Source organism: Scyliorhinus canicula, chromosome 6 (assembly GCF_902713615.1).
Source record: "Scyliorhinus canicula chromosome 6, sScyCan1.1, whole genome shotgun sequence".
Classification (NCBI taxonomy): domain Eukaryota; kingdom Metazoa; phylum Chordata; class Chondrichthyes; order Carcharhiniformes; family Scyliorhinidae; genus Scyliorhinus; species Scyliorhinus canicula.
The window spans coordinates 176678830-176823008 of NC_052151.1; the positions used below are offsets into that span (position 1 = coordinate 176678830).

At 47.0% G+C, this 144179-nt stretch overlaps 2 protein-coding genes across 2 annotated transcripts in view; one reads left to right on the forward strand and one right to left on the reverse strand.

The window, feature by feature from the left end:
- Positions 1–8366: 8366 nt before the first annotated feature.
- Positions 8367–88631, reverse strand: slc17a5 (solute carrier family 17 member 5). Its single transcript, XM_038800482.1, has 11 exons — positions 88468–88631; positions 57462–57658; positions 49184–49417; positions 46853–46940; positions 46028–46114; positions 40419–40537; positions 30533–30691; positions 14534–14666; positions 12586–12733; positions 10031–10121; positions 8367–9440 (listed from the first exon to the last, which is right to left on the reverse strand). The coding sequence occupies exons 1-11, from the start codon at positions 88523–88525 to the stop codon at positions 9321–9323; spliced, it is 1434 nt and encodes a 477-aa protein (XP_038656410.1). The 5' UTR covers positions 88526–88631; the 3' UTR covers positions 8367–9320.
- A 28727-nt stretch (positions 88632–117358) lies between these two features.
- Positions 117359–144179, forward strand: part of elp3 (elongator acetyltransferase complex subunit 3) — a 144024-nt gene continuing 117203 nt past the window's right edge. The window contains 4 exon segments of the mRNA XM_038800483.1: positions 117359–117486; positions 128307–128406; positions 133207–133348; positions 135202–135275. Coding sequence (XP_038656411.1) covers positions 117465–117486; positions 128307–128406; positions 133207–133348; positions 135202–135275 — 338 coding nt within the window. The 5' untranslated portion in view covers positions 117359–117464.

Consider the following 144179-nt stretch of genomic DNA (forward strand, 5'->3'; position numbering starts at 1 on the left):
GCACATCTTTGGCTTGAGACCCACGCAGACACGGGGACAATGTGCAAATTCCACATCGACAGTGACCCAGGGCCGGGATCGAACGCAGGTCTTCAGCTCCGTGAGGCAGCAGTGCTAACCACTGTGCTAGCGTGCCCCCCCTAAGGCTAATCTCATTAAGAGCCGATTTTTAACTGGCCTCTAGTGACTCTTTGGTTTTGTTGGATTCATAGATTCAGGAATATATTTCCCAAAGGGTCAGACTACTTCCCAAGCGAATCACTTTGTATTAATTAAAGGAGAGATCCAGGTTGCTTAATAATTTCCCGATAAGGTTTAGGCACACAGGGTGCTGCTGCTCCTGCTGTGGTCTTCTATTCTCCTCATTGAATCAGAGTTGGTTTCCTGGTTTGATAATACTGAAGAGTGAGGAATATTTCAGGCCTTGAGGCTAGAAATTGTGATTGAATACAATTCTGCTACTGCTGATGGCCCATAACTCCGGATGGTTACTCAGTTGTAAGGTGCTGGACCTGTTCCGGGTCTATCCCATTTAGAATGGTGGCAGTGCCACACAATAAGTGTGAAGATGGAGCATTGTCTCAGAAAGGACTGCGGTCACTGCTACCAATAGAATCCCTAAAGTTCAGAAGGAGGCCTTTCGGCCCATTGAATCTGCACTAACTGTTTGAAAGAGCACCCTGCTTAGACCCTATTATCACATGTACCGACGTGCAATGGAAAGTCTTGTGCATGCAGTCCAGACAGATTGTTCCATACATGGAAAATAAATATAGGACATATGGTGGATACACAATGTAAATACATAGACGCAGACATCGGGTGAAGCATACGGAGTGTGGTACTACTCAGTAGAGAACTCATTAGTACAGAAGTTGGCTTTTTACAACAATCCAATAGCTTCACAGTCACCAATACTCATACTAGCTTTTATTTCCACTTTTAATTTACTGAATTCAATTCAAAAACTGCCATATTGCTGTTTGATCTCACATCTGCAGATTATTAGTGTAAGACTGTAGATTACCAGCCCAGGAATAAAACTACTACAGGATGGAGTTTGCACATTCCCCCCATGCTTGTGTGGGTTTTGCCCCCACAACTCAAACATCTGCAGGATAGGTGGATTGGCCATGCTAAATTGCCTCTTAATTGGAAAAAATAATTTATTATAAAAAAACTACTACAGGTATACTGACTGGAGGGTGAGGATGTATAATAGTTCTGCTACACAGGAATCCAATACAGACCTCGAAGGCCTAAGTCACTGAGAAAAGGTCATGGGGGTTTTGTCATAAGATGCTCCATCACCATGTTCATGGGTTTGACCACTTAGTCTGCGCTAGACAGAAAGGTCTTCAAATTCTGAAAAAGCCTGGAGACATCCTGGACGTTGATTCTTCCGTATTTGATGCATTGTGTGTAAGCTCCCTTTCAGGCTGCCCAATGTGCCAAGCACCCAGTGTATACCCATGAACCCTCTGCAGCAGCCCGGATTTTTCAGTTCTGCGTTGGCGTCCGAGCCTTGCATCCTTGCCCTTGGGATGCTGATACCAACGGATCTTAATTCCTCTGCTCTAGATCCTATGAATCTGTGAGCCACTACCGGCAAATGACGCATCAAATCTACCCTCTAAAGCCTCTAAAGGTATTTGTATCTGAGCTGGTGTCTGTGACAGTCAATTGAAGGCGTGTTGGATCTTCATGGATACAGGGCTCCTCCTCCACCACTAGCGGAGTAAAATCTGCATTCTCAGTTTATTAAATGAAAAATATGACAAGTTTGGCCTGGGGTGTGGGAGAGAGACCAGTGAGTTGTGAAAGCAGCTGAGCACGCAGAGGGAATGAAGTGAGGGTGAAGTCAGAAGGAACAAAGAGGTATGAAATATAAAGAAACTCTGCCCAACATCTGCTCCAGCATCACCAGCGGCCACTGCCGCCTCTCTGCCCCCTCCCATTATGCCCGGTTTAGCATAACCTCTCTACCTTTCAATTCTACTGCACAGAAATAAAACCTGGTGTTTGGTATGTTTACTATGGCCTTGATCACCTGTGGCTTAACTTTTAGTGATTGATGTACTTCAAGGTTTCTTTGCACCTCTACACGCCTAGACTTGCATCATCCAAGAAATAAGTGGCCTCCTTACTCTTCCCACCAAAATGCACTACTTCACATTGATCTGTGCTGAACTTTGCCAATGCTGTGCCCATTCTGCTAGTTTATTAATTGCCTCCTCTAATTTGCTGCAGTCCTCCTTAGTATTAACTATTCCCCCACCCACCACACACCCGACCCCAAATTTAGTGTTATCTGCATATATATATTGTGTTTGGATTCCAAAGTCCAAACCTTTTATTTTCTTTTTTTTTTAAACTTTAAAAAGAGTACTCAATTCTTTTTTTCCCAATTATGGGGCAATTTAGCATGGCCAATCCACCTACCCTGCACATCTTTTTGGGTTGTGGGGGTGAAACCCACACAGACACAGGGAAAAGGTGTAAATTTTGCATTGACAGTGACCTTGGGCCAAGATTGAACCCGGGTCCTCGGCGCCGTGAGGCAGCAGTGCTAACCACTGCACCACCGTGCTGCCCATAAAGTCCAAATCTTTAATGGAAACCATGAACAGCAGTGGTCCTTGTGGAACACCACTTTCCACCTTCTGACACTCTACCCTTTATTCCCAGGCTCTACTTTCTGTTAAAGCAAGCCATTCTGCCATTTGTGCCCAGACTCTGGGCGTGATTCTCCATTTTGCCAGTGCCGAGGTTTCCCGATGGCGTGGGGCTGCCCCACAAATGGGAAATCCCATTGGCCGGCGTAACGGAGAATCCAGCCAGCGGGTCGGGGCAGAAATCTGGCGCGGTGGAACGGAGAATCCAGCCCTCTATATTTTCTGTCCGTATTCATTTGGGGGGCACCTTATTGAAGGCTTTTTGAAAATCCAGATGAATTACATCTACTACATTACCATTACTCTCTCTGCTACCTCCTCAAAAAAAATGTACAATGATCGAGCAAGATTTTCCCTTTTGAAATCCTCACTGACTATTCATTATTATATTTCTCATTTCTCAATGTTCTTCTATTCTGTTGGTAAGGATTCCATTATTTTTCATACAGCCAATGTTAAATTGACTGGTCTATAATGCCCTTGACATGTTCTGTCCCCTTTCTTAAATATAGTAATTGAATTAGCTTTCTACCATGTCCCCTAGCGCTACACCTCTTTCTAACAAATGATTAAATATGTATAGTAATGCCTCTGCTATCTGTTTAAAATACGTGGATGCAATCCATCTGTGAGGGGCTTTATCCTTATTGAGCTTGTTTAGCTTATTTGATACATTCTCTTTTATTTTAATTGCATTTATCGGATTATTAATTTTATCGTTCAATATCACGTCTACCTGTTCTATGCCCTGGAAAGTACCAAAGTAAAATAATTAATATTTCTGCCACCGCTCAGGTATTATCCTGCTTGTCCTTAATGATTCAATTCCCATTACAGTCTTCCTTTTTTTTATTGATATGCTTATAACTCCTCTAATTCTGACTTCTTGAACAATTTTAATCGCTCCATTTGTGGTGGCTATGCCTTCAGCTGCCAGGTCCTGGGATCTGGAATGTCCTCTCTTTCCTCCTTTAAGATGCTCTTTAAAACCTACCTCTTTGACCAAACCTTTGATCATCTCCCCAAATATCTTATGCAGCTCAACATCAAATTGTATTAGGTAATATTTCTGTGAAGCACCTTGGGATGTTTTACTATGTTAAGGGTGGGTGTCAGGTATTGCTTCTAACTTGCAAATGTTGCAGTTTGGGCATGAGGAGGATATCTTAGAGATGTAGCTGGAAGCTTATTTTCCTGGACCAGTTTGCTCCTGGGGAGGGAACAGCGTTTTACTTTCCAGGGCAGCAGTAGTCTCAATTCTTCTCTCCTTGTCCCATCTAAATTTTGGCATGATCTCCAATTCCATCTTTATCAAGTGCTACATCCTGCAGCCTCCCTCTGTCGAACAAAAAGCTTTGCATCTCCATCTTAGATCTCATTTTAATGTAATGGACACGATTCAGCGGACCAAATTAAAAGTCCAGTTTTGGGCGTATTTGGCGGAGAGTTTTGCGACGGCCTTTATTCAAAGGCATTTACTGCCAGAAATGAGCCCCAACGAGATTCTCGACATTACTGGCTCCCTCACCATCTGATTCGCCCCACTCAAGCCTCAGCTGCTCACTGCTAACAAGGGGGAGCTGCTTTTAAACCCTCCCTCACAGCTCACTCCCAGTCAACACACACGCATGGCAGCAGCCAGACCTGCTCCTCGCTTTGGCGATGCCGATCTCAAGGCTTTTCGATACTGTGTGCGGTTCTTGGTGTTGCTAATACTCACGATGGATTCATAGTGTAATCAAAGACCACAAAAAACTAAGTCAAATAAACAAAGCTAAAATTTATTACATTACTTACTATACAGTTCGATCACTATTCCTAAAACAAGCAATATTATAACTAGACTACAATCTATACCAACACCTGTCTCATGCATACTATTTTAAACTGTTTTCTGCTCTGCTCCTGTTCTCTCTAGCCTTCTCTACACTCTCCCAGAACTCAGAGCATTCCTTTTTGTAGGTCTGCTCCCCAGCTCCACCTAGTGTTCGGCTAGAATATTACAGTAACCCATAATGGGCTAGACATTATATATAATGTCACACCGTGGATGAGAGGCGGGTCACCCTGCTACACAGAGGGGGTCGGAGGACCCGCAGCAAGGTCAGCAATACCGCCTGGGAGGACCATCATCCAATGTTGGAAGACGACCAGTGACCTCTCTCCTGGCATCCGTTCTGCCTGCCACCCATCAAATTCCCCAGAATACCCTCCTCTCCAACCCCCAATTGACTTGCTGGGTGTTGGTGGTTTGATTGGGGGGGGGAGGGGGGGGGGAGAAAGACTTGGAAATGGGAAGAGGCTGGGAGATTGGGAGAGGGAGGGGAAAGGAGGACGGATTGAAGGAGGTGGGATTGAACGGGAGGGAAGGAAAATGAGGGGATGGAGGAGCGACGGAAATGGTGTGAGAGTTATAGGGTGGGGGATTGGACTGACAGTCAAAGACTTGTCCTAGAAGAATCTGGAGACAATGAGGGCCTCCCGGTCCTCCTGGCATGTTGGACCCTTGCCGCCTCCTGTCCTTTATCCTTCGGCTCTTCCTCAGGCAAGGCCTTCTCCTGTCCCTCCTCCTCCTCAGCATGTCACCCTGTGGCACAGCAGACCACCACAAAGCAAGAGACCCTCTGGGGGTGTACTGCAGGGCACCGCCAGAGCAGTCAAGCCATTGGAACCACATTTTCAGCTGACCGGTGCACCGCTCAGACAGCAGGGGTCGCAATGCGGGGCTCTGTCTCGGTCTCAAGCCTCTGCACCAGCGTTATCAGTCATGACCTCAGCCAGTGTCCCTTGCCCTCTATCAGCCAAAACATCATCCTGGTGTGGTCCTTGAAGACACCAGGGATCGCCAAATGCACCAGGATAAATCTGTCATACATGCACCCAGGGTGGAGGGAACATACGTGCATGATGCAGAGATGGTGGTCACACAAGATCTGAACATTCAGGGAGTGGAACCCCTTCCTGTTAGAGGGTACTCCTCAATGCCCTGGTATTTGCAGGGCAACACAATGCATGCCATCAATCGCCTCCTGAACCTGGGGCATTCTGGGGATCCTCACCGCCAGCATTTTATCTACCTCCCCCTTCTAACTACCCGCCCCTCCTGCTGTCCGGCCAACAGCCCCCCCCCCCGTCAACCTATCCAAACATTAGCTAACCATCCCTCCCAGTTCAAATAGGCACCCACACCCCAGCACAAAAAAACAACCAACCTAAACCCATTACATCAGCCAACAAACAAAACAGAAATCACTCCCACCACAAACATTTAGCCGCAGCCCCCACCCCCACTGTGTTTCCGTTAATGAGCAAAACCGCTCGTCAAGCAGCACCCGTGCAGTGTCAGAAAGAAAAAGGCACCCACTTATCCCAGACCCTCAACTAAACCAAAACAAAAGTATATTAGGCAAATAAATAGAGTCCGCATCGTTCTTTGACCCAACTACTCCACACTATCATGTGCACGAGGAACACGGAACCCCAAATAGCTAAAACACAAACATGACTGTAAAATCTGAAAAACAAAAAACAAAATCCCATAACCACAATAAACTCTCTCCTAGTCGGCTCCTCACAAGTTCATTCTCCTCCACCAGGGCATTAAAGTAATGGTCCTTGTTTTTAAATGTGATGCACAATCGAGCTGGGTACACCATTCCGAATCCCACCTCATTGAACCCAGCTCATCAGTGGTAAACTCGAATGCCTTCCCAATAACTTTCCTTCATGGCCATCGCCCATTTAAAGATCTGCTCTTCATCAAGAAATGTTGGTTTCTGTCATAGTGACCGGTCCACTTCGGGAGGGTTAGCAAAGGACCCCCCTTCCCCACCAGCTTCCAGAGTATAGTCACCACAAAATCTGTGGCATGCGTGCCTTTCAATGTCCTCCGGTAGCCCGACAATCCAGATTTTGGCACCTGAACCTGTTCTCCTACTCTTCAACCTTGGTTCTTGAAACATTTTGGGTCTCCATCATCAACAAAACCTCAACCTCCAAAGAGGCAATCCTATGATCCAAGACTCTCTTCCATCTCATGGATCTTCATGCCATGTATTTCCATCTGCTGCTCTACCCTTTCCAAGGTTAACCAAGTAAGAAGTCTTACAACACCAGGTTAAAGTCCAACAGGTTTGTTTCAAACACGAGCTTTCGGAGCGCAGCTCCTTCCTCAGGTGAATGGCGAGGTATGTTCCAGAAACATTTATATAGACAAAGTCAGAGATGCTGGACAATGCTTGGAATGCAAGCATTTGCAGGTAATCAAATCATTACAGATCTAGGGAGAGGGATAATCCCTCTTAACCGACTGTACCCAACCTGCCAGTGACAGAGGGCGACCATCCCACCTTGCCATATCAGCTTTCACCCTCCCCACCAAACTAGAAATGTTGTACCTACGGAGCCCCACCCCACTCCCGAGCAACCTGCACCCTCAAGTGAGTCCCTGCCTTACGAAATGGCAGCGCCCTAACCCCTGCCCCCACCCCCAGCCGAGACACCACAAAATACTCACCCTGCACTATCCCTTTCCATACCCCCAAACTTCTTAACATGATGGCCAAAGGCTCAATCACGAGTGCAAACAGCAGGGGGAACATAGGACATCCTTGCCTAGTCCCACAGTGGAGAAAAGTATCTCGAGCTGATGTTATTTGCGCGGACACTCGCCCTCGGCTCCTTATATAGTAGCTTTACCCAGGCAAAAACCTTGGTCCAATCCCAAACCGCTCCAGAACTGCCATCAAGTACCCCCGTTCCACCCGGTCAAACGCCTTCTCAGCATCCAATGCCACAACTACCTCTGCTTCCTTCCCCCTCCAGGGGTGCTATAACCACGTTCAATACCCTTCTAACATTCAAAAAGAGCTGCCTCCCTCTCACGAAACCTGTCTGATCTTCACCCATCATCTTCGGGAGACACTCCTCTAGCCTACCAGTAGTTTGTCAATACTTTTGCATCCACGTTTAAAAATGATATGGGCCTATAAAACACATAAGAAACAAAGGTTTGCCTGTCCCAAAGCTTGTGGTAACACCATCTTCCCCAAACATCCCCACCATCAGGGGTGCCAGCTTATCCTTGAATTTTTTTATAATATTCCACTGGAAACCCATTCGGCCCTGCCCCCCGACTGCATCCTCCCAATCGTATTTTTTATCTCCTACTCCACTATCGCTCCGTCTAATGTAGCCCTGTCCTCGGATACTCCAGCCCATCTAGAAATTCCTACATCTCCCGGTGGCTCTGACCTGTACAATCTCTCATAGAATTTCTTAAAGACCTTGTTAATCTGATCTGGAGCTACCACCAACTTCTCTGCCCTGTACCGCACCTGGACAATTTCAGAAATAAAGATAATGCTGACACCTCATTCCATACACAGTTGCTTCACAGCGCCAGGGTTCCAGGTTCGATTCCCGACTTGGGTCACTATCTGTGTGGTGTCTGCGTGGGCTTCCTCCAGGTGCTCCGGTTTCCTCCCACAAGTCCTGAAAGATGTGCAATTAGGTAATTTGGACACTGATTTCTCCATCTGTGTACCCAAACAGGTGCCGGAATGTGGCGACTAGGGGATTTTCACAATAACTTAATTGTAATGTTAATGTAAGCCTACTTGTGACAATAATAAAGATTACTTTATACACAAATAAAAGTGGATAACTAATAATAAATGAGTAGATGGATCATTTACTGCAGATAGCCTTTAGTTTCTTTATTAAACAAATTTACAGGAAGTTTGGAAATCATGGATGCTGTTCAGTATATTCATTTAAAGTTTATACAACAATTTTCCTCAATAACTTATTTTTAAGATTCCCTTGTACCCTTGCTATTTTATCATCTTACTCTATTGTGAAGACATATACAAAGTATAAATTTAACAAGTATGCTTTCTGCCATTGTTTATGGTCATTCTCCTTTCTTGCACTTGTACTTTCCAAATATTCATTGCTGTTTTGTACAATTCCCCCAGTCTACTGGATTTCCACTTTTCAATATGTTTGTGCAAATCATTACTTTTAGCTTGATGGTGTCTTTCTCTTCGGTTTAATGATCCATATCCATCATGCCAGCATACTGCTGGACTCATTATTTGTTTTTACATACACAGATTAAATTGCACTTAGTTGTATACAATTGTGGGATTCAAGGTGCTGGTCGCAGATTAAGAAATTCTGCAGATTAAAGGCACTGTTTAGTCGCAATGATTCTTGACACTAGGACATCACATTTTACACCAAGAATAAAAATTGGTATCTAATGATATTGGCTAACTGGATGATTTATCACAAATGATCGACTTAATTCTTTCATTAAATTAATGTAGCGACAAGTTTGAATGTTGTGGATGCTATTTGGTTACAGCATTTAAAATTTATACACAAACATGGCCTGAAAATGCTTTGGTAACTTCTTTTTGAATAGTCACATAATCCTTGGATTAAACAGGATAAAGGGATGCAATTAGATTATCTGGTAACTATTGTTAGTAGTAATAAAAGGAAAACTCAGCAAGTGAAACAACAGCAATGTGAAATGACGAGTACAGGTACAGATCATATGGTAACAAAACAATGGAGGCACTTTCAGGTCACATGATCGAAGTTTAAAAAGTACAAAAAAGGTCACATGAGAAATGGTCAGTGATTAATTGCCCAGGACTGGACTGCACCTTTCCCAAAAATTGTGAAAAACACAGCACCGAATACATCAATAGCAGCAGCAATGTAGAATACAGTTCGCCATTGTGCAACTGTATGCTGTGGAGTAAAGAGGAAAAATAAAAATGAATGAATTCTGATTTTAGAGCAACATACACGGACTGTATATTAATGTAAAATGTACAGCCAAACCAATCAGTCATTAGCAATGCTAGTATCAAAGAGAGCATAATTTCCCTCGCATGTTAAATATATCTATTAATTAATACTTTGAACAGTTTATGATTTCATTGTAAATTATGCAGAGGAAATCTGTCAGTGGATAGTCTTGCAGAGACAAGTTAGAAACATATTTATTTATAATAAATCATGTTTTATTCAGGACACAGTTCCACTTGATGCACAAGTGTGATTTTGTACATCAGTTGATATTTCAAACTGGTTAATTATTTTGGGGACATTTTCAAGACCTTTTCAATAACTAGTACCAAATTTCAAAACTACCCAATTGTTATCTGAAATAATAAGTATATTTGCCTACCACTATGATGTACAGGTCAGGATATAGTATTTTATTGGCCCAGGAACAGCCAAACACTGTTTCCAAACAAGCAGATGTAGGCCAAAGATGAGAAAGTTAACATGCAAAGATTTTCACTTGGTAAGGATATATAGAGACTTATACTTACATTGAATGTCAAGGCTTTGGCTACAATTGGCCCTACCATTCCAGGGATAGTAGCAAATGTATTTGTGATTCCAAGTAAAATTCCTGCATACCTGGTAATGATTAAGCAACCAATTTAGCTTCTGTAATAAACTTACATATAACTACAGAAAATGAAAGATTTCTTCCTCTACCCTCAAAACATTGTCCAATAGTGTAATTGCTGAATGAGGGGCACAGACTCCAGCACGGCTCTGCAGCTTATGACAATGGAGAAGAAATCCTGGAATTTATATTGGTCTTTAAAAAATACCTGAGTCGTATATTTAAAAAAATGGACATAGACATTAAAGATGGCTGAGAATGTACAACTAGCCACTGACGGGTATTACTGCAATGGGTTTCTCTCAGGAACAATGGAACCCCTCCCTGTGCTTCCAGACAAGGTACTTGTAAAACCATCCAAAGACTGATAACCATCTCCAGTAAGGACAAAGGGACATAATGGCCCTTTCATCTCCAAGACCCTAGGTATAGTGGTCTCGACAGGCCATATACATATTTGCGAGTTAAAAGCCTGCTTGCTATCAGCCTGTGCTGTTTTTCCGGTCTGTGTGTACTATGAGAAAAGCAGCTAAGTGTTTGCCACAATGAAAAGTATGGAACCGAGCAGGGCCCTTGCAAATATAGTCAGTTTTTGCAGGAACATCTAAAACTCTTGCTCTGTGAAAGTCAATAAGCCAGCAGAGGGATCTCAGCTGGGAATTTCTGAAATCTCTATCAAACCAAGGACATCTGACTGATGAATCTGTTCCACAGCAGAAGCCAACTATACTGATAAAACAATTGTAACGGCTTCAATTCATCATCTACTTCTTTCAACTCAAGGACTGTTCCATATAAATTAATTAAAATATTTACTTACTATTGGACTGAATTTTTATATCTAATCCTCATGACTGCAGATGCACGTGTTTTACCATTTATCCTTACATTCTAGTAGAAACACAGTAAAGAACAGGATCTACAGCCCATTAAGCCTGCACCGACAAAAAACTACTCAATCTACACTAATTCCACTTCCCAGCTCGACGTCCATAGTAAAGTCACCATAGCCCCAGATGACCATGGACTTCTTTCCCTTTTGAGGGGGAGAGATGACTGGTGTGATTTAACCTGAGGATCACCACACCTCAGGTGAGGAGCAAGGTTGAGAAGGTGAGCCTTCATGAATATCCTCAGCGAGTAAAAGAATTAAACCCGTGCAGTTGGCCTCACTCTGCATCATGAACCAGCTGCCCAGCTAAACCGGTTACCTAGCCTTGAATATTATGACGTTTCAAGTGCTCATCCAAGTACTTTTTAAAGATAGTCAGATTTCCTGCTATAACTACACTCCTAACCAATGCATTCCAGATACCACCACGCTGGGTGAAAAAAACTTTCCCCTACACCTCAAACGTATGCCTCCTTGTAATTGACCCTTCAACTAAGGGAACAAGCTGCTTTCTATCCACCCTGTCCATGCCCCTCATAATCTTATATACCTCAAATCAGATGCTTTCTCTGCTCTAAAGAACACAATCCGAGCTTATCCAGCCCCTGTATAGCCAAAATGCTCCATCCCAGGCAACATCCTGGTGAGTCACATCTGCATCCTCTCATGTAAACACATTTTTCCTATATAGTGCGGTGACCACAATTGAACACAGTTCTCCAGCTGTGGTCTCGCCAAAGTCTTGTACAGCTCCAACATAACCTCCCTGCTCTTATAATCTATGCAATTACTAATAAAGGCAAGTGTCCGTATGCCTTAACTACCCTATTAACCTGTCCTGCTGCATCAGGGATCTGTGGACAAGCACCCCAAGATCCCCCTGCTCATCTGAGCTTCCTACTGTCCTGCCATTCATTGAGTACTCCCTTGTCGTATTACTCCTTCCAATTATAAACTTACTTTATCTTAACTCAAAGAAAATCTGGATGAACTGGCTTCTTTTTAAACATAACTATTGGGTCTGGAAAATGTATCCAAGGGAAAGGGTATCTTGTAAGATTAAACGTTTGTTGCTAACCCCTTGTTTGGAAGCACAGGGAGGAGTTCTGTTATTCCTTAGAGAAACCCAGTGCCAGTGGCGAGTTAGTTTCAACTGTAGGAGCAGCAACCTTATTTTGTTACTCAACAAATTTGATCTTCCTGTTTTCAGAGGTAATTTAAAATTAGTCTGATTTCATGTAAATACCGACAAATCAGACATTCCTTCTGTATTAAATGAAGCCGAATAAATAATATACAATGATTGAAAACATGCCAATTGCAGTATGAAATTCATTGCAATATTGATCATTGCAGTTAACGAAGATCTGCCAATGACCAACAAAATAAATAAGATGGAGGATGTCACTCGGGTTATTCTCAACAACCTTCAATTGAGAGGGGAAGCAATTTATTAATTTATTTTCCAAAGATTTCTTCATTGTAAAAGAGTATTTAAAGGAAAACACATGGAAGATGATTTTACTTTCCATCAGCAGAATTAGGAAACCACGGGCAATAATTTTGATTAATTCACTTACGATGGGGCAATGTCCAAATGATTAATATTGAATCCACATACGCTGAAGCCACCCAACGCAGAAGATATTGTTAGAAATAGCACAGCCACTTTGTAGTTACAGCCTACATATCCAGCAGCAACAAGGAAAATTGCAGGTCCGATCATACCTAAATGAAATCAAAGACTGTTACTGTAAGTATTGAAAACAAGGAATCGCAACATGCTTTTTGCACATGCTAGGGTAGTTGGCAGACTCACTTGAGATTCTAGGTTACTTTTGAATTAAGGAATTAACCAATGGGGCATGGTAGGGTGCCTTTAATATTAGTTTATAGCTCTATATATTTTGAGGTGAGCTTGAAGGCAATCAGTGGAGGTACAAAGCTAAATTATACAATTGCTGATTAATATCAGTATCTAGCAGATTCAAATTTTCAACATGGTCCTTTAAAACAGATGTTGAGTGACAAGGTCATTCTGATCTTTGCCTTAAGGCATATAATGTACATGGTAGCATAGTGGTTAGCACGGTGGCTTCACAGTGCCAGATACCCGGGTTCGATTCCCGGCTTGGGTGACTGCCTGTGCAAAGTCTGCACATTCTCCCTGTGTCTGTGTGGGTTTCCTCCGGGTGCCCCAGTTTCCTCCAAGTCCCAAAAGACTGGTTAGGTGAATTGGACATTCTTCAGTCCAGCACCTGTTTGGGTACACTGAAGGAGAATTCAGAACGTCAAAATTACTTAACAGCACATCTTTCGGAACTTGTAGGAGGAAACCGGAGTACCCGGGGGGGGGAATCCCACGCAGACATGGGGGGGGGGGGAAATGTGCAGACTTCGAACCTCGGACTCCTAGAGCTGTGAAGCAATAGTGCTAACCACTGTGCTCTGTTCCTATACCTTTTGGTCTTATTATCAATAGATTCGAAAAATGGTCCATTAAACAAAAACATTTGGGAATCGCTGTACAGATCCCCTCTTCACCTTCTAAATGCAAGGGAATACAAGACAAGATTATGAAAACCATCCGATAATTTAACACATTACCTCATATTTTACACATTTATTTGTAACCATATGTGATATTAATCATGCATAGGAGTACAAACTGCAAATGTCACAAGACCTAAACGATCATGTATTTTCAATGCATCATCCCCACCTACTCTGAACATCTCTTGATTCCTCCGTCCCCAAAATAAACCTAATTGCTACAAACTAATTTATATTGTCCATTTCAAAAGTCTTCCTTTGTCGTTTATTCCACAGCTATATAAACCCTGGTGAAGTTTCAGCTGACTTCCCTTCCTATTCATAGTCAATTCTGACCACAAACCTGATAAGACAGGGCTTGAACAGTGACTTGTGCAGCAACGATATAGGCTTTTTTGATTTATACTCAAACTCTGCTAATGCTTATTCACTCTTTGTTTATTTTATCTAAAAAGAAAACCACAGCCTAACTCTAGTCAATGGTTTAATTTACACACAATTACCCCGAGTGCACTTTGTGGATTACTGTTCAATTTAGCAAAAGCTTCTTTATTTGATTCCTTCCTTCCAGAATTAAAGCTAAACATTGAATTGCACCTCCACCTAGTGGCTAATCATGTCAAAGATCCATCAAAATGTGCTCTCGTTCATTTACACTGCCTCCTATTTATATAGTGTGCACAAATTTCAAAACATTGCCTATTTTAAACTAATTTTCTACAATCTTTCTACAAACCCATCTACCTCGCAACTTCATTTCTACTATCTACAATGACAGTGAAGTCCTTTTTAAACAAAAACTTCCAGCGGAATATTAAATCAAATTTTTAAACTTTTTTGCTTAATGCCGTCTAGGTTTTAGAAGTCCCAATAATTGTTAGATTTGTACTGTAAGAAACTTCCAGATCAGCTTTTAAAAATATAGTTCTTAGAATTATTTTCAGCCATAAAAAGTAAAAATTCTAATCACCTTACCTATTATGGTGCACATTTTACGAACAGCAGATGTAGTAAAATTATATTTTTTAATCAGGCAATCAGCAATCAACCCAGCACTGATCATCACCATCCAACAGAAGAGATATGGTAGGGCAGATAAAAAGCCATTCTACATAAAACACAGCAATTAGCTATATAGCAGTACAAAATTCTGCAGCACATTGAACACAAATACTAGAATCTAACAAAAATATTCTTTATCCACATATATTGCAGAATTTGCCCATTGATAGACTTTCCCCACAAACAATCTTCCAAGCAAAGGTCAAATTTCTATCAAGTAAACATTTACAATAGTAACTCAAATTGCACTACTCAACCATAACGAGATGCAAGTGCTTCATTAATTGTTGATGTAAATAATATCCCAAGGCACTTCAAGAGCATGAATCAAAATTTGTCATCGAGCCACAGGAGATAGAAGGATAGACTGACAGCTTGGTCAAAGAGGTAGGCTTTAAGGAGCATCTGAAAGGAGGGGAGTTGTTCAGGGAAGAAATTCTAGGGTTTAGGGCCTAAGCAGTTGAAAGCACCATTTCCAATGGTCGAAGCAATTAAAATCAGGAATACGCGAGAATTGGAGAATCATAGAGATCTCAAAGACTTGTAGGGGAGGATTGAGAAATTGGGAGGGACAAGGCCATGAAAGAATTTGAAAACAAAGATGAGAATTGAGTTGCCAGACTGGGAGCCAGCTAGCACTGGGTGAACAGAATCTGGTGCAAATTAAGGCATGGGCAGCAGAGTTTTGGAAGAGTACAAGTTTATGTAGAGATGTTGCTCAACATGGTGCGCAAAAATCAGGTTGAATGGAGGATTAGTTAGGCATTTCCATAACCTAGTTTTGATGTGATTAATTAAAAAAGGATCAACTGCTTTAGCTCTGTATCCCATGAAATGAAATGAAATGAAAATCGCTTATTGTCACAAGTAGGCTTCAAATGAAGTTACTGTGAGAAACCCCTAGTCGCCACATTCCAGCGCCTGTTCGGGGGGCTGGTACGGGAATAACCATTTGGAATAATTGCGGGAAATTCATCCAACCTCCCTTGAAGTTTCTTGATTTAACACTTGTAACCTGCAGTCCCATGATCAGTCAAGGTAAATAGCTTGCTTACATTTACAAAGTAAGGTCACCCACTTTTCGAATCAGAGGTTTTACATTTATATCCTTCAAGTGCCCACGCAATTTCATTTTGAAATCATTGATCATCTCCGGTTCCACACCCTCATAGGTTGCAGTTCCAGGTCATTATCACTTGCTGCATTAAAAAGTTCTTCGTCACATATTCCCATATATCTTGCCCAAAATATTAACTCTATCTCCCTGGATCTTGTACCATCAGCTAATGGAAATAGTTTTTTTCTTTGTTTAATGGACCTAAACCTGTCATAGTCTAGTAGACCTATGTCTGCTCCAAGGAGAACAACCCAAACTTGTAGCTAAATTATCTCGTCCTTGGAAACATTCTGGTAAATCTCCTCTGCACTCTCTCAAGGATCCATAAATCCTTCCTAAAGTGCGGTGATCAGAACTGGATGCAAATGAATGCTTCGATTGTGGCCTAATCAGAGCTTTACAAAGGTTCAGCATTACTTCTCTACTTTTGCACTCAATATGCTGCCCAAGATCCAAATGCTTTGTTAAGGAATGAGTTAAGAAACATTCCAATTAGATGTCTCATTGATCCAATAATTGGCACTGATATGTAAAGAAGCTACAGGGACCTTGACATTGGCTCTCTCTCTACTTTATTAGAGTAAAATCCGAAGCAAAGTATTTTCAGAACTGGAATGGGAAGAGTTAGACTCAGAAGGTCTGGAGGCTCTATTACGTTTTATGGAAAAGATTTATCAAAAGGATGACTTGTTAAGCACGTCTGAAGCATGGTCAGAATTCGATAGATACCAGAAAACTGAGGATGTCTCTACTGAGGACTACATAATTGAATTTAGCAGACTATACAGAAGGCTGCACAAACACTACCTGGAATTTCCACAATGTGTTGGCATTTAAGTTACTAGACTGTGCTAGTGTGTCCAATATGGATAGGCTCCTGGTTTTGACAAGAGTTAAGTTTGCGGATAATGATACCTTATTCAATCAGATGATTGAGGCCTTAAAGAAGTGCCTGGGGAAACATTCAATTCCTATGGCTCTCATGTCACAAATGGATCAGTCAGCGATAAAGCAGACTATGGAAGATACACTACTGACAGGATGGAGAGATCGTACAGCTACAAACAGGTTCCGAGAATATGGAAGGAAATTGGGACTCGAAAATTATGAGGACAGAAACTCACTTAAAATGTATAATAGGAGGGAGGGACATGGAGAATGGAAATAGGAAAATGAAACCCAGAAATGCCCGGGGTATGATAAATCAATGTTTTCTGTGTGACTCTCAATACCATTATTATTTCAACTGTCCAGCATGCTATGATAGAGTGTTTGAAGCTACACATGACGGACTTCCGGTTGCGGCTATGCGGAGCTAAGCCGCACGTTCGGCAGCGCTCGCTTTAAAAGGACTTGTGGGCTCTTTTAAGGCCCCCAAACGGCGCTGATTCGACGATTCCCGGTGGATAAAGGGGTCTGGAGCAAAATCCCCCGGCATTTATGGTGCGGACTCGAAGTGGGGCGAGGAGAAAAACGGCAGCAGCTGCCCTGGAAAAGCGGGGGAAGGTGGACAAAATGGCGGCCGGTGGAGCCCCCGAGGAGTGGACTGAGCAGCAGGTGGCCCTTCTGCGCTATTTCACGGAGCTGAAAGGGGAGTTCTTGGAATCCCTGAAGGTAATGACGAGTAAGCTGCTGGAGACCCAGACAACCCAGGGTGCAGCGATACTGGAGTTGCAGCAGCAGGCCTTTGAGCGCGAGGTGGTGGTTTCAGCCCTCGTGGAGAAGGTGGAGATACACAAGGTGTTTCATAAAAAGTGGCAAGGTCGGTTCAAGGAGATGAGCTTCGGTCACAGAGGAATAACCTGCGGATCCTGGGCCTCGAGGAGGGGCTGTAGGGGTCGGACCTGCCGGCCTATGTGGCTGTGATGCTGAACTCGCTGGTGGGGGCAGGATCCTTCCATCTGCCCCTGGAACTGGAGGGGGCCCACAGAGTACTGGCCAGGCGGCCGAAGGCGAATGAACCCCCGCAGGCGGTGCTGGTGCGGTTCCATCGGTTCAGTGACCGGGAGTGTGTTCTCCGATGGGCCAAGAAGATGAGGAGTAATAAGTGGGAGAATTCGGTAGTGCGTTTCTACCAGGACTGGAGTGCGGAGGTGGCCAAGCGGAGAGCCGGGTTTAACCGGACGAAGGCGGTGCTCCATGGAAAGCAGGTGAAGTTCGGCATGTTGCCGCCTGCGCGCCTATGGGTCACCTACAAGGACCGGCATCACTACTTTGAGACCCCGGAGGAAGCATGGACCTTTGTGCAGGCTGAAAAGTTGGACTCGAATTAGAAATTGGGGGCTGTGGGAGTTTTTCTATTTCTGTATTATTGTTTATGCTGTAGCGGGTTATTCTGTTTGTTTTTGTTTTTTCTCTCACTTTCGGACGATGTGGGTTATGGTTTTGTGTTTTAAGGGGGGGTATTGGGGTTTGTGGTTGATCTGTGTCATTGTTTGTACGCAGTTGTTTGGTTGGGTTGGGACTGCGGTTTGGGAGCTGCATTGGTAGGGTGGGGCAGTGTGAAAGCGCGGGCTTTTCTCTGGTTTCCCGCGCTGCGGGACGAGGGGGATGGAGCTGGTGGCGAGGGGTGTGGTTATTAGACCGGGTTTCCCGCACTGAAGCGGTGCCCAGGAGCTGATGCAGGGGAGGAGGGGGGAACTCATATTGGGAGGGGTCGGAGTTAGGGCGGGAGCTGCCGGGGTCAGCAGAAGGCAGCTGGCTCACGGGAGTACAGTGGAGGGAGAGTCGCGGCTAGGAGGGGTCCTAGCCTGGGGGGGGGGGGGGACACCGGGTTGCTGCTGGATTGGCCGAGGAGTTGGTGCGGGTCGGGGTGAGGTTCTATCTCCGTGGGAAACGGGCCGAATGGGTGATGGCCAGGGGCGAGCAGTCGATGGGCTATGGCTAGTCGACGGGGGACCCCCTCATCCGGCTGATTACGTGGAACGTGAGGGGGTTGAATGGGCCGGTTAAACGGGCCCGGGTGTTTTCGCATCTGAAGGGGCTGAAGGCGGACGTGGCCATGCTCCAGGAGACCCACCTGAAGGTGACGGACCAGGTCCGTCTGAGGAAGGGGTGGGTGGGGCAGGTTTTCCACTCAGGGCTCGACTCGAAGAGCCGGGGGGTGGCGATCCTGGTGGGGAAGAGGGTGGCGTTTGAGGCGTCTGAGGTTGTGGCTGATAGTGGCAGCAGATATGTGATGGTGAGCTGCAGGGGGAGAGGGTGGTGTTGGTTAATGTGTACGCCCCAAATTGGGATGATGCTGGTTTCATGAGGCGTATGTTGGGCCGCATTCCTGGCCTGGAGGTGGGGGGCCTGATCGTGGGGGGGGGGACTTCAATACGGTGCTGGATCCCCTACTGGATCGTTCTATTTCAAGGACAGGCAGGAGGCCGGCAGCGGCCAAGGTGTTGAGGGGGTTTATGGACCAGATGGGAAGAGTGGATCCCTGGAGGTTCGGGAGGCCGAGGGCTCGGGAGTACTCTTTTTTTCTCCCATGTGCACAGGGTTTATTCCCGCATTGATTTCTTTGTTTTGAATAGGGGACTGGTCCCGAGGGTGGAGGAGGCCGAGTATTCGGCTATTGCGATTTCGGACCATGCTCCGCATTGGGTGGATCTGGAGATGGGGGAGGTGCGGGACCAGCACCCGCTTTGGCGTCTGGACGTGGGGTTGTTGGCTGATGAGGTGGTGTGTAGGAGGGTTCCGGGATGTATCGAGAGGTACCTCGAGGTCAATGATACTGGGGAGGCCCAGTTGAGGGATGGTGTGGGAGGCTCTGAAGGCAGTGATTAGGGGGGAGCTGATCTCCATCCGAGCCCACAGGGAGAGGGGGGAGAGGGAGAGACTGGTGGAGGAGTAGAGTGTGGATAGGAGGTACGCGGAGGCCCCGGAGGAGGGATTGCTGGGGGAGCGGCGTAGCTTGCAGGCCAAGTTTGATTTATTGACCACCAGGAAGGCGGAGACACAGTGGAGGAAGGCGCAGGGAGCGGTCTACGAGTATGGAGAGAAGGCGAGCAGGATGCTGGCGCACCAGCTTCGTAAGCGGGACGCGGCTAGGGAGATTGGTGGAGTGAAGGATAGAGATGGGAATGTGGTGCGGCAGGGGGCAGAGGTCAATGAGGTCTTTAGGGACTTCTATAGGGAACTGAACCGGTCGGAGCCGCCGGCAGTGGGAGGGGGAATGGAGAGTTTTTTGGACAGGCTCAGATTTCCAAGGGTGCAGGAGGAGCAGGTGGAGGGACTGGGGGCGCCGATCGAGTTGGAGGAGCTGGTCAGTGGGATTGGCCACATGCAGTCGGGGACCGGATGGGTTCCCGGTTGAATTTTATAAGAAATATGCGGACCTGCTGGGCCCCCTGTTGGTTAGGACCTTCAATGAGGCATGGGAGGGGTTGTTCTGCCCCCGACGATGTCTTGGGCTCTAATCTCCCTGATCCTGAAGCGTGATAAGGACCCCTTGCAGTGCGGATCATACAGGCCGATTTCACTGCTGAATGTAGACGCCAAGTTGCTGGCGAAGATCTTGGCCACTAGAATAGAGGACTGGGTGCCGGGGGTGGTACATGAAGATCAGACGGGTTTTGTGAAGGGGAACACTAACGTACGAAGGCTGCTAAATGTGATAATGATGCCGGCAGCAGAAGGAGAGGCGGATATTGTGGTGGCATTGGATGCGGAGAAGGCCTTTGACAGGGTTGAGTGGGGGTACTTGTGGGAGGTGTTTATTAAATGGATGAGGTTGCTGTACGAGGCCCCGATGGAGAGTGGAGCGACAAATGGGAGGAGGTCCGAGTCCTTCAGACTCCACCGTGGGACGAGGCAGGGGTGCCCCCTGTCCCCCTTGCTTTTTGAGCTGGCAATTTAGCCTCTTGCCATGGCTCTCAGGGAGGAGGAGGTGGAGGGGTTGGTGCGAGGTGGGGAGGAGCACCGAGTGTTGCTGTATGCGGACGACTTGCTGTTGTATGTAGCAGACCCGGTGGGGGGGAATGCCAGAGGTGGTGGAGATTCTTGCTGAGTTCGGGAGTTTCTCGGGATATAAATTGAACCTGGGCAAGAGTGAGCTGCTTGTCGTACACCCGGGAGATCAGGAGGAGGGGATTGGTAGGCTCCCGCTAAAGAGGGCAGTGAGGAGTTTTAGGTACCTGGGGGTTCAGGTGGCTAGGAGACTCTGCACAAGCTCAATTTTACTAGGTTGGTGGAGCAGATGGAGGAGGAGTTTAAAAGGTGGGACATGCTGCCGTTGGCGGGTAGAGTACAGTCCGTTAAAATTACAGTGCTCCCGAGGTTTTTGTTTTTGTTTCAGTGCCTCCCCATTTTCGTTCCGAGGGCCTTTTTTAGAGGGTGAACAGCAGCATTCTGGGATTTGTTTGGGCGCACGGGACTCCGAGGGTAAGGAGGGTCTTTTTGGAGCGGGGCAGGGATAGAGGGGGGCTGGCGCTGCCCAACCTCTCTGGGTACTATTGGGCGGCTAACGTCTCGATGGTACGCAAGTGGGTAATGGATGGGGAGGGGGCAGCATGGAAACGGATGGAGATGGCGTCCTGTGGAGGCACGAGCCTGAAGGCACTGGTAACGGCGCCGTTGCTGCTCCCTCCAACGAGGTACACTACGAGCCCGGTGGTGGTGGCTACCCTCAAAATTTGGGAGCAGTGGAGGCGACACAGGGGGGAAGTGGGGGGCTCGGTGGAGGCCCCGCTGCGGGGGAACCACCGGTTTGTCCCAGGAAACATGGATGGCGGGTTCCTGGGGTGGCACAGGGCGGGCATTAGGAAGTTGGGAGACCTGTTTATTGACGGGAGGTTTGCGAGCCTTGGTGAACTGGTGGAGAAGTTTGAGCTCCCCCCGGGGAATATGTTCAGGTACCTTCAGGTCAAGGAGTTTGCTAGGCAACAGGTGGAGGGGTTCCCTTTGCTGCCCCCGCGGGGGGTAAGGGATAGGGTGCTTTCGGGGGTGTGGGTCGGGGATGGGAAGGTGTCTGACATCTACCAGGTAATGCAGGAGGTGGGGGAGGCGTCGGTAGAGGAGCTGAAGGCTAAGTGGGAGGTGGAGCTGGGAGAGCAGATTGAGGAAGGGACATGGGCGGATGCCCTGGAGAGGGTGAACAACTCTTCTTATGTGCGAGGCTTAGTCTCATCCAGTTCAAGGTGCTGCACCGGGCCCACATGTCCGGATCTAGGATGAGTAGGTTCTTTGGGGGCGAAGGCAGGTGCGTCAGGTGTTCGTGGAGTCCAGCGAACCATGCCCCTATGTTCTGGGCATGCCCGGCACTGGAGGAGTTCTGGAAGGGGGTGGCGAGGAGTGTCGAGTGTGGTGGGATCCAGGGTCAAGCCAGGCTGGGGACGCGATATTTGGGGTTGAGGTGGTTGCCGGGAGTGCAGGAGGCGAAAGAGGCTGATGTCTTGGCCTTTGCGTCCCTAGTAGCCCGGCGAAGGATCTTGCTGCAGTGGAAAGATGCAAGATCTCCGTGTGTGGAGACCTGGATTAATGACATGGCGGGATTCATTAAGTTGGAGGGTCAAGTTCGCCCTGAGGGGGTCGGTACAAGGGTTCTTTAGGAGGTGGCAGCCTTTCCTCGACTTTCTGGCTCAACGATAAGGTACTAGGCCAGCAGCAGCAGCAACCCGGGGGGGGGGGGGGGGGGGGGGGGGGGGCACATCCGTCTCCTTGGAGGCTGAAAATTTTATTAAATGATGCAAGGGTAAGGGATGAAGACTATACTAAGCAGATAGAACAAGGTAGTGATCACTGTGAGGTTTGTAGGAAGTACAGAAGGACACCATCACAACCGATAGCAATCCTACCTTTAGCCAGGGATTTTACCAACATTGTGGCCATGGACCTTAAGATCTGGGATAAAGCTAAATATTTATTTCGCTTTTGGAACCAGATTTAGTCAATCAACCATTGTACGAAGTAAAGAAGAGAGTGTAATCCTGGATCAAATCGTGGAAAAATGGATAGGGTCAGGAATGGGCCCACCGGCAAAATTCCTTACAGACAACAGGGGAGAATTTGCTAAAGATGAGTTTAGGGATATGTGTGAAAACGTGAATATCGCAGTTACAAATACGGCTGCGGAAAGCCCATTTAGTAATGGCCTGTGTGAAAGAAACCATGCATTAATAGATGGCTTGCTCCAGTAAAATTTTGGCAGACAGACCAAATTGCAAGTTAAATTCAGCCTTAGCATGGGCGGCACATGCAAAGAATTTGTTGCAGATGGTTGGGGGCTATAGCCCCTACCAGTTAGTGTTCGGTAGAAATCCTAAAATTCCGTCCATTTTGGATGACCAGCCTCCAGCTTGGGAAGGGACTACAATTAGCTCTGCCTTTGTTGAGCATTTAAATGCATTACATAGCAGTAGAAAAGCTTTTTTTGGAAGCAGAAGTCTCTGAAAGAATTCGCAGAGCTTTAAGGAATACTGTAAAGCCATCAAATACCGTTTTTCAGCAAGGAGACAGAGAGACAATTTTAATGAATGGGAAGGCCCAGGGAAGATCATGGGCATAGATGACAAAACAATTATTTTGCAACATGGCAATCAGACTGTTAGGGTACATTCATCAAGGATAATGGGTACAGATTACAAATTTTCAAGTTTAGACAGAGCAGACAGACATGATGAGGAGCCAGGGTCTGAACTACGAGGACTAGTTAACTGATGTAGACATGGTTTCTGTAGAGGAAAAATACTTCTGATGAATTAGAACAGGCCATTTTTCTGAAAGGACAACTGCCAAAAGTTGGGACAAAAGTGACGTACTTGCCTGGAGGATCTAGTCAATGAAAGATTGCAACTGTTATTAGTAGAGCAGGGAAGGCCACTGGAAAGTATAAACACTGATGGAAAGTACAGCATACGGGAGGGGGGGGGTCAAGACAATTGATTGTGAACACAAAGTTCAAAAATGGAGGGCACAGAAATACAGTGCCAGTTCAAATAGTACATCGGATAGTGAACAGGTTCACAGGAAAAGGTTGAGAACTATTGAAAGTACATCCCACAGCAGAAGAGAAAGATCAAGCAGCAGCAGTACAGAATGAGATACCAGGCGGGATAGGGGACATAGTTTGTCAAGGTCTCGGAACATGGGTAAGACTATGAATGCTACTAGGAGTAGAAGGCCACATGGAAGTGAGATTTTGGTGGCCTCCAATAAATTAGATGAAAAAGTGATCAAAGATGCCAAACAGCAAGAACTGCATAGTTGGAGTGAATTTGGGGTATACACGGAAGTACCGGATAGGGGACAAAGAGCTCTATCCCATATATGGATTTGCACGGAAAAGGTTCTTCCAGATGGAACTTATAAGGCAAAGGCCAGGCTTGTGGCAAGGGGATTTGAATAAAACTTAGAAGATCAGGATTTAAGGGTAGATTAACCTACAGCAGGAAAGGTTATTTTAAAGATCTTCTTGGCTCTATTAGCCACAAAGGCATGGGAATGCAAATCTATAGATATAAAAGCTAACTTTTTGCAGGGACATCAGCTTCAGAGAGACATTTTTCTCCGTCCTCCTAAAGAGGCAGCCAACACAGAAGGGGTACTCTGGAAGTTGAACAAATGTGTATATGGATGTGGATGCGTCTGGTATTTTTCGGTAAGGTCAGTTTTGTTAAAGTTAGGCTGTTGCCAGTTGAAAGCAGATCCTGCAATGTTTTACTGGCACCATAAGGGAAATCTTTCTGGCATCTTTATGATGCATGTCGATGATATTTTGTGGGGTTGGACTCGTGATTTCAAAGCTATTGTAATCACTGGGTTGAGGAAAGAATTCAGGGTTGGAAGTCAGGCTTCCCGTGCATTTAAATATATTGGACTGGAAATCGAACAGACTAAGTTAGGGGCAACTTTATGTCAGCAATCTTATTTGGAGAGCATCAGCTCAATAGCAATTAGTCGTTGTCGGGTTTCGCAAAAAGACGCAGTAGTTTCAAAGGTGGAAAAAGGGCAACTGCGAAGTTTAATTGGAGCAACTGAATTGGTTAGGTAGACAGACTAGACCGGAGGTTAGTTTTGATGTCTTAGAGTTGAGTACAAAAATGAATGACCCTAAAGTGGAAGAATAATGAGGGCAAATAAAGCGTTGGTCAAACTAAAAATGCAGGATTGTGTTTTGAGGTTCCCGGTTTTAGGTGACCTTAAGCACTTGAAACTCAGTTTATAGTGATGTGTCCTATGCAAATTTATGTGATGGGGTTTCAAGCAGAGGAGGTTTAATAATTTTTCTTTTGGGGAGCAATGGTAAATGTTGCCCTCGTGTGGGAAACAAAGAAAATAAGGAGAGTGGTCAAAAGCACGAGTGTCACATTGACAATAAACTCTACAAAAACTGTTAATGAGAAAAGGCTAAGGAAGACAAGGGAGATAGCAAAAATTAAATGGGTCGACAGTAGCTATCAATTGTCTGACTGTTTCACGACAAGAGGGGCTAGTTCACAGAAAATGTTGGATATTGTTAATGAAGGGTGCCTGTTTCTGTGACTGTTTTTTTTCCTTTCAAATAAAAAAGGGGGTGGGGGGGAGAAATTGCGTGTGTTTTTGAGTTTCTTGAAATTTTGTTTTCACCAAATTATTTTTTCTCCAAGGAAGGGTAGACTGTTAAGGAATGGGTTAAGAAACATTCCAATTAGATGTCTCATTGATCCAATAGTTGGCACTGATATGTAAGGAAGTTGCAGGTGGCCTTTGAGGCATGTGATGTGATGATAGAGCATACTCAGCACCAAACTCTTAAGAAAAATAAAGGTGTTTGGGAAAAGGAGCAGATCTCTTGTCTCTTTACTCAACAGAAGCTGGAGGCCAACATGATTGGCGAACCAATTTCTCAATATGCCCTGCATGTTCTTTAGAATTGTGCCATAAAGAACACATTGCCTCCCCCTAATCCTTCTGCCAAAATAGATCACCTTACAATACTCTTAATTAAGAATAGATTCAACCTTCTACTTGTACCCCATTCTGTTAGTTTATCCATGCTCCGTTGTATTCACAGAACCTAGAACGGATTTTTAAACGTGAAAAGCTAAAAACAGTGGAGATCCAAAGATACTTTAGGGTCCACGTAGACTGATTATTACACATAGATTAAATGCCAATAGACAGAAACAGACAAATTTTAAAATGACTAATGCAAAGCTGAGATATATATTCAAAAGGTCAGACTACAAGAGTAGAAATTGTGCTACAACTACATAAAGCTGTGATTAGACCAGGGTTTTTCCGTGTGGATTGCGACCCCCGGGTGGGTGTGAACGATTGGTCACAGTATTTCAGCCCATGAGGTTGTCAGCATTATGGAGTAGCATCGCCTAGGACTATCCAGTATAGAGTAAAACAAGCATTTTGTTGCTATTGCGCGTCATCGTGATCTATGAGGTTGGATTTTCCATTTTCACAAAGATGAAGATGGCCCAAAGGAACTGGATGAAGTCTGCACCTGACATTGCCCTCGCCTCCTGTGAATCTGATTGGAGCGAGATTGTGAGGGCGAGGTAGGCTCCCCTATCGCATTAAAGTTAAGTGAATATGGCGTGTGTTGTGCAGGTCAGCCATATTTGAAATGCTGTTTGCCAAATGTTTAAAGATGCTTCGGAGGGAGATGACGTCTTCGCTTGAAGAGTGGGCGCAGAGGCGCTTGACCCGATAAAGGTGGCATTGACAAAGACGTCGGTCGAGGTGCGCGAGCAAGGGGAGAAAATGAAGGGAGTGGAACAGGTTGAGGGAGACAAAATTTGAGGATCATGGGTCGGCCCAAGGGGTGGAGGGCGTGAGACCAGAGTAATTTGCGAACATTTTCTCCGAGTTGATGGAGAGGGGAAGAGCCTTCCCTGTGTGCTGGACAGGCCGCATCAGTGACTCCAGTCGAAGCTTAAAACAAATTAGCCACAAAGGGCAGTCATAGTCTGCTTCCACAGCTACCATGTGAAGGAGAAGGTTTTGAGCTGGGCTAAGCAGAGGCGGGATGTGAAGTGGGAAGGCGTTAGTATACGCATATACCAAAATCTGACAGCAGAGTTGACGAGGACTCCTTTGGACGGGTGAAGGCGGATTTGTATGGCAGTGGAGTGAGATTCGGAATGGTCTCCCCATCGAAACTGAGAGTGACTCACAATTCAACGGACTTTTACTTTGACATGGTGAAGGTGATCGTCAAGGCTGAAAAACTGGGACTGTGATGAGAATTGGGATTTGGACTTCGTTGGGAATGTTTTTAACCAAAGAATTTACAGTGCAGAAGGAGGCACCGGCTCTTGGAAAGAGCACCCTACCCAAGGTCAACACCTCCACCCTATCCCCATAACCCAGTAACCCCACCCAACACTAAGGGCAATTTTGGACACTAAGGGCAATTTATCATGGCCAATCCACCTAACCTGCACATCTTTGGACTGTGGGAGGAAACTGGAGCACCCGGAGGAAACCCACGCACACACGGGGAGGATGTGCAGACTCCGCACAGACAGTGACCCTGGAGCTGTGAAGCAATTATGCTATCCACAATGCTATCGTGCTTCTTATTGAGTTTTTTTCCTTGGATTAGGGTTTTGCGTGTGTGTGTGTGTGTGGTGGGGGAAGGGTTTACAAGTGTTCTTGTTTCTCCTTGTGGGTGCCTTCTTTTCTCTTGGTTTGGGGATGAGAGTTGTTGGGCATGAGGGGCCGGGTTATTGAGGATGGGGTGGGAAGGTGGCGGGCTCTGGCAGGGGTCACCGCGCTAGCAAACGGAAGTTAGTTAGTGAACAGGAGTGTGGTGGGGGGAGGGTCGAAACTGGGTGAGGTGTTTGCAAGACGAAGTTCAATTGCACGGGTGAGGTTTCGCCGTTGGTGGTTTGAGAGGCTCTGAAGGCAGTGGTGAGGGGGGAGGTGATTTTGTTTAAGGCTAAGGTGGATAGGGAAGCGAGGGAGGAACGCCAACGGTTGATAGAAGAAATTTTGGAAGTGGATGGGAGGTATACGGGGGACCTGGATCCGGGGCTCCTGCAAAGGAGAAGGAAGGTTCGACCTATCTATGGGGAAGGCAGTTTGTCAGTTGAGAAGGACAAGGGGGTGCTGTTTAGGAGTATGGGGAGGAAGCGGGTTGAATGTTGGCAGGTCAGCTCGCAGGCAGGCTACAGCGAGGAAGATAGTTCGGGTTTTGGATAGGACGGGGGAGTTGGTGGTGGCTCCGAAGCAGATTAACAAGATATTTGAGGAGTTTCATAGTGACATATAAATTGGAGCACCAGAGGATGAGCAGGAGCTGAGGGAGCTCCTGGGTGGGTTAGAGTGCTCGAGGTTGGGTGAAGTGGAGAAGGCGGGGCAGGAGGAGCCGGTGGGAGGAAGTGAAGGTGGCAATCAGGAAGATGCAGGCAGGGAAGGCAGCAGGACCAGATGAGTTTGAGGTTGAATTTTACAACGATTTAAGGAGAAGCTGGTGCCGTTGTTGGTGGAAACGTTCTAAATAAATAAATAAATAAATAATCTTTATTGCCACAAGTAGGCTTACATTAACACTGCAATGAAGTTACTGTGAAAATCCCCTAGGCGTGATGGTCAAGGAGGTCTTGCCGAAAACGATGGAACTGGCTTCCATTTCATTGCTGCCTAAGGAGGATAAGGACCCGCCAAAGTGTGGGTCGTACAGGCCCATATCTCTGCTGAATGTGGACGCCAGGATATTGGCAACGGTGTTGCCGTTAAGGCTGGAGAGGTGCCTTCCGAGGGATTGGGGAGGATCAGTCAAGTTCGCTTAAGGCCAAGCAGTTGTCATCAAATGTGAGGTGGCTGCTGAAAGTGGTGCTTTCTCTGGCAGAGGGAAGGTAGCTGGAGGTGGTGGTGGCATTAAATGCGGAGAAGGCGTTTGGGTTGGTGGAGTGGAGGTATTTGATGGAGTTGTTGGAGAAATTTGGGATTGGGCCGAGGTTTGTGGCATAGGTGCAGTTACTATATAAAGCACTGATGGAGAGCCTGCGCAGGAAAGATATGAATTCAGGGTATTTCACATTGCACCGGGGAACAAGGTAGGGGTGCTCCATGTCCCCCACTTCTGTTCGCATTGGCTATAAAGCCCTTGACCATTGTACTGAGGATATTTTGGAGCCAGGCTCCTCGGTGGGGGACATAATGGCTTGCTTCAAAGATTTGGGACGTTCTCTGGCTATAAGCTGAATTTGGGGAAAAGTGAGTACTTTGTGGACAATTAGGGAAATCACGGGTTTGAGCCAGGGTGAAGGAGGGAGGGGGTGGGGGTGGGGGGATTGCAAGGTTCCGGGGATGGGAAGAAAAGAGGATTAGGGAAATGAAGGATCTGTTTCGCGGAGAGTGGTTTGCGAGCTTAAAGGAGCTGAATGAGAAGTTTGGGTTGGTGCAGAGGTGAGGGGGCGTGGATTCCGGTACATTCAGGCGTGGGACTTTGCGAGGTTGGACATCCCGACCTACACGATAGCGCCTGCCTCTTTGTTATTGAAGGGGTTGCTGCCAGCGGTGGGGGATTGGGGGGGTGGGGGTTTTGAAGAGGGGGACATTTTCAACGATTTCCGGGAGCATTTTGGAGGAGGATAAGGTGTCTGTGGTGGGTTTTAAGGCTAATTGGAAGTGCTGGGAGTGGCACTGGAGGAGGGATTGTGGTGCAATGTGCTCTGGAGGGGGAATGCCTCAACTTTGTGTGCACTGATACAGCTGAAGGTGGTGTTCAGGGCGCACTTGACAAAGTCAAGGATGAGCTGGCTTTCAAGGGGGTGGAGGATGTCTGTGAGCAATGTGGAAGGGGCCCTGCGAACATGTACATATGTTTTTGTTCTGTCCGAAGTTGGAAAGGTTTTGGAGGGGTTTTCAGGACCATTTCAGGGGTTCTGCATGTTGATGTGGAGCTATCGGGGTGCTGGACCGACCGGAGTTACAGGCGGGCCAGGGGTTGATGTTTAGCCTTCGCCTCGCTGATTGCTCACAGGTGGGTCTGATTGGGGTGGTCAGCTTCTCCACCCTGTGCCTTGGGAGTGCAGGGGGACCTGCTGGAATTTTTAAGCCCTGGATAAAGAAAAATTCGCTCCAAGGAGAGAGAGTGATGGGTTCTACAATAGTTGGGGTCTGTCCATTCTGCATTTTAGACTGTTGGTTGCCATTGATTGCTGAGATGGGGGAGATATGGGTGGAGGGTTTTAATGTATTGGGTGGGTTTTGTTACTTTTGTATATTGTAAAAATGTTTAAAATTTGGAATAAAAATACTTTTTTTTTAAAAAAAAGATTTATTTGGCAGCATTCCGTCCACGAGACAATGATTTACGCCTTAGTGTCAACCCTATTAAACAAGACTGGTGTGACTCAGAGATCCCATTTTGACATGATGGCCCCTGCCCCCTGCCCATTCACTGCAGGTGAAGACAGTGAGCTGGAACGGTGGAGGATTCACTGGCCTCTCTTTTCTTTTCTCTGCCAACTGGATACTGGGCAGTAAAATTGACCTTAGGGTACATGAGGTCCACTTACAAGAGTGATTGTACACACCAAAGAACTCATCTGGCACAAAACTTGAAAATCTACGATAGGGAACTGCAAATACTGAAAGCTTACGATTTTAGTCTAAATTGGCATTGGAATTATTTAGTCAAACGTGAGCTTAATTACTGGCAGTGAAATGAGTGCTGATGGATTTTAGTGACAGCATGGTGTAAAAATTATTTATCAAAACCAATATCTGATACATGTTGCAGGATTTTTCAAAGTACAGCATAACTTAGGCAGAGATAAAAGCTGCTTTCATTGTTTGCACCAAATTTAGCAAAACATTCTAGGCACACTGCATTTAAGCCTTAATAATCTGTTCAGATTTACCTCTTTAATGTCAAATTGTAGAATTTCTTGCATGTATGTTGGCAGGAGTGTTAATAACGTATAAAATGTCCAATTGTAGCAAAAATGAGGAACGATTATAGCCCAGAGCGGCAAAGATTTCCATAGTGATCTCCAGGGCACATAATTCTTAACAGAATGCTACAGAAGTGAAACAAAACAAAATTGAAAGAGGTATTAAAATTGAAGGAGTAAATCACCTAAATGCTATTTACATGCACACGGTAACATTGCAACTAGAAGTGCTACAACTATCTAGAACTGAATGTTATTCTTGACTATTTCCAGATTCTTCGTGCTAGGTTTATACAGTGCTGGTTGTTGTTTTAAAAAAATATTGCTTTGTGCTTTAACACAGGAATAAAAAACAGCTCGGAGAGAACAGCTGAATAGAAACAATTTCCCCCACTTCATGAAAGGAACACGAGACTAAGTTGAGTCTTAACAAGATTGTCTAATTACTAATTGATGACAAAATATTCTTTGGCCTGTATCTTTTAGTTTTGGGATCAATATCTGGCAAATGCTTTCAAAGGAAGGAACATACCATCAGCCATAATGTAGAGGCAGCTTCATCGGAAATGCATATCAAGAATCCTGAAAAATTGTCCAGGTGTGTCCTGTAAACAAAAAGCCAATCCAGTCCAACTTGGCCAATCACCACCATACCAGCTTATTCCCAAACATCAGCAATAATGGATGGAGTTGTCGACAGTGTTATCAGGCAGCACTCATTCACCAATAATCTGCTCACTGATGTCAAGTTTAAGACCACTCATCCCAGACACTGACAAACAAACGAGCCGAATTCCACAGCAACCACTGACATTAAGCCAAACACAAAGCAAGATTATGGAGCCATAGGAATTAGTAGGCAATTCATCCCCGAGAGCCCGCTCCACTATTCAATCAGATCATGGCTGATCTCTTCCTGGTCTCAAATCCACCTCCCCATATCCCTTGAACCAGTTTGTTTTAAAAATCAGAAATATATCTATCTCCTTCCTGAAACCATTTAATGACTCTGATTCCATCGCACTGTGGACAGTATGTTCCACAAATTCATCATGCTCTGCAAGAAGTAGTTCCTCTTCATTTCAGTTCTAAATCTACCGCATCTCAACCTATATCTGTGACCTCTGTCTAGGTTTCCCCACAAGGGGGAACATTTGGTCTACATTTACTTTTGACAATCCCTTTTAGTATTTTATATATCTCAATCAGATCCCCTCTCATCCTTCTAAATTCCAACAAGTATAAGCCCAAACTGCTCAATCTCTCCTCAGAGATTAATCCTTTCATCCCCAGAATCCATCTGATGAACCTCCTCTGAACTGCCTCCAATGCCACCATATCCTTCCTCAAATAAGGAGACCAAAATTGGACACAATACTCCAGATATGGTCTCACCAACACCCTTTACAATTACAACACTTCTCTACTTTTATATCCAGTCCTTTTGCAATAAACGCAAACATTCCATTTGCCTTTTTAATCACATGCTGTACCTGCACACAGACTTTCTGTGATTCATGAACAAAGACACCCAGAACTCTCTGCCCAGATGCGTTTTGAATCTGCTTTCCATTTAGATAATAATTTGCCTTTCTATTTTTTTTTGGCCAAAATGGATAACCTCATGCTTATCCACATTAAACTCCATCTGCCAAATTTTGGCCCAATCTCCTGACCTATTTATATCCACCTATTAAATTTTGATCTCTTCACTGCCTGCTTTCCGACTATATTAGTATGATCTGCAAAGTTTGCTATGTTACACTGTTCCTGCTTGCAAATCATTTTTATTGATTGTAAACAGTTAAGGTCCGAGAACCGACCCTTGCAGCACCCCGCTAGTTACAGTTAGCCAGCCAGAGAAGGATCCATTTATCCCAACCCTCAGCTTTTTGTCAGTCAATCAATCCTCAATCCAATCTAGTACTCTACCCCCCCATTCCCTGCGATCTCACCTTCTGGATCAGTCTTTTATGCAGCACCTTTTCCAATAAACGGAGTCCTAGGACATCACTGTAGGAGCTTCAAGGTAGAATCATCGTCCTAACGATCTTTAACGGTGTGGTCAAAACTTTACCTCGTAATCTCCTCCAGTCCCACCTCTTTGACTAAGGTTTTGGTCACCAGACCTAACATCTACTTATGGGGCTCTGTGACAGGTTTTTCAAAATTTAGAGTACCCAATTATTTTTTCCCCCCAATTAGGGGCTATTTAGCCTGGTCAAGTCACCTGCCCCGAACATCTTTTGGGTTGTGGGGGTGAGACCAATGCAGACACAGGGAGAATGTGCAAACTCCACACGGACAGTGACCTGGCACCGTGAGGCAGCAGTGCACATTTTGTTTTACATGCCTTGTGATGTTCTATTATAAATATAAGCTATTACTAGTATTGTCAAACTTTCCTATCAACATCCTGGAGTTGCCATTGACCAGAAACTCAACTGAATGCGCCATGTAAATGCTGTGACTACTAGAGTAAGTCAGAAATCTGCAACAAGTGACTCATCTCCCAATTCCCAAAAGCCTCTTCAGGATCTACAAGTCAAGAGTGTGATGGGAGTACTTTCCACTTGCCTGAATGAGCACAGGAGCACAACACTCAATTCAGCTCAACATCCAGCACAAAATGGCCCATTTACCATCTTAAACGATACCCTGAGGCAGCAATGCACACTACCAATTACCAATGTAGCACTTAAGCAACCCACCAAGGAATCCTTGATAAGACATCCTCAACCTGTGACCCTCCATCACCCGAGAAGGGTAACAGGTTCATGGGAGCATCACCACCATCAACCTCCCCTCCATGCCACAGGCAATTTAGAGCAAATACCCATCATTGTTGCTGGGTCAAAATCCTGGAACTCCCTAATACACTATGGGACTTCATTTATCAGGCAGCAGTTCTACAAAGCAGTTCAAGGGAAACTAGGAATGATCAATAATAGTGTGTGTGTGCGCGCGCATGCACATTTGCATATGTATCGATAAATTACAAACATAGAATATGTAATGAAACAGAAATGAAAATGAAAATCGCTTTATTGTCACGAGTAGTCTTCAATGAAGTTACTGTGAAAAGCCCCTAGTCGCCACATTCCGGCGCCTGTCCGGGGAGGCTGGTACAGGAATCGAACCGTGCTGCTGGCCTGCTTAGTCTGCTTTAAAAGCCAGTGATTTAGCCCAGTGAGCTAAACCAGCCCCTCTTAAAGAATAATGGATTGCTGAAGGATTCTGGAATTCAGAGATGAGGAAGTAATGTTTCAGTTGTACAGAACCTAGGTAAATTTACACCTGCAGCACTATGATCGGCTTTAGACACTGCAACTCAGTAAAGATTTACTGACCTTGGAAGAATCACAGCACCAATTCATCAGTACTATGGCTTGGAATGTTAAATTAGGACAGGCTGCAATAACTTAATTAAAATATCTCAATTTTTTAACTCTCCAAACTGCATATTAAATGCTTTGATAGGGCAAATACAGAAACTGTTTCTTCTGGTGGGAGAATCCAAAACAATAGGACATAAAATTAAAATTGGAGCTAGACTATCGAGATGCGATTGTCAGGAAATACATTACACAAAGAATAGTGGAAGTTTCCCTCCCAAAACTCTGAAAATTGCATCAATTGAAACTTAAGATGGAAAACAATAGAGTTTTGTTCAGTAAAGGTATCAAGGGATATAGAACAAAGGCAGGTCAACAGAGTTCAGTTACCTATGATCTAACTGAATGGTGCAATAGGCATCAAGGACCAGATTGTCTACTCCTGCTGTTGTGTTCTATATAGTTGAAAGTTTGGACTGTACTATCTTTTTTTTAAAAAATATTTTTATTCGCATTTTTCGCAATTTTCTCCCGCATTTACACCCACCAACAATAATCAAACAACAAATATTCAAACACCATAACAATAACAACGATCCCATCCTCTCACCAACCCCCAAACATGAGCCCGCATGTTAACATAAACAAATGATAAAAAACGAATCAGGGATTACCCACAGCCATCTTTAATATACACAGCCCCCCTTCCCCACCCTCCCCCAACTAATGGGGCTGGTTTAGCTCACTGAGCTAAATCGCTGGCTTTTAAAGCAGACCAAGCAGGCCAGCAGCACGGTTCGATTCCCGTACCAGCCTCCCCGGACAAGCGCCGGAATGTGGAGACTAGGGGCTTTTCACAGTAACTTCATTGAAGCCTACTCATGACAATAAGCGATTTTCTATTTCTATTTCTAATGGTCGATGTTATCCAGTTCTTGAAAGTGCATAATAAATAATGCCCATGACTTGTAGAACCCCTCAGAGCTTCCCCTCAGTTCGAACTTAACCTTCTCAAGGGTCAAGTATTCCAACAGGGGCCCCCGCCACGCTAGGGCACAGGATGGGGAGGCTGCTCTCCATCCCAGCAGGATCAGCCTTTGGGCGATCAACGAGGTGAAGTCTACATCTGCCTCCGCACCCGCTTCCAACCCTGGCTGACCGACACCCCGAATATGGCCTCCCGGGGACCCGGGTCTAGTTTCACACGCACCACCTTGGAAATTACCCTAAACACCTCCTTCCAGTAATCCTCTAGCTTTGGACAGGATCAGAAAACATGAACATGGTTAGCAGAGCCCCTCCCCGTAGCGTTCACACACATCTTCTACTCCTTCAAAGAATCAGCTCATCCTCGCCCTCATGAGGTGTGCTCTGTACACCACCTTCAGCTGTATCAGCCCCAACCTCGCACATGAGGTGGAGGCATTCACTCTCCAGTGCACCTCACACCAGACCCCCTCCTCTATAACCTCTCCCAACTCTTCCTCCCACTTTGCTTTGATCCCCTCCAGTGGTGCCTTATCCTTTTCCAACATAGCTCTGTACACTGCTCCCTTCTCCGGTCCCCTTGCCATCAGCACCTCCTCCAGCAACGTGGAAGCCGGTTCCGAGGGAAGCTTGGTATCTCCTTCCTGACAAAGTCCCGAACCTGCATATATCTAAACATTTCTCCCTGCTCCAGCCCATACTTCGCTTCCAGCTCCCTCAATCCTGCAAATCGACCCCGAAGAAACAAATCTTTTAGCATATTAATCCCCTTCTCTTCCCATTTCCGAAAGCTTCCATCCCACCTCCCTGGCTCAAATCTGTGGTTCTCCCGAATTGGCATTTCCCTTGACCCTGCCCCCAACCCGAAGTGTTGGCGAAACGGAATCCAGATTTTCAATGAAGCTATTTCCCTGGAGCTGTCAGGAGCGGTGCTGTTGCTAATGCTTTCAGTCCCGACCCCCTGCACAAACTCTCCTCCATTCTGACCAACTGGGAATCAACCCCTCTGACCCAGCTCCGCACCTTCTCCACATTCGCTGCCCAGTAGTTGTACATCAGGTTCGGGAGACCCAAACCCCCTGCCTGCCTTCCCCTCTGTAGCAGCACCTTCCTCACTCTGGCCACCTACCCTCGCCATATGAACGAGATAATCTCCCTGAAAAAAGACTGGCAGGAAAATCGGTAGGCATTGAAAAATAAACAGAAATCGCAGCAACACATTCATTTTAACCACCTGTACCTGCCCCGCCAGTGACAGAGGGAAATCATCCCACCTCGCCAGGTCGGCTTTCACTCTCCCCACCAAACTAGTGATGTACCTGCGAAGCCTCCCCCACTCCCAGGCAACCTGCACCCCCAAATACCTAAAGCGAGTCCATTCCCTACGGAATGGCAGCCCCCACCCCCGGCTGAGACACCACAAAATACTCACTCTTGTCCAGGTTCAGCTTGTACCCAGAGAAAGACCCAAATACCCGCGGTAACTCCAACAATCCTCCTGTCGACGCACTCGGTTCCGACACATGCAGCAGCAAGTCGTCGGCATATAAGGACACCCTATTTACTCTATCCCCCCCCCCCCCCCCCCCGCACTATTCCTTGCCATGCTCCCGAACTTCTTAATGCGATGGCCAACTGCTCAATCGCAAGTGCAAACAGCAGGGGGGACTTAGGACATCCCTGCCTCGTCCCACAGTGGACCCTTGCCTTCGGCTCCTTATATAATAGTTTTACCCAGTTCACAAATCTTGGTCCAATCCCAAACCGCTCCAGCACTGCCATCAGGTACCCCCATTCTACCCGATCAAACGTCTTCTCGGCATCCAATGCCACAACCACCTTCCCTTCCGCCGGTGCCATAACGACATTCAAAACCCTCCTGATATTCGAAAACAGCTGCCTCCCTTTCACGAACCCCGTCTGATCCTCACCTATCATTTTCGGGAGGCACTCCTCCAGCCTACCCGCCAGTACGTTCGCCAATACCTTTGAGTCCACATTCAGAAGTGATAGGAGCCTATACAACCCACACTCCGTCGGATTCTTATCCTTTTTAAGCAACAGTGAAATCGATGCCTGCCCCAAGGTTTGCGGCAGCACTCCCTTCCCTATCGCCTCTTCAAACATCCCCATTATCAGGGGTTCCAGCTTATCCTTGAATTTTTAAAATAATATTCCACCGGAAACCCATCCGGCCCTGTCACCTTACCCGACTGCATCTTCCCAATCGCATCTTTTATCTCCTGCTCCAGTATTGCTCCTTCTAATGTAACCCTGTCCCCCTCCCCTAGCCTCAGGTACTCCAACCCATCTAGGAATTCCAGCATCTCTCGGTCTCCTCTGGGTGGCTCCGATCTGTATAACCTCTCTTAAAACTCCTCAAAAACCTTGTTAATCAGCTCTGGAGCCACCGCCAACTTCCCTGCCCTATCCCTTACCTGAAGAATTTCCCTTGGCACTGCCTCCCTCCGGATCCGACCTGCTAACATACGCCTTCATGTTCATAAACTGCACCCCTTGCTCGTCTCAGTTGGCACACCACCTTCCTGGTGGATAGTCGGTCGAAGCTCGCCTGTAGTTCCTTCCTCCTTTCCAGCTTCGCTGGGTCCCCATTCTCTGCATAACTCTGATCTACCTCCAACATCTCATCTATTACCCTCTGCCGCTCCAACCGCTCTTCTTTGTCCACTCGCGAATCCCACATCGTCCCAATTGGGACCGTATACACTTACCAGCGCCACTAATCTCCCGTCCAGCGCCCCTGCCACAATCACATATCTACCCCTCTGATCTGCCACCACCTTCTCCATCTCGAAGTGTACCCTTTTGCTGACCAACACCGCTACCCCTCAAGCCCTTCCATCAAATCCAGAGTGAAACACTTGGCTAATCCAGCCCTTTTTAAGTCTCACCTGGTCCTTCACCCTCAAGCGAGTCTCCTGCAGCATTGCCACATCGGTTTTCAAACTTTTAAGATGCGCAAGCACTCTTGACCAGACATCCTAGCCCTCTCACGTTCCACGTGACTATCCTTACTGGGGGTCTCTCACACCCCCCCCCCCACCTTTCTTTCCACCATCATCATACCCCCGGGCCCTGCCCCATAAGCCTGACCCGCCCCTGTCCATTGTTAACATCGAACCCCTTCCCTCCCGAGAACCTTCCCTACATTTCCTCCTGAAACAACATCCCCCAACATCTATCCCTTTCCCCCCCCTCTCGCTCGCCTCATGGCCCATTGAAGCCTGCTATCCAGGCTCTAACGTCCGCAGTCCTCCTCTCCCTTCACTAGCTGACTTTAGCTAGCTAGTGCGGGTGGCTCTCTCCTCCTCCTCCTCGCCTCGCCTCTCCTCCCCCCCTAAGACATATCATCCCCTTCCACCCAGTCCCAGAGAAAGAAACAAACAAACCCAACAATCCAACCCATACAATTCACTAACATAACATTTAACTGTCGCAACACAGAGTGCCAATCAACCCACCATTAACTTGAACTCTGTAACAATGCAAAGAGAAGTAGATTACAATACAAATCCGAAAAAAGAAAGTTATAACATTTATACATTTTCTGGCTGTTCAAACACAGTCCACAGTCTCCCTTCCAGCTCCGCTCTTCATGTCTGTCCCAAGCCTTCGGCCTTCACGAACACCTCAGCCGCATCCGCTGTCTCAAAATGAAAGTCTTTGCCGTTATACGTTACCCTCAACCTCGCTGGGTATACCATACCAAACTGTACCCCCTTCTTGTACAACGTCGCCTTCACTCGCCCAAACGCCACTCGTCTTTTTGCCAACTCCACCGTCAAGCCCTGGTAGATCCGAACCGCAGTACCGTCCCATAGCACTTCCCGCTTCTGCTTTGCCCAGTTTAATACCTTCTCCTTCATGCAAAACGTAAGGAACTAAATAATTGCTGCCCTTGGCGGCTCGTTCACTTTGGGCTTCGGCCTTAATGACCGATGAGCTCTGTCTAGCTCATACTGGGAGGGGTTCTCACCCTCCCCCATCAGCTTCGCCAACTTCTTAGCGAAGTATTGTGTTGGCCTTGGGCCCTCTGTCCCTTCGGGCAAGCCCACAATTCTCAAATTGTGCCGCCTTGAGCGGTTTTCCAAGTCTTCAAGCTTTGCGCGGAGTCCTCGGTTAACCTCCACAACCCTCCGCAGCTCATCCCCCATCGAGGTGACCTGGTCGCTGTGTCGTGACACGACTTCCTCCACTTCCTTCATTTCTCGCCCTGCTCTCTCGCCTCGGCCAATGCCTTTGCCACCGCCACCTTCAACAGGGCAATTATCGGGGCAATTGCCTCCTCCACCAGTGACTTCAATACGACCACCGTCTCCTTCCTCAAGGCCTCCATGTGCCTCGCAAACTGTTTTTCCAGCTCCACCGCCATCACCTCGGTCACCTTCTCCACCGTAAATAGTGCGGCCCCGCTTCCGCCATCCTGTCAACACTTTTATTCGTCTTCTCCTTCAGCGGCGAACCGGCGTTTCCTCCTTTCTTCGACGCTGCTTTTCGCATCCTTTAGCGGCTTATTGTTTTTTTTACTTTCTTTCTCTTCTCCTCCACCCTCCTGTCCTTCATTAATCGGAATTATTCTTTTTTCTTTTGAAAAAAAAAGGGAAGAGAAAAAAAACCTTCACCAAACTTCCTTAAATCTTCAAATCTTCTTTCTTTCTCCTCTGCATTCATTCAGAGCTCCCCTGCGACCAGGCTTCAGCCTTCTTTCTTCCTCCTTGGTGGGAGCCATCCGAAGTGGGACACGTCACTTATATTGTGCCCTGGACTCGGGTCTGCCGTCTCGGCCTCCTCGTAGCTCCGCCCCCGCTGCTGTGGCCTCGACGCCGCGCTGGGCCCAGGGCCTCAGCCCCGCCGCCCAACACCCGCGCGAGGTTCTTTGCCGGCTTTTAAACCCTCCCCGCTGGCTGCTCGCGACGGCCCCAGAGGCCAACAATAGTCAGGGGGGTGCGCTGAAACTCGGGGATTTCCCTGAAATCGCCACGACTCGTGGCCACCGGCGGGTGCTCTTCGCACTGCGGCCGCCCTGCGCGCCCACGCCACCGGAAGTCTGGACTGTACTATCTTTATACATTTTTAAAATAGAACTGAATAATTTTCCTAGTTCGGGATAGGTGCACAAAGCTCTAAGCTGCTGACACAGAATCAAGTGACTTGATAGCTTTAGGGCGGCACAGTGATTAGCACTGCTGTCTCACAGCTTCGGAGACCAGGGTTCAATTGCAGCCTCAAATGACTGTCTGCGTTGGTTTCCTTCCACAGTACAAAGATGTACTGATTAGATGGATTGGCTACGCTAAATTGCCCCTTAGGTTAGATGGGGTACTGGGTTACGGGGATAGAATGGAGGCATGGGCTTAAGTAGCATTCTCTTTCAAGGGCTGGCGTATACTCGATGGGCCGAATGGCCTCCTTCTGCACTGTAAATTCTGTGATTCGATGATTTGAGGTAAAGGTTTTGAACCATATGCTCAGCTTGTGTCAATTATTCCAAATGGCAGGAAATGTCCTACCTGGCCACGAAGTGAAGAAATTATATATGCTCGTTCAGCTTTAGATATAGTTGGGTGGGTTTCTGGTGTGCTACTCGCCAACATGAACCATAATAGGCACCAGGCCACACCAAATGCACCTGATGAACAAAAAATAAGTTATTAAAATGTATAATGATAGGAGACTTAAACACCAAAACAATTTGTTATGTTACACACACACGTGCATTTAAATGTAATTTTTTCCAGCATATTCACATTTCCAATATCCTACATTTTATATTAGTATTGGCAGGGAAATTGTTTGCATTTGTTGTCATTATTCCAGTGAAGCTGTCCAGGAGTCCATAAAAATGCAGGATGATGTGGAAATCTAGAGTCAGTTTTTCTACGTTTCTTCAGAGAGTAACTGTTGAGACATCCCCAGACTGCAATCAATAGGAAATCTTGAGAGGTGATGTGAATTTCAACTCTTATACTGATCGTCTTAGTGAAAATCATTTGGGGGGGGGGGGGAGGAAAAAGAGGAGAAAATGGCACCTTGTTAAATGAGGTGTAACTGGGTTTTTTAACAATATTCTAAGTTCATTATTATGCTTTACCACCCTCACTGATCCTGAAAAGTGAATTCAATATTAGTGAATGTCAACTTTCTCCATTCTAAGGAAATATTTCAACTAAAAATAAACATTTTTAAAAATGTTAGCTTTATTTTAGCTTCAACCTTAATCCAATCAATCATTGCTTTCGCTATCTGTAAGTTTAATTTAAAAAGTGAAAAAAAAATTTAAACTTCACTCTTTGCTTCAATTTATAATGGAAATATAAATATAAAAGCTGGTGGGTTTGCAGGGTATAATTCTGTCCTTACACTTTGGATTACTAAAGTGGAGAAAAGTGGGGCTGGTTAAGGCGAGGGATTTGCACCTGGAAGAAGGGTTTGCCAGTACAGATGCATTGAAGGAGGGGGTTGAGCTCCCGAGAAGAAGTGAGTTTAGGTACCCCCAGGTAAGGGACTTCACGTGTAAGGTTTGGAAAGAGTTCCCCAGGTTGCCGAGGTACACACTGCTGGAACGACTGTCGCTTCCGGATATGGAAGGGAGGGGGTAGGACCGGAGACACATACAGGTGGCTGGGAGAACAGGGGGTTGAGGGGATGGTGAAGATTAAGAAGTGGGATGGGAAGCTGGGAGAGGAGATAAACTGGGGAGTATGGAGTGAGGGTCACAAAGAGTAAATGCGACCTCCTCGTAAGCAAGGATGAGCGTGATACAGTTGAAGGTCGTACACAGGGTACATATGCAGGCAAGAATGAGTGGGTTCTTTCAGGGAGTGACAGACGAGTGTGAGAAGTGTGGGCTGGGACCAGCGAATCATGCACTATGTTCAGGGGCTGAGAAAAGTTGGAGAGATTCTGGGCAGGAGCGTTTGCTGCGCGAGCAAGGATAGTAGGAGAGGAGGCTGAGCTGGAACCTCTGGTGCGATATTTGGGATATCTGACAAGCCGGAGCTGATGGAGGAAAGGCAGGCCGAATTTGTGGCCTTCGTCTCTTTGATTGCCCAGCGATGAATTTTATTGGAGAGGCGGTCAGCAACACCACCGAGGGTGGCAGCCTGGCTGGGTGATTTATATGACTTTCTTCGGCTGTAAAAGATCAAACACGAGTTAAGGGGTTCAGCGCAGGGTTTTTAGGCAAAGTGGGGATGTTCGTTGCTGTGTTTGAGGAGTTTTTCATCACGGGGGTGTGTGTGTGTGGCGGGGGGGTGAAAAAGGGGAAAAATCTGTACAAACTGTGTAGTTGTGTTGGGAAGTTTGTTCCCTGAATTGTTTATATGATTTAACTTTTCATATACATTTGAAATAAATAGGTTTTAAAAAAGGAAGTGGCGGCTAGTTAAATAGTTGATGCATTGATTTTAATTTTCCAAAATTCTCCAGATTCAGAAAGGTCACATTAGATCAAAAAAATAATGAATAGAACTCCTTTGTTCAAAAAGGGAGAACAGAATGCAGGAAACTCCAGGTTCAACATTGCCGGAGGGAAAATGTTAGAAGCTATTGTTAAAGATATCATAGCAGGGCACCTAGAAATATTTACAGCAATCAGGCAGAGTCAACATCGTTGTGTAGGGCAGCATGCGGCACAGTGGCTAGCACTGGGACTGCAGCACTGAGGACCCGAGTTCGAATCCCAGCCCTGGATCACTGTCCGTATGGAGTTTACACATTCTCCCCATGTCTGTGTGGGTTTCACCCCCACAACCCAAGCTGTGCAGGTTAGGTGGATTGGCCACACTAAATTAACCCTTAATTGGAAAAAAAAATAATTGGCTACTCTAACTTTTTTTAAAAACATGGTTTTGTGAATGGGAAATAACGTTCAACAAATGTATTGGGGTTCTTTCAAGAAGTAACACATGCTGTGGATAAAGGGGAACTGGTGGATGTACTATATTTAGATTTCCAGAAGGCATCTGATAAGGTTATTGCAAAAAAAAAAACTATGGTGTAGGGGGGTAGCTTATTGGCATGGATAGAAGATTGGTTAGCTAACAAGAAACAGAAGTAGGCATAAAGTGGGTCTTTTTCTAGTTAGCAAGATCTACCTCCACGATCAGTGCAAGGCCTCAACTTTTGACAATTTATATAAATAACTTGAATGAAGAGACCAAAGGCATGGTCACTAAATTTGCTGATCACACAAAGATAGATAGGATAGTAAATTGTGGGGCAGCATGTGGCGCAGTGGTTAGCACTGGGACTCCGGCACTGAGGACCCAGGTTCGAATCCCGGCTCTGGGTCACTATCCGTGTTGAGTTTGCACATTCTCCATGTCTGCATGGGTTTCACCCCCACAACCCAAAGATGTACAAGTTAGGTGGATTGGCCACACTAAATTGCTCCTTAAGTGGAAAAAAAAATTGGTACTCTATTTATAAAAAAAAGGATAGTAAATTTTGAAGAGGACACAAAGAGATGTAGATAGGGTAAATAAGTGGGAATGGCGTATAATGTTGAAAGTGTAAAATTGTCTATTTTTGCAGGAAAAATAAAAAATCATAATTATCTAAATGGTTAGAGACTGAGGAATTGAACAAACGAATGTGATACAAAATGGGATAATCAGATCATTGAATCCCTCCAGTGAAGGAGGCAATTCATTCCATCAAACAAACAAAGAACAAAGAAAATTACAGCACAGGCACAGGCCCTTCGGCCCTCCCAGCCTAAGCCGATCCAGATCCTTTATCTAAACCTGTCGCCTATTTTCCAAGGATCTACTTCCCCCTGTTCCCCGCCCGTTCATATATCTGTCTAGATGCATCTTAAATGATGCTATCGTGCCCGCCTCTACCACCTCCGCTGGCAAAGTGTTCGAGGCACCCGCCACCCTCTGCGTAAAAATCGTTCCACGCATATCTCCCTTAAACTTTCCCCCTCTCACCTTGAAATCGTGACCCCCTTGGAATTGACATCCCGACTCTTGGAAAAAGAGTGTTGCTATCCACCCTGTCCATACCTCTCATCAGGTCCCCCCTCAACCTCCGTCTTTCCAACGAAAACAATCCTAATCTACTCAACCTTTTCTTCATAGCTAGCACCCTCCATACCAGGCAACATCCTCGTGAACCTCCTCTGCACCCTCTCCAAAGCATCCACATCCTTCTGGTAATGTGGCAACCAGAACTGCACGCAGTATTCCAAATGTGGCCTAACCAAAGTCCTATACAACTGTAACATGACCTGCCGACTCTTGTACTCAATACCCTGTCCAATGAAGGCAAGTATGCTCCATGCCTTCTTGACCACTCTATCAACCTGCGTTGCCACCTTCAGGGTATAATGGACCTGAATTCCTAGATCTCTGTACATCAATTTTCCCCAGGACTCTTACGTTGACCGTACAATCCGCTCTTGAATTAGATCTTCCAAAATGCATCACCTTGCATTTGCCTGGATTGAACTCCATCTGCCATTTCTCTGCCCAACTCTCCAATCTATCTATGTTTTGCTGTATTCCCTGACAGTCCGCCTCGCTATCAGCAACTCCACCAATCTTAGTATCATCTGCAAACTTGCTAATCAGACCACCTATACCTTAGTCCAGATCATTTATGTATATCACAAACAACAGTGGTCAGAGTACGGATCCCTGTGGAACACCACTAGTCACCCTTCTCCATTTTGAGACACTCCCGACCACCACTACTCTGTCTCCTGTTGCCCAGTCAGTTCTTTATCCATCTAGCTAGTACACCCTGAACCCCATACGACTTCACTTTTTCCATCAACCTGCCATGGGAAACTTTATCAAACGCCTTTCTGAAGTCCATGTATATGACATCTGCAGCCCTTCCCTCATTAATTAACTTTGTCACTTCCTCAAAGAATTCTATTAGGTTTGCAAGACATGACCTTCCCTGCACGAAACCATGCTGCCTATCACTGATAAGTCTATTTTCTTCCAAATGTGAATAGATCCTATCCCTCAGTATCTTCTCCAACAGTTTGCCTACCACTGATGGTGCATCAAGTCTGCATCAACCCTCTGAAAGAACACTCTACTTAGGCCCACTCCCCCGCCCTATCCCTGTAACCCCACCTAACCGTTGGACACTAAGGAGCAATTTAGCATGGTCAGTCCACTTAACCTGTACATCTTTAGACAGAGGGGAAACCGGAGCACCTGGAGGAAATGCACCCAGACACAGGGAAAATGTGCAACTCCACAGTCATGCAGAGAGATTGGTGTGTTCTAGTGCACGAATCACAAAAGGCTATCATTGAGCTACAGCAAGTAATGAGGAAAGTTAATGGACTGTTATAATTTATTGCAAAGAAAATTGAATACAAATGTAGAGGCTATGCTTCAGTTATACAGGGCATTGGTGACACCACATCTGGAATACTGCGTACAGTATTGGTCTCCTTATTTAATGAAGGATATAAATGAATTGGAGGCAGTTCAGAGAAAGTTTACTAAACTACCTTGATTGGGCAGATTGTCTTATGAGGAAAGGTTGGACAGGCTAGGCTTGTATCCGCTGGAGTTTAGAAGTGCATCAAAAAGTATCACAAGCGAATCCAAGTGTCCATCAGGGATTTAGATTATTGACTTTCTTGTTATGGCTGGAATAATAAATTTACCCCCAGACATTATACAGCACAAGACAGACCAGGAGCTGCTTTTGGAATGGGCAAAGGGACATGCCCATTTTTACTGAGACTAATGGTTAAGGTAAGGGAGAGGGAGGACACAAGGATTCCAGCTGCTGATTTCTATTCAGTGAGTCTTGCTGAATGATTTGTAATGAGACCAGCAAGAATGGAAATTGACTGCAAGTAAATACTTAATCTGAGTGGCCTGTTTACTGATAATTGAATATAATTTCCTTCCCCTATGATGATTTTGGACAGATGAAAAGGGAAAATAAAATGCTCGAGGGAATGTTCCTTTCTGCTTTATTAAAGTACGTTCCTAACCAATCGAATAACAAGCATCAGTAGCTACTTGGATTAAGTGCTGTGGGGAGAGGAAAGAAAGAATAAAGGAAGAAAGGAAACAAAATTATTAGTGTGAGAATGAGATGATAGATGGTTTGTAATTAAACCATTGTAAAATCTTACCAAATATGTAGAATACATAAGACCAATCCAAGAAATAGCAAATTATTCCAGACAACGGGAGAGAAACAACTGTTCCAAATTGAGCACCTAGAAAGTAATGAAATTCCAGATTTAGAGAACACTCCACTCCATGATAAGTATTCAGGATGGCACATTCAAATTAGCATTCAATTTCAATAGTTTGTACAGCCTATCAGGGTTTATACAATGTAAGTGAACATCAATCCTTACAGGTCTTATCTTCACTTTATATAAACCGGACAAAACATTTCCTTCTAATCAGCTACAGATTAAATTATACCACAGATAATGACACTACAAAATATTTTACACTCTTTGTGAATACCATCATCCACCGAGAACAAATACCAGCACAAAGAGGCCACACGAGAAACAGATAATTACATTTTCATTTGGAAACACATGCAACATGTGGGAGTGAATCTAACGCTGTGATTCAAGTAATGAATGCTGCTTGACCTCCGAGCTGCCAGAGCAGAAACTAAATAGGAACATCTGAAACAACTAAGAGGGTTTCATCATCAGGATCCCTTTTCAAATACAAGCCCTTACAAAACAATATGAACAATGATTTTGTACTTTGCGATTGTTTTAGTATTTAAACACTAAATGTCTACATGATCAGGATATTGGTTTAAAAATAAAAGTAATAAACCAGGTACACGAGCTGAAAATGCAATCAATAGATGCACAATTTTTGATCAATTATTTCATTATTACTAATGTAAATTCTGCTCCCTCAGTGTTACCTTCTGCACGTTCAGAACACTGTACCGCAAAATCATTTAAATAGAATTAACTCACCTGCGTATGATAAACTGACGAGTGTGCTCCGTTCTAGAGGTGGAGCCCATTGAGCCCACATTGCATGCATGGCAGGGAAGGTCACACCCTATTACATAATCACAGTAGACACAAGCAAAAGTTCAACCTTTTAAATTAACAACCACTGGCAGCCAAATTGGGCAAAATAAGTCCATTGATTTAAATGCTACTTGCCACTAATTCCATCCATGTCCTTGGCCAATCCAGACTTTACTCGACTGTTCAGAACTTTGCTATTCTATTGGACCAAGTTGAGATACTGAGCCCATTTCATCCCCAAGTCAGCCCACTTCCTTGCCCATAATATTGATCATTTCCATTCCTGCCTCGGCCTATCTGCTTAGTGATGCATTTGTTACCTCCAGTTTCAACTATACCAATGCTCTCTCCTGCCCCACCCTATCAGTATAACCATCTATAGTCCAAGAACTATAATATTATAATATAACTAATATTAGAGAAATTGGGCAGCACAAGTAGGTAGCACAATGGCTTCACAGCGGCAGGGTCACAGGTTCGATTCCCTGCTGGGCCACTGTCGTGCGGAGTCTGCACGTTTTCCCCGTGTCTGTGTGCGCTTCCTCCGGGAGCTCCGGTTTCCTCCCACAGTCCAAAGACGTGCAGGTCAGGTGGATTGGCCATGATAAATTGCCCTTAGTGACCAAAAAGGATAGGAGGGGCTATTGGGTTACGGGATAGGGTGGAAGTGAGGGCTTAAATAGGTCAGTGCAGACTCGATGGGCCGAATGGCCTCCTTCTACACTGTATGTTCTATGTTCAACTCTGATTTGCTTGAACTCTGGCCTTGCATCTGCCACCCTGCCATTAGTAGCGTACCTTCAACTTTCTGATCCCTAAACCTCTGTAATGTTCTCTCTAAATCTCTCTCCCACACCCTCCTCAAGATCTACCTCTTTGAACAAACTCTGTCACCTATCACTTTCTTTGACTTGGTGTCAAATTTTCTTTGTTTACGGTCCTGTGGAGCATCTTGGAATGTTTTGCTACTTATGTTGCCGTAATGAAAGATCATGAACCCAAAACCGCAACGCCATTTCTCTTTCCACAGGTGGAACTAGATCTGCTGTATGTTTCTAGCATTTTATGTTTTAATTTCAGAAATCAAAAACATTTTTTAAAAAACAATACATATTTACACATATATGCTGATCAATGATGATTTCTTAGGAAGGCTTAGGAAGAAAGTGACTCCAAAATACTGCTCTGATTTAGAAATGAATTACACATTCTGGCAACATTTATAGTAGCCAAGGTTTAGAATACCCCAAAACATTAATGTTAGAGAAATTGTTTTGAAATTATGGCTGTTCAAAGCTCTAATATTTGTCAATTTGTATAATGCACCGCTTTTATGAAAGCATAACTAAACAGCAAATGAATAAAAAATGTTTACTACTTAAAAAACCTGCACAACTGTCAAAAGTAATCAACCTGTCATGTTTATTCTCTTTGGCTAACCACAGGTGCTGTCTGACCTGCAGAATTCTTTCAGCATTTATTTCAGATTTTCAGCATCCTTAGTATTTTGCTTTTGGAGGCGGTAAGTAGTGAGACAGCAATCAGGTAAACCCAAAGGTCATGTTGCTTCACAGTGTCAGAGACCTGGGTTCGATTCCCGGCTTGGGTCACTGCCTGTGCGAAGTCTGCACGTTCTCCCAGTGTCTGCGTGGGTTTCCTCTGGGTGCTCCGGTTTCCTCCCAAAAGTCCCGAAAGACATGCTTGTTATGTGAAATGGACATTCTCCCTCCGGTGCACCTGAACAGGCGCCGGAGTGTGGCGACTAGGGGATTTTCACGGTAACTTCATTACAGTGTTAATGGAAGCCTATTTGTGACACTAGTAAAGTTTATTAATATAGAAATCAGTATTCAAATAATTATCATTCAGAAGGATACATTTTCCTTTGTGATGCTACTTCTGTGAGCTTTGTCCCCTCCTCCACAGGTCAATATGACCGTTTCACCCATGTCATATTTAATCTGCACCACAATGGTTCATTATTGACAGTAGGTGCAATAGGAGCTAGAATTTCAGAAGTGAACTGGTCCCAATTTAGTAATTACAGAAAATTCAAACAACTCACCGCGTTTTTAAAAATTATAATTAATGCCAATTTGACTTAGTATCTTCCTTCCCAATAAAGATGCTATAATTTCTAGGAATCACAGGAGTCAAATCAATCAAAAATCAATGAGCAGTTATTTACACTCAACAAATGCTGCACGCATTTGAATGTTTCAATTATGTGAAATGCTTAAACATATATGAAACAAAAATGTTCGAACATACCTCTCCCAGACCTTCGGTGACCCTCAGTGCAATTACGCAGTAGGCACTCAATGATGCCGCGAGTGGAGTCAACAGTGTTAAACATGAAGTGCCCAGTATACCAAAGCCAAGTAACATCTTCCCTCCATATCGGCCTGCCAGATATCCACCAGGAATCTGAGTAATGATGTAACCAAAGAAGAAAGCACTAAGTATCCATCCCTGTGTATCCGAATCCCAGTCATATACCTTGCCCTGCGGAGACAAATTGATAAAAATTTGTAAAATTATCCTCTCAAAACTGAGCTCATTTATGTTTAAAGTACAGATAAAATAATTGAACTCAGGATAAATGTAGAATTTGCAAAATATTTGAATCTCCACAAATGAAGGTTCAAAATTTTATTCATACAGCAGCACATCATTCAGAAGGAAAATTTCAACCATTCATTTTGCTTGAAACGTGTTCCGCTTCTGAGCAACGTTTTGTTCTCAGGATGAGGGTTGCACTGGCAAGGGCACATTTATTATCAAACCCAATTGCCTTGAGTAGGTGACCCTTCTTGAATCACTGCAGTCCTTGTACTGATGGTGCCACCATGTGGTTATCTAGGAAATTACAGGACTTAGCGATAATGAAGCAAAAGCATGAAGCTCCCCTTTCAGGATACTGTGCAACTTGAGGAACTTTGTCTTCCTGTAACATTGCTGGTTTCGTTCTTCTTATTGGTCAAGGTTAGGGACGAGAGAAATGCTTTGAAAGCCAATTTTGATTTGCTCTTTGGTTACCAGTTTTTGAGTAATTCTAGTGGGACTGAAGCCAGTAACCTACAGTGTCTCTAAACCATATTGCCATAGTAACTGGAGGAAGTCAATGCACTGGAATAGAGCACTGTAAGCTTTAAAATGGGTTCATTAGGATGCTTGCTTTGTATTGTATTATAAGTATTGCACACATGATCAATGTGAAATGCTTCAAACCTATTATAATAGCCTCAAGGTAGCATGATTACTATTGATATTTGACAAGATGATATACAATTCATCTTGAAAGATGCTTTTTCAATCTACGCTGACTGAGAAATGCCTGACTTGGAATACTGTGCCTTTGATTTCTCCCAACAGAAAACAACAAGAGTGCCGTTCTAACTTGTATCATTATTGCAATCAAAGCAATTTTGACACAGACAGCCTTATTGAAATCTTTACATTATTCAAATTAACATGTACATTATACTTCCAAATCGAGCTGCAGTAAACAAAGCCATACTGCCAGCTTGACATAAATCTTACTATGTGCTCTGAAATAGGAATTTAATAGCAAGAAAACATCCTACAAGGGTGTCGGTGCCAAAATAATTTAAATTGGATAATTTTAGTGCTTCCTATTGGTAAACTAATTAAGACACTATTCGTCTCAAAATTCCTATGGAATCTTTTGAATTTCCTCAAAATGCCACTACTCACCCTCTCACTCTCTCAAGGTGAATGAACTAAATATTACGTTTTTTAATTCTCATGGGGTGTGGACGTCACTGGCAAGCCCAGTATTTGTTGCCCTTCGCCAATTGCCTTTGAGGAGGTGGTGGTGACAGTTGAATGGCCTGCTAGGCGTTTCAAAGGCCAGTTGAGAGTCAACTACATTGCTGTGGGTCTGTTATCTACAAAGGTTAAATAAAAATAATTAAGAATCAAAATTTGAAATACTTCTGCTTTGAAAGTTTGCTGATGTGCTGAGCTGGAGCAGCAGTTACCACTCGAGTTTCAAACTGCAATTCCAGTTTTTTTGCAGTAGTGGAGAGCCATACACACTATAGGAATTAGGAGAAGTTGGCAATTCTGCCCTTTAAGCCTGCTCTGCCATTCAATCAGATCATTGCTGATCTCTTCCTGATCTCAAAAGACACCTCCCTGCCCGTTCCCCTATCCCGTTAACCTGTTTTATCAGAAATCTGTCGCCTTCTTGAAACCATTTAATGATTCAGACTCCACTGCACTATGCAGCAGCAAGTTCCACAAATTCACCACCCTCTGAGTCGTTCCTCCTCATCTCAGTTACCACCTCTCAACCTATATCTGGGACCTCACATTCTAGCCCCTGTGGCACCCCACTAGTTACAATTCGCCAGACAGAAAAGACACATTTATTCCAACCCTCTGCTTCCTGTCAGTCAGCCAATCCTCAATCAAATCTAGTGGTCTAACACAAATCCTCTGCGATCTCACTTTCTGGATCAGTCTTTTATGGAGCACCTCGTCAAACACCTTCTGGAATTCGAGAGATACCATACCAACAGGTTCTCCATTATGGTTGAACTAAAGCAAATTTGTCAAGCATGACTTACCCTTCATAAAAACATGCTTACAATGCTGGATTGAGCTTTGTCTTTCCAAATGTTCAGTCATCTTCTCCTTAATGATTGATTCCAGCAACTTCCCCACCAGAGGTCAAGCTAACCGATAAGTTTCCTACTTTTTTTGCCTCTATCCCTTTTTGAATAGGGGCGTCATATCCAATCCACTCTGACCGTCCCAGAATCCAAGAAGTTACAACCAATGCATCCACTATCTCTGCTGCCACCCCCCCCCCCCCCCCCCCCCCCCTTAATACCCTTGTGTGCAGGTCATCAGGTCCCAGAGACTGAGCTGTCTTTAACCCCATTAGTTTATTCAATACCTTCTCCCTCGTCATGGTTATTGCACCAAGTTCCTTTGCATTAACTGCAGTTTCTGTATATGTTTTATTAGGTGCAGAAGTACGTCCACCGTGAAGGCAGGTAAAATATTGGTTCAGTACCTCTGCCATCTGTGTTCCCCATTATTGCCTCACCAGTATTGTCCTCTAGGCTATTCTCGTCCTCTTTATATACTTATAGATGCTTTTGGTGTCAGTGTTTTTTTCTGCTAAAGTTTATTTTAGCTCTTTTGATTTAATTTTTTGTAGAATCATAGAATTTACAATGCAGAAGGAGGCCTTTCGGCCCATCGAGTCCGCACCGGCTCTTGGAAAGAGCACCCTACTTAAGCCCACACCTCCACCCTATCCCCGTAACCTTTTTGGACACTGAGGGCAATTTAGCATGGCCAATCCACCTAACCTGCACATCTTTGGACTGTGGGAGGGAACCAGAGCCCCTGGAGAAATGCCATGCAGACACGGGGAGGACGTGCAGACTCCGCACAGACAGTGACCAATGCCGGGAATCAAACCTGGGACCCTGGAGCTGTGAAGCAACTGTGCTAACCATTGTGCTACTGTGCGGCCCTTAAACTTTAACTTTAAACTTCTCCTAATCCTCCGGCTTACCACTCGCTTTTGCAGTGTGGTATGCTCTAGTTTTTGCCTCTGTCCTCTTTGACTACCTGTTTTGGCCATGGAACGTTTTTCTCCCTTTTACAATTCCTCTTCCTCTCAGGAATGTACTTTAATTGAGTGGTTATTTAATATTTCCTTGACCATCTGCCATTGTTCCTCAACTGTTCTGCGCTCGGACTCCTGGTTGCGGTGATGCAGATCTAAGCCGCACGTTCGGTAGCTCATGCTTTTTTCGGTCTTTTGGGCTCTTTTAAGGGCCCGTAGCGGCGCTGGTTGGACTTTTCCCCATGTGGGAACACTCTCTCTACGATTCTCCACCGGTGGATGGCCTGGACTAGGAACAGAGCGGTCAAAAAAACTCGGCTTTGGAGCAGAGAAAGGTGCGAGGCAGAAGAAGCAAGATGGCGGCGGGCAGGGAAGCAGCAGTAGCGTGGCAGCAGTGGGCGTGAGAGCAGCAGGAGCTGCTTCAGCGCTCCTTTAAGGAGCTGAAGGCAGGGATTCTGGAGCCGTTTAAGGCCTCCCTGGACAAGCTTATGGCGACCCAGACGGCTCAAGGTGCGGAGATCCGAGAGCTTCGGCAAAAGGCCTCGGAGGGCGAAGACGAACTCTTGGGCCTGGCAGTGAAGATGGAGTCACACGAGGCCCTGCATAAGAAGTGGTCAGCGAGGATGGAGGAGATGGAGAACCGGGCCCGTCGGAAGAACCTGCGGGTCCTGGAAGGTTCGGATTTGGGGGCCTATGTGGCCATGATGCTGAACATGCTAATGGGTGCGAGGTCGTTCCAGGGTCCTTTGGAGCTGGAGGGTGCCCATCGGGTGCTGCTGAGGAAACCCAGGCCAGGCAAGCCGCCTCGGGCGGTGCTGGTCCGTTTTCACCGCTTCGCCTACCGCGAGTGCGTGCTGCGTTGGGCGAAGAAGGAGAGGAGTAGCAAGTGGGAGAATACGGAGGTCAGGATATACCAGGACTGGAGTGCGGAGGTGGCGAAGAGAAGGGCTGGCTTTAACCGGGCGAAGGCAGTGCTTCACAAGAAGGGGGTCAAGTTTGGCTTGTTACAGCTGGCACGCCTGTGGGTCACGTATAAAGATCGCCAGCTATATTTTGACTCCCCGGAAGAAGCCTGGACTTTTGTTCAGGCAGAGAAGCTGGACTTGAACTGAGGACTGAGGTCTGGGGAATGCTGTATACAGCCCGGAGGCTTTGCCCTCCTGGGTATCCTTTCGCTTTATCGGTTCTGTTGGGTGGTCTGTTTTTGCTGTTCTGCATTTCTTTTTCTGCTTGTTTGGGACTGTTATCTGTTTATTTGGGTGTTTTGTCATGTTTGGGATCTGTATTTTGTTCACTGGTTGAGAGTTTGGGTGGGGTTCACAGTCCTGTTGGGTCATGTGCCTGTCTTTTCCCACGTTTTGGGTCGGGGGGGCGGGGCTTGGAATCGAAGCGCGGGCTTTTCTCCCGCGCTAGAGGAGCGTTGAGCGGGGCCGGCACTGGGGAGGTGGTTGTGTTGCACTGCGGGGGGGGGGGGGGGGGGGGGGGGGGGGGGGGCGTCATTGGGGTGGCGGGAGCAGCAGGAGTCGGCTGACTTACGGAAGTACAATGGAAGGGGTTACGCAGCTGGGGGGGGGCCTAGCTTGAAGGGGGGGGGGGGGGCGGGGGTGTACCATGTTGCTGCTGGAATGGCCACGGCAGAGCTGGAGCATGAAGAAGGGGTCGGGATGGGGGTCTGTCGCTGTGAGGAATGGGCTGAGCGGGGGGCGCAGGCACGTGGCGGACTGTGGAAGGGTGATGGCTAGCCGACAGGGGAGGGGGGCAGGCGGTCCAGCTGATCACCTGGAATGTGAGGGGACTGAATGGGCCGGTCAAATGGGCCCCGAGTGTTTGCGCACCTGAAGGGGCTGAAGGTGGATGTGGCCATGCTTCAGGAGACACACCCGAAGGTGGCGGATCAGGTTAGATTGAGGAAGGGATGGGTGAGCCAAGTGTTTAATTCGGGGCTGGATGCAAAAAGATCCCGGGGGGGGGGGGGGGGGGGGGGGGGGGGGGGGAGATCCTGGTGTGGAAGAGGGTATCATTTGAGACATCGAATGTTGTGGCAGACAGAGGCGGGAGGTATGTGATGGTGAGTGGCAAGCTGCAGGGGGAGCGGGTGGTGCTGGTCAATGTATACGCCCCGAATTGGGACGATGCGGGTTTCATGTGGCGCATGTTGGGCCGGATTCCAGATTTGGAGACGGAGGGTCTGATAATGGGGGAGGATTTCAACACGGTGCTGGATCCGCCACTGGATCGATCCAGTTCCAGGACGGGTAGGAGGCCTGCGGCGGCTAAGGTGTTGAGGGGGTTTATGGACCAGATGGGAGGGGTGGCTCCATGGAGGTTTGCGAGGCCGAGGGCCAGGGAATTTTCATACTTCTCCCACGTGCTTAAGGCCTATTCCCGGATCGACTTCTTCGTTATGAGTAGGGCGCTGATTGCGAGGGTGGAGGATGCTGAGTATTCGTCGATAGCGATTTCCGACCATGCCCCGCACTGGGTGGGCCTCGGGCTGGGGGAGGAGAGAGACCAGCGCCCGCTTTGACGCTTGGAGGTGGGGCTGCTGGCGGATGAGGAGTTGGGGGGGACGGATTAGAGGATGCATTAAGAGGTACCTGGAGGGCAATGACAATGGGGAGGTCCGAGTGGGGATGGTCTGGGAGGCGCTGAAGGCAGTGGTTAGGGGGGGGAGTTGATCTCCATTAGAGCCCACAGAGAGAGAAGGGAGCAGAGAGAGATGGAGAGATTGGTAGGGGAGATGGTGATGGTGGACAGGAGATACGCAGAGGCCCCGGAGGAGGGATTGCTGAGGGAGCGGCACAGCCTCCAGGCTGAGTTCGAATTGTTGACCACCAGAAAGGCGGAAGCTCAGTGGAGGAAGGCACAGGGTGCGGTGTATGAATATGGGGAGAAGGCGAGCAGGATGCTGGCACACCAGCTCCGGCGAGCAGGATGCTGGCACACCAGCTCCGTAAGCGGGCTGCGGCTAGGGAGATTGGTGGAGTTAAGGATCGGGGAGGAAATGTGGTGCGAAGGGGGGTAGACATTAACTGTTCTGCGCTCATTTATTTGCGCCCAGTCTACTTGGGCAACTCTGTATAATTGCCTCTGCCCAATGCTGAAACTCTAGTATGGCACTCTGTCTTCTCAAGCTCAATCTGAATTTGAAATTCTAGCATGCTGTGATCACTCCTGAGAGCATCCTTACCACAAGACTATTTATCAACCTCTCTTTGCTTTATAATTCTAAATCTAAAATATCCTGCTCTCTGGTTGGGTCCATAACATATCACTCTAAGAAACAATCCCTCATATGAAATCTCCATCGAGGCTACCCTTGCCAACTTGATTAATCCAGCCAATATACATGTTAAAATTACCCATGATTACCATTTTGTCCTTAAACCCTCATTATTTCTTGATTTACACTATGCCCCACTTTGGAAGTATTGCTCAGGGAGCCTGTTAATTACTCTTACCAAGGAATTGTTTTCCTTGTTTTTTTATTTACACCAAGATCGATTCAACCTTTTGGCCCTTCGTGCCAATATCATTTCTTAATACCTTGACATCATCTTTAACCAATAAAGCAACTCCACCTCCTGTTCCATCCTGTCTATCCTTTCTGAATACTATGTAACCGTTGACATTCAACGCCCAGTCCCAATCCTCCTGCAGCTATGTTTCAGTAAACCCCACCAAATCATACCCATTTGTCTGCACATTAACCTTATTCCAAATACTGTGTGCATTTAAGTGCAAGGTTTTAAAATATATCCTGCTAATTTGTCTTTCCCTTGTAGGGTTTTCTTGTGCACTATGCTTTTCACAATTTTTTTGGACCTTGCCTTGCAAAAATGCCTCTCGTCCATGCAATATAATACCTGAAGATTTAATATCCAACTTTAGGAAGAACAGCAATATGAAATGAAATGAAAATGGCTTATTGTCACGAGTAGGCTTCAACGAAGTTACTGTGAAAAGCCCCTAGTCGCCACATTCCGGCGCCTGTCCGGGGAGGCTGGTATGGGAATCGAACCGTGCTGCTGGCTTGCTTGGTCTGCTTTAAAAGCCAGCGATTTAGCCGAGTGAGCTAAACCAGCTCCTGATTATATAGATTATAATAGATTATAGAAGCCCTTACACTGTATATTCCAACCCTGGTATCAACTTCCAACAGCAATTTCCAGTTTCCCAACTCCAATCAGCGGCTTCTCCAATCGCATCTCCGTATCTCTAGAGCCATACGGTGCAAGAATGATGATCATCAGGGTGTTCGTGCCAAACAGCCAAAGCTGCATAACCAATAATCAAACTCACAAATTTCAGGCACTGTTCAGCATTGCAACCAGCTGGCAGCTCTTAAGATTGTGGCCTGCTGTCTTTTTGACCAGGGCATGGACCTTATGGGCCTGTCTGTTAATTCAGCTTTTCAAAACTGTATTGATGTTTTGGTGTCGCTGTGACCATCTGAATCACAAGTGCTGTCTTATGAAGCACTAGTTCTCCTGTACTACTGACTTTAAACTTACATGTCCAGATACAAAGCACCAACAGTGGAAATTATTAATAACTGCCCAGCCCAGCAGTCACATGGGTATATTTCCTTCAAAGTGGAAAGAACTGTACACATGCAGTCATGCTAATGTTCTGCATCCTGTCCTGTCCAACAATGCAACTTCAGAAAATTCAGAGCACCAGCAACTCAAACAGAATGCAGGTGTTTCCAATAATGCCAAGTTAGTACTATGGGCTTTGGCATCTACACTGTGGAAACAGGTTTGAGAAGCGTTGTAGCCCATGGTATAACATTATATGATATAAATCGTGGAAACATTCGGTGTATGAAAATAGATTATCGAAACACACATTGTTTACAATTTCTGCGCTAAAAGGTTCAGTAAAGATTAAATTTCCTCTGGATGCACAAGCTAGAGATACTAAATGTTATCTTACCTTTTGCACATGATTGCGTTGAGTAGAATTGGAATGCGGTGGACATGCCTCAACGCTCCCGTTCTTGGGAGAAGTTACATTATCATCGAGCATCGCGACCATTGCCACGCTGAGGTTGACACGTAGTGCATATACAACAAAAAATCCCCAAAAGGCCAAAATAGCCAAGTTATATCGAGAAGAGCAGCATGCCGATACTGGATGGAATATTGAGAACAGTTGTTTGAATAATATATGTACGCCTTACATGAAATACCATCTCAAATGTAACAAACATGCTAGAAACGTAGGCAGGGATTTTAAATGATATGGCACCTTACGATAAAACCAACCATGGTTTTGTACAAATTAATCAGTGGACTTTCCATCTTTGATACTTCACCCATTAGTCTTTTAAATTCTATTTTTTAAATTATTATTTTCTAGCCCCTTCAGTACCCATGTTAAGGCCATACTGCCTCCATTGATCTCAGCACATCTTCCTGAAGGATAATAAACAGACAAGTTAAAAAAAAAATGTTTTCATTAATTTTTTTAACAAGTTTTACAAAATTAAAAAACATACAAATACATTGAACAAAACATCAACCCCGTATAAATCCCCAAGCAACCTACCGAAAACAACAAAAAAAACAGAAAGATAAAGAGAAGAAAACCCCTCCCCCAGCTATCCATCACCCCCCCCCCCCAACAGCTAACTGATTAATTCTCCGAAATACTATATAAACAGCCGCCATCGCTGATGAAACCCTTCAATTGACCCCCCTTACGGTATATTTGACCTTCTCAAGGTGCAAGAACTCCACCAAATCCCCAAGCCATGCCGAAGGACTCGGCGGTGTTGCCAACCTCCAACCGAACATAATCCACCTCCGCACCATGAGGCAAACCAAGACATCATTCCCCGTACCTGTCTGCAACTCCGGCACATCCAAAACAGCTACCAAAGGCAGGGTCTTAGCTCAATATTTAGGATCGTCTATATGGTGTCAAAAAAGGACCTTCAGAAACCAGCCAGCTTAGTACAGGACCAGACTATGTGTGTGTGGAGTCCCTTTGTGCAGGGTTCGCACCTATCCTCCACCCCCTTAAAAAACCAGCTCATCCTCGCCTTTGTGAGGCGCACTCAAAACACAACCTTAAACTGAATAAAGCTCAGTCCCGCATACAGCATTCACCCTCCACAGTGCCTCACCCACACCTCCTCCTCCAGTATTGGCAATTGTGAGTGTCCAAATTTGGTGCCATAGCCAGCAACTGTTTCATAAACGATACATTGTCCCAATTCGGGGCATACACATTCACCAGAACCACCTGCTTCCACTCCAATACCCCTACTGCCGTTACATATCGTCTACCCAGATCCACTACAACCCTCTCCAAATGGAACCCAACCCTAGTAATTAGAAGCCTTGCCCTCTATACTGGTCACCCAGGCCATGAGCAAGTCAAGGAGACACAGCCGGAGTGAGACACACATAAGAGCGGGAATTTGGAACTTGGTAATTTGGTGCAGTGAGGTAATCAGGAAAGGCAAGTGGCAAGTCTAATTCTGTTTTTCACTTGAAATGCAGTGTATAGATTAGTGTCTAATTGGCTGAAGCTGCCCCCACCCTAATTGCTGAGGCCGTTATATGTCAGTCACCCGAGGCCTGTTTAGTGGCACAAAGGTGTCTTCTTCTCTTTGGACGGGGTGGGGGAAGAGGAGGAGAGAAACTGAAACTGAAGTGACAACTTAAGGTCAAGCTGTGACCTGATTGGCTGGTTGGGAAGCTACACTAAATTTTAAAAATTTAGCATTGTTAAACTAATTAAACATAATTACTTGATTATAATTTAGAGGGGTAGCCAAGCCAGAGATCGGAGAGTACTGTATTTAGCTTTCACATTTATAGTAGAAATCTACTGCTAGGAAACATATAGCTAACAGTAATTTTTTTTAAACTTTTAAATTTAATTTACTAATTAATTGACGCAATGTCAATTAGAGGGGTGCAGTGCTCTGACTGTGAGATGCAGCAGGTCCGGGTGGCTTTATCTGCAGAAAGTGCACCCAACTGGAGCTCCTCACAGACCTCATGGTTCGGTTGAAGCATCAGTTGGATGCACTTAGGAACATGCAGGTGGCGGAAAGCATCATAGATAGCAGTTATATAAATGTGGTCACACCCAAGGTGCAGTCAGAGAAATGGGTGACCACCAGAAAGGGCAGGCAGTCGGTGCAGGAATCCACTGTGGTTGCCCCCCTCTCAAACAGGTATACCCCTTTGGATACTGTCGGGGGGATAGCCTATCAGGGGAAAACAGCAGCAGCCAGAGCAGTGGCACCACGGCTGGCTCCGTTGTTCAGAAGGGAGGGTCAAAGCGCAGAATAGCAATAATCATAGGGGACTCTATAGTCAGGGGCACAGATAGACGCTTCTGTGGACGTGAGAGAGACTCCAGGATGGTATGTTGCCTCCCTGGTGCCAGGGTCCAGGATGTCTCCAAACAGGTAGCAGGCATCCTGAAGGGAGAGGGCAAACAGGCAGAAGTTGTTGTACATATTGGTACTAATGACATAGGCAGGAAGGGGCATGAGGTCCTGCAGCAGGAGTTCAGGGAGCTAAGCAGATAGATAAAAGACAGGACCTCTCGGGTTGTAATCTCGGGATTACACCCTGTGCCAGTGAGGCTAGAAATAGGATGATAGAGCAGCTAAACACGTGGCTAAACAGCTGGTGTAGGAGGGAGGGTTTCGGTTATCTGGACCACTGGGAGCTCTTCTGGGGCAGGTGTGACCGGTATAAGAAGGACGGGTTGCATCTAAACTGGAGAGGCATAAATGTAATGTAAATGTAAATCGCTTATTGTCACGAGTAGGCTTCAATGAAGTTACTGTGAAAAGCCCCTAGTCGCCACATTCCGGCGCCTGTCCGGGGAGGCTGGTACGGGAATCGAACCGTGCTGCTGGCCTGCTTGGTCTGCTTTAAAAGCCAGCGATTTAGCCTGGTGAGCTAAACCAGCCCCTCCTGGTCACGAGGTTTGCTAGTGTCACACGGGAGGGTTTATTTAAACTAGTATGGCATGGGGGTGGGCACTGGAGCAATAGATCAGAAGGTGAAAGCATTGAGGGATAACTAGGGAATAGGGCCAGTATGGCTCTGAGGCAGACCAGACAGGGAGATGTTGCTGAACACAGCGGGTCTGGTGGCCTGAAGTGCATATGTTTTAATGCAAGAAGTATTACGGGTAAGGCAGATGAACTTAGAGCTTGGATTAGTACTTGGAGCTATGATGTTGTTGCCATTACAGAGACCTGGTTGAGGGAAGGACAGGATTGGCAGCTAAACGTTTCAGGATTTAGATGTCTCAGGCGGGATAGAGGGGAATGTAAAAGGGGTGGCGGAGTTGCGCTACTGGTTAGGGAGAATATGACAGCTGTACTACGGGAGGACACCTCAGAGGGCAGTGAGGCTATATGGGTAGAGATCAGGAATAAGAAGGGTGCAGTCACAATATTGGGGGTTTACTACAGGCCTCCCAACAGCCAGCGGTAGAGGAGCAGATAGGTAGACAGATTTTAGAAAAAGAGTAAAAACAACAGAGTTGTTGTGATGGGAAACTTCCACTTCCCCAATATTGACTGGGACTCATTTAGTGCTAGGGGCTTAGGCGGGGCAGAGTTTGTAAAGAACATCCAGGAGGGTTTCTTAAAACAATATGTAGGCAGTCCAACTAGGGAAGGGCTGTACTGGACCCGGTATTGGGGAATGAGCCCGGCCAGGTGGTAGAAGTTTCAGTAGGGGAGCATTTCATGAACGGTGACCACAATTCAGTAAGTTTTAAAGTGCTGGTGGACAAGGATAAGAGTGGTCCGAGGGTGAATGTGCTAAATTGGGGGAAGGCTAATTATAACAATATTAGGCGGGAACTGAAGAACCTAGATTGTGGGTGGATGTTTGAGGGTAAATCAACATCTGACATGAGGGAGGCTTTCAAGTGTCAGTTGAAAGGAATTCAGGATCGGCATGTTCCTGTGAGGGAGAAGGATAAATACGGCAAATTTCGATAACGAGAGATATTGTAGGCCTCGTCAAAAAGAAAAAGGAGGCATTTATCAGGGCAAGAAGGCCGGGAACAGACAAAGCCTGTGTGGAATATAAGGAAAGTAGAAGGAACTGAAGCAAGGAGTCAGGAGGGCTAGAAGAGGTCACAAAAGTCATTCGCAAATAGGGTTAAGGAAAATCCCAAGGCTTTTAAAACATACATAAAAAGTAAGAGGCTAGCCAGGGAAAGGGTTGGCCCACTGAAGGATAGGCAAGGGAATCTATGTGTGGAGCCAGAGGACATGAGCAAGGTACTAAATGAATACTTTGCTTCAGTATCCACCAAAGAGAAGGAATTGGTGGATGTGGAGTCTGGAGAAGGGTGTATAGATAGCCTGGGTCACATAGAGATCCAAAAAGATGAGGTGTTGGGCATCTTGAAAAATATTAAGGTAAATAAGTCCCCAGGGCCTGATGGGATCTAACCCAGAATACTGATGGAGGCTAGAGGGGAAATTGCTGAGGCCTTGACAGAAATCTTTAGATCCTCACTGTCTTCAGGTGATGTCCCGGAGGACTGTGTTGTTCCTTTGTTTAAGAAGAGTAGCAAGGATAATTCAGGGAACTACAGGCCGGTGAGCCTTACGTCAGTGGTAGGGAAATTACTGGAGAGAATTCTTCAAAACAAGATCTATTCCTATTTGGAAACAAATGGATGTATTAGTGAGAGGCAGCATGGTTTTGTGAAGGGGCGGTCGTGTCTCACTAACTGGATAGTTTTTCGAAGAGGTTTACAAAGATGATTGATGCAGGTAGGGCAGTGGATGTTGTCTATATGGACTTCAGTAAGACTTTGACAAGGTCCCTCATGGTAGACTGGTACAAAAGGTGAAGTCACACGGGATCAGGGGTGAGCTGGCAAGGTGGATACAGAACTGGCTAGGTCATAGAAGGCAGAGAGTAGCAATGGAAGGGTGCTTTTCTAATTGGAGGGATCAGTGCCGGGACCTTTGGTGTTCGTAGTATATATAAATGATTTGGAGGAAAATGTAACTGGTCTGATTAGTAAGTTTGTAGAATACACAAAGGTTGGTGGAATTGCGGATAGCGATGAGGACTGTCAGAGGATACAGCAGGATTTTGATTGTTTGGAGACTTGGGCGGAGAGATGACAGATGAAGTTTAATCTGGACAAATGTGAGGTAATGCATTCTGGAAGGTCTGATGCAGGTAGGGAATATACAGTGAATGCTAGAACCCTCAAGAGTATTAAGTCAGAGAGATCTAGGTGTACAGGTCCACAGGTCACTGAACGTGGCAACACAGTTGGAGAAGGTAGTCAAGAAGGCATACGGCATGCTTGCCTTCATTGGCCGGGGCATTGAGTATAAGAATTGGCAAGTAATGTTGCAGCTGTATAACCTTAGTTCGACCACACTTGGAAGATGTTGCCTGGTATGGAGGGTATTAGCTATGAGGAGCGGTTGAATAAACTCGGTTTGTTCTCACTGGAACGACTGAGGTTGAGGGGCGCCCTGATAGAGGTCTACAAAATTATGAGGGGCATAGACAGAGTGGATAGTCAGAGGCTTTTCCCCAGGGTAGAGGGGTCAATTACTAGGTTTAAGTGCGAGGGGCAAGGTTTAGAGGAGATGTACGAGGCAAGTTTTTTTTTTAAAAACAGAGGGTTGTGGGTGCCTGGAACTCACTGCCGGAGGAAGTGGTGGAAGCAGGGACGCTGGTGGCGTTTAAGGAGCATCTTGACAAATGCATGAATAGGATGGGAATAGAGGGATACGGACCCAGGAAGTGTAGAAGATTTTAGTTTAGTCGGGCAGCATAGTCGGCACGGGGTTGGAGGGCCGAAGGGCCTGTTCCAGTGCTGTACTTTTCTTTGTTCATGCATGTACCAGGTGACTAACCTTGGTCGGTGGGCTCTCACATCCTTCCCTTCACCCCCCTCCCCCCAGCCCCTGGTCATCAGCATGCAGGGACACCCAATACTCCACGCCACCCGTGACCCCCCCCTCATTCTCCCCTCCATTTATCTGAGCATCTCAGGACAAGGGTTCTATAGCCAGCGCAAAATGAATAGGGACATGGACCTAGTTCCCCTATGCAACGGAATGTACCCTTGAATTCATCTCATTTGCGTGCGTACACAGCATCGGATCCTTGTACAATAGTTTTATCCATGTCCTGGGCCCAATCCCAAAACTCTCCAAAACCGCAAACAAATAACTCCGCATCCAGCACCACCACCACCTCCACCCCCTCTGCCTGAGAAAACACCACATTAACAGACACCACGCATCTGACAACAACTGTCTGCCCTTTATGAACCCTGTCTCATCCTCTCCAATCACCTTCGGGAGGCACTCCTCCAACCCAAGCGCCAGCACCTTTGCCAAACTCATGGCTCCACCTTCAACAGAGGTATAGGCCTATGACCCACACTCCACCAGGTCCTTGTCCTTTTTGAAGCAATAATCAAATAAATGCCTGTCTCAATGTCTCTGGCAGAGTCCCCTTAGCCACCACATCCTCAAACATCTCCACCAAGTGGCGCCAGCTCATCTGGAAACCTTTAAACCATCCTGACCCGATGCCTTACCCACCTGCATCTTCCCTGTCGCCATCCGCACTTCTTCCCCCCCCCCCCCCCCCCCCCCCCCCACACTGGCTCCTCAACCCCTGCTATCGCCTCCTTCGGAACACTCCAACCTCCCCAGAAACTCCCTCATATCTGACTCATCCTCCAGAGGCTCGGTCTAATCCAAATTCTTACTGAACACTTCAAATGCCTTGTTCATTTCCTCCGGTCTTACCATCAACTCCCCGGTCCCGTCCCGGACCCAAACAATCTCTCGCATGGCCGCCCGACGGCAGAGCTGGCCTGACTGGTGACTGACCATCTCCCCATACTTGTACACGGTCCGCCTCGCCTGTCTCAACTGCGGAACCGCCTTTCTCGTGCACAGAAGGTCAAACCTCATCTGTAACTCCTTCCTCCTCACCAGATGATCTGGGGTCGGATCCTCCTCATACCTAACACCCACCGCCAAAAATTCCTCTCCTAACCACTGCCACTCCTCTCTTGGCTCGGTCCACCTGAGCCTTAATGACCTCAGCCCTCGTTACTGCCTTCAACTCTTCCCACATCACCAACGTTGAAATCTCCCTGCTCCTATGAAACCGTACATAGTCCAAATATCTGGGTCCAACTCCCACGCTGGCCTCTGTGCTGGCCCCTTCTCCAGGAGCATGGTCCGAGATAACAATTATCAGATACTCTGCCTTCCTCACTCTGGCCAACAACACCGCCCCCATGACAAAAGAGTCAATCCTAGAATACAGTGTACTGGCAAAAAGAACGAATACCCTGTCCCACAGGACCGCCCCTCCCATCTCCCTCATAAACGCAGCTAACACCTTCGCACCTCCCCCTCCCGGAGGGGGGGCAGCAAATTCAAAACCCATCTCAATAATAACACTTAATGACAAACTTATCATGGCGTTCGTATTGGGGGGGGGGTAAAAATGCTAGGATCCCAAAGAAGGTCCTCCGGGGGGGGGGGGGGAGGCTAGCTCTCCCGAATCTACAATTCTACCACTGGGCGGCAACAGCCGAGCGAGTAAGGGGATGGATCCAGGAGCCAGAAGCCGAGTGGGTGCGTGTGGAGGAGGCCTCTTGCATGGAGGCCTCTTGCATGGGGACCTCCCTCCGGGCCCTCGCCACGGCAGCACTTCCATCCCCACCCAAAAAACACTCCAGCAGCCCAGTGGTGACAGCCACCCTCCAATCCTGGAACCAACTGCGGCAGCAATTTGGCCTGACCAAAATGTCGGACAAGGCTCCCATCTGCAACAACCATAGGTTCACACCAGCACTGACTGACGTCACCTTCAAAAAGGTGGAGGCAGGACGGGGGGGGGGGGAACACTGACAGTCAGGGACCTATACACGAACAACAGGATCGCAACACTGGACGAACTGAGAGAGAAATTTCAGCTGGGGGGGGGACGGACGGGGACGAACTACGGTACCTCCAGCTCAAAAACGTCCTACGAAAGGAGACCAGGACGTGCCCACAACCGCCACGACAGACACTACTGGAAGACCTACTGGACGCAAGTATCCTAGAGAAAGGGAACTGTAGCGACTTGTATGACCGACTGGTAGAAAGGGACGACACCGTACTGGACGCAACAAGGAAGTGGGAGGACGACCTGGGGACTGAGATAGGGTGGGGACTCTGGAGCGAAGCACTACATAGGGTCAACTCCACCTCCACGTGCGCAAGGCTCAGCCTGACGCAACTAAAAGTGGTACATAGAGCCCACTTAACAAGAAACCGTATGAGCAGGTTCTTCCCGGAGGTGGAGGTCAGATGTGAACGGTGCCAAAGAGGCCCGGCCAACCACGCCCACATGTTCTGGTCTTGCCCCAGACTTGTGGAGTACTGGACAGCCTTCTTTGAGGCTATGTCCAAAGTGGTGGGGGTGAGGGTGGAGCCATGCCCGATAGTGGCGGTCTTCGGGGTTTCAGACCAGCCAGATCTATTCCTGGGGAGGAGGGCAGACGCCCTTGCCTTTGCCTCCCTGATCGCCCGCCGTAGAATCCTGTTTGGCTGGCGGTCAGCAGCAACGCCCAGAGCTGCAGACTGGCTGTCCGACCTCCCGAAATCTCTCCAAATGGAGAAAATCAAATTCGCCATCCGAGGGTCGGACGATGGCTTCCACAGAACGTGGGAGCCATTCATGCAATTGTTCCGGGACCTGTTTGTGGCCAACGTACAAGAGGAAGAATAGTCGGGTGGCCAAGAATCAGGGGAAAATGGACGGGAATCGGGGGAAGGTGGCCGGTGGGGGGGGCTACGGGTTCGTTATGGGGGTTTGATGGCTAGCTAAGGCCCAAAACCAAACTGTAAATAAATGCCTATAAACATGTGCCTCGGCCATATTGGGGAATGTAAAATATGTATGCCGGCTAAAGGGGGGAGGCCACAGTTGTTATTATTACGAAGATGCTTACCTGTAAATATATATGTTAATTTTTGCGTGTTTTTTTTCTCTCTCTAATAATTTGTAATTTGTTCAATATAAAACATGAAAACGCAATAAAAAACATTTATAAAAAATAACAATAACACTTAATAATTGGAATCAGCAAATCCTGGTAAAGGTCTGGTTACCGCAGAAAAGTAGGATATCCTGTTATGGCTGCAGATCCTATGTTTTACCTTTCACAACTCTGACAGTGAAGCTAATCTTGCCACTGACACACAATGACAATCTGATGTTTTAAATACTTGAATGAAGATTTTAATAAGTGATGTAATTCTGCCATACAAATCCTGATACCATGAAGATGCTTTGCTAGTTTCAGAGCAGGGTTTGCAAGCCAAATTTAAAGCCAAGAACAATTTTTCGGACACAACAAAATGTTACAAACTACCATATATAGAGTAATTATTGATCTTGTGTAAAAGTCAACCTTCGGTCAAAAATTCCTAACTCCTCCTTATACCCTGTGGTAATCTGTTGGGCCTAGTTTTGAGCCCGATTAAAATTGGATATCCTAAATTAAAGAATTGGACACTTTAAATTAAACTACAGTCAGCTCCAGAAAATGGCTGGTTGGGAATTCGGACTTGGCCAAGTTCAAATATACTAACTCAGACAGGCTGCCTGGGCAGGTGTGGATCTGCCCTGTCAATTGCCCATCAACAGATCATCATACCCTATGGATATGCACCGGTCCATTGTCCACAGCCCAGACTGAGCCAGATTCCCAGGCACCCCGTGTTCCCACTGTTACCTTATTTGGTAAGGGGGTAACTGCAGACCATATTACCGAAGATGGACAGCTGGGGCGAGCGCAGGTGTCCTTCAACAGGTCATCAACCAGACCATTGGGTGCTGAGACACCCTCCCGAGACCTCACTGGTAGGACGCTAGAGGAAGTGGCAAAAGGGTGAGAAAGGGGGATAAAAAGACATTTGGGCACCCATCCACTCTGAGTCGAAGTTCCTCAAGCAAACAACACTTGCTACAGAAGTGTTAACGGGGAACCACCAAGGGAGCCATCAGTTCTCACATCATTCAGGTTCAAGCGATGCTCCGCTCTGACTCTCGGGTCCCCAACACTCTTATGCCCTTGCAAGAAGGATATTAGGGGACAGAGCAGTGCTACCTCCCCATTCAAGTGCAACAACGAGGAGATATTCAGGAGACCTTAGAAGACCATCCAGAGGCGGGTGCTTAACTCCCCCATCAAGCCTACCCCAAAACCGAAGAGGAGTTCCATCCGACAATGCAGAGACATAGCATACAGGCTCTCAGTTTAACAAATTGAACAGGGATATATGGACAACACCCAGTCACGGTGTCTTTATTAGGGGAAGATGTCCATGAGTGGTTCCCGCTGGGGTGCAGTACTTTGAGTCCTTCTCGTCCAGTTTTTGGGGGTTTTTTTTTCTTAAAATCCCACCTGAATGATGGTAGAAGGCTCCCACATAAGAAAAATGCTCAGAAGGACCAGGACAAGGAAACTTGAAGGTGGAGGTTGGTTGACTGATATGGAGGCATTTCACGGCTCTTCGGTGGAGAAAGTGGTGCAGGCAACTTTGGGACTCCGGCCAATCGACTAACGGCTGCGATGCTTAGCGGCATCTTGGCGGTGGAATTCAAGAAGCAATGGCAGGTTGTATTGGAAGACCTCCGTAAGTCGATGGAAGGTGCCCTGGCTCCCATTGGATTGGCGTTGGAGAAGAGCAACGAGACGGTAAAAGCACATGGCTTTGCGATAAAGAGCATGGAGGTAACTCTCTCTCTCAAGGAAGAGTGCCCAGATTGAGTCTCTGGAAGCCGAGATGTATCCGATGGTCAGTGTGAATAAAGCACTCAAAGCCAAGTAGATGATTTGGAGAATTGTTCCAGCAGGCAGAATATTCAAGTTGTGCGGTTGAGGGAATGGAAGGCCCAACTCCCACAGAATAATTTTTGAAGAGGTTTGGGAAGATGGTGGAAGAAAAGAGTGGATTTATGTCCCCCCTGAACTGCATTGTGCCTCCAGACACTCCAACAGAAGCCTCATCCCAAGAAATGAGCAGCTATTGTGAAGTTCCACAGCTTCCAGGAAAAGGAACATGTCTTGATATGGGCTATTGTGACTATATATGGGAAGGCCACACCATCAGGCTCTATCAAGATGTTGGTGCGGAGCTGGGAAGGAAGTGGGCAGCGTTTAACAAGGTTAAAGTCACCCTGCATAAATGAGTCAAGTTCATTTTGGGGTGTACCCAGCACGGTTCAGTGAATTTTGACGCAAAAGACTATTTTCGTGATGTGCCGGAGGCAGTGGGTTCCTTTGTAAAAACGCATGGGCTGGGTACAAGTTGATTGAGCTTCCGAGAGGTTTTGGATGTAGGGATGGGCATATAGATATGGAAAATTGTTTGGGTTCCTTGGACATGTTCGCATCTTTTTATTCTTGTGTGGAGTGAGTGTTTCAAAAGTTGGATTTTGGTGAGGGGCTTAATGTTACGTGGAGGGTTTGTTCTACATGCTATTACTGTTATTGGAAATATATAGCTCCCTGTTGGGAGTACAATGTTTTGAGGGTTTTTTTTAAATACTTGGTGTCTTTTTTCTGTTAGTATTTTTTTTCACTCTACGTGCTGCCGAAGTAGGAGTATGTGAAGCTCATTGTATTAGTTTGGTTTTCGATAATGAGCTTCGTGCATTAGTTCTGTTTGGGGTTAGGGTTAGTACAAGTAGGGCTTAGTGATTTTTGTTCGCCTTCTTGTTTTTTTGATTGTACATTTGGGTGTGGTACTTTTTGCGGGTGGGGAGGTGGAGGAAGGGGGGTGGGGGCAGGGATAGTTTGCTGATGGTTTCTACAGACTTTTCATTGTTTTGTCTTACTGGTGGGCTGTCCGGGTGCCTTTACTCTCTCTGTAGCTGTTGGATATCGGTCAGGATTGGGGGAGGGGGGGTCCCAATTCGGTTCTTCACCTGGAATCTAAGGGGGTTGAATGGCAGTGAAAAGGTTGAGGGTATTTGCTTACCGAAAAAGTCTGAACGCCGATGTTGTGTTTCTGCAGCAGATTCATTTGTGGGTCAGGGACCAGGCACGGTTGCAGAAGGGGTTCGCTCAGGCTATGATGGGAAGGCTGGGGGCGGCAATTTTGGTCAATAAAAGGGTTAAATTTTCAGCCGCTAAGATCTTTCCAGGAGCCGGTGCAGACTCGATGGGCCGAATGGCCACCTTCTGCACTGTAAATTCTATGATCTAATGGTAGACATGTGATTGTTAGTGGGTCCTTGGCGGGCACCTCGGTGGTCCTAGTTAACGTCAATGCGATCCATTGCGTTTTTTGCACCCGAGGGTACAGATTTTTCATTTTTCTCCCATTTCATCAGGTTTACTCATGTTTTGACTTTTTTGTGGTGGGTAGAGGGTGGGGTATTCAGAGTTTATAATTTCAGACCATGCCCTACATGTGAATTTTGTGGATTTGACGTGAGAGTCAAGACCCTCCCAACGCCCGCCAAGGAGATTAAATACAGCATTGTTGGCAGACAAAAGATTTTGTGAACACGTGCCCCCTGCTATTGGGATATATATTACGAAAGAGAAAATGCTGGAAAATCTCAGCAGGTCTGGCAGCATCTGTAGGGAGAGAAAAGAGCTAACCTTTCAAGTCTGATGACTCTTTGTCAAAGCTAAAAGACCGAGAAAGTGGGAAATATTTATACTGTGGAGTGAGAATGAAAGATGAGTCATAGCCACAGAAACCAATGGCCACAGAAACAAAGGGAAAAGACTGCTAATGACAGTCCCCAGAGAGGACAAAAGATGTGAACGGTCGAACAGCAGGGAAACTATCAGAGGATGAACTGTAGATGTGGGGTATGGGGAAGGGGGAAACAAGAGGAGAAAGGTAAAGGAAAGGGGGGGGGGGGAATTAAATATATATTAAGAAAGAAACAAATGGTAAAAGACAGTTAAAATGAAATGGAATGAAAACAAATGGGTCGAAGTGGGGTAGAACTGATCATCAGAAGTTGTAAAATTCGATGTTCAGGCCGGAAGGCTGTAGCGTGCCTAATCGGAAGATGAGATGTTGTTCCTCCAGTTTGCGTTGAGCTTCACTGGAACATTGCAGCAGGCCAAGAACAGACATGTGGGCATGGGAGCAGGGTCTTTTGTTAAAAATGCCAAGCAACATGAAGGTCAGGTCCTGAATGCACACAGACCGAAGATGCTCAGCAAAGCGATCACCAAGTCTGCATTTGGTCTCTCCGATATAGAGGAGTCCACATTGGGAGCAGCGAATGCAGCAGACCAAATTGGAAGAGATGCAAGTGAAATGCTGCTTAACCTGGAATGAGTGTTTTGGGCCTGGGATGTTAAGCATGGAAGAGGTAAAGGGGCAGGTGTTACACCTTGTGCGATTACATGGGAAGGTGCCATGGGTGATGGACGAGTGGACTAGATTGTCTTGGAGGGAACGGTCTCTGCGGAATGCTGACAGAGGGAGTGAAGGGAAGATGGGTTTGGGGTGGCATCACGCTGTAGTTGGCGAAAATGGCAGAGGATTATGCTTTGCATATGGAGGCTGGTGGGATGAAATGTGAGAACGAGGGGGACTCTATCCTTGTTCTGGGAGGGAATGAGGGCAGTGGCACGGGAGATGGACCGCACACTGTTGAGGGCCCTGTCCACAACTGTAGGTGGGAAATTACAGTTGAGGAAGAAGAAACACACTTTCGAAGCACCAGTTTGGAAAGTCGCATCGTCGGAACAAATGCGACGGAGGCGAAGGAGTTGAGAGAAAGGGATGGAGTCCTTACAGGGTGGAGTGTGCGAAGAGCTGTAGTCCAGATAGCTGTGGGAGTCAGTGGGCTTGTAGTGGATATTAGTGGATAGTCTATTGACAGAAATGTAGACAGAAAGATCAAGGAAGGGAAGGGTAGCGTCTGAGATGGACCTGGTGAAAGTGATGGAGGGGTGGAAACTGGAAGCGAAGTTGATGAATTTTTCCAGGTGCGGGCAAGAGCATGATGCAGCACCAAAATAGTCATCAATGTATCGGTAAAGGAGTTATGGGAGGGGGCCCGGAACAAGGAATGTTCCACATACCCCATAAAAAGGCAAATGTAGCTCGGGCCCATGCGGGTACCCATTGCTACACCTTTGATTTGGAGAGTGAGATGAGTTAAAGGGGAATATATTAAATTTAATAAAAGAGAATCCATCTCACCTGCTGTGTTGTGGCTAGCCCTTAAGGTGGTCATCAGGGGGAGATCATTTCCTACAAAGCACACATGGAGAGGATAGCGAGGGAGGAGCGACAGAGGCTGGTGGACCCCATCTTTGAGGTAGGCCATCAGTGCTTGCTTGCCCCTACCCCAGAGTAAGAAAAAGCTACAGACATAATTTGAATTATTATCAATAAGTTAGGCAATGAGCCAGCTGAGATGCTCGAGGGGGACATTTTATGAGCATGGGGAGAAAGCCTGCCACCATTTTGCTCATCAGCTGAGGCGGCAGGCTGCATCCCGGGAGATTGTGCAGGTAAGTCACTCGGGTGCCAGTTTGGTTTCCGCCCCGCCCAAGGTCAATGCGGCTTTCGAAACATTCTATCGGGATCTCTATAGATTGGAGCCCCTGGAGGAGAATTCGGCCAGAATGGAATTTTTGGATGGGTTATTCTTTCCATTGGTGGACAGGAAGAGGCTTCTTCCCTGCTGTTACCAGACTCCTGAATGACCCTCTTATGGACTGAACTGATCTCTTCACACATCTTCTCTATTTAGTATGACACTCCTTATGCTTCATCCGTGCCTGCATTTACATAGTATGTCCTATGATTTTTGATGTATGGAACGATCTGTCTGGACTGTACGCAGAACAATACTTTTCATTGTACCTCAGTACACATGACAATAAATTAAATCCAAGAGTTGGAATCCCCTTTGAGCCCCGAGGAAATTATGAAATGCATTGGGTTAATGCACATGGCCAAAGCTCCCTGATGGCTTCCCCACTGAGTTTTAGAAGAAGTTTGCAGGACAGATGATCCCTAATATTAGATATGTTCAATGACTCATTGTTCCAGGGTTTGTTGCCCATTTCACTTGCGCAGACCTCTATTTCCTTGATCCTGAAGAAGGACAAGGGCCCTCCGGATTGAGAGTCCATTTTGAATCCAGACACAAAATTACTTGCAAAATGCTGGCATTGCAGTTGGAGCCCTGCCTCCCAGAGGTGATCTCGGAAGACAATACAGGCTTCGTTGAGGTCGGCAATTGTTGGCCAATATACGCTGGCTCAGACTTCTGGTGGTGGCCATGGAGTGAAAGGTCGCACATTATGCAGCTCCCGCTCTTGGTGGTCTTTTTGCGGCTTTTAAGCTGGATTTCCACAAGAATTTTTCAAAAATAAAGGTTTAAAAGCGAAAGAGAAGCAGGTGATCCCGAGTTTATGGAGCTGTGCCCAGGGAAAAATCGAAAAAGGAGGAATCAAGAGTTGGTTGGAAGTAAGGACCGGAGTTCGAGGGAGGCACTGGTGGGGAAGCAGGGTTTGACCTCGCCAGCTCAATGGTCGACGGACCAGTTGGTGAACTTATTGACTGAAGGTCACTCAACATCCCAAGGAGTGTGCAAAGACCTGGCCCAGGCAGTGGACTCGACCAGGGCGGTGGTCGACCGTGCGGAGGAGAGATTGACGACCCAGGGACAGGCGATTCAGAAGCTGGAGGAACTGGCGGCGGAACGAGAGGAGCAGTCCACCACAATGGCAGCGGAGATCAGGATGTTACAGGACCAACAGAAACAACTGCTGGAGAACGACTGCTATGAGTTTGGGATGGCACAATGGTTAGCATTGCTGCCTACGACGCTGAAGACCCGGGTTCGAATCCCGGCCCTGGGTCACTGTCATAGAACGTAGAACGATACAGCGCAGTACAGGCCCTTCAGCCCTCGATGTTGCACCGACATGGAAAAAAAACTAAAGGCCATCTAACCTACACTATGCCCTTATCATCCATATGCTTATCCAATAAATTTTTAAATGCCCTCAATGTTGGCGAGTTCACTACTGTTGCAGGTAGGGAATTCCACGGCCTCACCACTCTTTGCGTAAAAAACCCACCTCTGACCTCTGTCCTATATCTATTACCCCTCAATTTAAGGCTATGTCCCCTCGTGCTAGCCACCTCCATCCGCGGGAGAAGGCTCTCGCTGTCCACCCTATCTAACCCTCTGATCATTTTGTATGCCTCTATTAAGTCACCTCTTAACCTTCTTCTCTCTAACGAAAACAACCTCAAGTCCATCAGCCTTTCCTCATAAGATTTTCCCTCCATACCAGGCAACATCCTGGTAAATCTCCTCTGCACCCGTTCCAAAGCTTCCACGTCCTTCCTATAATGAGGCGACCAGAACTGTACGCAATACTCCAAATGCGGCCGTACTAGAGTTTTGTACAACTGCAACATGACCTCATGGCTCCGGAACTCAATCCCTCTACCAATAAAGGCCAACACATCATAGGCCTTCTTCACTACCCTATCAACCTGGGTGGCAACTTTCAGGGATCTATGTACATGGACACCGAGATCCCTCTGCTCATCCACACTACCAAGAATTTTACCATTAGCCAAATATTCCGCATTCCTGTTATTCTTTCCAAAGTGAATCACCTCACACTTCTCCACATTAAACTCCATTTGCCACCTCTCAGCCCAGCTCTGCAGCTTATCTATGTCCCTCTGTAACCTGCAACATCCTTCCGCACTGTCTACAACTCCACCGACTTTAGTGTCGTCTGCAAATTTACTCACCCATCCTTCTGCGCCCTCCTCTAGGTCATTTATAAAAATGACAAACAGCAACGGCCCCAGAACAGATCCTTGTGGTACGCCACTCGTAACTGAACTCCATTCTGAACATTTCCCATCAACTACCACTCTCTGTCTTCTTTCAACTAGCCAATTTCTGATCCACATCTCTAAATCACCCTCAATCCCCAGCCTCCGTATTTTCTGCAATAGCCGACCGTGGGGAACCTTATCAAACGCTTTACTGAAATCCATATACACCACATCAACTGCTCTACCCTCGTCTACCTGTTCAGTCACCTTCTCAAAGAACTCGATAAGGTTTGTGAGGCATGACCTACCCTTCACAAAACCATGCTGACTATCCCTAATCATATTATTCCTATCTAGATGATTATAAATCGTATCTTTTATAATCCTCTCCAAGACCTTACCCACCACAGACGTTAGGCTCACCGGCCTATAGTTACCGGGGTTATTTCTACTCCCCTTCTTGAACAAAGGGACCACATTTGCTATCCTCCAGTCCTCTGGCACTATTCCTGTAGCCAATGATGACCTAAAAATCAAAGCCAAAGGCTCAGCAATCTCTTCCCTGGCTTCCCAGAGAATCCTAGGATAAATCCCATCCGGCCCCGGGGACTTATCTATTTTCACCTTGTCCAGAATTGCCAACACTTCTTCCCTACGCACCTCAATGCCATCTATTCTAATAGCCTGGGTCTCAGCATTCTCCTCCACAATATTATCTTTTTCTTGAGTGAATACTGACGAAAAGTATTCATTTCGTATCTCGCTTATCTCCTCAGCCTCCACACACAACTTCCCACCACTGTCCTTGACTGGCCCTACTCTTATCCTAGTCATTCTTTTATTCCTGACATACCTATAGAAAGCTTTTGGGTTTTCCTTGATCCTGCCTGCCAAAGACTTCTCATGTCCCCTCCTTGCTCGTCTCAGCTCTCTCTTTAGATCCTTCCTCACTTCCTTGTAACTATCAAGCGCCCCAACTGAAACTTCATGCCTCATCTTCACATAGGCCTCCTTCTTCCTCTTAACAAGAGATTCCACTTCTTTGGTAAACCACGGTTCCCTCGCTCGACCCCTTCCCCCCTGCCTGACTGGTACGTACTTATCAAGAACATGCAATAGCTGTTCCTTGAACAAGCTCCACATATCCAGTGTGCCCAACCCTTGCAGCCTACTTCTCCAACCAACACATCCTAAGTCATGTCTAATGGCATCATAATTGCCCTTCCCCCAGCTATAACTCTTGCCCTGCGGGGTATACTTATCCCTTTCCATCACTAACGTAAAGGTCACCGAATTGTGGTCACTGTTTCCAAAGTGCTCACCTACCTCCAGATCTAACACCTGGCCTGGTTCATTACCCAAAACCAAATCCAATGTGGCCTCACCTCTTGTTGGCCTGTCAACATATTGTGTCAGGAAACCCTCCTGCACACATTGTACAAAGAACGACCCATCTAATGTACTCGAACTATATCTTTTCCAGTCAATATTTGGAAAGTTAAAGTCTCCCATAACAACTACCCTGTTACTTTCGCTCTTTTCCAGAATCATCTTCGCCATCCTTTCCTCTACATCCCTAGAACTATTAGGTGGCCTATAGAAAACTCCCAACAGGGTGACCTCTCCTTTCCTGTTTCTAACCTCAGCCCATACTACCTCAGAAGAAGAGTCCCCATCTAGCATCCTTTCCGCCACCGTAATACTGTCCTTGACTAGCAGCGCCACACCTCCCCCTCTTTTGCCCCCTTCTCTGAGCTTACTAAAACACCTAAATCCCGGAACCTGCAACAACCATTCCTGTCCCTGCTCTATCCATGTCTCTGAAATGACCACGACGTCGAAGTCCCAGGTACCCACCCATGCTGCCAGTTCCCCTACCTTATTTCGTATACTCCTGGCATTGAAGTAGACACACTTCAAACCACCTACCTGAACACTGGCACCCTCCTGCGAAGTCAAATCTGTGCTCCTGACCTCCATACTCTCAATCTCCCGTACCCCAAAACTACAATCCAGGTTCCCATGCCCCTGCTGAATTAGTTTAAATCCCCCCAAAGAGCACTAACAAATCTCCCCCCCAGGATATTGGTGCCCCTCAGGTTCAGATGTAGACCATCCTGTCTATAGAGGTCCCACCTTCCCCAGAAAGAGCCCCAGTTATCCAGAAATCTGAATCCCTCCCGCCTGCACCATCCCTGTAGCCACGTGTTTAATTGCTCTCTCTCCCTATTCCTCATCCCACTATCACGTGGCACGGGCAACAACCCAGAGATAACAACTCTGTTTGTTCTCGCTCTGAGCTTCCATCCTAGCTCCCTAAAGGCCTGCCTGACATCCTTGTCCCCTTTCCTACCTATGTCGTTAGTGCCAATGTGGACTACGACTTGGGGCTGCTCCCCCTCCCCCTTAAGGACCCGGAAAACACGATCCGAGACATCACTTACCCTTGCACCTGGGAGGCAACATACCAAACGTGAGTCTCTCTCGCTCCCACAAAATCTCCTATCTGTGCCCCTGACTATTGAGTCCCCAATTACTAATGTTCTACTCCTTTCCCCCCTTCCCTTCTGTCTGTGAGGAGTTTGCACATTCTTCCCGTGTCTGCATGGGTTTCACCCCCACAACCCAAAGATGTGCAGGGTAGGTGGATTGGCCACGTTAAATTGCCCCTTAATTGGAAAAAATGAATTGGATATATTCTAAATTTTGGGGCAGCAGGGTAGCATGGTGGTTAGCATAAATGCTTCACAGCTCCAGGGTCCCAGGTTCGATTCCCGGCTGGGTCACTGTCTGTGTGGAATCTGCACATCCTCCCCCTGTGTGCGTGGGTTTCCTCCGGGTGCTCCGGTTTCCTCCCACAGTCCAAAGATGTGCGGGTTAGGTGGATTGGCCATGCTAAATTGCCCGTAGTGTCCTAATAAAAGTAAGGTTAAGAGGGGGGTTGTTGGGTTACGGGTATAGGGTGGATACGTGGGTTTGAGTGGGGTGATCATGGCTCGGCACAACATTGAGGGCCGAAGGGCCTGTTCTGTGCTGTACTGTTCTATGTTATAAAGTGGAGAACCTGGAGAACCGTTCTCAGAGACAGAATTCTGGATCGTTGGTCTGCCAGAGGGGAAGGAAGGATCGGATGCCAGTATGTGTGGATAATGCTTGAAAAGCCAATAGAGGAGGGTGCGCTCCCCAAGCCATTGGGAGGTGGACCGGGCTCACGGGCGATGCATAAGCCCCCCCCCCCCGAGAGCGATGGCGGTACGACTGCATCAGTTCCTAGATAAGAAACGCATCATCAAGTGGGCCAGGCAGACAAATCGGTAAATGTGGGAAGATGCTGAAATCCGGGTGTACCAGGACTTGGGAAGAGAACTCGCAAAGGGGAGGGCAAGTTTTAATAAAGTCAAGGCAGCCTTGTACGAGAAGCAAATAAAGTTTGGTCTGCTTTACCCGGCCCGTCTATGGGTGACCCGAGGGTCGGGAGCTGTACTTTGGCTCGCTGGAGGACGTGGCAGACTTTATGAAGGACAATAACATGATGGGAAAACAAGGACCTTGAACCTTGACTGTGGAGAACTGAGTGAGAAGTGATGTTTTGCCTTGTAAAAACATTAGTCTTTTAACTCTAATTTAATTTGCAATGTTCGAAAAGTTGTTTGAGATTCTGCATGTATTATTCCTTTTTTTTCTTTTATTTTCCTCAATCTGTTCCATCTGGCTCTGTTTGAAGGTGTTTGACTGGATAAGATTTTGTTAAGGGAGGAGGGGTGGGGCTCTGTGCTTGGACCTTGGGAGGGATTGTTTGTTTGTTTTTTGTGCTTTTTGCCATTGTTCTAGCAACTTATACTAAAAGTGGGAGGTAGGGAACCAGCAGATGGTAGGATGATTGGCGCCAGTGGCAGGAGCTGCCAGGCTAGCTGGGAGGGCTAGTTCACGGAAGCAAAGTGGGGGGTGAGCTGAAGATTAATGTGGGGGGGAGAAAGAGAGTAAACTGCTGACGAGAGGGGGACTTTTAGGTGCTGGAGGAGGGGAGTGCATGACGGTAGCTGCCGGGGCGGGCCAGGTGAGGTGCGGGCATGGGCCAAGGGCAGATTGACAGGGGATGGGGCTAGGGTGCCCCCCGACCAGGCTGGTCACGTGGAATGTTCATGGACTGAATGGGCCGGTCAAAAGAGCCCGTGTGTTCGCACACTTGAGGCAGCTGAAAGCGGAAGTGGCCATGTTGTAAGAGATGCACTTGAAGCTGGGAGACCAAGTTACACTGAAGAAGGGATGGGTCGGGTGGGTGTTTCATTCAGGATTGGACTTTAAAACAAGGGGGGTGGCAATTCTGGTTAATAAACTGTTGGCATCTGAGGTGGGGAAGATAGAGGCAGACCAGGGGGGTAGATTTATTATGGTCAGTGGAAAGCTGGAGGGAATAGCTGTGGTGTTGACAAATATATGCACCCCAAACTGGGATGATGTCACGTTTGTCAGGAGGGTGCTGGGGAAGATTCCGGACCGCGACTCGCACCAGCTGACGATGGGGGGGGTTTTAATATGGTTCTGGATCCAGACTGGACCAGTGAATTCCAGGTCGGGAAAGGTATCAGCAATGGCTAAAAAACTGCTGGGGTTTATGGAGCATATGGAAGGGGTGGATCCGTGGAGATTCAGGCGGCCAAGGAGCAAGGAGTATTCATTCTACTCCCACATACACAAAGTGTATTCCAGGATAGACTTTTTCGTACTTGACAAAACGCTGTTAGCGTGGGTGGAGGGCACTGAATACTCAGCAATCGTGGTGTCGGATCATGCCCCACACTGGATAGACCTACGACCTCTCTTCCTTGAGGAGGGTTTCCCAAGTCTGGAGGCACTAGAGGAGTTTGAGTTGTCAGGTGGGAACGGGTTTCGGTACCTACAGGTACTTGATTTTGTCCGGAGGCAGGTTCCAAGCTTTCCTCGCCTCCCCGAGGGGACTACAGGATAAGGTGATGTCAAAAACGGGGTTGGGGAGGGTCTCAGAGATATACAAGGAATTCATGGAGTAGGAAGGGGTCCCACTCAGGGAGGTGAAGAGGAAGCAGGAGGAAGAGTTAATAATAATAATGATCGCTTATTGTCACAAGTAGGCTTCAATGAAGTTACTGTGGAATTGGGAGGGGAGTTGGAAGTCAGACTATGGGAAAAGGCCTTGAGCAGAGTCAATTCACCCTCGTCATGTGCCAGGCTTAGTCTGATCCAGTTCAAGGTGGTTCATTAGGCTTATATGACTGTGGCCCGGCTGAGTAGGTTTTTTTCAAGAGGTGGAGGATAGGTGCGGATTCTGTGGGGGAAGCCCGGCGAATCATGTACATATGTTCTGGGCGTGTCCAAAGTTGAGGAATTTCTGGCAGGGGTTTGCAGACGTCATGTCAGAGGTCCTGGAAGGGAAGGTGACTCCAAGTCCAGAACTGGGAATATTTGGGGTATCGGAAGATACAGGGGCCCAGAGGGGGTGGGGAGGGAGGCCAATGTTCTGGCCTTCTCCTCCCTGGTGGCCCAGAGACGGAGTTGTCTGGGATGAAGGGACTCGGAGCCTCTAAAGTCAGGAGTGTGGGTCAGTGACATGGCGGGGTTTCTCACGCTGGAAAAGATTAAGTTCACCTTCAGAGGCTCACTTCAGGGGTTCGACCAGAGGTGGCAGCCGTTCATCAACTTCTTCAAGGAAATTTTAACGTCAGCAGCAAGGGGGCGGGGGGAAGCAGGGGTGGAAAATGGGAGGCATGGTAGTGTAAGACAAGGACAGGGAACTTCGTATATGGTTATTAGGAAATAGGGCAGGGGTAGTAGGGATGTTATTTTTATGTTTTTTGCCTGTGCCGGCCCGCTCGGTTGTTTAAGAAATGTTAATGTGTTAAAACTGTGAAAATTATAAATGCTTCAATAAAATATTTTCTAAAATCAAAATATACGCTGGCTCGAACTGGAGGTGATTGCTTCCATGGATGCATTTGATCAGGTGGAGTGGGGTTATCTGAGATTCTTGGGAGGTTTGGTTTTGGGCAAAAGTTCATATCCTGGATTCATTTACTGTATAGGGCCCCCACTGCTGGTGTTTACACAAATGCCTTAAGCTCAGGTTATTTTCCGCTGAATAAGGGCAAGAGGCAGGGATGTCCATTGTCTTCACTTCAATTTGCTTTAGTAATTGAACCACTTGCCATTAAGCATCAAGATCTTCCAATAGGTGGAAAGGAATAAAATCGGGGGCGGGAGGGAGCATAGTGTCTCCTTGTACGCAGATGATCTGCTTCTTTATTTTATGGATTCATTTCCACTATGGATGAGATAATGAAGCTACTTAGGAGTTTTGGCTCCTTCTCTGGTGCAAGTTGAATCGGGACAAGAGTGAATAATTTCCGGTTAACACCCCAGCGAGGGGAGCCAATTTGGGGGATTTTGAATTTTCGCCTAGTCAGATCTAGCTCTCATTATGTGGGTTGTTCGGGTGGCCCATGATCTGGCCTCACTCCATTAATTAAATTATACTAGTCTAGTTAATGTAGTTAAATCTAAAATTTCAGAAGTGGGATAACCTCCCACTGTCATGGGCGGGTAGGGTTCAGACTATTAAAATTAATGTGCTCCAGAGATGTTTTATTTCTTTTTCAATGTCTCCCTACTTTTCTCCCCAAATCCTTCTTTGTCAGAGTTAACAAATTAGTGTCCTCTTTTATTTGGGTGGACAAGACCCCAAGGATCCATAGGGTGTTCCTCCAGAGAGATAGACAGTCTAGTGGTTTAGCTTTACCCAATTTGCTATTTTATTATTGGGCTGCCAATATTGAGAAAGTGCTGGGGTAGTTTAGTGATTTGAGTTCCATATGGGGGTCAAATTGAGGCAAGTTCTAGGTAAGGGCTCTAGTTTGGGTGCTTTAGTAACTGCTTCACTTCCATTCTCCCCTGCAAGATTTTATTTGAATCCAGTAGTGTTGCCCACCCTGAGAATCTGGGTGCAGTTCAGACAGCATTTTAAACTTAGCTCCATGTCATTGTTGGCTCCTATCTGTGGTAATCATCGGTGTGTCAGCGGGTTTAATAATAATAATGATAACAATGGCTTATTGTCACAAGTAGGCTTCAATGAAGTTAGTGAAAAGCCCCTAGTCACCACATTCCGGCACCTGTTCGAGGAGGCCAGCACAGGAATTGAACCCGTGCTGCTGGCCTTGTTCTGCATTACAAGCCAAATGTTTAGGTCTTGGGTGAGGGAGGGTTTGGGGACCTGTTGAAGGAAGATTTGCCAGCTTTGAGGAGCTGTTGGAAAAATGTCAACTCCCTACCTAGGACCAACCTGTTTAGATATTTCCAGGTTTGCGATTTTTTGCAGAAACCTTTCCCTTATTTTCCCTTGACACCATTGAGCTCCCTGTTGAAGAGGATTTCGCCTTTAGCAGGGTCTGGTTGGGGGGAGGAAAAGAGAGAGAATTTTGGGTACCTACAGCCAGATCCTATCATTGGAGTTGGTTCCGTTGAATGAGACGAAGGTGAAATGGGTTTTATTCTGGATAATGAGGTGTGGAGCAAGGTTCTTCGCAGGGTCAACTCCATGACGTCCTGTGCTGGCTTAGTTTGATCCAGATCATGTTCTGGTTGTATCCTAAACTCGTGGGGTTCTGGGACTCCTTCTTTCGCACCATGTCAGCTATTCTACAAACTGAATCAAGGCCGTGCCATATTTGGGGTGTAGGACCTGCCAGAGCTGCAGACTGGGGCAGGGCAGATGTCCTCACCTTCACCTTGTTTTTGTTTTTTTCTTTTAAATAATTTTTATTGAAAAATTGAATTTATACAACAATACCGCACCATAGTAAAATACCAAAAATAACAATAATATTAACAATCATAAACATTCGCCCCACCTCCATGAACAACACAGCATTTTAACAACAACGCAAAGTAACACAATATAAAGTTACAGAATAGACACTACAATAGGGAATAGACACTACAATAGGGAACACCCCCCCCCCCCCCCCCCCCCCCCCGGGTTGCTGCTGCTATTGACCAAGTTACTTATCTTTGAGCCAGGAAGTCCAGAAAAGGGTGCCATCGTTTATAGAACCCTTATATTGATCCTCTCAGGGCAAATTTGACCCTTTCCAATTTTATAAATCCCGCCATGTCACTGATCCAGGTCTCCACACTTGGGGGCCTTGCATCCTTCCATTGTAGCAGAATCCTTCGTCAGGCTACTAGGGACGCAAAGGCCAGGACACCGGCCTCTTTCGCCTCCTGCACTCCCAGCTCTACCGCAACTCCAAAAATCGTGAGTCCCCACCCTGGTTTGACCCTGGATCCAACCACCCTCGACACCGTCACCACCACCCCCTTCCAGAATTCTTCCAGTGCTGGGCATGCCCAGAACATATGGGCGTGGTTCGCTGGACTCCCCGAACATCTGGTGCACCCGTCCTCACCCCCAAAGAACCTACTCATCCTAGTCCCGGACATGTGGGCCCGGTGGCACCTTAAATTGGATGAGACTAAGCCTCGCACATGAGGAGGAAGAGTTGACTCTCTCCAAGGCATCCGCCCAAGTCCCGTCCTCTATCTGCTCCCCAAGTTCCTCCTCCCATTTAGCCTTCAGCTCCTCCACTGACGACTCCTCCACCTTCTGCATTACCTTATAGATGTCAGACACCTTCCCCTCTCCGACCCACACCCCCGAAAGCACTCTGTCCATCATCCGCCTTCACCTTGTTGACTGATCGAAGGCGAGTGCTGCTGGGTTGGAGATCGAAGGAGACACGTGCGGATTTTCAAAATTCAAAGCAACAAGAAAAGCAAAATACAAAATGAAAACCCAATACAATTAGCTCTAACTAAGTGAGGACTAATTTAACATCTAAAATGTACTCCCTTCTAATGGATGCAAGGATTGCAGCACATAAAAAAAGGAGACTGTGCACAAACCACACATCACTTTTCCAAATCAATATGTTTTTTGCTAAAACAAGATAACAAATGACCCTCGCCCTTAAACATCGTACACCTTTGTCAGGAGAAAAAGACAAAAACAGCATAATCACAAGGAAATAAAGTCCAGGATTATTGATGAACTGCAGGACAACAACACTGTCTTGGAAAGGCTCAGGCCATAACGGATTGTCGAACACTCTGGGTCTCTTCAAAGAGTTCCATTGAACAAAGCGTCTTCGCCTCCACCATGTCACCGCCCCAATGCTCAGAAACTCAGGCCCCGCCGTCAAGGGGAGGAGAGAGAGAGAGAGAGAGAGAGGGGGGGGGGGGGGGGGGAGGGAGGTGACTAGATATGGCAAGTCACCTCCAAACCCCACAATGAGCATCATGGACAGGACAGTGCAAGACTAATGGTGCCTCCACCCGATTCCAGGCTTCAAAGACCAGGCACATTGCGCTCCGTCAAACCTTCTCTCGAGGATTCTTCACAATTAACAAAGTGAGCACCAAAAACCTGTACCACTGAGCCGAGATCATCATCCAGAACATAATTCTTAATGGCGCTCATTATCCCAATGCACACAGCACCGCCGAGGTCCGCCCAGCAGCAAAACCGCCACTGCAAGCTGGGCCCCATCCCAGCCAATCCCAACCACCCCAATCAAACAAGCAGTCTCTCTGATACAACTCAGCTCTTCACCACCAAACTCCTAACTGGATCATCCAGGTGCATTGCGCAAGACATATATCTCAAATAAAAAAAGGATAATTATGGAATAAGCAGTTGGATAAGATAAAAGGATTAAAAGAGCTCACAAAAACTCAGCTGCTCTCATGCTCACATCATGTGGTCCGCAAAACATCATGTTTTAAAATAAGTTTCAACATCTCTCAATCTCCGACCTCTGTCCTCACACCTGCATGGAAGTCTTCTCTGACTGAACCTCGAACTGCTCAAGAGCCTACAGAAGTGAACTTCAGCCCAGATGTAAACAGTAGCAGAAATATTTGTTCCCTGCAATGTTGTTCGGAGCTCTTATCAATTGGGGTGGTTATAGGCACCTCAAGTTACAACTCCAGTGAGTTGTTCATATAAAGTCTGAGCCAGGTGGTTGCAAGGGGAGAAGGACAGTGATGATCTATGGCAACTGGAAATGTAATGATTGCCACAGGCCTCACTCTGTGCTTAGCACCAACCCCCAAGGCAACTCCAAGGGAAGGAACTTTATCCTGAGAGTACCAGGTGATCACTAACTACCCTCGAGGTGGTGCAGTCATTATTTTGCAGTTCCTTTATGTTGTACGGTACTCGCATTCCAAGTAATGGGTGGGCCGTTTGCTAGTGACGCCAGCCCCGCCAATACCGTCACCTGGTAACCATTACCAGCGTCACCATCTAAGTGAATGTAGCTCAATGCTGTAAATGCAAATAGCAGCCAAATACAAGCAGGAGAGAGATTGCGAGGCAGAGGTGGAGCACAAAATAAAAATTTTAAAAGGGTGAAATTCCATGATTTAGAAGTCAGGAGTTCCGCCACACGGCACAAATTTCTCATCTCTGGTTTATGAGAAAGGCTGGAGAAGCTGGATTGCACCTGATCTGAGCGGAGGTTAAGAGGAGATTTAATAGTAATTTCAAAATCATGACAATTCCAATCATGCAGACAGGGAGAAACTGTTTCCACTGACAGGAAGGTCAATAAACATAACATTTTAAGGAAAATTACAAAATACAAAAGAACCAAGGACAGTCCAGTTGCATCCAGTCTGGGAAGGTTTGAAGTCGTTAAAAAAATTTCAGTAAAGATTCACGAGAGAGTGATTCCGTGGATGAGGAATTTCATTGAGATAGATTGGAGAAATTAGGACTGTTTTCCTTGGAGAAAAGGCGGCTGACAGGAGGTCTGATAGCAGGATCCAAAAGCACAAGTAGTCTGAATAGAGCAGATAGGGAGAAACTGTTCCCACTGAAGATTCATTGAGTTTACAGCATGAAAACAGGCCCTTGGGTCCAACTTATCCATGCCGCCCAGTTTTTACCACTAAGCTAATCCCAATTGCCTGCATTTATAGAGTCAGAGTAATCTTTACGCTTCTGTACATTGGACAGGATTCTCCATCCCGTCGGATCCGTTTGCTGGTGTGGCATGGGATCCTCCTTCCCGGCAGCTGGCCAATTGGGTTTCCCACTGTGGGCACCCCCACGCTGTCAGGAACTCCATGGGTGCGAGTGCCCTGCTGGTGAATGGAGGATCCCGCTGTCAGAGAATCAAGCCCATTATCTTTTACCTCCCTATTCTCAGGTCTCCTGGTGTGAGAAAGGTAGATGTGGATTGGCACAACAGAGCACCATGCTTTTCATTACGATCATTCCCCTTCTGTCCCTTCACTGGACTAAACCTTGATATCCTCAAGACACTGCTGCAGGTTGCATGTGAACCAGGTGTAGAATTGTAGCAAGGGGTATAACATATAGATCCAGGGATAGGTTCCACATCTGCAAGACTAGCCTGTGCAGTTTTATTCTGTCTATGTCAGAAAGGATATTCAGTTATCGGAATGTGTACAGAGAAGAACCACATGTCATATCCTGTAACTAAAGTGAATAATATATGAGGAATGAGTTTATATTAAAAGCCCCCCCACTTCCAAATATGCTATGTGAGACGGGGTGGCATAAAATTCACCCCTATGTTATTGTGACCGGAATTTCCTGGATCAAACTCATGGAAAGACTTTGCTGAAAATCACTTCAGCTTCTGCATTTTGAACTTCTATCCAAATTTCCTGCAGTGTTAATTTGCCTATGCTGCCAGAAAATCCTATTCAAATTAGGAATTATTGTGAAGGATCAAGAAAAAGAGGGCAGTGATTTAAAGTAATTAGCAAAACAAAAGGAGCGGCTCAGTGGTTAGCACTGCTGCCTACAGCACATATGTCCTGGGTTCGATCCCGACCACAGGTTACTATCCGTGTGGAGTTTACACATTCTCCCCATGTCTGCATGGATTTCACCCCCATAACCCAAAGATGTACAGGTTAGGTGGATTGGCCATGCTAAATTGCCCCTTAATTGGGGGAAAAAATAATTGGGTACTCTAAATTTAAAACAAAATTGGTAAAACAAGCAAAAGCTATCTGGGAAAAAACATTTTCACACACGAGTGGAATGCTCTGTCTAAGAATGTGGGGAAACAGGTTCATTCGAAGCATTCAAAAGGAAATTTGACTTTTACTTGAAGGAGGAAGAACGTGAAGTGTTATGGGAGAAGGCAGGAGAATGGCACTAGGTGAATTGCTCATTCAGAGAGCTGGTACAGATACGGTGGGCCAAATGTCCTTCTCCTGCACCTAACAATGTCATTCTGCTTCATGGGTTATTTTTTCCCCTCACGCAGACTTATGATTTGGAATGTCTGAAAGGGAAGAGGAAGTAGAATCAACACTAACTTTCAAAAGGGCACCGAATAAATGCATGAAGGATGAATAATCATGGGGACAGAGCAGGGGAGTGGGGCTGATTAGATTGCTCTTTTGAAAGAGCCAGCAGGCGCAAGATAGACAAAATGGCCAATTCACCTTTTTATTTCTCTCTGGCTACACCATCGCAGTGAGAAAACTGCTGCACTATTTCAAGGGGAGAGAAAGACTTTGTCATCAGATTACGTTTTAATGCATGTTTTTCAAATTTTATTTCCCTGGGTCCACATTTGCCAACCAGAAGTATGAAAGGGGCGCCTTCTTGGTCCTCATGATCTCACTCTAATCAGGTTGCCAGGAGAAGAGGGCAATGTACATATCAGGTGCTGACTTCAGCCAGTTCCTTTGTGCCGTCTCCATCTTTTGAAAATTCAACCTCGTAAGTCACCATTAAGGGCAACAGGAACAAAATGCTTATTTTACTCAGCACTGTATACTTCTGGGAGATGCTACTCCAGAATACTGACAGCCTTGTGGGCTTTTGGCATGTTTTTAATGTGGTATCACAGGTCAAGGAGAGCAGTGTCATGTTTTCATTTGGAGTCAGCTGTAAGTTAATAACTGACTCTGAGGTCTCAATCTCAAAAGTATTTTTTCCCCCACCAATTCTCTTTCAACATCTGAAACTTCTCCTCTCATTTGCCAGTACTTCCCTGCATATCACACACAGGCTTTGCATCCTTATTTGCATTGGCATAATGCTTTGTTCCAGAGTTGAGTTTCTCCTTTGTCGGCTGTTCACCAGAGGCATGGAGCTCTGTACAGAGCTAACACTACTCTCTCCTACCCTGGACTCTCCTGTGCAGCTCTGTCCAGCAAATTCACTTGTAAGAACATATTCTGTAGGTACACTGCCCAGAACAGTACAGCACAGAACAGGCCCTTCGGCCCGCGATGTTGTGCCGAGCAATGATCACCCTACTCAAACCCACGTATCCACCCTATACCCGTAACCCAACAACCCCCCCCCCCCCCCCCCCCCTTAACCTTACTTTTTAGGACACTACAGGCAATTTAGCATGGCCAATCCACCTAACCCGCACATCTTTTGGACTGTGGGAGGAAACCGGAGCACCCGGAGGAAACCCACGCACACACGGGGAGGATGTGCAGACTCCACACATTTGTGTCTCTGGCCATCACACACTTAAAATAAAATTATTTATCTTCGTACTCCTCTTGACTGACTTGCCAGCAGCAAGAAAATGGAAGAAGCTCTCCTCTGATTTGGTGCTAAAAGCACAAACATACAGAGCACTTGACATCAAGTGTACCTGCAGGGGACTTGTCCAGGTCACTGCTATTTGGCCAGAAGACTGTGCACTGCCTCATTTCCCTCCCATTTGAAAGGCCATAACTGCCACCATTCACAATAAAAATGCCGCTAAGCCGCTGTTGGCACTCGTCCCGCGAGCAGGACCACCGCAGAAATGCTGCGACCAATCGTTCCGCCACCCTCCCCACACCCACCCCAGGGGTCAGGACCCGCACCTTGTAAAACCCTGATTCAGGAAGATGAGGGCATGTACTGCCCTTCCAGGGTGGGGTGGGGAAGGGGGTAGGTGACAACCCCGCCTCAGGGATAATAAAATTAAAGACTCCTGGCGTCCTCCCAGCACCGAGGCCTTTCAAATAACCCCTGGGGTGGGGTGAGCCGGACTCACGCACCTGTCTTCCGCTCCCTGCTCAGCAGCGGCTGGATATCCTCGTCGCCCGATCCCTCCATCTTGCAGCCCGACGCCGACTCAGCTGTGCTCGAGCTCGGGGCTCAGGCCGGCGATACCACCCCGGTCACGCGCACATCCTGCTTCCGTCTCCATGGTACCCGGCCGCCGACGCCACGTAGCGCACCCGCGAGACGTGAAGCGGTCAGTCGCGCGCCCCGCCCCAGAGCAGCTTCCACGAGACAGCCTGAGTGAGCCGCAGGGCTGTGGCTGACCTTGTACTGACTGTACAGATAGTGGAAACTGCAATTATTCAACATTGTCGCTGTTTACTTGTGAACTTCCCTTCCCTTATATTGCTCCTTTGACGCAGTAAAATGTTCCCTGGCGAGGGTATTCATTCATTTGAAAACTTGGTCAAAGAAGTAAGTTTCAAGAAGGATCTTAAAAGAGGAGAGAAAGCTCGATGGAGAATCAGAGGTTTAATATAAGAACATCAGAAATAGGTATGATGTGGAGATGCCGGGGTGAGCACTGTAAGAAGTATTACAACACCAGGTTAAAGTCCAACAGGTTTGTTTGGAATCACTAGTGCAGCTCCTTCATTAGGTGAGGGAAGAGGTGGGTCCCACAAACACATATAGAACATAGAACAGTACAGCACAGAACAGGCCCTTCGGCCCTCTGTTGTGCCGAGCAACGATAACCCTACTCAAACCCACGTATCCACCCTATACCCGTAACCCAACAACCCCCCCCCACCCCAACCTTACTTTTTAGGACACTACGGGCAATTTAGCATGGCCAATCCACCTAACCCGCACATCTTTGGACTGGACTATATATACATAAAGTCAATAATGCAAGATGATACTTTGAATGCGAGTCTTTGCAGGTAATTAAGTCTATACAGGTCCAGAAGGTGCGACTGGAGAGAGGGATAATCGCAGGTTAAAGAGGTGTGAATTGTCTTAAACTAGGACAGTTGGTAGGATTTTGCAAGCCCAGGCCAGATGGTGGGGGTGAATGTAATGCGACATGAATCCGAGGTCCCGGTTGAGGCTGTACTCATGCGTGTGGAACTTGGCTATCAATTTCAGCTTGGCGATTCTCCTTTGTCACACGTCCTGAAGGCCGCCTTGGAGAATGCTTACATGAAGATCAGAGGCTGAATGTCCTTGACTGCTGAAGTGTTCCCCGACTGGAAGGGAACATTCCTGCCTGGTGATTGTCGCACAATGTCCGTTCATCAGAAATAGGAGCAGGAGTAGATGACTCAGTTCTGTGAGGCAGGGTGCAATATTTAACACAATCATGGCTGATCTTTTGCCTCAATTCCTCTTTTCTGCCTGTTCCCCAAATCACTTTATTCCCCGATAGAGCAAAAGCCTGTCAACCTGAGCCTTAAGTACATTCAATGATAAAGCATCCAAAACCCTCTGGGGAAGAGATTTCCTAAGGTTCGCAACCATTTGAAGAAATTTCTCCTCATCTCAGTCCAAATGATCAGCTCCTTTATCCTGAGGCTGTGCCCCCATGTTCTGGATTTTCAAATCAGGGGAAACAATCTCTGTCTATACTGTCAAGGCCCTCTCATACCTCTATGTTTAACTGAGAACGTTCATCTAAACTCGTGAAAATTTAGGCCCAATTTACTCAGCCTCTGTCACAGGACAACCCCCTCGTCCCAGGAGTTAAACTAGCAAACGACTCCAATACATGTTTAGGTTTAAGGTTTATTCGGGGAAATTCCAGTGCTCAGGCCCGAGACAACCAACAGCACAGCTGCCAAAAGTGTGGTAAAGGAAGTCAGGGATGCACAAGAGTTGGTGGAATGTAGAATTCTCAGGCTGGTAGAGTTACAGGAAACAAAATAAGGAGGGAAAGCATCATGCAGAAATTTGAATTTTGAGTTTTTTGGTGGACCATGTGCCACGGCAGTTCAGCGAGGGGAAGGGTGATTAATGTAGAAGACTTGGTGGAAGTCAGAATATGGCGGAAGTTTGAAAGAGCTCAAGTGTACAGAGGGAAAGGGCGGCACAGTGGTTAGCACTACTGCCTCATGGTGCCGAGGACCCACGTTCAAACCCGGCCCTAGGTCACTTGTCCATGTGGCATTGCACATTTTCCAGTATCTGCATGCGTCTCATCCCCACAACCCATAAAGATGTTCAGGGTAGGTGGATTGGCCACGTTAAACCCTCTTTATTGGAAAAAAATAACTGGGTATTTTAAATTTATTTATTTGAGAAAGTGTACAGAGGGTGTAAGATGGGAGTCTGACTAAAAGACCATTAGAATAGTTGAGACCATAAGTATTAAAAGTACGAATGAGGGTTTCAACAGTAAGTGAGCTGAAGCAGGACCGGGACAGGCAATATATTAGAGAGTTGGTAGGGAATCTTTTTTTAATTCATCTATGAGATGTGGACATCGCTGATCATATTTGGTTCAATGGACGGCCGGTGATGGTGATGGGCTGAGTGGATGCACATCAGACCATAAACAAATAAGCACTTTTAGCCGAATTTTGCCCAAAAATCCAAAAGCAACTCAACCTTAACCGAGAAAAGAAAGGAACAGAACCAGAATGCCAGCGTACGGGAGCTCGAGGGGTCGCAGGGAGAGCAGAAGTGGTGAAAAAGGTCACAAGCAACAGGCGGACAAGCCAGCGGACCCATGATACGAGGGGGTCCCAACCACCCAAGAGGAAGGGAGGGTGGCGACCCGAGCATCAGCCTTGCCCCCCCCGCCCCCACTCCAACCACCTGGAGACAGATGGAAGGCATTCCTTATGAAGGAACTGACCGCAATGAAAGCGGCGATAAAGGTCAAAATCCAGGTGGCGGTCAATTTGGTGGTGACAGAGGCGATTGTCTCCGTGCAAAAGGACATTGATAGATTTGGTAAGAAGGTGGAAACGCAAGAAACAACAATCCATGAATTGAAGAAAACATCGACAGACCAGAGTGACAGGATCATCGCCCTGGAGGCAGAAGTTAAAAGGTTGGTGGCGGCCTAAGGGAGCTTAAAAGGGAAAGTCGAGGACCAAGAGATCGGGTCTTGATGCACAACATTCGGCTTGTGAGCCTGCCAGAAGGGATCGAGTTGAGGGTCCTAACAGGCTACATCGCCCAAATGCTGGGCACCTATTTGGGAGAGAGCTTCCCCAACCCCTTGGAGATCAGCAGAGCGCACATGTTGCTCAGGCCGCCACCCAAGGCGGGGAACAACCCAAGGCGGTACCTCTTCGTCTCCTTGCAGAGAAAGTGTTTGATATGAAGGTGCCGGAGTTCCTATCCTGTTGGTAGCTCCAGTTCTTCCGTTAGTTTGTCCAGGTCGCGAGTCTGTTCCTTGTGTAAATATCCCTAACTGCTAGCGTTCCCCCCATTCTGTCTCCATTTTTTAAAGGTGGCGTCCAGCATGGCGGTTGGGAATATGTGCTTACTGCTGATGGGGGCCATGGAGGACATCCCGGTTAAACCAAAGTGCTGCCTTATTTCGTTCCATGTCCTTAGCGTGGTTACCACTGGAGTCTGCACGTTCTCCCTGTGTCTGTGGGTTTTCTCCGGGCGCTCCGGTTTCCTTCCCCAAGTCCCGAAAGATGTGTTGTGAGGTCATTTGGACATTCTAAATTCTCCCTCTGTATACCCGAACAGGTGCCAGAATGTGACTACTAGGGGCTTTTCACAGTATCTTCATTGCAGTATTAATATAAACCTAATTGTGATAATAAGGATTATTATTATTATATGCATAGTAATGCATGTAGTTAGATATATGACCTCCGACCAGCAGACGGGGACAGAGATCCACCATGTGACTGCACAGAACTGGGAGTTAGTAAGTCGTACTAAGGATGTTAGTAAGAGGTCAGTCGCATTAGACGTAGCTCCAGGAGAATTCAATTATTCGTTACCATTTTTATTATAGTTTGTTAGTTATCTTTCCCTGTCTTCATTTTTGTTAATAAACCATCTTACTTGTCAAAAAACTCGGTGTTCTGTGTGCATCTTTATCACGGCCACAACACAGAACATAATAACCACCACTGGGCAGGATTTATATTTTGCCTGGGAAGGGATGGGACCGCTGCCATGGCAAGGGCCCCAAGGGTCATTCCATTGCAGGAAGACTCCTCCAGCTTTACACATTCCATGTTTAGTTCTCGTATCCATCCCACCACCCATTCGGCTGTGGCTGCCCAGTGGTAGTATTGTAGGTTTGGCAAGTTCGGTTTTTCCTCCTTTGCAGTGGAGACTTGGGGATCCTTAGGTTCTTTTAACCCGCACAAATGCCATGATTATTTTGTCTATCCCTTGAAAAAAGGCCTTGGGGATGAATATCGGTATGGGTCTGAACAGGAAGAGCTTCCTCGGCAGCACGTTCACCTTGAGCGTCTGCACCCTCCCCGCCAGGGAAAGCGGGACTGCATCCCCTCTCTGTAGGTCCTTTTTAACTTCTTCCGCCAGACTGGTCAGTGTCCAGTTCTCGGCTATCTGGATCCCCAGGTCTCAACACTTCATTAACCTTTGCAGTACTGGCAGTTATGATAATACCCATCTCCCTTTCTTTGTTAAAGAAAATTATTACAACATTGGTTGTGATATTTTCTTTAACCATTACACTGTACGTGTGACCGTCACTGCTAACTATTAATTATCATAAACTCGCTATAATCCTGTACATTAATTCATAAATAACTGTTACATCACTTAGATGAGTAAATATTTCATCATAAAGTCATCACAAATTAGATCTCTCAGGCGGTCTTCTTCTCGTAGATCTTTTTTTTTAAATAACTTTTATTGAGATTTTCAAAAACATATCCAAAACAGAAAATAACAACAAGAAAACAATATTAACAACAACAAAAAGAAAAACATACTAACCCCCAAAACCAAACCCCCCCTGCCCCCCAGTAACTACAAAAAGGAGAGATAGATAAACACCCGGCATATCCTTTTTTTTTTTAAATTTAGAGTACCCAATTATTTTTTCCAATTAAGGGGCAATTTAGAATGGCCAATCTACCTATCCTGCACATCTTTGGGTTGTGGGGGTGAAACCCACGCAGACACGGGGAGAATGTGCAGACTCCACACGGACAGTGACCCAGGGCCGGGATTCGAACCCGGGTCCTCAGCGCCGTAGGCAGCAATGCTAACCACTGTGCCACCGTGCTGCCCAATATTTCTGCCCGGTTTTGAACCTTTCGCGTGTGAGGCGAACGTGATAACCACTACACTACAGAAACCGCTAACACCTGGCATATCCAATAAACACATATACACATTTCTCTTTTCCCCCGAAAGAAACCCCCCCTCCCCTCCTCTCTCTCTCTCTCTCCTCCCCCCCCCCCCCCCCCCACCCCATTGAAGCAAGATCCTCCGCCGGGCTACTAGGGACGCAAAGGCCAGAACACCGACCTCTTTCGCCTCCTGCACTCCCGGCTCCACTGCAACCCCAAAAATTGCGAGTCCCCAGCCTGACTTGATCCTGGATCCTACCACCCTCGACACCGTCCTTGCTACCCCCTTCCAAAACTCCCCCAGCGCTGGGCATGCCCAGAACATAAGGGCGTGGTTCGCTGGGCTCCCCGAGCACCTAGCAACCTGTCTTCGCCCCCGAAAAACCTACTCATCCTCGTCCCGGCCATGTGGGCCCTGTGCAGCACCTTGAACTGTATGAGGCTAAGCCTCGCACAGGAAGAGGAGGAATTCACTCTTTCCAGGGCATCCACCCACGTCCCCTCCTCAATTTCCTCACCCAGCTCCTCCTCCCATTTACCCTTCAACTCCTCCACCGAGGCCTCATCCACCTCCTGCATGACGTGGTACACGTCCGAAATCTTCCCCCCTCCAACCCACACCACGGAGAGCACCCTGTCCCCTACCCCACGTGGGGGCAGCAGAGGGAACCCCTCCACCTGCTGCCTGGCAAATGCCCTAACCTGCATGTACCTAAACATGTTCCCCGGGGGGAGCCCAAACTTCCCCTCTAACTCACCCAGGCTCGCGAACCTCCCATCCACAAACAGGTCCCTCAATCTCCTAATACCTACCCTGTGCCAGCCAAGAAACCCACCATCGATGCTCCCTGGAACAAACCAGTGGTTCCCACCGAATCGGGACTTATCGAGCCCCCCACCTCCCCCCTATGCCGTCTCCATTGCCCCCAAAGTTTGAGGGTAGCCGCCACCACCGGGCTCGTGGTATACCTCGTTGGAGGGAGCAGCAATGGTGCCGTTACCAGCGGCTCCAGGCTCGTGTCCAAGCAGGACGCCATCTCCATCCTCTTCCATGCTGCCCCTGCCCCGTCCATTACCCACTTACGCACCATCGCTGCATTGGCAGCCCAATAGTACCCACAGAGGTTGGGCAAAGCCAGCCCCCTCCCATCCCTGCCCTGCTCCAAAAACACCTTTCTCACCCTCGGATCCCATGCGCCATACAAATCCCGTAATACTCCTATTGACCGTCCTACAAAAGGCCTTTGGGATAAGGATGGGGAGGCACTGGAACAGGAACAAAAACCTTGGGAGCACCGTCATCTTGACGGACTGCACCCTGCCCGCCAGTGACAGCGGCAACATGTCCCATCTTTTGAACTCCTCCTCCATTTGCTCCACCAGCCTAGTGAGGTTAAGCTTGTGAAGGGCCCCCCAGCTCCCAGCCACCTGGACTCCCAGGTACTGAAAGCTCCTCCCGCCCTTTTCAGCGGGAGCCTACCAATCCCCTCCTCTTGATCCCCCGGGTGCACGACGAACAGCTCACTCTTACCCAGGTTGAGCTTGTACCCAGAAAAGCCCCCAAATTCCCTTAGGATCTGCATCACCTCCGGCATTCCCCCCACTGGGTCTGCCACATAAAGCAACAAGTTATCTGTGTATATTGACACTCGGTGCTCCTCCCCATCCGGCGCCTTCCCCGACTGCATGCTGCCTATCCCTTTGACCAGCTCCTCCAGCTCAATCGGCGCCCCCAGCCCCACCACCTGTCCCTCCTCCACCTTCGGAAATCTCAGCCTATCCAAGAAGCGCCCCATTCCCCCTGCCCCCCCCCCCCCCCCCCCCCCCCCCCCCCCCACCGGGGGCTCGGACCGGTACAGTTCCCCATAAAAATCCCTGAAGACTCCATTAATGTCGACCCCCCTTTGCACCACATTGCCTCCCCGATCCATAACTCTGCCAATCTCCCTGGCCGCGTCTCGTTTACGTAGCTGATGCGCCAGCATCCTACTCGCCTTCTCCCCATATTCGTACACCGCTCCCTGTGCCTTCCTCCCCTGAGCTTCCGCCTTTCCGGTGGTCAGCAAGTCGAACTTGGCCTACAGGTTACGTCGCTCCCCCAACAGTCCCTCCTCCAGAGTCTCCGCGTATCTCCTGTCCACCCTCACCATCTCCCCCACCAACCTCTCCCTCTCTCTTTGCTCTCTCCTCTCCCTATGGGCTCGGATGGAAATCAACTCCCCTCTAATCACCGCCTTCAATGCCTCCCAAACCGTCCCCACCCGGACCTCCCCATTATCATTGGCCTCTAACTACCGCTTGATACACCCCCGAACCCACCTTCTCATCCGTTAGCAGTCCCACCTCCAGGCGCCAGAGCGGGCACTGGTCCCTCTCCTGCCCCAGCTCAAGGTCTACCCAGTGCGGGGCATGGTCCGAAATGACTATGGCCAAATACTCGACATCCTTCACCCTCGAAATCAGCCCCCTGCTCAGGACAAAAAAATCGATCCGGGAATAGGCTTTATGCACGTGGAAAAAAAATGAATACTCCCTGGCCCTCGGCCTCGCGGACCTCCAAGGATCCACCCCTCCCATCTGGTCCATAAACCCCCTCAATACCTTAGCCGCCGCAGGCCTCCTGCCTGTCCTGGACATGGATCGATCGAATGGGGGATCCAGCACCGTGTTAAAGTCCCCCCCCAGTATCCTGCAGACTCCAGCTCCTTCCTGGCCATTTCAGCAGTAACCCCCATCCCCCCCCCCCCCCCCCCCCACCCCCCCCCAGGCTAGGACCCATCCCAGCCGCGTTACTCCCTCCGTAGCACTCCCGTGAGCCAGCTAACTTCTGCTGACCCCGGCAGCTCCCGCCACACCTCCGACCCCTCCCAGCGTTCTCGTAGATCTTCTTAATGGAATGTTCAAGGTTTTCAATTGCTCTGCCACATCTTCTTGCTGTCTCTGTGCTGAGTAAGGATTTGGAAAGGCAATGTCCTTGAATATGTTTTCAGGTGCTATAAAATGTTGAAACTGAGGTTGAACTTTATGCTTGATACGTAGCAATGCTCACATGTAGCACCAAGGCCATATTTAGTCCAAACAGCGATTCCTGTTCAGTTTTGACTCAGTATGACCTTGGTGCTACTTGTTTCAGAACTTTTGCAACGTGGTGCCATCTGGATTCTGAATTCGTACAAAGTCGCCTTCTTGAAGTTCAAACAACAACAGAGATTTGGTTCGTTTATCATAGTCCTCTTTTTCCTTCTTTTACGTTGCTGTGATACGTTCACGTATCTCTCTACTGTCCCTGTCAGGAATGGCGATCTTAAGTAATGTGGTGCGTCGTCGTCTACCCATTAACATCTGAGCAGATGATAGTCCAGTTTAGTGCTGTTGCTCTTTACGCTAACAGCACCAATGATATATCTTGACCATCATCCATCGCTTTGCGGAATAACTTCTTAATTATCCCTACTCCTTTTTCTGCTTTTCCATTAGATTGAGGATAACATGGGCTAGAAGTAATGTGATTGAAACCGTAGCCTTGTCGCTTAGAGCACTTCAAGTGCATATTCAAAATACTTTTCTAATATTAAGAGGGCTTCTGGCTCTACCAATATTTCAGATAGTGAGTTCCAGATCCCTACCACCCTCTAGATTAAATATTTACCCTTGCGTCTCATTTCCCTCGAAACCTTCCAAATCTTACCCTAAATCTATGTTCCTGGTTGTGGACCCTTTACCATAGGGGAAGAGTGCCTTCCTAATCACTCTATCTTGACTGCTCAATTTTATACACCAGTTCAATTTCCCCTCTGCCTCCTCTTTTCTCCAGAACATCCTGGACTACCCAATTTTTCCTCAGAACTAACATTCTTCAGTCCATGCAACATCTCGCTCTCCATCTGTCAACTGTAGGTTTTCATTTTTCACATCCAAAAAAAAACATTACATTTACATTATTTCACAATTTTTTTTTAGAACAAGTTAAAGGCATCTGCAACCTCAAAACAGAACAAACATTTAGCCTAGTCATAAACTGGCAGAAGAATACCAACCAGTGTAATCCCAACACACCATGGGAGATAGCATTCTCGGTGTATCTTCATCTGTACTGGTAAATCTTCACATTGTGATGATAGCAATCTGCCACAGCTAAATACCCTTCCTGTGTCAGACACAATCCACATGGTCCTTGAAGGTCTTGCTTCACTGCAGTTGCAGTGCGGGATAGATCTGGATTAAACATTATCACACAGTTTTGTCCTTTATCGGCAACAAGGATATTTCCATTTTCGTCTACACATATACCAGATGGATTAATGAAATCTAAGTTACTTCCATATATTGGTCCAATTTTCCTTTGGATGGTCCTTTCTTTGCTGATAATTTTTATGCATCTACCCTCATGCGGACCAAATAGTTGCCCTTCAGTAACTAGGACATCTTCATCCTGTTCAAGAAATAAGCATCACTACACTTGTAAAAATGTGCTGTGTTGTAATTTAAAGAGGACAGAGAACAAATAAGCATGGAGGAGCGCGATATCTTCAAATAACACAAAGCAAGCCCAATACTATTCTAAAATAACATTCTACAGATACTAGAAATCTGAAAGAGAAACAGGAAATGTTGGAAATACTCAGGAGATTAGGCAACATCTAGGGAGAGAGAAACAAAGTTAAGGGGCTGAATTTTATTTTGGTAAGATCACTGTCCCATGGAGTAAAAGTAACAGCCAAGTCCACCTCCGATTGACCAGCTCGCCCCGCAGCCATTTAATGGCCATTGGAGAGGAATTCCATCTTCAACAGTTGCCAGCCAATCAAAAGGCCAGTAGGTCTGGTCTCAGCAGTGCCACCTAAGGCTTTAGGACGTGGGAGCAGAAGTGAGCCACTCGGCCCATCGAGTTTGCTCCGCCATTCAATCATGGCTGATATTTTTCTCATCTCCGTTATCCTGGCTTCTCCCCATAACCCCTGATTGCCTTATTAAGCAAGAACCTATCTGTCCATCTCTGTCTTAAAGACACTCAGTGATTTGGCCTCCAATGCCTTCTCCGGCAAAGAGTTCCACAGATTCACCACCCTCTGCCAGAAGAAATTCCCCCTTATCTCTGTTTTAAAGAATTTGGAGCAGCAGAAGCCAGAGGACTCCATTTTAGAGATGGATCACCAGTACTCGCTGGATGCTACTCCAGACCTATTTGCAAGCAGAAAAAGCTGCAGACATAGTCCACTGACAAGGCTGTACCTCAGTTACTGCGCCGCAGTGGCACTTTTTACGACTATGGGGAGAAGGCCAGTCATCTTCTGGATCATCGATTCATAAGTCAAGCAGCCTCCCATGAAATCCCCCAGATACTTTGCCGCCCCTCTCCAGATGAATGCAGCTTTAAAGTCCTATTACTGTGACCTGTATAAATCGGATCTCCCCTTGGACAAGTCGGTCAAGTCTGATTTTCTGGACAGACTGCCCATCCTAGTTGTTGAAGTGGATTAAATTGGACTCCCTATTATGCCCCAATGAAATTTTAAAATGTAATGTGCTGATGCAGGCTGGCAAATCCCTGGCCCAGATGGTTCTCACAACAACTTGCACCTTTGCTATTAGATATGTTTAATGTATGGCCAAAATCATGGAGGTACTAGGAGAATTCAGACGATTTTCAGCCTACAAGTTAAATATGGGAAAGAGCGAGATGTTTGTGATCCAGGCGCAGGGGCAGGAAAGGAGACTGAAGGAGTTACCTTTTAAAGTGGTTGAGAGGAGTTTTAGATATCTGGGGATTCAAGTTGCTAAGCATTAGGGGCAGCTTCACAAGTTAAATCTGGGCAAAGCGGTCAATCAAATGAAAAAGGACTTCTGCAGATGGGACATGCTCCCGCTGACGCTGGCGGGGAGGGTCCAGACAGTGAAGATGACAGTCCTCCCGAGACTGCTCTTCTTTTCTCAATTTCTCCCGATTTTTGTCCCAAAGGCTTTTTTCAGGAAAATGAACGCAGCGATATTGTGTTTTGTGTGGGCGGGCAAAACCCTGAGAGTAAAGAAGGCACTCCTGAAACAGGGTTGTGGAGAGGGGGGCTTGGCCCTCCCAAGCTTTATTACTATTACTGGGCGGCTAACATATATCGATGGTCAGGAAGTGGGTAGTGGGGAAGGGGTCAGTTTGGGAGCAAGTGGAAGCGGCATCCTGCAAGGGTACGGGTTTGGAGGCTTTACTAACGGCGCCTCTGCCATTTTCGCTGGCTCGGTACTCTACAAGCCCTGTGGTGGTGGCAGCCCTAAAGGTGTGGGGGCAATGGAGGCAGAACATGGGACTGGAGGGGGCGTCAGTGTGGTCACCGATCTGTGACAACCACCGGTTTGCCCCGGGGGGTGTTGGATGGGGGCTTTAAGAGATGGCAGCGAGCAGGGATTGAGAGATTTGGGGACCTATTCATCCAGGAGGGCTTTCCGACCTTGAAGGCATGAGAGGAGGAGTTCGAGCTGCCAGGTGGGAACGGGTTTCGGTATCTTTAGGTGCGGGACTTTGTACGGAGGCAGGTTCCAAGCTTTCCTCGCCTCCCCCGGAGAGCCATGATGTGGAGATGCCGGCGTTGGACTGGGGTGAGCACAGTAAGAAGTCTTACAACACCAGGTTAAAGTCCAACAGGAGCAGCACTGCTCCTTCCTAAGGTGAATGTTGAGGAACTGAGGGACTTCACTGAGGAACTGTTGAGGAACTTCACCTGAGGAAGGAGCAGTGGTCCGAAAGCTAGTGTTTGAAACAAACACGTTGGACTTTAACCTGGTGTTGTAAGACCTCTTACTGTGCTCACCCTGAGAGGACTACAGGATAAGGTGATGTCAAAAACAGGGGTTGGGGAGGGGAGGGTTTCGGAGATATACAAGCAGTTGATGGTGTGGGAAGGGGCCCCTATCAGGGAGGTGAATAGGAAGTGGGAAGAGGAGCTGAGAGGAGAGTTGGAAATTGAACTGTGGGAAAAAGCCTTGAAGAGAGTCAATTCATCCTCGTTGTGTGCCAGACTTAGCTTGATCTAGTTCAAGGTGGTCCACAGGGCCCACATGACGGCAGCCCGGATGAGCAGGTTCTTTGAGGAGACGGAGGACAGATGTGGGCGTTGTGGGGGTAGCCCGGCGAACCATGTACATATGTTTTGGGCATGTCCAATATTGAGGGGATTCTGGCAGGGATTTGCGGACATTATGTCAGAAGTCCTGGAAGGGAGGGTAACACCGAGAGGGTAACACCGAGTCCAGAACTGGCAATATTTGGGGTATCGGAAGATCCGGGGGCCAAGGGGGGGGGGGGGGGGGGGGGGGAGAGAGGCCGATGTCCTGACCTTCTCCTCCCCGGTGGCCCGGAGACGGATTTTACTGGGATGGAGGGACTCGGAGCCCCCAAAAGTCAGGAGTGTGGGTCAGCGATATGGTAGGGTTTCTCAGTCTGGAAAAAAAATCAAGTTCGCTCTGAGAGGATCAATACAGGGATTCACCCGGAGATGGCAGCCGTTCATTGATTTCTTCAAGGAAAGTTGAACGTCAGCGTAAACAGGAGGCATGGCAATGTTAGATAACGATTGGGAACTTAGTATACGGGTAATTAGGTGCTAGTGCGGGGATAGTATGGGACGTTGTTTACTGCTTTCTGTTTTTTAGGTGTTTTGCGTGTGTCGGTCCTCGAGGTTAATGTGTTAATCTGTGAACATTACAAATGCTTCAATAAAATATTTTCTTAAAAAAAAAATATGTTTAATGTATCTCTATCCAGGAGTTCATTGCCTCCTCACTCAAGCCTCTATTCCCTTGCTCCTTAAGAGGGACAATGACCCAAGTGCAGTTCATAGGCATGGCAGCACGGTAGCATAGTGGTTAGCACAATTGCTTCACAGCTCCAGGGTCCCAGGTTCGATACCCAGCTTGGGTCACTGTCTGTGCGGAGTCTGCAAATCCTCCCCGTGTCTGCGTGGGTTTCCTCCGGGTGCTCCGGTTTCCTCCCACAGTCCAAAGATGTGCAGGTTAGGTGGATTGGCCATGCTAAATTGCCCTTAGTGTTGGGTGGGGTAACTGGGTTATGGAAATAGGGTGGAGGTATGGCTTGGGTAGGGTGCTCTTTCCAAGAGCTGGTGCAGACTCAATGGGCCGAATGACCTCCTTCTGCACTGTAAATTCTATGATTCATACCAACCCATCTCGTTTTTAAACGCAGGTGCTCGCTAAGTTTCTGGAGTCTTCCCAATATAATTTCGGAGGATCAAACAGGCTTTGTAAAGGGCCGGCAATTATCAGCCAATATACGTGGCTTTTTAAATGTTATTCTTTCCCCCTCCCCTGAGCCGGAAGTGATAGTTTCTCTTGATGCTGTGAAGGCATTTGACAGTGGAATGGGAGTATTTATTTGAGATTCTCGGGAGATTTGGATTCGGCCATAAATTTGCCTCTTCGATCCGCTTATTATACACTGCCCCTGCAACCTGTGTCCACACGAGCACTTTACACTCAGACTACTTCTCTTTGAATAGGGGCACTAGGCAGGGCTGCTCACTTTCTCCACTCTTATTTGCCCTGTCAATAGAGCCGTTCTCTGTCGCGTTGAGGGCCTCTAGTCAATGGAGGGGTATTAGTCGTAATGGGGTGGAACATCGGGTATCCCGTTATGCAGATGACCTATTTTTATGTATCACAAACCCAGCTCCCTCCATTAATGGCATAATGAAGACACTAAATAGTTTCAGTTTTCCTTCTCTGGCTATAAATTAAATCTAGGCAAGAGTGAATGTTTTCCGGTCAGCCCCCCTGGAAGGCGAGCCCATTTAGGAACGTCACCTTTCAGCCCAATCCCTCTAATACAGACTTTCGTTACTTAGGGGTCAGGATATTCCTCACTTCACAAGTTGAATTACTCAAGCCTGATCAATAATGTTAAAATGGACCTACAGAGGTGGAACAACTTTCCTCTATATTTGGTGGGAAAGATAAAAACAATAAAAATGAATGTACTCCCTCGGTTTTTCTTTTTCTTTCAATGTCATTTTTCTGCCCAAATCTTTTTTTATTAAGGTTAATAAGTTGATATCTGCTTTCATTTGGGCATGTTAAAATCCTAGAATCTGCCACGTTCTACTCCAGAGAGATAGTTGGACAGGGGGCTTGGCCCTCCCAAACGCATTGTTTTATTATTGGGCTGCTAATATTCAAAACTTTTACTTTGGATCAGTGATCCCAATTCTATTTGGGACCAAATGGAGGCTCGCTCTTGCACAGCACCCACTCTCCTTGCCATAGTTACTGCCCCATCTTCCTTTTCTCCCATTAGATTCTCCTCCAACCCAGTGGTTGTCTCATCTCTTTGCATCTGGAAACAGTTTAGACAACATTTTACACTCCTTTCCCTGTCTTCAGCGCCTCTATCTATTATAATTACCTTTTCTTGCACTCTATATTGGCCCCAATATTTAAATCGTGGAAAGTGAATGGATTTGAGCATCTTGGTGACCCGTTTGTGCAAGGGATGTTTGCTATTTTTAAGAGAGTTGGCGGACAAAATTCAGCTACCCACCTCTAGCCTTTACCGTTATTTTCAAGCTCACGATTTCTCTCGTTCGGCTTTCCCATCTTTTCCTCTGGCTCCACCTTCCTCCTTACTGAAGAGTATTTTATCCTTGGCGCAGCCTGGCAAGGGGACCTCACAGCTATATGGCCATATTCTCTCATCTGAGCCCTCCCACTAAGCAGGGTAAGGACGAAATGGGAGAGTGAGCTTTGCCCTATACTTACTGGCGAGGTTTGGAAGGAGACCCTTTACAGGGTCAACTCCACATTCTCATGTGTCCAGTTGAGCCTAATTCAGTTTGAGATGCTGCACAGGACGCATTGACCAAGGTGAGGATGAGTGAGTTTTACCCAAACGTTGAGGACAGATGAGATTGCTGTTCACTTGCCCCAGTTGACCATACACAGACGATTTGGTCAACCCCCACAATGGGTGGAACCCAGACTTGCAGAGTTAATTGAGTTTAAAAGCTCACTTACTCTGCCAACGCCAGAGCTAACCAGCACCCGGGATCTACAGGCCTTGCCGAGGAGACCTCAGTGGGTCACCATTTAGCACGCGTCCTCATAAACAGGAACAAGGTGGTACGGCATTTGGGGGGTCCCTCAAGCAATCAGAGGCCCCTGAGTGGTTGGGATCTGGGCAGGGTGGCACACTGGCACACCTGATGTTACCCAGGCACCTTGGCACGACTTGCACAACACCCTGGTAGTGCCACCTGGTTGCCACCCTGGCACTGCCAGCTGGTACCCTGGCCCAGGTGCCATTTTGCTCACATTGTGGATCGAGCCAGGGGTTGCTGTGCCTGTACAAGGTGGGGTTTGTACAGGGGGCTCGAGAACACCCAACAGGTGAGTTGGGGCATTGTGGGGGGGGGGGTTCTGGGGTTGCGTTGAGCGGAGTTTCTCATTGCAGGAAATGTCACTGAGTGCAGCCTCGACGGGGCATTCTGAACAAACCCGTTAGATAGCACGGGAACGATCCCTCTAATCCTGCCCACAATGGACTCTTTTTTTTGTTAGATCGCGTCCAGAGTGTTAAAGTCAATTACATATTTTTTCTTTTTGTTGTTTGAAATTTTGGCATTCTTTTGTTTTAGTTGGTTGTTTGTTATTCTGTAAAACTTTAATAAACATAATTTTAAAAAGAAACATTACATAACCAAACGCATCATCTTCCAAGATACTTCCACTGCTTTGTTTTTTGTGGGTTAAAACACAGATATAAGACACATCTTTTACTGATATTCTGAAACTGCTGACCTACCTTGCGAACTGCCACACAGGTAGGCCGATATAATCCCTCTGTCACATCCATTTTTAGAATTTTATGTTCCCTCCAATCTACACTCATAAAGTGGACTTTCCCTCCTTCTGACCAGTCAGTTACTGCCACGTCATCACTTGGCAATACTGCTAATCCATATGAATAATCCCAGTTGACGTTTGATGCTGTTAGTTGATGAATTAATTGCCCTTCCCCAGTAAACACTTTGATTGCTTTGGCACCATTGGTAACTAGTAACCGCCCGTCTCTGGTGGCTTTAACATCCCCCAAGCATTTTATTGCAGCAGATTCATAAGAAAAGCTGTGTTTGTAGAGTCCTTCAGGGCTGAAGATCTGGATCCTGTCATTTCCACTGTCCTTAACGACCAGGTCCCCAGCAGGTGTAAGCGTGACAGAGCTTGGCCAAACTAACTGTCCAGGCTCACAACCAAGTGTTCCAACTTCACCAATCAGTCTGTTAAAGAAAATCTGCCTGATTCCGGACAACTGCCATTCCTTGTCGAAACTATGGAGTGCTGCCTATTAAACAAACAAAATCATTCAGTGATGAAGATGAGCTGACATGAAACTTCATTTAGAATTCACAAGGTCTAAAAAAAACTTACTTCCTCGTCATCCAGTTCTTTCAGAAAAAAGGAGTCCAGCAATTCTCTTTTCTTTAACATTTTCAAGATAATGGTAAATTGAGGAAACCCAAAAAGCGATTGATGAAGAATTTTTTTTTAAATTGAGTAACGTATCTATTTTTTTGAAAGCTCTCACAGTGGTGTACTTTGGCGACTGTACAGTATTTGCCTTGAGTAACATCTGATAGGGGCTTTTTTTTAGAGAGCCATATCAATTTAGCAGTTCCTTTAACAATAATTTATAAGGTGGCTGAATCTCTCTTCCAATTTGCTCCCACAGCCAGACACAGCTAAAACTATCTGGTAATTGCGTGAATGCAAGTTCTTTGCCAAAGCACAGGCCGTCCTTTTCAGCTAGGAGGGAGTCTCAACTTCAGTTAACCATTTTGATGTGTGGAAAACAGACAACAGAGCAGTTGTATATACAAACGTTCCTCTAGGTTGATACTGCAGTTTAGTGGTGTTGTAACATTGTCTCTCACCAAGAGGGCTGGAGGTTTGTGTGGTTGAACATAAACTGTTTATTGGTAACCCATAACTATTTACATATCCAAGGTATTGCTATGCATGGGTGCTGTCTCCATGCTGGCTCCTTCCAGATGCTAATCGACACACAATCTACTCTCATATGACTCTCTACATCATAACGCGCACGGTACTGTTCTCCAGTCCCACATCAACCCTTAGTCTGCCCGAATACCCTTAAAATACATCTCAAGTCCTTGCCCAAACAATCTTTATTTTATGTGTTACCCCCTGAGGTACTCTCAATTACGACGCGAAAGCGACGTCAGTAATCAAAGGCTTTAATAAACAGAGAACAGGGCAGCATCCAAGAGAGGTGTGCTCGCAAAATGGAGTCTCATCTTAAATACTGTTTCCAGGGGGCGTAGCCAGAGGCGGAGTCCCCCAGGGTTCCAAGCCTCTTAAAGGAGCAAGGTATTAAAGGTAAATACCGATCATCACATTCACCCCCTGTTTAAAAAAAAACACATAGTCCGTCGGGGGTGAAGTGTTTTAAATTATAAGTTCAGTTTTTGTAGTGGTCTGATAGTCCGTGCTGACTTTCGCTGCTCTGGTGGTGGCGCCGTGGATGCGGTCGGTTCCGATGGTGGTCTATCCGGGAGCACGGTTGACTGAGTCTTTGCCCGCCTTGGAGAGGGGGTATCAGGAGTGATTAGGGTGGTCGGTGCCGGTGCTGGCTGGGGGGCAGGGGGTGCTATGGGGGGGGCGCTGTCGAAGTCGGCGGTCGATGTGGGGCCGGGAGCGTCGGTAGAAGGGGGGGGGGGGGTCGGTGGGGAAAAAGACGGGGTCGGTGGAGTCGGTGGGAGAGCCAGCGGGTGCCAGGTCTCGCAGGGATACAGTATCCTGCCTGCCGTCGGGATGCTCGACGTAGGCATAATGAGGGTTTGCGTGCAGCAGGTGGACCCTCTCGACTATAGAATCCATTTTATGGCTCCTCACGTGCCTCCGGAGTAGGACTGGACCCGGAGTCGTCAGCCAGGGTGGAAGCGAGACCCCAGAGGTGGATTTCCTGGGGAAGACAAACAAACGATTGTGAGAGGTCTCGTTCGTGGCCGTACAGAGGAGCGACCTAATGGAGTGCAGGGCATCGGGTAGGACCTCCTGCCAGCGGGCGATTGGGAGACTCCTTGACTGTAGGGCTAGGAGGACAGCCTTCCAAACTGTCGCGTTCTCCCTCTCCACTTGCCCGTTTCCCCGCGGGTTATAGCTCGTCGTCCTGCTCGAGGCGATGCTCTTGCTGAGCAGGTACCGACGCAGCTCATCGCTCATGAACGATGTACCCCGGTCGCTGTGAATATAAGCGGGGAAACCAAACAGTGTGAAGATGCTGCGCAGTGCCTTGATCACGGAGGCCGAGGTAGTATCGGGGCAGGGGACAGCAAAAGGGAAGCGGGAGAATTCGTCGATGACGGTGAGGAAATAGAGGTTGCGGTTGGTGGACGGGAGGGGCCCTTTGAAGTCCACACAGTCGCTCAAAGGGCCCAGAGGCCTTTATCAGGAGGGCCTTGTCTGGTCGATAGAACTTCGGTTTGCATTCCGCACAGATCTGGCATGCCTTAGTCATGGCCTTGACCTCTCCTGTGGAGTAGAGTAGGTTGCAGGACTTGATGAAGTGGGCAAGCTGGGTGACCCCCGGGTGGCAGAGGTCATCGTGGATGGCTCTCAGGCGGTCCAATTGCGCGTTGGCACACGTGCCGCGAGACAGGGCATCTGGGGACTCGTTGAGCTTCCCCGGGCGATATTTAATATCGTACGTATAGGTGGAGAGCTCTATTCTCCACCTCAGAATCTTGTCGTTCTTTATTTTGCCCCGTTGTGTGTTATCGAACATAAAGGCGACCGACCGTTGGTCGGTGATGAGGGTGAACCTCCTACCAGCTAGGTAGTGCCTCCAGTGTCGCACGGCCTCTACCATGGCTTGTGCCTCCCTCTCGACTGCAGAGTGTCGAATTTCCGAGGCTTTGAGGGTTCGGGAGAAGAACGCTACCGGTCTGCCCGCTTGGTTGAGGGTAGCAGCCAGGGCGACGTCTGATGCATCGCTTTCTATTTGGAAGGGAATGGCTTCGTCCATGGCGGCCTTGATGATGCCGGCCTTGATACGGTTGAAAGCCGACTGGGCCTCATCCGTCAGGGAAAAAACCGTGGTCTTAATGAGTGGCCGGGCTTTGTCCGCATATCTGGGGACACACTGGGCGTAATAGGAGAAAAGCCCCAAGCACTGTTTGAGTGCCTTGAGGCTACGGGGGAGGGGGAGTTCCTTAAGGGGACGCATGCGGTCGGGGTCCGGGCCTAGGGCCCCGTTCTCCACGACGTAGCCAAGGAAGGCGAGCCGGGTTGTGCGGAACACGTATTTCTCTTTGTTGAACGTGAGGTTGAGGGCCCGGGCAGTCTGGAGGAACTTCCTCAGGTTTGCGTCGTGGTCCTGCTGGTCATGGCCGCAGATGGTGACATTGTCCAAGTACGGGAAGGTCGCCCGTAAGCCATACTGGTCCACCATTTGATCCATCGCCCTCTGGAAAATGGAGACTCCGTTTGTAACACCAAAGGGCACCCTGAGGAAGTGAAACAGCCGACCGGCTGCTTCAAAAGCCGTGTAGGGGCGGTCCGCTGAGCGAATAGGGAGTTGATGGTAGGCCGATTTGAGGTCAACCATGGAGAATACCCGATACTGGGCGATTTGGGTCACCATTTCAGCTATGCGGGGAAGTGGGTAAGCATCAAGTTGTGTGAAGCGGTTTATTGTCTCGCTATAATCCACTACCATGCGTTGCTTTTCCCCGGAGCGGGCTACCAATACTTGGGCCCTCCAAGGGCTGTTGCTGGCCTCTATGACCCCCTCTTTTAGTAGCCGCTGAACCTCTGACTTGATAAAAGTCAAGTCTTGGGTACTGTACCGGCGACTCTTGGTGGCGATGGGCTTACAGTCGGGAGTGAGGTTCGCGAAGAGGCAGGGTGGCGCAACTTTGAGTGTCGCCAGGCTGCATACTGTGAGTGGGGGCAGGGGTCCGCCGAACTGCAGTGTCAGGCTCCGGTGGCTGCACTGAAAGTCGAGGCCGAGCAGCAGGGGGGCGCAGAGTTGAGGAAAGATGTAAAGTTTAAAACGGGAGTATTTCGCGCCTTGAATTGCGAGGTCCGCGACACAATACCCCGTGATTTGAACCAAATGGGACCCTGAGGCGAGGGCGATAGTTTGGGAGGCGGGGTGGATGCGCAGGGAGCAGTGCCTTACCGTGTCTGGGTGGATAAAGCTCTCCGTGCTCCCGGAGTCGAATAGGCAGGGAGAGTCGTGGCCGTTGATTCGCACCCGCATCATCGAGTTTCGCAGATATTTCGGCCGCGATTGATCAAGTGTGATCGCTCCTAGATGCGGGCCGTCAGAGTCAAACTCACAAAATGGTCACAAGATGGCCGCCACCGTCGGTCGCACGTGTTGGGTTTCGAAGATGGCCGCCACCAAGATGGCCGCTCCCATGACTCGCACGAGGTCGATGACGTGTCAGAAGTGGGCGTGTCCGGCCACAGCGCGGCCGCGAGTTTGATTTCAGGGCCTGATGAGGGTTTCGTTTGTGGCCTTTGGGCCCAGCCAGTCAGACTTTCGCGAAGTGCCCTTTCTTCCCACAGTCGTTGCAGGTCGCGGATCGGGCCGGGCAACGCTGGCGTGGGTGCTGGCCTTGCCCACAGAAATAGCATGGGGAGCCCCCGGAGTGAGTGGATCGTCACGTGGCACAGGCCTGTAGCGTGGCCGAGTCTGGAGGGGATCGAGAGGGGTTCGTAAGGTCCGCGGAGTACATACAGAGGTTACGGTGGGCCGTTTCGAGAGAAGAGGTGAGCGTTACCATGCCTTGGAGATCCTGCAAGGAGTCTTCTAGGAGCCGCTGCCGGATGTACGATGACCTGATGCCAGACACAAGGGCGTTGTGGATATGTAAGTTCCTGTGTTCTTCAGCCGTCACTGCTTTGTGGTCGCAGTTCCTCACGAGCGCGGTGAGTCGTTCCACAAACTCGTCCAGCGTTTCCCCGGAACACTGGCTGCAGGTTGAGAGCAAATGTCTGGCGTGTACCTAGTTAGTAGTTTTTATGAAGCGTTTCTTCAATATTTCGATCGCCGCCTCATAGGTCGTAATGGTTTCGATCATGGCAGAGAGTCGGTGGCTCACCCTGCCATGTAGTAAGCGCAGCTTGCGAGCGCTGTCGACGTCAGACGGTGAGGAGTCCAGATAGTCCTCGAAGCACCGGAGCCAATGTTTAAAAATTTCTGAGGCTTCCGGCGACCAGCCGTCTAGGTTGAGTTTCTCTGGTTTCAGACCGCTGTCCATCTTGATGTGTTCTGTTTATTAAATTGAGGCACTCTCAATTACGACGCGAAAGCGAGGTCAGTAATCAAAGGCTTTAATAAACAGAGAACAGGGCAGCATCCAAGAGAAGTGTGCTCGCAAAATGGAGTCTCATCTTAAATACTGTTTCCAGGGGGTGTAGCCAGAGGCGGAGTCCCCCAGGGTTCCAAGCCTCTTAAAGGGGCAAGGTATTAAAGGTAAATACCGATCATCACACCCCCTATCTCCAACTCAAGTCTTTGACTTGAGAAATTCAGAATCTCTGAACTGACAATTCTCCCAGATCTCGTTCTGTCACCTTTGCAGTGCAGGCAAACCTCGGTAATCACTCTGTACTCAATCACCCCGCAACCTCCAGGGCCCATTCCTCATAGGGGATGAGGACTCTGATGTCTCGTTCAGGAGAAGACCAGGGGCGGGATTCTCTTTTCCGGGGACTAAGCCCCCAGACCGGTGGGAGAACCGGCGCCAACCACTCCGGCATCAACAGCCCCCGAAAGTGCGGAATTCCCAGCACTTCCAGGGGCTAGGTGGCGCCGCTCCAACCGACGCTGAAGGGACTGCGCGTGCTCGCGCATGCGCCAAATGGCAGGCGTGATCTTGTGCATGCGCACACCGGCCGGAGTATTCTGGCGATGTCCTCTCTGCGCCGGCCACGGCAGAGCCCTACAGGGGCTGGCGTGGATGGAAAGAGTGCCCCATGGCACAGGCCCGCCCGCAGGTCGGTAGGTCCCAATCGCGGGCCAGGCCACTGTGGGGCCCCCCATCCTGGGTTGGATCCCCCTGCGCACCCCCCCCCCCCCCGAGGACCGCCCCTGCTGACATACCGCCATGGGACCATGCCTATCCCACGCTGGCGGGACTGGCCAAAAATGCACGGCCGCTCGGCCCATCGGCCCGGGGAAATGCCGGGCGGCCCCTGACCGGCATGGCCGGCATCGGGGCGGGATTCGGCCCCCCCCCCCAGGGGATTCTCCGACCCGCAGGAGGCGGGAGAATCCCGCTGAAAGCATTTGAATTTACAAAAAATGAAATTCCTTCGAGGGACCTTCGCACACTTTGAGGATCCCTTATGTTAAAGTGTGTTCCTCTGAAAAATTAAGAGAAGCAAAATGAATTGAATGCGACTCTGAAGGGACTGAAGATCAATTGGCGGAGAAGACTAAGCAATGTTCAGTATTTCAGGAGGAAGCTAAAAGATGCAAGGAAGAGAACAAAGAGCTGAAGAACCAGCTGAATGGAAAAGAGGAGGCATCTTAAGCCGCTCCCTCCAAGCAAACGGCAGAGAGCACGTAGCCATGCCACCAAGGAGACCTGCACCACAATTCGGAGATGTTGACCTGGCCAGAGTGTTGGAGGCGGTGGAGTTGCGACAGAGCAGCTTGTTCCCCCGAGGGGGGGGTTGTAGGGTCAGCAAGAGGTCAACCCGTGCCGCCCGAGAGGCAGTGACAGCGGCCGTCAGCACAGAAGGTGCTACCATGTTACCATGAGGACCGCCACCCAGTGCCATATGAAGTTCAACGACCTCCACCAGGCCGCACGAGTGTTGCTCGTTCTGGTGAGTGTGCTTTACACTCAATTGGCTCTGTTTTATTACCTTGCTCTAGAGTCGCCAGGTATCTTTATACCAGCACGAGGTTCAAGTTCAAGTGCTGATCAATAACTCGGTACACCAATTAGTAAGGTTCAAATCAAAACACGTTTATTATATACACAGTTAATCACTACTCATGCATAAACACTACAAAACTAGACTATGTCTACCACTACAGGCTAATACTTATCTTTGGAAAAGAACCCACTGGGTCAGGGAACAATGGCCTCTTGTTCAATCCTGGGGCTGCGGGCTTCCAACTGGTACGGACTAAGGGTCAGGAGCGCCTATCTCGTAGCGTGCGTTGACTGGACACTTACTTGTCGGTGTAGCTGTTAGCTAGGCCTCTCCTTCTCACGGTCAAGAGCTCTTCCAAGCTGCTAAGATGTTCTGCTGGGAGGGCCGGCTAAGAGACTGAATTGAACTTGGGACCTGTCTTTTATAGGCCCCAGGGGCTTTGCGCCCTTTTGGGCGGACCCTGCACCTGACTCCAATCGATTGGATCACGTACCAATCGATTGGTTTGAATTCCCCAATACTGGGCTGTTCCCTGATTGCTGGGCGTTCCTTGGGGCTCGTTAGCCTCTTTTGTCTTGGACTCCTGCTGGCGCCGAGGAGTCTGACTTGTTATTGAGTATCTCAAATGCAGCTAATTGTTCCCTGGGATCGCTCATCAATATGCAGATTACTGCTGGTTTCAGTGCCGTCTGCTTTCTGCAGACTGAATACACAAAGGAACTCTGCAAAACTGCTTGTTTTCGAATGCTGTCCATTTTTCCCTGCGTTCTTTGCGAATCTCCATTTTAAACTCGGGAGGTGGCCAACCCAGGTGGCTACACGAGTGAGATGGTATCAGTTCCCTGGCAGGGGTCCCTGACGAGCTGACGGTTTGCACTGCACCCCCCCCCCCCCCCCCCCAGCACAACAACTCATCTGTGCCCCAGCACACCCTGGTACCCACCAACACACACCACCCATGCCCAGCAGCGATGCCCACGCCTGTCCCCAACCGTAGCCAACCCTGTGCTGCATGAAACATGAGGATCATAATGCCTCCTCTTTGTCCCTGCAGGAAATGTTGGCACACAATCAGCGGGAAAAGGCGCAGATGGGCAAGGGGGGGGTGCCAGACATCAGAGTCCTCACCCCCGACGAGGAATGGGCCCTGGAGGTTGCAGGGTGATTGAGTACAGAGTGGCCACCGAGGTTTGCGTACACTGCAAAGGTGATGATCTGCCGACATCCACCCTGATGACCTGTCACACGGGTGTTGTTCATGCCAGACATAATTATCCTTCCCTCCCAATGACCACATGTCCATTCTCCCATAGTATCACCATCCGATGGAGCCGGCCCATCCAGGGTTCCACCAGCCCCACTCCAGCCTTCCAAGATAAACACATTGGAGGACAGCTCCAAGAATGCCACTATTGAGGCGTCACAACTGTGACCTTCAACTCGGGCAGAGACACACACCTCGGTGGGTGACTGTGATGGACAGGCTTCTGGGGCACAATCTGGTGAGCATCACACAATTGCAGATGCACATCAGGTGGAGGTAGGGATGCCCGGGGGGGGGGGGGGGGGGGGGGGGGGGGGGGGGGGGGGGGGGGCTGGACAATAGTCAGAGGTCTGCTGGATTCCAGGACACAGCAGCATCCCAGTCAGACGCCGAGTCTTTGGACCAGATTATCCCAGAGCTGAAGCAGACACTAGGGTGCAGCCATGTGATTTAGGACGGGATGTCAAGGACAGTCCAGTGTGTCCATGGTCAATTGAACGAGTCCCAAAGGCTACAGGCTCAGGAGATGGCACCAGCAATGCGAGGCACCGATGCCAACACTGCTAGGGTGGCGACCGCAGTGGAGAGCCTGGAGCACGACATCAGCAGCATGAGAGGTGGTGTCCAAGGCGTTGTTTGGTCAGTAACGGCCATAGCTGAGGGCATCGACAGCATGTTCCAGTCACTGGGGGATGTGTCCTAGATGCAGGTGGACCTTGCCGAGGCGCTGCGGAGCATGTCCCAGTCTCAGGTGGGCATCACCGAGGTGCTCCAGAGTATGTCCCAGTCACTGAGGACATTGCTGAGTCACTCCGGAGTGTGGCCCGGCCATAGGGGGCATCACTGAAGTCTTCAACATCATGGCTTTGACAATGGGGAGCCACCAGGGCGGGCAGAGCTGGATGAAGCAGGGGCCTCTGGAGCTTATTGAGCTGTCCCTCCCTCTTGACAATGCCCATCTTCGATAGGGGGGGGGCCTTCCCGTTAATGATATGGAAATCAGCCTTAATTGGTGATTATTAGTTTCTCGCCATGTCTCGGTGAGATCCAGACCCTGCAACAGGAGTGGGTCAGTTAGATCGGAAACCGATCGGCAGGCAGAGCAGATCCCGATTTCGGCCTCTCCCATAATCTTTATTAAAATAAATTTAGTTCCCAATTCTTTTTTTCCAATTAAGGGGCAATTTAGCGTGGCCAATTCAACTACCCTGCACATCTTTTTGGGTTGCGGGGGTGAGACCCACATAGCTGCGGGGAGAATGTGCAAACTCCACACGGACAGTGACCCAGGGCCGCGATTGAACCCGGATCCCTGGCGTCGTTGAGCAGCAGTGCTAACCATTGTGCCATGGACCTACTCTCTCTCCTGCAATTTAACCGGCTCTCCAGTCTTTTTGGAAAGATCAGTGGCCTTAAATTCACAGAAAGGGTATTTAGCTGTTGAAGTATGATAAGGTAATTATTTTTGGCAATCAGTATATCTGAGCTTGCCCAGTCAGAACATTATTGAATGTCCTGAACAAAACCCTACATTGCTGATCAGAGTGCTGGATAAAGATTAATGGCCTCAGATGATCAGAGAGAAAAAAAACAATTTGATACCTTGCTTGTTAAAGGTTCAAAATCCAGCTAAAAGATGCATACATGGTCGATGAAAAGTATAAAAACAGTCAGTGAAAAGTTTGAAATCTTAAAAAATCATTAGAAGATGCCACCGTGTATGCAGCAAAATGAACTATTTCACATTTTCCCACATTATACCCCATTTGCAAGATATTTGCTCACTGAATTAACCTATCTATATCTTTTTGTAGCCTCTTTCTGTCCTCCTCACAACTAACTTTTCAAACTATCTTTATGTCGTCAGCAAATTCAGCAACCGTCCCTTTAATCTTTTTATCCAAGTCATTTGTATAAATTGCAAACAGATGACGTCCCAGCGCACACCACTCGTTACATCTTGCCACCCTGAAAAAAATCCACTTATATTTCCTGTTCGCCAGACAATCTTTTATCCATGCCAATATATACACCTAAACCATGAGCTTTTATTCTCTGCAATAACCTTTCAATGTGCCGTTTTATTAAATGGCTCAGTGTAGTACATCCACCAGTTCCCCTTTATCCATAGCTCACTTACTTCCTCAAAAAATTCCAATGCATTGGATAGACATGATTTGCCTTTCACAAAACCATGTTGACTCTGTCTGATTACCTTGAGCTTATACAAGTGCCCTGCTATAACTCCTTTAGTAAAAGCTTCTAACATTTTCCCTAACTGGCCTGTAAATTCCTGTTTTCTCTCTCCCTCCCTTTTTGAATAATGGGGTTACATTTGCTATCTTCCGATTTAATGGTGCATTCCCTGATCATAAAGAGTTTTGGAAAATTAAGACCAATGCATCAACTATCTCACTGAACACTCTTCTGAGACATCAGGATGAAGTCCATCAGGACCCGGGGTCTTGTCAACCCATAGCTCCAAAGACTTTACTCAGTACCACTTCTCTGGTAATTTTCCTGAGGTACTCCCCTCCTTCTATTTCCCGGTTTATAGCTACTTCTGGGATGATACTTGTATCCTCTATGGAGTGAAGGTCGATGCAAAATACCTGTTCAAGTCATCTTCTACCTCCTTGTTTTCTATTATCAATTCTCCAGACTCCCTTGGGACCAGTGCTCTCTTTGTCAACTCTTTCCTTTTAAAATATTTATAAAATCTCTTACCATCTGTTTTTATATTTCCCTTGTACTCTAATTTTTCTCTTCTTGTTAATCTTTTAGTCATCCATAGAATCCCTACAGTGCAGGAGGAGGCCATTCGGCCCATCGAGTCTGCACCGGCCCTCTAAAAGAGAACCCTACCTACGCCCAATCCACCATTCTACCTGCATGCCAAGGAAAACAGGCACCCCTGAATTAAACACATCATACTAAGGTCAAACCCCACACCCTTAAATCAAATACCACCTGCCGAGGCCAACCCCCTGTATCAAACACCACCTGCTGAGATCAAACCCCACCTACTGAGTTCAAACTCATAAAACCATAAGATGTAGCAGCAGAAGGAGACCACCTGACCCCTCAACTCTACTCCTCCTTTCAATGAGATCATGGCTGATCTGATATAATCTTCAACTCCACTTTCCTGCTTTATCCCAATACCTCTTAACTAAAAATAATAATTTTATAATTAAAAATCTATCTAAGCCTTGAACATACTTCACGATCCGCCCTCTACAGCTCTCCACAGTAAAGAATTCCACAGATTCATTACCCTCAGAGACGAAATTCCTCCTCATCGCTGTCTGAATTAGATGACCAATTACCATGAGATTATGATGTGGAGATGCCGGCGTTGGACGGGGTGAGCACAGTAAGAAGTCTTACAACACCAGGTTAAAGTCCAACAGGTTTGTTTCAAACACTAGCTTTCGGAGCACTGCCCTCTGGTCCTAGGCACTCCCACAAGAGGAAACATCCTCTCAGTAACTACTCTGTTAAAGAACAAAGAAAAGTACAGCACAGGAACAGGCCCTTCGGCCCTCCAAGCCTGTGTCGACCACGCTGCCTGTCTAAACTAAAATCTTCTACACTTCCTGGGTCCATATCCCTCTATTCCCATCCTATTCATGTATTTGTCAAGATGCCCCTTAAACGCCACCAGCGTCCCTGCTTCCACCACCTCCTCTGGCAGCAAGTTCCAGGCACCCACTACCCTCTATGTAAAAAAAACTTGCCTCGGACATCTCCTCTAAACCTTGCCCCTCGCACCTTAAACCTATGCCCCCGAGTAATTCCCATCTACTCTGGGAAAAAGCTTTTGACTATCCACTCTGTCTAAGCCCCTCATAATTTTGTAGACCTCTATCAGGTCGCCCCTCAACCTCCGTCGTTCCAGTGAGAACAAACCGAGTTTATTCAACCGCTCCTCATAGCTAATGCCCTCCATGCCAGGCAACATCCTGGCAATTCTCTTCTGTACCCTCTAAGCCTCCAAAACCTACTGAGAATCTCATATGTCTCAATAATGTCACCTCTCATTCTTCTAAACTCCAATGAGTCCAGGCACAACCTACTCAACATCTCCTCATAAGAAAATCCCTCCTCCATACCCGGGATTAACTGAGTGAACCTCTGGACTGCCTCCAATACCTGAGGGGACCAAATTTGTTCACAGTATGCCAGGTGTGGTCTAACCAGTGTCTTGTATAGCTTTAGCAGGACTTCCCTATTTTTATAGCCCATTCCCTTTGAGGTAAAGGCCAACATTTGCCTTCCCAATTACCCTTGAACCCAAACCCTGAGGTCAAGTCCAACTCCTCAAATTAAGCCCCTCACCTCAGATCTAACCCCGCCCCTCGATTCTAACCCCGCCCCTGAAGTCAAGCCCCGCCCCCTGGTTGTCCAGTCTCCGATTAAAGCCCCGCCCAGCCATCTGAGCACGTGACCTATCCATGGCACGGCTCCGAGACCCGGGCGTTTTGCGGCATTTCGGGGTAGATTTTGCGGCAGTGCCGTACAGCGAGTTTGAGTTTCGGCCGGCGGTTCAATTCCTGAAGCCGGGATGGGGAAACCGCGCAGGAAAGGTCGGTGTGGTTGGGACTCCGGGAGGTGGTGGGGGATAGGGACAGGGATATGAAGGACTCGGCAGTCAGCCCCTGTTCATGTCTGTTAGTTTATCTTCAAATGTCTCTGTTTACTCTCGTGTTTGACTATTCCCGGAGGTTGTACAAGATCTGTCTCAGCCGCTCAAGGAGCCCTCAAATCTCCAATAGTCATAACTAACAAAGATGTTCCAAGCAACTTAAACCTGCCTGATGCAAATTCCCATCTGTAATTCATTCAGTTGGAGCGTGTTGCCGAATTACAGACCCTTTACTGTCAACATTTCCTGTCTCCATAAAGGAATGATAGATACTCCAGAGAAGATGTAGAAAGATTCAGACGATAATAACAGAACTGCGAGGTTACAACTGTGAGGAAAGACTGCAGGCTTGGAGATGTTTTCTCTGAAGAGTGAGTGACCCGATAATGGTCTTGATTGAACATTGGGGTTTGATGGAGTAGTTTTGGCTTGAGGGCAGTTCAAAATTAGGGGGAACATAGCAGTCACTGATAAATCGAATTGGGAATTCAGGAGAAACGTTTTTAGCCAGAGTGGCGGAAATCATTGCAAGGAATAGTTGAGGGGAATAGCATAGATACATCTAAAATCGTAGAATAGTTTCAGCACAGAAGGAATAGTATGGGCTGGATTCGCCATCCCGCCGTGCCAGATTTCTGGTTCAGCACCCTGGTGGGATGCTTCGTTTTGTCGGCTGGTCAATGGGGTTTGCCATTGTGGGGCAGACACATACCATCGGGAAACCCCTGGGCTGCCCAGAGCATGGCACCCCAATGGCAGAAAATCCAGCTGCATGTGTTTGCCAGTTCTCTGCCAGAGCAACTCATCTCGTCCTGCTCCCTGGCTTATTCCCCACAGCCTTCCAATTTTTTTTCCTTTGGACAATTACCCTATTTTTGAAAGCCACAATTGAATCTGCCTCCACTACATTCTGAAGCAGTGCAATTCGGATTCTAACTACTCGCTGCAATTAAATGTTTTTCCTCCTGTCATTGTTTCTTCATTTGTCAATCACCTTAAATCAGTGTCTCTCTGGTTCTTGATCTTTCCATCAATGAGAGCAGTTACTCCGTATCTACTCTGTCCAGACCCCTAATCATTTTGAATATCTCTGTCAAATCTCTGCCCTCCCTTCGCCGAGAACAGTCCCAGCTCCTCCAATCCCTCTACGTAACTGAAGTTTCTAATCCCTGAAACCCTTTTGAATTATTTTTACATCCTTCCAAAAGTAGGATGCCCAGAACCATACATGGTACTTTAGCTGAGGCTGACCAGTGCTTTATGCAGATTTATCCTCGCTTCCTTGATTTTTGTACTCGTGTCCCTATTTATGTAGCCCAGGGTGCCATATGCTTTATTAACCACTCTCAACCTGCTATGCCACCTTCAGTTTTGTGCACACAGATAGTCCTAAGTATATCTGCTCCTACACCCTTTTTAGAATTGTACCCTTTATTTTATATTGTCTCCTAACACCAACCTCACCATAAATCTTCCTCCAGTCTAAGAAACAACTGTTCACCATGTCTTTCTCTTTCTTGGCACTCAACCAATTTTGTATCCATGCTACTGTTGTCTCTTTTATTTCAGGAACTCTAATTTTGCTCACAAGTGTATATCTACAGCTGATCTGTATCTTACTATTATTTACCCACCGTTACTATATATCCTTTTGGGTCATGGAATACAGACCTGAGTTTGCCTCTATTGTCAAGCCATGCATTCGGTCCTAATTTTTAAAATATTGTTCTGACAACCGGAGCCAGTGTGCACCCAATTCCAGCTCCACTTGACCCGGAGTCGCAACACGATTGAAATTAACTTTTATTTTAAAATAACCAAGGTCGACAGCAACCAATAACTACAGTCACCAGGTTTTAACTTTTTATGATTAACAGTGACTATAATTACATTTCCGACAACGCCAACTGGTTAACTACTATCTAATCTCTACCCCCCCCTTTTTAACTTTCCCATCTATAGACACACACACACACACACAGAGACAAACACAAAGACAAACACAAAGACAAGTCTATACACACACACACAGACAAACAAATATAGAGGGGAAAGGGAGTGTAAAATAATGATGAAAATAAAAGGATAAGAGTATTTCAGACGGATGTCTTCCAGTTAGTTTCTTGTTCAGCCTAGGCTTTCAGATGGATGCTATCTTTTCTTTCAGCTTGTAATTGTTTTCACAGTAGACTCACAGAAATAACAAGCCGCCAGCATTTGAGAGAGAAGCTTTTTCTTTCAGGGTCTAGAAGCTTCTGACCTCAGACAGTAGGCAGCAGAGCAAAGAGAGAGAGAGCTGCTTTCACCTCGAGGGTCCAGTGGCTTTCCCGTGTTCTCTCGGAAAAATCCCACCTGACAGGAACCAATCGCTGGCTAATTCATTGGCCACCAATCACTAACAACCCCTCCAATCTCTTGGGTGCCAGAAAGTCTTTGCTCTTCTGCCTAAAATACAAAACTTTATAACACAGTGTACTATTTTGACAGTTTGAGTTCCTTACTTCCTCTGCTTGACTTGAAGATATGTCTCTGATGATCTGTGGACCAAAAACGATAAAGACAGAATAAAAGAAATAGGGACTAAAGAAATCGCAGAACGGGTGCTGACAATATTTGCACGATTGAATTATATGGCACCATTTTAAAATGAGAGCCTCTTATAAGCTTGTGACACTATAAAACATTACTGTTGTGTAGTGGTACTGCTGCGGCACCGTCCCTAATTGTGAGTGTCATTACGTTGCGGCAAGTGTACTTGGATAAGTTTGAAAGTATGGAATGTATAGTGGAAAAGCTTAGCGGGATCTGGAAGACTTTTAAAGTTAAATTTTGTCTGCAAGCAATGCTACAGGAGATGGCACTTGTTGAATATTTTTTTAAATTTAGACCCTTTTTTTCCAATTAAGGAGCAAGTTAGCGTGGCCAATCCACATAGCCTGTACATCTTTGGGTTGTGGGGTGGCGAGACCCCACATAGACACGGGGAGAATGTGCAAACTCCACATGGACAGTGACCCGGGGCCGGGATTGAACCTCGACGGTCCTCGGTGCCGTGAGGCAGCAGTGCTAATCATTACGCTACCGTGCCACCCCAGCATTTGTTGAATCTTAATTCTGTTGCCCTGTGAAATCTTTTTGATGACTGTTAATTTTATATCGTTGATGAATTTAAATAAGACCAGGACCTGGTATCCAATTGATTGTGATTGCTCATTGAGATTAGGAAGGCTGAAGCAGTGGGTGACTTGTTTAATATTCATTTTTGGTTTGTGGGTGTCCTCTGGCAAGTTTATTCTTCACTCCTGGTTACCCTGAGAAGGTGTTGGTGAATCATCCTTGAATCACTGTTAACGACTTTGAACGACTAGCTAGGCCACCACAGAGGGTATTTAAGAGCCACCATGCTAGCACCATATATAGTTGCAGACCGGTTAAGGATGGACGGTTTCTTTCCTCTAAAGGACTTTTTTTTTTAACAGACAATTTTATTGAGGTATTTTTGGCATTGTAAACAGTAACAATATACATTAGTGTGCAGATACCAATTACAAAACACATAGTGCAAATAACAGTACCACTCTCACAGATAGACCTGCCTATTCTTCCCCCTACTCTACACTATTCTACCCGTCGATGAATGGTTGCCACCTCCGGGCGAACCCCGACAGTGATCCCCGTAAGGTGAACTTGATTTTTTTCAAGCCGAGAAAGCTTGCCATGTCCGACAGCCATACTTTGGTCCTTGGGGCCTTTGAGTCCCTCCAGGCCAACAGTATTTGTCGCCGGGCTATCAGGGAAGTAAAGGCCACAACGTTGGCCTCTATCCCCTCCTGCACTCCCGGGTCTTCCGACACCCCAAAAATCGCCACCTCTGGACTCATCGCCACCTTTGTTTTCAGTACCCGGGATATGACATCCGCAAATCCCTGCCAGTATCCCCTGAGTTTTGGACACGCCCAGGACACGTGGACATGATTCGCTGGTCCTCCCCCACATCTAGCACACTTGTCCGCCAGCCCAAAGAATTTGCTCATCCGGGCCACCGTCATGTGGACCCGGTGAACCACCTTGAACTGAATCAGGCCGAGCCTGGCACATGTTGCGGTTGCATTTACCCCCCTCAGAGCGTCTGCCCATACGCTGCTCTCCAAATACCCACCAAGCTCCTCCTCCCACTTAAGTTTCAGTTCCTCGGTCCCTGTATCCTCCGCTCCCATAAGCTCCTTATAAATATCCGAGACTCTCCCCTCTCCTACCTCATCCCTGGAAATTACCCTGTCCTGGATCCCCCTTGGTGGAAGGCGTGGAAAGGACGGAACCTGTCTACGTACGAAATCCCGCACCTGCAAGAACCGAAAGTCATTCCTCCTCGCCGGACCGAACTTCTCCTCCAGCGCCCACATGTTCGCGAAGCTCCCTTCCAGGAACAAGTCGCCCATCCTTCCCGCCCTCCGCCACGCTCGAAACCCGCCATCCATCTTCCCTGGGACAAATCGGTGGTTGTCACATATTGGGGACCAGACCGATGCTCCCGCTTCCTCCATTGGCTCCAAATCCGCAAAGCCGCCACCACTATAGGGCTGGTGGAGTACCTGGCTGGCGGGAGCGGCAGGGGAGCCGTGACCAGGGCTGCCAAGCTGGTGCCCCTGCACGAAGCAGCCTCCACCTGCTCCCAAACCGACCCCGTACCCACCATCCATTTCCTTATCATGGCTATGTTAGCCGCCCAGTAGTAGTTGCTGAGGTTCGGCAACGCCAGCCAGGGGGAGCTCCGGTTCCTTTCCATCATCCCCCTCTTTACCCGCGGGGGCTTCCCTGCCCAAACAAATCCCAGGATGATTTTATTGATTCTTTTAAAGAAGGGCCGCGGAATGAAAATAGGGAGACACTGAAAAATAAACCGGAATCTCGGGAGGATCGTCATCTTCACTGTCTGTACTTTCCCCGCTAGTGACAGCGGGAGTGCATCCCACCTCCGAAACTCGCTCCTCATTTGCTCCACCAGCCTGGACAAGTTCAACTTGTGCATCTTACCCCAGTCATGCACCACTTGTATCCCTAGATACCTAAAACTTTCCCCAACCAGCCTAAATGTTAGCTCCCTCAGCCTATTCTCCTGACCCCTCGCCTGCATCACAAACATCTCGCTTTTTGCCATGTTCAACTTGTCGCCTGAAAACCGGCCAAAATCCCCTAGGATTTCCATAATCCCGTCCATCCCTGCCGCTGGATCTGACACATACAAAAGCAGGTCGTCCGTGTAGAGCGAGACCTTGTGTTCTATCCCACCCCTGACCATTCCCTTCCATCCCCTTGCCGCTCTCGGAGCAATTGCCAGCGGTTCTATGGCCAACGCAAACAGCAGTGGAGAGAGGGAACATCCCTGTCTTGTCCCGTGGTGTAGTCTAAAATACTCAGATGTCGTCCTGTTCATCCTTACACTATCCTCCGGGGCCTGATATAGCAGTTTAACCCAGTCCACAAAGCCCTCTCCAAACCCAAACCGTCCCAGCACCTCCCATAAATAATCCCACTCCACCCGTTCAAAAGCCTTTTCGGCATCCATTGCCACCACTAGCTCCACCTCTCTGCCCTCCGGGGGCATCATAATCACATTGAGTAGCCTTCTTGGATTGGCTACTAGCTGCCTGCCCTTAACAAACCCCGTTTGGTCCTCCACAATCACGTCCGGTACGCAGTCTTCGATTCTGGACGCCAGGATCTTGGCCAGCAGTTTAGCGTCTACATTAATCGGGGATTGGCCTATAGGACCCACAGACCTCCGGATCCTTACCCCGTTTTAATAGCAGCGAGATAGTGGCTTGCGATATCGTCGGGGGTAGCACCCCATTGTCCCTCGCCTCGTTAAACACCCTAACCAGCACCGGCCCCAGTATACCCGCAAACTTTTTGTAGAACTCCACTGAATACACTTCCGGCCCCGGGGCTTTACCCGACTGCATGGCCTTCAGGCCCCCCATTACTTCTTCAGCTCTAATCGGGGCCCCCAGCCCCTCTAGCATCCCCCTGTCCACCTTTGGAAAGGTCAGCCCATCTAAGAAGCACCTCATCCCCTCCGGCCCCGTGGGGGGTTCCGAAGTATACAGCTTACTGTAAAAGTCCCTGAATACCCTGTTCAGTCCTGCCGGGTCTCCCACCCGGTTCCCTGCCCCGTCCACTACCGTCCCTATCTCCCTGGCCACCTCCCTCCTCCCTCTTCCTAAGTTGATGTGCAAGCATTCTGCTGACTTTCTCCCCATACTCGTACACCGCGCCCCTGGCTTTTCTGAGTTGCTCTACGGCCTTCCCAGTGGATAGCGCTCCCAGCTCCGCCTGCAGTCTCCGTCGTTCCCTAAGTAGCTCTGCCCTCGGGGAGTCTGCATATTCCCTATCCGTCCGTATCATCTCCTGCACCAGTCTGTCCATCTCTGCCTTATCCGTTCTGTCCCTATGGGCTCGGATTGAGATCAGTTCCCCTCTCACCACCGCCTTCAGCGCCTCCCAGAGCACCGCTGCTGAGACTTCCCCTGTATCGTTGACCTGCAGGTAGTTCTGCATGCATTTCCCCACTCTCTCTCACACACCCTCTCCTCTGCCAACAATCCCACCTCTAATCCCCATTGTGGGCGCTGATAACTTTCTTTGCAGACCAGCAGGTCGACCCAATGTGGAGCATGGTCCGAAATAGTGATCGCCGAGTATTCTGTATCCTTCACCCCCTCCAGAAAGTCCCTACTCATAATAAAGAAGTCAATACGAGAATAAACCTTGTGAACATGTGATAGAACAAGAACTCCTTTCCCGTCGGCCGGCTGACTCTCCAGGGGTCTACCCCCCCCATTTGTTCCATGAACCCTCTCAGCTCTCTTGCCATTGCCAGGACCCTGCCCGTTCTGGAGCACGACCGGTCGAGGTCGGGGTCGAGGACTGTATTAAAGCCCCCACCCATAATTAACTTGTGCGAATCCAAGTCGGGGATTTTCCCCAGCAGCCTTTTGATGAAATCTACATCATCCCAGTTTGGAGCATAAACATTCACGAGGACCACCTTCACCCCCTCAAGCTTGCCCCGGACCATAAGAAATCTACCACCCCATCCTCAACTGTGCTGTCCGCCTCAAACTTAACCCTTTTGTTAATCATGATCGCGACCCCTCTGGTCTTAGCGTCAAGCCCCGAATGGAAGACCTGGCTAACCCAGCCCTTCCGTAATCTAATCTGGTCCGCCACTTTCAAATGCGTCTCCTGCAGAAACATTTTGTCCGCCTTCAAAGCCCGTAAGTGCATGAGCACACGTGTCCTCTTGACCGGCCCGTTTAATCCTCTAACATTCCAGGGATCAGCCTGGTTGGAGGGCACCTTGGGCCCACCCCCTGCCCATGTGCCCGCCTCCCCTGGTCCGCCTCTTGGCAGCTCCGACCCCTTCCCTGTTACCTGGTTCAGTTCCCTCCCTCGTCAGCAGATCATCCCCCCCCCCCCCCCCCCCCCAAGCAACAACCCCTTGTAACCTAACCCCTGCCGTATACTGGCTGTATACACACCCCCCACCTCGCTCCCGTTGACTAGCTCAAAGCAGCTAGCTTGGTGGCTCTCAACTCCGGCGCCACCATGTCTCATACCTATTGTCCTCCCCCCCCCCCCCCCCGGCCCATCAGCATCACCTCCCCAGAACAGCCCTGTTCGAGCAATCGCTCTGGGACCGAGACAGAGAGAAACCAAACAAAGAAAAAAGCAACATTCCCAGAAGAGAGAAAAAAGCAAAGAGAACCCGAACAGCCCCCCAGCGCCCAACAACTTAAACTTTAACTATCACTTTGGCTTCAACTTTAAAACTTTCAAACAAACAAACACAAACACAAGAACACCCCCGATTTAAGTAAAAGAGCATGCCGAACGACATCGCTAACACGAAGAGCAATCTGTGAACAACTGCAGACATCCCTTAATGCACTCTAACTTGAGTCCATGGGTCCTCAGTTCGGCACCAGTCCATGCCCCTTAGCGAAGTCTGTCGCTTCCTCCGGGTTGTCAAAATAATGTTGCTGTTCCCGGTATGTCACCCAAAGCCGCGCCGGGAAAAGTAGCCCAAACTTAACCTTCTTTTTAAACAGAATCTCTTTAATTTGTCTGTAAGCTGCCCTCCTTCTGGCCACCTCCTGGCTCAGATCCTGGTAGATGCGCAGGACACTTGAAATCATCCCCCACCAGCTTCTGCAGCATGTCTGCCACATATGCTGTGGCATCCTCTCCCTCGGCCCCCTCCGGGAGCCCAATGATTCTCAGATTCTGCCAGCGAGACCTATTTTTCAGGTCCTCCAGCTTGTCCATCAGCCTTGCTTGCTGCTCCTTCAACGTACTAATTTCCACGTCCGCTACCGTTTGGAAATCCACCTGCTCTTCCACTGTCTTCTCCAGTGCGTGGACCTTCTTATCCTGAGCATCCAGCCCCTGGTCAAGTTGCTCCACCGCTTTCTGGAGCGGTTCCAAATTATCCCGCTTCAGTGCTGCGAAGCTCTCATGACCTGCAGCATGTTGTCCAGTGCTGCCTGGACCTTCCTTTCCGTGGTCCGTTCATCGGCCATCCTTCCTCCCACTTGAGCTTCCACACCACCTTTGTTCAGCCCCATATTCGCCTGTTTTCGCTCCCTTCTGCTCCTTAAGCCCATACAACTCTGTATGGATTCAGATCTAGAGTGCTATTGTTTTTCACTCCAGTGCTCAAAAGTTCAAAAAAGTCGGGGGAAATGGTCTTAAAGTCAGACCGGAGCGAGAGCCACCAAATGTGCGACTTACTCCCTCATAGCCGCCCTCCTCTAAAGGACATTGATTGAACTATTGGGGTTTTATGAATATCTGGCAGCTTCACGATCACTTTTACTTTCTTCAATTTGGAACAAATCTGGAATGGATTAAAATTCACAAATTGTTGTGGTGGGATTTCAAATCATTTTCTGGCAATTCGTCACTCCAGGTTACTACTTCAGTAATGAAACCATTCTATATTTTATCCTAGTGTATGTGACAAGTGTAGGAGAGGGTTAGGATAACAGCTGTCGATTAACTGGTGATTCTATGGAGTAGAGGAGGATGGTGAAGCCTGCTCCTCCACACAATATGATCATGGCTGAATTTTTACATCAATTCTGCATGGCTGTTTTATCCCCATATCATTTGATTCAATTTGTGCCCCAAACGTCTATTAAACTTAGCCTTCAATATACGCATCGACTGAGAATCCACAGGAGCACTCTTGGACAGAATTCAAAAGATTCACAGTGCTCTAAGTGAAGGCATTTCTCCTAATCTCAGTCCTAAATGGCCAATCCCTTATTCTGAGACTGTGGTTCTAAATTCTACACCCTCCAACCAAGGTAACGGTCTTTTTGCATAAAACCTTTTCAGAGTTTTATATTTTCAATGAGTTCCTTTCTCATTCTTGTAAACATAGGCCTGTTTTATTGAATCTTTCTTTGGGGATGAGAATAATATCAGCCATGATTGAATGGCGGAGCAGACTCGATGGGCCTAGTAGCCTAATTCTGCTCCTATAGCTTAGGTCTTTCCTCATAGAATATTCCTCCCTATCCCAGGAATAAAGTTAGTGAACCTTTGTTGCACTCCCTAAAGGCAAATATCAGTTTCCTAAGGTAAATATAAGTTTTCTTGGGTAAAGAGGCCAAAACTGTACAGAACACTGAAGATGTGGCTTTGCCAAAGCCCTGTACGATTGCAGCAAGACTTTCTAGCTCTTGTACTCTGACCCTCTTGCAAAAAAAGGCTAATGTAGGATTTGCTTTCCTGAATGTTGCTGTATTTGCAAGTTAACTGTGCACCCCATCTTCAGCCTTGCCTCAATTTATAGAATCCCTATGATTCCTGTGCAGAAGGAGGTCATTCGGCTCAACGTGTCTGCAACAAAACTCCGAAAGAGTGCCCTACCTAGGCCCACTTCCCCACCCTATCCCTGTAACCCCACTTAATCTTTGGACACTAAGGGCAATTTAGAATAGCTAATCCATCTAATCTGCACATATTTGGACTATTGGGGGGAAACTGGAGCACCCAGAGGAAACCCACACAGACACAGGAAGAATGTACAAACTCCACCCAGAATCACAAATATACAGTACAGAAAAGGCCCTTCGACCCATCGAGTCTGCACCGCCGCATGAAAGGCACCTGATCTACCAATCTTAATCCCATTTTCTAGCACTTGGCTTCAATCATCCAAGTTCGGAATCAAACCCAGTCCGTGGCACTGTGAGGCAACAGTACTAGCCACTGTGCCACCCTGTTATCTTGTCCCATCCCCCATCGTGCATCAAATCCAGCTCCCAACTCATCCTTATGATTGCTGACGTTGGCTCCCAGCCCACCAAATTCTCAACCTCAAGTTCAAACCATGTCTTCCTCCTCCCTATTTATCTAACCTCATCTTCTCCTACAACCTCTCCAAACAAACACCCTTTCTCTGACTCAGTTCCTCATGCCACCCCATCCCAATTCCCTTCACCTCTCCATTAACAACCATATCTTCAGCCTCAGACCCTGGAAGTTCCTCCTGAAAGCTTTCTGCCTCTCTACTTCTATCTCCTCCTGAAGACCCATTTTTGACTGGGATTTTGGTCACCTGTCTTAGGAGTCGTGTTTAGCTCGTGGTCCGTTAAGTATTACTGCAGCTGTGTGAAATGCCTTGGGAAGTTCCTCCACATTAAAGTTGTTTTATAAAAGCAAGTGATTAATTGTTGACCTTTCTTGCAGTGGAGTTCAGCCATGCTGAGCGGATGATGATGACAATTGCTGACGTCCTCAAGCAGCTGATTGAAGCACATGAGCAAGGGAAGGATGTCAACCTTAATAAGTAAGCATCTGCGCTAAACAATCTGCCAGATTTTTGATTTAATTGCAAAATGCTTATGCAGTATGACATAGGTTACCAAGCAGAACTCTGACATAGAGCGGATCTGACCGGTTTGTTTAGCCAATTTGTAGGAGGGGGAGGAAAGGCCCGGATATCACCCCATAAGTCTCCTGTCCCCTTTAGTCCCCCATCACTAGATTGAATTGGTACAAAGTGTTACTGTTGTGAAGCTTTGGTTCTGCCAAAATGAGCTTGTACACAGCTCACTTGTAGCCTCTAGCAGTAGCAACAATGCAGTGCAGAATTCAGTAGAGCCTCATAGGAATAGGGGGTGACCATTTAGTTCCTCAAGCCTGTTTCATAATTGAATTAGCTCCTGTCTGATCTACATCGTAACTTTGTTGATCTGCCTTAATTCTGTAACTCTTAATAGCTTGGCCAGCGATCCCAGGCTTGAAATGTTTAATTGATTCCCAGCCTTAAACTGTTTTTGGGTGAGAGTTCCAGATTTCCGCTACATTTTGTGAAGAAGTTTTTTCTGACTTCTTGATGGCCTGGCTCTAATTTTAAGCAAATGCTCAACTCACCCTGCCAGAGGAAAGAGTTCACCTCATCCACCATATCTCATCCTTTATCATTTTAATTCAATATCACAATTCACAATTCAAATTATCGAGCAATTCAAATTTTCTGGCACTAAACTTAGTTTATGCTGTTATTTATGTTGCTCAATTAGAACGATTAGATCATTCAAGTGGAAAAAGAAATAGCTTTGAATTATTAGGTGTAAACTGTGACATGGATTCTGTCAGGGCTATCAATATCACCATGGAAACAAGAAAAGAAAGACAATATGATTTGCTGCCAGGCGGTAGAGTAGCTGGCTGCTCATGTTCAAGCATTGTACTGATTCTATTAATTGCCCGGTTCCACTTTAAATGTTGCTGTTTTTGTCTATTTGCTACTTGCTAAAGGTTCCATGTAAACACTGATTGCTGAAAAAACTTAGGCTGGATTTCAACCGTGCAGTATTTTGGTTGTCAGTTGCAAAGTTCCGGAAGTGCCCATGCCCAGTTGCACATTTCGGCAAAAAACATAGGCGTTCTGATCTGTGGAGCCGGCAGCATAGTCTGAGATGCTCTTGTTCAGTTCTGATCACTGCTGCTGAATTGGTGATTTAATTTCATAATTAGAGTAATATAATTTCCAAGAATTACTTGGTCCCAAATATGCCCCTGTCACCCGCTAGCCCATCCAAGATCAGTTTGAGAAGCTCAATAGAGAGCACACCATTGATTGGATTGGATTGGATTCTGTTATTCTAAGTGGTACCGAGGTAAGTGAAAAAGTATTTTTTCTGCAAGCAGCTCAACAGATCATTCGTATTATGGTGAAGAAAAGGGAATTGAAAAAGAATCAAGAAAACATGAGAATACATAATAGGGCAACACAAGGATAAAATGTAACTACAATACGCATGGCATCGGATGAATCCGACAGGGTGTAGTGGTCATGAGGACAGTCATAAAATGGTCATTTAGGAGTCTGGTGCAGTGGGAAGAGAGTTTTTGAGTCTGTTCGTCCTTGTTCTCAGTACTTGACTCTCCTGCTTCGCTGAAGAAGTTGGAAAAGGAAGAGGTAAAGCCGGTTGGGAGGGATCTGGATTATGTGCCTGCGTCCCTGGCAGGGGGTGTAGATGTAATAATGGATGGGAGGTCAGGTTCGTGTGAGTGGAAGGGCTGTATCAGACTCTCTGAAGTTCCTTCGGGTCCTGGGCGAGCAGTTGCCATACCATGTGTGATTCAGCCCGAGAGGATGCTCTATAGTGCATCTGTAAAGTTGGTAGAGTTTAGTGGACATGCCAATTTCCTTAGTCCTGAGGACGTAAAGGCGCGTTGTGCTTTCTTGGTGATAGCGTCGACATGAGTGGACCGGATGATTTTTGGTGTGTGCATCCCACCCTAGGAATTGAAATGCTCACCATCTCCTCTGCCTCCGTGGATGTGACATGGGTGTGTCCAATACTATGCTTCTGAAGTCGATGATGATGATTGATTATTATCACATGTCTGAAGTACAGTAAAAAAGATTTTTCTGTGGCCAAGGAAACTACAGTAGTACATCATAGTAGACAAAAAGCAATGAAACGTAATGACAAATAGTTCATTGACAACATCGTCATTGGTACAAGGGCAGCGACAAGGGTCCAATCCAGCAAAGCATGAGGAAGAGCATCATAGGGTGTGGAACAGTGTTCTTATAGGGCAGCAGATAAGTTTCGAGGGGAGCGTTGAGGGTTAAACAGATGTGGGGAAGAGCTTAGTGTTCCTTATGTCTGGAGTGAGAGTCTCAGACGTCTGCTTTCTGCCTTATAGAAGTGTCTGTGTGGGATGGGGTCTGACACTGCTGTTGCTTCCTGAGGCAGCATGTAGACAGAATCAATGGGAGGGTGGCAAGTTTGCGTGATATGTTGTGCTGAGTTCACCACACTCTGCAGTTTCTTGGGATCATGGGCCGAGCAGTTGACATACCAAGAAGTGATGCAGCCAGATAGGATGCTCTCTATAGCACATCTGTAGACATTTGTGAGGTTTGATGCATTATGCTGAATTTCTTCAGCTTCTGTAGGAAGCAGAGACGTTGTTGGACTTTCTTGACTGGTGCATCAACGTGAGTGGATCAGGACAGACTGTTGGTGCTGGTGACCCGCATGAACTTAAAGCTATCAACCATCTCCACTTCAGAGCCATTGATGTAGACGGGGGAGGGGTGTCGAGCTACGCTTCCTGAAGTCGTCGATGATCAGTTCCTTGGTCTTGCCGACATTTAGAGAGAGGTTGTTTTCAGTACACCATGTAACCAAGTGATCTGTCTCCCTTCTGTAGTTTGATTCGTAGTTGTTTGAGATACGAACCCACCACAGTCGTACCATCCACAAACCTAAAGATCGAATTGGAGTTAAATCTTGTCACACAGTCGTGGGAGATCAGTACAGTACTGATGCACACACCCTTTTAAAAAACATTTAGAGTACCCAATTATTTTTAATTTTTTTTTCCAATTACGGGGCAATTTAGTGTGGCCAATCCACCTATCCTCCACATCTTTGGGTTGTGGGGATTTGAAACCCATGCAGACATGAGAATGCAAAACTCCACTACGGACAGGGATTCAAACCCGGGTCCTCAGCGCAGCAGTCCCAGTGCTATCCACTGCGCCAACATGCTTGCCCCTATGAGCGCACATCCTTGAGTGGCCCGGTTGTTGAGGACTATTGTGGAGGAGGTGCTGGTTACCCATCCTGACAGATTGTGGTCTGTTGTGAGGAAGTCCAGGATCCAGCTGCCCAGGGAAGGGTCAAGTCCAAGAGTGTAGAGTTTTGCTATTAGTCTTGTTGGGATAATGGTGTTGAAGGCAGACTGTAGTCTATGAACATCAGTCTGACATGGGTGTCCTTGTTGTCGAGGTGTTCGAGAATTGATTGTAGGGCCGGGAGATAGCATCTGCTGTGGTGTTAGGCAAACTGCAGTGGATCGGACCTTCTGGGAGGTTGGCAGTGATCCGTCTCATGACGAGCTGCTCGCATTTCATGACTACATGTCAGGGCCACCGGTTGGTAGTCGTTGAGGCAGACTACCTTTGTCTTGGTACTGGTTATTGCGGTGGTCTTCTTGAAGGAGGTGGGGACCTCAGAGTGGAAGAGTGAGGTTGTTGAAGATATCTGCGAATACACTCGCCAGCTGGTCTGCGCAGGATCTGAGTGCTCACCCAGGGACTCTGTCAGAGCTTGTCGCTTTCCCGGCGGATTCACTTTCAAGAAGGGGCAGCACCGGTAGCATTGTGGATGGCACCATTGCTTCACAGCTCCAGGGTCCCAGGTTCGATTCCGGCTTGGGTCACTGTGCGGAGTCTGCACACTCCTTCCCATGTGTGCGTGGGTTTCCTCCGGGTGCTCCGGTTTCCTCCCACAGTCCAAAGATGTGCAGGTTAGTGGATTGGCCATGATAAATTGCCCGTAGTGTCCAAAATTGCCCTTAGTGTTGGGTGGGTTACTGGGTTATGGGGATAGGGTGGAGGTGTTGACCTTGGGTAGGGTGCTCTTTCCAAGAGCCGGTGCAGACTTGATGGGCTGAATGGCCTCCTTCTGCACTGTAAATTCTATGATGAATGTACAGCCAAATTGCTAATTACTACTTGGAATTGTATCGCAACAACTTACATTTAATAGTGCCTTTAACGTAGGAAAATATCCCAAGACCCTTCACAGGAAGTAAGTTGGTCAAAAATAGACACCGAGCTACAGAAGGAGATTTTGGGGGAGGTGACCAACAGCTTGTTCAGAGCGATAGGTTTGAAGGAGTGCACTAAAGGACGGGAGCGAGGCAGAGAGGGTGTGGGAGGGAATTCCAGACCTTGGGACCTAGGTAGCTAAAGGACCGAATACCAGTAGCGGAGTGATTTCGGATTAAAATTGGGGATGCACAAGAAGCCAGAATTAGAAGAGGGCACAGATTTCGCAACCACGACTTACTGGCAGCAGTTGGAGCAGGAAAAAGTATTGTTAATGAAGAGGCTCTGCCTTGGGCAGATGGTTTTCCCTTAGCAGCCATGGTTTGACGAATTGCTTTGTGATGACCTGCAGTAAGTTAGAGACCCAGTCTGACTGTTTATGAATACCTAACTCGAGCTACCGAACATACATGGAATTGGCTGCTGCTGGATTTCGGTTTCCTATCTAATGTTTTAGTGCCATCAGTCTATTAATGCTTTGATCTTCGCTTTTTTATTTATTTTTAAAAGAGTAAAAACAAAGGACCTTCATCAAAGTACGGACTGACCTCACAACCTCAGCCTTGTGGACATCATCGCAGCTGTGCCCCTCAGTACAGAAAGGTGCTAGTTACCAAAACTGAAAGCAAAACCCATCCGGACAGCCAGCGGGGTAAGAAGTGAATACTATATACTGGACTGAAATAGATTTGTGGCTGATAAACACAGATACACATGCAGAGGCACATGCACAATCAGCTACACGTGGCAAATAATCCTATTGTTTGAGCGCACATTTAAACTGTTGAAGAATCTCACTTTAAGGTTTTAATTTTGTTTAATTATTTAATTGTTTAATTGTGGAAGTAAATCATGTTCTGAGTTTGTGTCAGCTGATTGCTTTTCTCTATTACAACTGCAACCTGCAAACAAACCTCTCTGTGTCCCTATTACCTCAACATTTACCAGGAGGTTGGGAGGACTTCTGTCGAAGGGCTCAGGTCGGGTGTCTTCCTGGGATGGGGGTCATTTGGCTGCTCTTCCAGATGCAGCCTTTAAACTTTTTAAACAGTTCATATATCGTAAGACATAGGAGCAGAATTAGGCCACTTGGCCCATTTAATGCTCTGCCATTCAATCATAGCTGATCTTTTTCTCATCCCCATTCTCCTGCCTTCTCCCCATAACCCCTGATCCCCTTATTAATCAAGAACATATGTATCTCTGTCTTACAAGACACTCAGTGATTTGGCCTCCACAACCTTCTGCGGCAAAGCATTCCCAGATTCACCACCCCTCTGGCTGAAGAACTTCCTCCTCATCTCAGTTTTAAAGAATCGTCCCTTTAGTCTGAGATGGTGTCCTCTGGTTCTAGTTTTTCCTACAAGTGGAAACATCCTCTCCACGTCCACTCGATCCAGGCCTCGCAGTATCTTGTAAGTTTCAATAAGATCCCCTTTCATCCTTCTAAACTCCAATGAGTACAGACCCAGAGTCCTCAACCGTTCCTCATACGACAAGTCTTCATTCCAGGGATCATTCTTGTAAACCTCCTCTGGACCCTTTCCAAGGCCAGCACATCCTCCTTTGATACGAGGCCCAAAACTGCTCACAATACTCCAAATGGGGTCTGATCAGAGCCTTATATAGCTTCAGAAGTACATCCCTGGTCTTGTATTCTAGCCCTCATGACATGTATGCTAACATTGCATTTGCCTTCTTAACTGCTGACTGAACCTGCACATAAAGTGAAAGTGTTCCCATCTGTACCCCAGAAGACTTATTGAAACCTGTTTGTATGCCTAGAAGGCTAAATGCTTTGAACTGCATTTTTTACATTCAATTTCATGCACCATTGCCACTTAAAAGCTTTTTGAATGACAGATCCATGCAGTTTCAAAGATGGGATTAAGATTATTTATTTATATAGTTCTGCAGGGATCCATTAAGTCAGGGGAGCAGCTAATTTTCTAACTGCAGTTTTTTTCAAGTGTGTGTCTCTTTGTTCTCAAGTGCTCCCTAGAAAGTGCAGAGTTATATAAATAAACAACCGTAATAGTCCTTTTGAAACTGCTTATCGACCTGTCAATCAAAAAACCTTTGAGAGACAATGGGGGTGAAATTGAATGTAAACAATGGAGCCTAAAGTGTTTAGCCTTCTCGACATGCAAGCAGGTTTCAGTATTTTAAGAGCAATGAAATTGACTATGCAAAACCACTTCAAAAGTTCCCACCATTTTAAAGGGATTGCTTTTACCTTCATCTCACAGATCTTGAACGTAGCATACTGGCAAACTGTGTAAAGGGTTTAGGACTACAGATGGGAACATTTTCACGTTATTATGGGAGATCTTTATTTTGAGGTACTGACTGACTTTATAGGGTTTAGGGGTAAATTCAGGGAGACTTTCACCTATTGTCAGAGAACTTTAATTTTTAGATACTGACTGACTGTTTAAAGGGTGTAAAGGCTGCAACTTGCTGCTACTGTTTGTCGCTCACAGGCTATCTCTCCTTTGTCCATAGATTGCTGTGGTCGCAGTGATGTGTAAACCACACCGATGTCCTCACATCACCTTCACGGGAAAATTTGCGTGTAAGTTCTGTAAGCTCCCTCACATCTGTCCTGATTCTTTTAAGTGATTTTAAACATACTATCTTTTTTATAAATATTTTTATTTCAGTTTTTTTCACTTACCTTTTCAAACAAAAAATGCATCTATACAATTGGTACAATACAGCACAATAGTTTCACCATATGAAAAAACAAGGTTGAATCATCTAACCTAGCACTTCGACATAAGAAAATAATAAAAGGATGAAGAGAAAAGTAATAAAGTAAAGAAAGAGGGAGAAGGTGATGACACCTCGCATAGGGACAATACTGCATATTCTAAGGAAAACCTTGGAGAAGTGAATCTGAAATCACCGAACCTGTATATTTAAGATGGGGGCCCCATACATTTTGGAATAAGTCCGACTCAGATCGAAGTATAACAAGTTAGAAATTCCATTGGAATACATGCCATAATAATTTTGTGCCAGTTATGTACAGAAGTTGACTTGTCATTGATCTAAGAATACAAAATATTTTTCCATGCTCAAAATATGAGAATATTATACAACCTTTTCTCGTTTTCACCAAACATTGCCTGGAAGCCCCAGAATCAAAAACACAGGGTCCATATCCAAGGTCATATTAAATATTTTTTCCAGCTCTTTAAGTATGCCTGACCAATAGTTTTTATTTTACACAAGACCAGAGACAGTGAGTATTGTCCCCATGCAATCCACACATAAGGCCAGTGGAGATATGGTGGGGTCCATCTTTATACCTTAAACTTGGTGTCATATGCAAACGATGCAGAAATTTTTAGTTGAATTGGCCTTTGCTCTATTACAGACAGAATTTTTATTTACATCCTCCCAGATGTTGCGCCTAGATCTCTGTCATCAATATTCACAATGAGAATCTTTCCCAAATCCTCTTGCATATTTGTTATTGGTTCTAGGACATAAACTTACAAATTAATCATTTTGGATTCTGAGCAGTATATTATTCGATTGGGGAAGATCCTGGGATAAGATGCCAGATTGTTTTATTAAGAATAAAGTTTCCCTAAATTGTAAATATCTTTTAAAAACAAAAAAAGAATGTCTGGGATATCACATTGCTTTTTAAAATAATAAATTTAGCGTACCCAATTCATTTTTCCAGTTAAGGGGCAAATTAGCATGGCCAATCCACCTACCCTGAACATCTTTGGTTTATGGGGGCAAAACCCACGCAGACACTGGGAGAATGTGCAAACTCAACACAGACAATGACCCAGAGCCAGGATCGAACCTGGGACCTCGGTGCCGTGAGGCAGCAGTGCTAACCACTGCACCACCGTGCTACCTTGGGATATCACATTGCTGACAACAGTTGATCAAAAGATAGTAATGAATCCCCTTGAAACAGATCCACCAATCTTGAGTACCCTATTACTCCAGGGACAGGATAGTCTGGTCTCTTCTTGGCAGCGGGAGGTGGCACACCATTCGCTGACAGCGGAATTCTCTGCTCCTGCCGCTTGTCAATGGGATTTCCCATTGAAACTACCCCATGCTGCTGGGAACCTGCGGGCGGGGGTGAGCTGCCGGCTGGACCAGAGAATCCCGCCGCGAGCGAATGGCCAGAGAATTCCAGCCCAGGTCCATGAGACCCGGAGGGAAGCCAGGGTTTCCCTGTATAGGAAGAGAGCAGAAGTTAATCTAGATATTCCCTCCAAATCACAAACCATCTTCCAAGCTCTGAGTGTTAATAATTATTGGATTGTCACAATTGTCTGGTACTGTCTTAAAATCTCTAAGAAACAATAAGCCTATAAAGAATATTTACTCTGACAGGCCTCAATATAATAATAATAGCTTATTGTCACAAGTAGGGCTTCAACGGAGTTACTGTGAAAAGCCGCTAGTCGCCACATTCCGGCTCCTGTTCGGGGAATTGAACCCCCGCAGCTGGTCTTGTTCTGCATTACAAGCCAACTACTTAGCCCACTGTGCTAAACCAGACCTTATCAAGCCAAATGTGGGGTCCTTCTAAAACATTCCTATATTAATCTGAGAGGCAAGCTGGTATAATTTTATATTAGGCATATCAAGGCCTGCTTTTGACCTTGGAAGTTGCAATTGGCCACTTTTAAGTGAGGTCTCTTTTTGTTCCATATAAAGGAGCTAAACCCCCTATTGATTTCCTTCAGGACCTTAGCCGAAAGTAAAATATACCTATAGAAGGTAAATACATTCACCTTAATCAATGCTATCCTTACTGCTGCCTCATGGTGTCGAGGACCCAGGTCCTATCTCGGCCCAGGTCACTATCCGTGTGGAATTTCCACATTCTCCCCATGTCTGTATGGCTCTCCCCCCCATAACCCGCAGACGTGCAGGGTAGGTGGATTGGCCACGCTAAATTGCCCCTTATTGGAGAATAATTTGACATGATACAGGAAAAGAGGTCCAATGATGCACGATCACACTTCATGAATGTGAGTCATGGGGCAAAATTTCCCTTGTGTCGTCTGAACAAATGAAGGGGCAATGAAACTACCTAATAAGGTTAAACCAGAAGGGGACCATCTAAAGAGGAAGATGAGTGGGATGCCCTCCAAATCTTTCTAAAGGCATAGCCTTAGACTTTGCAAAATTATTACATAATCTGAGAAAAAAATAAACCGATTTTATCATATCAATAAAAGCAGGACAGAAATTTGAGGCTTAGACAAGAATAGTTTTTGTCTAAATCAGCATGCTGTTTTCCACTGACAGCTAAAACCCCCAAATACCGAAGAGTTCTGTTTAATTGCCTCAGCTAAAGGCTCTATAGCAATTGAAAATACAATGGGGATAGAGGGCAACCCTGCCTGGTCCCCCATTGAAGACTAAAATTGTAGAATATAACTATTAATGAGAACTGCTGCAAGTGGGTTTTTAATAAAGGAATCTGTGCAATTTAATGAAGTTCCCTGCCCCCCATTCCAAACTTTATCTAATGTATAAAATAAATAATTCCATTCCTCCCAATCGGATGCTTTCTCTGCCCCCAATGATAGCACCAAGTTGCCTATCGCCTGTTTCTGAGAAACCTGAATGATATTTAATAATCCCCTGACATTACACGAATTTTAGCTTTTTTATAAGCCCAGCCTGGTCACCCTGGATAATTAATGGAAGAGTAATTTCTTAATAATAATAATCTTTATTGTCACAAGTCGGCTTACATTAATATTGCAATGAAGTTACTGTGAGAAGCCCCTAGTTGCCACATTCCGGTGCCTGTTTGGGTACACAGAGGGAGAATTCAGAATGTCCAAATTACTTAACGTCTTTTTCGGCATTCAGATCAGCATTTAAAAGAGAGACTGGTCTACAGAAGGCAAACTCTTCTGGACTTTTACCTGACTTCAAAAATTAAAGAAATATTTATTTCTCTAAGAAACTGAGGTAGCTATCCTTCTTCAAATGAATGGTAGCATAGTGGATAGCACAATTCCTTCACAGCTTCAGGGTCCCAGGTTCAATTCCCGGCTTGGGTCACTGTCTGTGCAGAGTCTGCGCGTTGTCCCTGTGTGTGCGTAAGTTTCCTCCGGGTGCTCCGGTTTCCTCCCACAGTCAAAGATGTGCAGGTTAGGCGGATTGGCCATGCTAAATTGCCCTTGGTGTCCAAAATTGCCCTAGTGTTGGGGTACTGGGTTATGGGGATAGGGTGGAGGTGTGGGCTTGGGTAGGTGCTTTTTCCAAGTGCCAGTGCAGACTCGATGGGCCGAATGGCCTCCTCTGCACTGCAAATTCTATTATGCATACCATTTACAGGTTCCATTAGCATATCTTTACATTCTTATAAAATTAACTTCCAAAACCATCAGGTCCGGCGCTCTCACCAGATGGAAGACCCTTCAACGCAGATAATACTTGCTCTTTGAAACAGGGCATGCAAGGATGACCGTTGGTCATCAGAAATTGTTGGGAGTTCAAAAAAAGAGAAACGTTGCTTCATTGTGTTAATACATCTTTAAGCAGAAGTGTGTACATCTTCACAATCTAGATTGTAGAAAGGTCCACCTGAATGAAAATTCCAGGAAGGCAGGAGCAGAGCATGGTGAGAGATCAATGCTATCTATGGAGCAGGAAACCACCGAGTATAACACAGTTTTTGAAATGAAAAATAATAAATTTTGGTATTATATTGGTGGGGGACAGAAAAGACGGTGAATTATTTGTCCTTGGGATGTACTGCTCCCCAAACATCCGTATTCCAGTTCATCACATACAAACTCCAGTGCCTTCACCTGTTTCCTATTTATGAGGAAGCTTGTCAATCAAAGGATTTAGGTGAGAGTTGAAGTCCCCTCCTATAAATTAATTTTCCGTTGCTAATTCAGCTAAACCTTCATTAACATCAGGAGAATAATTTGGAGGACCATAAACATTCATTGTCAAAATACTTTCCCGGTGCAGTATTCCATTGATAATCACATATCTGCACCCCCCTCCTCCCCCACCTTCATCCTTCACACAGTTCTCAAGTCTAAATGTCATGTATTTATTTTTTTTTAAAAATTTTCCTTTTTCACATTTTCTACCAAATTTACACCCAACAATAAACAATAATCAGTAACGAATGTAATGTCAATCCTCATATATTAATAACAACGATCCTATCCTCCCATCAAACCCTCAAACATTGGCCCGCATGTTAATATAAACAAATGACCAAGAGGAATCAGGAACCACCCATTGTCACCATTAACACATACAGTCCCAACCTTCCCAACCCCCCTAATTTTTGATGTGATCCAATTCTCGAAAGTGCATAATGAATAACGCCCATGAATGTAGAATCCCTCCATCTTCCCCTCAGTTCAAATTTGACCTTTTCAAGTGTCAGCACTCTAGCAGGTTCCCCCGCCACGCCAGGGCACAGGGTGGAGAGTTGACCTCCACCCTAACATTGTGTCCTAATTCCTTTCTCCTCCCATCTCCAACATTTCCCTCCCACTTCCCTGGCTCAAATCTATGGTTCCCCGAGTCGGCATTTCCCTTGACTCTGCCTCCATTGGCAGGTTTTATTAATCAAAATCCGATCTCTCAGTTACCAGTCGAAAATGAGGCACAAACCTCTTGTCTGACCCATTCCCACTTCAATTTCAGATATTCTTCATCATCCATTGATATAGCTCTTGTATCAGAGCTATATCAACTTTCCTCATTTTGAGGTAAAATAGAATCCTTTCTTTTAATAGGATGATTTATCCACTGTACCTTCCAAGAACAAATTGTGTAGCCACTGCCATTACTTATTCAGTTTTAAAAAAGGATATGATAAAATAAATTTGGCCATTTTACATGTTGGACTTTCCCCTCTTGCTCATTTGTTCACCCAGTCCTGCCTCACGCATCCCGGTTACCCAAGCGGTCAGCAAGATATTAAATTGTCGTTTTTCTAACTAATTAAACTTGTCCGTATCCTTGCAAAAGCACCAGTAACCAACTAACGATTCTCTAAACCCAAAATAAAACGAAGACATAAGAACTATTTTAAACAATCTTAAACAGTTAACTCTAAAGCGGTTTCCTTACCAAATGTGAGGCCGTGTTTAACTAATGAAACATATACTCCATATTTATGACACAGTGCCTCTCTCTTCAAGGAAAGAAAAATCAAAGAAAAAGGAGAACGAGGTGCTATCCCTATAATCTAACCTTGCCTATTGAAACCGAACTCACACGCTTGTCTCCCAACAGTAGCGCCATTCCTATTTAACATGGTAAGAGGAGAAAGAAAGCAAATAATACGTACAAAATTATATAAGTATATATAACAAGAAAATACAGCCCGAGTTTCGTACAACCCTGCAAAGTGTATCCCTTGACCAGAAAAGCACGTTGAAAAATTTTATTGATCAAAATCAGCCCTGGCATTTCTTAAATACCATATGCACTGTAGTGCTCAGTTGCTAGTCCATCCCTGTCAGAATGATAGATACAAATCTTAATACAGTAAAAAGAATATAATATCTAGGGATAAAGTCCAAACTTTACAATCAACTGCAGCCTGTTCATAAATTGAGCCTCCTGGATTATTGCTTCCAGCATATTTCATGAAAGCCATGGCTTTAGGGTTTTGGCCAAGGGTGGTATCATGACCGGTACAGTCTTGGAGGGCTGAAGGGCCTGTTCCTGTGCTGTATTGTTCTTTGTTCTTTAGCTGCGGTATTGAATGTTTTCGAGGAGTTATTGAATGCCACCCTCAGTATGGCTGGATACAGAAGGACGTATTGTGTTCCGATGACTTTTAGTCATCTCTGACTTTGTCGAAACTCTTGCACCCCTGTTATACCACTGCTAAAAAATACTGATGGAAAGAGACCCTCCATCCGTCAAAGAGTAAGATCCCATTACGCCTAGCTGCCTGCATCACAATCTTCGAAATTGTGCAAATGCATGATTATGGGATGTGATCATTGATTATCTCTGGGCATCGGAGCACGTGAGCGATGTGCCCTCTCCAGTTTAGTGCACCCAGCTTTCATTTCAATGTTCAGAAAGTGTGGTAGCTTCTGGTAAATGGCACAGTCTGGGCAGCACGGTAGCACAGTGGTTAGCACTGTTACTTCACAGCGCCAGGGTCCCATGTTCGATTCCCGGTTTGGGCAGAAACTGCACGTTGTCCCTGTCTGCGTGGATTTCTTCCGGGTGCTCCGGTTTCCTCCCACAAGTCCTGAAAGACGTGCGACGTGCTGTTAAGTGAATTGGAGATTCTGAATTCTCTCTGTGTTCGGAATATGGCGACTAGGAGCTTTTTACAGTAACTTCATTGCAGTGGTAATGTAGGCCTACTTGTGGCACTAGTGAAGATTATTATTAAATCGATAATCCAACATTTTTCCTCGGTTCTCTAAATCATCTACATGTTCCAACATTATGAGCAGCTGTTTTTCAATAAAGGGGCCTCTACTTAGCGAGTTGTGTTTTCCACAGTAAGAATTCTCTCCTCAGCCCTGTCAAGCCTTTTAACCGTTTTCTACATTTCTGTAGCATGGACACTGATATTTTGAGCTACTAGACCGAATCTCTCATCAATAATCTTGATAATATTAGCAGTCAGTCCTCAGCCCTAACACCTTTCAAAGTGCCAGATCCAGAGCTGACTCAGTCGCCAAGTCACTATGTTGAAGAACAGATAACTCTCCAGTTGCCATTAGCTGATCTTTCTTGTCAGTGGTTTTCTTAGCATTTTGTCAGTCGAGTTTGGCCAAAAGTCCTCCAGGGACATAGGACATAATATGGAGTGCTCCCTCCCAATTTAACAGAGTGAGCTACATGAATACAATAAATGAAAGGATTTACAGTGGAATAGCACCATATCTCAAAGGATACGCAGCTACCCCAACACCCTCATTATGTGACCACCCACCTCCCCTGATTTTAACATATTTGGTGGTGGCCCCCTTGTCCCTGATATTGGAAACAACTGGAAACCGTGATGGTAACTATGGAGTTGTGCTTATGCACTAATCACCGCCCGCGGTGGCTCCCCAGCTCTCGGCCTTTTGTCTCAAGGGCCAATGGGCATGATCTACCTCTAAGGCCTTATCAAAGATCTTCTCCACCAACTTCTCAAACATCCTCGAGACGTAGCCAGTGGCACTCGTTCCCTCTATTCCCTCCGATAAACCCATGATTAGCATGTTCTGGCCGCCTGGACTGATTTTCCTGGTCGTCCACCCCTCAACGTAGCACCTATAGGCCTCTCCAGCACCGTCCTCTACGCCATCCAACGATACGATCGGTCACTATGGTCCGACACCACCCGACAACAACCTTTTGGGTTGTTGTACCGTGTGATTCCAAGTGCTTCTCCGCACAATCCAAAATACCCGCGAAGAAGGCGAGTGCTCCCCAGTCACACGAGACCAGTCATCCAACATCCTCCTTTCTGAGCTGCAGAAATTCCCAGGCAGTGTGGCAGGTGCGCCCCCCCCCCCCCCCCCCCCTCCCCCCCCCCCCCCCACCCGCTATTTCTTCCAATGGTGCTGCGCCACAGTGTCCTCCACTGCCTGAGCTAGAGCTCTCACTGACAGTTGCTTGGTCTGATACGCCGCCGACATTCCACTCTGGGGGAGAAACCACCATCCTTCTCTCAGTGCCAAACTTATCCACAAAGGTCATCCATTAAATGGGCATAAAGGGCCAAACCAACACCTCCAAACAGGAGCCATCTTGTGTGTGACCGATCAGACCATGGCCGCCACTAGAAGTCAGTGCTGGTAACCATGCAAATTCCACCAATCCAAGAAGCAAAAGTATATTGTCGATGCTGATCTGCATCAGCCAGCTAGACAGAGGGTCCTAGGTGGGTCTTGTTGATTTTCTTTTACTCTCCCTGTGGCCAGTGGAGAGCTTATCAAATGGAAACTAGCAGGACTAGCCCTGCTGAAAGTTTGAGTGGTGTTGCAGAGTCACGTTAGAGTGTCTGTCCTTTAGTAATAGGAGCTTGTTAGCCTACAGAGATTAGAGAGCCTACAGGATTTGTGGAAAGTTGAATGCTGTTATTTGTTACTGAAATGTTGCAGTAAGTGAGTTCACAAGATAGATAGATAGAGAAATACAGCACAGAACAGGCCCTTCGGCCCACGATGTTGCGCCGAACTTTTGTCCTAGGTTAATCATAGAATTTTGGACAATTTGTCATGGCCAATCCACCAACCTGCACATCTTTGGACTGTGGGAGGAAACCGGAGTACCCGGAGGAAACCCACGCAGTCACGGGGAGGATGTGCAGACTCCACACAAGATTTCACTTCATGCCCAGCTATCATTTCTTCACAGGAACCTGTCTCCTCAAACCTCTTCACTTTCCCGCCTCCCAACTGCTCACCTTCACATAAATACAAGCAGTTTTGGATTTCTCTGCTCGTCAAACCTGGACCATCGATATTATCCACTGCACTGCT

Bases quoted from the DNA above. Each gene is read 5' to 3' on its own strand.
- slc17a5 (XM_038800482.1), bottom strand. From the start codon at position 88,525: ATGGAGGGATCGGGCGACGAGGATATCCAGCCGCTGCTGAGCAGGGAG. The intron at 49,418-57,461 runs GTAAGATAACAT...TTGTCTCCGCAG, and splicing joins AACGCAATCATGTGCAAAAG to GGCAAGGTATATGACTGGGA. The intron at 12,734-14,533 runs GTAAGGTGATTA...GATTTCATTTAG, and splicing joins TAAAATGTGCACCATAATAG to GTATGATCGGACCTGCAATT.